At 31.6% G+C, this 144,179-nt stretch overlaps 1 pseudogene; it reads right to left on the bottom strand.

The window, feature by feature from the left end:
* Positions 1–132,221: 132,221 nt before the first annotated feature.
* Positions 132,222–133,725, bottom strand: LOC137943648 (protein KINESIN LIGHT CHAIN-RELATED 3-like; annotated as a pseudogene).
* Between the last annotated feature and the right edge of the window lie 10,454 nt (positions 133,726–144,179).

Below are 144,179 nucleotides of genomic sequence, written 5' to 3' on the forward strand. Positions count from 1 at the left end.
AATTAAAATAAATAACAAATGTAAGTAAAGAAAATTTGTTCTCACCCCACAAACAAACACCAAAGTTTTTTTGTCAAAGTTTGTGAAATTCCTCTATTTCAACCCTAATGGCTTGGAATTTGATAAGAATGAGATTTCTAACAGATCCTAACATGTTTTAAATATATATATATATGCATGGTTGAAACATGTCAAAGATACAAATGCCCTATGGATCCAAACCTTTTTAAGCGAACAGAAGATGCTTATTAAATTATCAAATGAACGTGCGGTGGGATATTTACCCATTTACGAAAAGCTGACTTGACAATCACAAATGATTTGTAAAGTGATTTATCGGTCTATCCTGCATAACGGGCTATGTTTTTTTAAGAAATGACTTATCGATTGGGTGTCAATACTCTGTTAAAAATCCCCCTCCTCCCCCTTTTCTTGATCATTGCAAAACCAAATATATAAAAACTAAAAACTAAAAACTAAAAGAGTTTGCAGTCCCTAAAAGATACAAAGATTTTTTGGAATTATCTCTCTCTACATTTGTGCATTTCTATTCCATTTTAGATGTACAATTTTTTATTAAATCAAAACTTTGAGTTTTCACTTTCCGATTCTCTCGTAAACAAGAAGTTATAGGCAAAATTAATCCCAACAAAATGAATTTAGAGTTTATGTATGAAAAAAATTAAAAACAAGAAAAAATATATGTAAAGAAAATTTATTCATATACCACAAATGAACACAAAAGTTTTGTTGTCCAAGTTTTGGAAATTGAACTAGTTCAACCCTAATGGCTTGGAATTTGAAAGGAAAGAGTTTTCTAGCTGAGCCTTACATGTTTTAAATATGGATATGCATGCTTGAAACATGTTAAAAATGAAAATGCCCTATGGATCCAAACCTTTTAAATCAAACAACAAATGCTCATTAAATTCTCAAATCAACGTGCGGTGGGAAATTTACCCGAGTCAAACAAGCCATTATTTTGCCGATTTAAAAAAACCTGAACTAATAATCACAGATGATTTGTAAAGTGATTTACCGGTCTATCATGCGTAACGGGCTATGTTTTTGTAACAAATGACTTAAGGATTGGGAGTCAACACTCAGTTAAAAATCCAACGGCTCTCCCTTTTCCCGATCATTGCAAAACCTAATATATATAAACTAAAAGAGTTTGCAGTCCCTAATAGTTACAAAGAGTTTTTAGAATTATCTCTCTCTACATTTGTGCATTTCCATTCCATTTTATAAGTACATTTTTTTCTTAAATCAAAACTTTGAGTTTTCACTTGCCGATTCTCTCGTAAACAAGAAGATAAAGGCAAAATAGATTACAACAAAATGAAAATTTTAGAGTTTATGTATGGAAAAAAATTAAAAAAAATAACAAATTTAATTAAAGAAAATTTATTCTCACACGACAAACGAACACAAATGTTTTGTTGTCCAAGTTTGGGAAATTCCACTAGTTCTACCCCAATGGCTTGGAATTTGATAAGAAAGAGATTTCTAACTGATCCTAACATTTTTTAAATATAGATATGCATGCTTGAAACATGTTAAAGATGCAAATGCCCTATGGATTCAAACCTTTTAAAGTGAACAACAAATGCTCATTAAATTCTCAAGTGAACATGCGGTGGGATACTTACCCGAGTCAAATAAGCCTTTATTTTGCCCTTTAAAAAAAGTTGACCTAGCAATAACAGATGATTTGTAAATTGATTTAGAGGTCAATCATGCGTTACGGGCTGTGATTTTGTAAGATATGACTTATGGATTGGGAGTCACCACTCAGTTAAAGATCCCCTGCCACCCCCTTTTCCCGATCATTGCAAAACTTAAAAATGTAAAAAGTAAAAGAGTTTGCAATCCCTAAAAGTTACTGAGAATTTTTCGAATTATCTCTCTCTACAATTGTGCATTTCCATTCCAGTTTAGATGTACACTTTTTTCTTAAATGAAAACTTTGAGTTTTCACTTTTCGATTCTCTCGTAAACAAGAAGATTAAGGCAAAATAGATCACAACAAAATGAAAATTTTAGAGTTTATGTATCGAAAAAATTAAACACAATAACAAATATAAGTAAAGAAAATTTATTTACACACCACAAACGAATACAAAATTTTTTGGTGTCCAAGTTTGTGAAATTCCACTAGTTCAACTCTAATGGCTTAAAATTTGATTAGAAAGAGATTTCTAACTGATCCTAACATGTTTTAAATATGGATATGCATGCCTAAAACATGTTAAAGATGCAAATGCCGTATGGATCCAAACCTTTTAAAGTGAACAACAAATGCTTATTAAATTCTCAAGTGAACGTGTGGTGGGATATTTACCCGAGTCAAACAAACCATTATTTTGACCATTTAGTAAAAGCTGACCTTACAATAACAGATGATTTGTAAATTGATTTAGTGGTCAATCATGCGTTACGGCTGTGTTTTTGTAAGATATGACTTATGGATTGGGAGTCAGCCCTTTGTTAAGTATCCCCCGCTTCCCCCTTTTCCTTATCATTGCAAAACCTAATATGTAAAAACAAAAAGTGTTTGCAGTCCCTAAAATTACAGAGACTTTTTGGTATTATCTCTCTCTATACTTATGCATTTCCTTTCCATTTTAGATGTACACTTTTTTCTTAAATGAAAACTTTGAGTTTTCACTTTCCGATTCTCTCGTAAACAAGAAGATAAAGGCAGAATACATCACAAAAAAATGAAATTTTTTGAGTTTTGTATCAAAGAAATTAAACACAATAAAAAATGTAAGTAAAGAAAATTTAAACACACACCACAAATGAACACAAAATTTTTGGTGTCCAAGTTTGTGAAATTCAACTAGTTCAACCCTAATGGCTTAAAATTTTATTAGAAAGAGATTTCTAATTGATCCTAACATGTTTTAAATATGGATATGCATGCTTGAAACATGTTAAAGATGCAAATACCCTATGGATCTAAACCTTTTAAAGCGATCAAAAAATGCTCATTAAATTCTCAAGTGAACGTGCGGTGGGATATTTACCCGAGTCAAACAAGCCATTATTTTGCCCATTTATAAAAAGCTGACCTAAAATTTACAAATGATTTGTAATGTCATTTATGGGTCAATCATGCGTAACGGGCAATGTTTTTGTATGAAATGACTTATGGATTAGGAGTCAACACTCATTTAAAAATCCCCCGCCTCCCCTTTTTCCTGATCATTGCGAAACGTAATATGTAAAAACTCAAAGAGTCTGTTGTCCCTAAAAGTTGCAGAGACTTTAGGAATTATATCTCTCTACATTTGTGCATTTCCATTCCATTTTAGATGTACACTTTTTTCTAAAATCAAAACTTTGAATTTTCCTTTTCCGATTCTCTCGTAAACAAGAAGCTAAAGGCAAAATACATCACCACAAAATGAAAATTTTAGAGTTTACGTATGCAAAAAATAAAAATAAATAGATAATATAATTAAATAAAATTTATTCACACACCACACACGAACACAAAGGTTTTGTTGTCCAAGTTTGGGAAATTTAACTAGTTCAACCCTAATGGCTTGGAATTTAATAAGAAAGAGTTTTCTAATTGATCCCAACACGTTTTAAATATGGATTTCGATGCTTGGAAGATGTTAAAGATGCAAATGCCCTATGGTTTCAAACCTTTTAAAGTGAACAAAAAATGCTCATTAAATTCTCAAGTGAATGTACGGTGGGATGCTTACTTGAAACAAACAAGCCATTATTTTACCCATTTACCAAAAGCTGACCTAACAATCATAGATGATTTGTAAAGTGGTTTATCAGTCAATCTTACGTAACGGGCTATGTTTTTTGAGGAAATGACTTGTGGATTGGGAGTTAACACTCAGTTAAAAATCGCCCGCTTCCCTCTTTTCCGGATCATTGCCAAACCTAATATTTAAAAAATAAAAGAGTTTCCAGTCCCTAAAAGTTACAAAGACTTTTTGGAATTATCTCTCTCTACATTTGTGCATTTCCATTCCATTTTAGATGTACACTTTTTTAATAAATCAAAACTTTGAGTTTTCACTTTCTGATTCTCTCGTAAACAAGAAGATAAAGGTAAAATAGATCTCAACAAAATGAAAATTTTAGATTTTATGTATGCAAAAGATTAAAAATAATAACAAATATAAGTAAAGAAAATTTATTCACACACCACAAACGAACACAAAAGTTTTGTATTCCAAGTTTGCGAAATTCCACTAGTTCAACCCTATTGGCTTGGAACATAAGAAAGAGATTTCTAACTAATCCTAACATGTTTTAATTATGGATATGCATGATTGAAACATGTTAAAGTTTCAAATGTCATATATATCAAAACCATTTAAAGCGAACAACAAATGCTCATTAAATTCTCAGGTGAACATGCAGTGGGATATTTTCCCGAGTCAAACAAGCCATTATTTTGCCCGTTTACAAAAAGCTGACCTAACAATCACATATGATTTTTAAAGTGATTTATCAGTCAATCATGTGTAACTGGCTATATTTTTGTAAGAAATGACTTGTGGATTGGGAGTCAACACTCAGTTAAAAATCCCCCGCCTCCACCTTTTCCCGATTATTAAAAACCTAATATATAAAAACTAAAAGAGTTTTCAGTCCCTAAAAGTTACAAAGAGTTTTTGGAATTATGTCTCTCTATATTTGTTCATTTCCATTCAATTTTAGTTGTACACTTTTTTCTTAAATCAAAACTTTGAGTTTTCACTTTCCAATTCTCACTTAAACAAGAAGATAAAGGCAAAATAGATAACAACAAAATGAAAATTTTAGATTTTATGGATACAAAAAATAAAAATAAAATTAAAATGTTAGTAAAGAAAATTTATTCACACACCACAAACGAACACCAAAGTTTTGTTGTCCAAGTTTGGGAAATTTTACTAGTTCAACCCTTATATCTTGGAATTTAAAAAGAAAGATATTTTAAACTGATGCTAACATGTTTTAAATATCGATTTTCATGCTTGAAACATGTTAAAGATGCAAATGCCCTATGGATCCAAACCTTATACAGAGAACAACAAATGCTCATTAAGTTCTGAAGTGAATGTGTGGTAGGATATTTACCCGAGTCAAACACGCCACTATTTTACCCATTTACAAAAGCCAAACCTAACAATCACAGAATATTAGTAAAGTGATTTATCAATATCTCATGCATAATAGACTTTTTTTTTTAAGAAAAGACTTATGGATTGGGAGTTCACACTCATTTAAAAATCCCCCGCCTCCCCCTTTTCCCGATCAATGCAAAACCTAATATATAAAAACTAAAAGAGTTTGCAGTCCCTAAAAGTTACAGACACTTTTTGGAATTATCTCTCCCTACATTTGTTCATTTGAATTCCATTTTAAATGTACACTTTTATGAACAATCAAATCTTTGAGTTTTCACTTTTCGATTATCTCGTAAAAGAGAAGATAAAGGCAAAATAGATCACAAAAAAATGAAAATTTTAGAGTTTATGTATGGAAAAAATTAAAAATAATAACAAATGTAAGGAAAGAAAATTTATTCACACACCACAAACGAACACAAAAGTTTTGTTGTCCAAGTTTGGGAAATTCCACTAGTTCAACTGTAATGGCTTGGCATTTGATAAGAAAGAGATTTCTAAATGATCCTAACATGTTTTAAATATGGATATGCATGGTTGAAACATGTTAAAGATGAAAATGCCCTATGGATCCAAACCTTTTAAAGTAAACAACAAATGCTCATTAAATTCTCAAGTGAGCGTGCGATGGGATATTTACCCGAGTCAAACAAGCCATTATTTTGCCCATTTACAAAAAGCTGACCTAACAATCATCGATGATTTGTAAAGTGATTTATCATCAATCATGCTTAACGTGCTAAGTTTTTTTTAAGAAATGACTTCTGGATTGGGAGTCAACTCTCAGTTAAAAATCCTTCGCCACCCCCTTTTCCCGTTCATTGCAAAACCTAATATACAAAAACTAAATGAGGTTGCAGTCCCTAAAATTTATAGAGACGTTTTGGGATTATCACTCTCTATATTTGTGTATTTCCATTCCATTTAAGTTGTACACTTTTTTCTTAAATCAAAACTTTGAGTTTTCATTTTCCAATTCTCTCGAAAACAAGAAGATAAAGGCAAAATAGATCACAAAAAAATGAAAATTTTAGAGTTTATGTATGGAAAAAAATTAAAAACAATAAAAAATGTAAGTACAGAAAATTTATTCACATGCCACAAACAAACACAAAAGTTTTATTGTCCAAGTTTGTGAAATTCCACGAGTTCAATCCAAATGGCATGGAACTTGATAAGAAAGAGGTTTCTAACTGATCCCAACATGTTTGAGATATGGATATGCATGGTTAGAACATGTTAAAGAAGCAAATGCCATACGGATCCAAACCTTTTAAAGTGAACAACAAATGCTCATTAATTTCGCAATTGAATGTGCGGTGGAATATTTACCCAAGTCAAGCAAGCCATTATTTTGCCAATTTACTAAAAGAAAACCTAACAATCACAGTTGATTTCTAAAGTGATTTACCAGTCAATCATGCGTAACGGGCTATGTTTTTGTAATAAATGACTTATGGATTAGGATTCAACACTAAGTTAAAAATCCCCCACTGCCCCCTTTGCTCGATCATTGAAAAACCTAATATATAAAGACTAAAAGAGTTTGCAGTTCCTAAAAGTTATAGAGACTTTTTGGAATTATCTTTCTCTACATTTGAGCATTTCCATTCCATTTTAGATGTACACTTTTTTCTTAAATCCAAACTTTGAGTTTTCACTTTCCATTTCTTTTGTAAACAAGAAGTTAAGGCAAAATAGAACACAACAAAATGAAAATTTTAGAGTTTATGTTGGAAAAAAATAAAAACAATAAAAAATGTAAGTAAATAAAATTTATTCACACACCACAAATGAACAAAATAGTTTTGTTGTCCAAGTTTGTGAAATTCCTCTAGTTCAACCCTAATGGATTGGAATTTGATAAGAAAGAGATTTCTAACTGATTCTAACATGTTTTAAATATGGATATGCATGCTTGAAACATGTTAAAGATGCAAATGCCCTATGGATCCAAACCATTTAAAGCGAACAACAAAAGCTCATTAAATTCTCAAGTGAACATGCGGTGGGATATTTACCCGAGTCAAACATCCCACTATTTTTCCCATTTACAAAAAGCTGAACTAACAATCATAGATGATTTGTAAAGTGATTTACCGGTCAATCAGGCGTAATGGACTATGTTTTTGTAGTAAATGATTTATGTATTGGGAGTGAATACTCAGTTAAAAATCCCATGCCTCCCCCTTTTCCCAATCATTGCAAAACCTAATATATAAAAACTAAAAGAGTTTGCAGTCCCTAAAAGTTACTGTGTCTTTTTGGAATTATCTCTCTCTACATTTGTGTATTTCCATTCCATTTTAGATGTACACATTTTAAAAATGAAAACTTTCAGCATTCAGTTTCCGATTCTCTCGTAAACAAGAAGATTAGGCAAAATATATCACAAAAAAATGAAAATTTTAGAGTTTACGTACGAAAAAAATTAAAAACAATCACAAATGTAAGTAAAGAAAATTTATTCACACACCACAAATGAACACAAAAGTATTGTAGTCCAAGTTTGTGAAATTCCACTAGTTCAACCCTAATGGCTTGGAATTTGATAAGAAAGAGATTTCTAACTGATCCTAAGATGTTTTAAATATGGATATACATTGTTAAAACACGGTAATGATGCAAATGCCATATGGATCCAAGCCTTTAAAAGAGAACAAAAAATTCTTATTAAATTCTCAAATGAATGTGCGGTGGGATATTTACCCGAGTCAAACAAGCCATTATTTTTCCCTAGTAGAAAAAGCTGACCTAACAATCATAGAGGATTTTTAAAGTGATTTATTGGTCAATCATGTGTAACGGGCAATGTTTTCATAAGAAATGACTTATGGATTGGGAGTCAACACTCAGTTAAAAATCCCCCGCCTCCCCCTGTTCCCGATCATTGCAAAACCTTATACATAAAAACTAAAAGAGTTTGTAGTCCCTAAAAGTTACAAAGAGTTTTATGAATTATTCCCTCTACATTTGTGCATTTCCATTCCACTTTAGATGTACATTTTTTTCTTAAATCAAAACTTTGAGTTTTCACTTTCCGATTCTCTAGTAAACAAGAAGATAAAGGCAAAAAAGATCACAACAAAATGAAAATTTTAGAGATTACATATGGAAATAATTAAAAACAATAAAAAATGTAAGTAAAGAAAATTTATTCACACACCAAATACGAAAACAAAAGTTTTGTTGTCCAAGTTTGTGAAATTCCACTTGTTCAACCCTAATGGCTTAGAATTTGATAAGAAAGAGATTTCTAACTAATCCTAACATGTTTTAAATATGGATATGCATGCTTGAAACATGTTAAAGATGTAAATGCCCTTTCGATCCAAACCTTTTTAAGTGAACAACAAATGATCTTTAAATTCTCAAGTGAACGTGCAGTGGGATATTTACCCGAGTCAAACAAGCCATTATTTTGCCCATTTAAAAAAAGTTTTCCTAACAATCTCAGATGATTTGCAAAGTGATTTATCGGCCAATCATACATAACGGGCAATGTTTTCGTAAGTAATGACTTATGAATTGGGAGTCACCACTCAGTTAAAAATCCCCAACCTCCACCTTTTCCTGATCATTGCAAAACCTAATATATAAAAACTAAAAGAATTTGCAGTCCCTAAAAGCTACAGAGACTTTTTGGAATTATCTCTCTGTACATTTGTGAATTTCCATTCCATTTTAGATGTACAGTTTTTTCTTAAATCAAAACTTTGGGTTTTCACTTTCTGATTCTCTCGTAAACAAGAAGATAAAGGCAAAATAGATCACCACAAAATGAAAATTTTGAAGTTTATGTATGGAAAAAAATTAAAAACAATAAAAAAATGTAAGTAAAAAAATTTATTCACACACCACGTACGGACACAAAATTTTTGTTGCCCAAGTTTTTGAAATTCCACTAATTCAACCCTAATGGCATGGAATTAGATAAGAAAGAGATTTCTAGCTCACCTAAAATGTTTTAAATATGGATATACATGCTTGAAACATGTTAAAGATGTAAATGCCATATGGATTCAAACCTCTTAAAGCTAACATCAAATGTTCATTAAATTCTCAAGTTAATGTGCGATGGTATATTTACTCGAGTCAAACAAGTCATTATTTTGCCCATTTACAAAATGTTGAACTAACAATCACAGATGATTTTTAAAGTGATTTACCGGTCAATCATGCGTAACAGGCCATATCATTGTATGAAATGATTTATGGATTGGGAGTCAACACTCAGTTAAAAATAATCCGCCTCCCCCTTTTCCCGACCATTGCAAAACCTAATATATAAAAACTAAAGAGTTTGTAGTCCTTAAAAGTTACAGAGACTTTTTCGAATCATCTCTCTCTCTCTCTCTAAATTTATGCATTTCCATTCTATTTTAGATGCACACTTTTTTCTTAAATCAAAACTTTGAGTTTTTACTTTTCGTTTCTCTCGAAAACAAGAAGATAAAGGCAAAATAGATCACAAAAAAATGAAATTTTTTAGTTTATGTATGGAAAATATTAAAAAAATAACAAATTTTAGTAAAGAAAATTTATTCCAACACCACAAACGAACACAAATGTTTTGTTGTGCAAGTTTGTGAAATTCCGTTACTTCAACCCTAATGGCTTTGAATTTGATAAGAAAGAGATTTCTAAATAATCCTAACATGTTTTAAATATGGATTTGCATGCATGAAACATGTTAAAGATGCAAATGCCCTATGGATCCAAACCTTTTAAAGCGAACAAAAAATGATCATTAAATACTCAATGTGTGGTGGGATATTTACTCGAGTCAAACAAGCCATTATTTTACCGATTTACAAAAAGCAGACCTACCAATCTCAAATGATTTGTAAAGTGATTCATCGATCAATCATGCATAATGGCCTAAGTTTTTGTAAGAAATGACTTATGGATTGGGTGTCAACACTCAGTTAAAAATCCCCCGCCTCCCCCTTTTCCTGATCATTGCAAAACTTAAAATATAAAAACTAAAAGAGTTTGCAGTCCCTGAAAGTTACATAGTGTTTTCTAGGTTATCTCTCTCCACATTTGTGCATTTCCAATCTATTTTAGATGCACACTTTTTTCATAAATCAAAACTTTGAGTTTTGACTTTCAATTCTCTCGTAAATAAGAAGATAAAGGCAAAATAGAACACAACAAAATGAAAATTTTAGAGTTTATGTACAGAAAAAATTAAACCCAATAAGATATGTAAGTATAGAAAATTTATTCACACACCACAAATGAACACAAAACTTTTATTTCTCCAAGTTTGGGAAATTCCACTAGTTCAACCCAAATGGCTTGGAATTTCATAAGAAAGAGATTTATAACTTATCCTAAAATGTTTTAAATATGGATATGCATGCTTTAAACATGTTGAAGATGCAAATACCCTATGGATCCAAACCTTTTAAATCGAACAGCAAATGCTCATTAAATTCTCAAGTGAATGTGCGGTGGGATATTTACCCGAGTCAAACAAGCCATTATTGTGCCCATTTACAAAAAGCTTACCTAACTATCACAGATGATTTGTAAACTGATTTACTGGTCAATCAAGCATAACGGGTTATGTTTTTGTATGAAATGACTTATAGATTGGGAGTCAACACTCAGTTAAAAATCCCCCGCCTCCCCCTTTTCCCGATCATTGTAAAACATAATATATAAAAACTAAAAGAGTTTGTAGTCCCTAAAAAAAACAAAGACCTTTTGAAATTATCTCTCTCTGTACATTTGTGCATTTCTATTCCATTTTATATGTATAGTTTTTTCTTAAATCAAAATTTGATTTTCACTTTCCGAATCTCTCGTTAACAAGAATATAAAGGAAAAATAGATCACAACAAAATGAAAATTTTAGAGATTATGTATGGAAAAAAATTAAAAACAATAACAGATGTAAGTAAAGAAAATTTATTTACACACCACCAACGAACACAAAAGTTTTGTTGTCCAAGTTTGTGAAATTCTTCTAGTTCAACCCTAATGGCTTAGAATTTAATAAGGAAAAGATTTCTAATTGATCCTAACATGTTTTAAATATGGATATACATGCTTGAAACATGTTAATGATGCAAATACCCTATGGATCCAAACGTTTTAAAGTGAACAACATATGATGATTAAATTCTCAAGTGAACGTGCGGTGGGATATTTACCCGAGACAAACAAGCAATTTTATGCCCATTTACAAAAAGATGACCTAACAATCACATATGATTTGTAAAGTGATTTATCGACCAATCATGCGTAACAGGCAATGTTTTTGTAAGAAATGACTTATGGATTGCGAGTCAACACTCGGTTAAAAATCCCCCGCCTCCCCCTTTTCACAATCATTGCAAAACCTAATATATAAAAACCAAATGAGTTTGCAGTCCCTCAAAAGTTACAGAGAGTTTTTTGAATTATCTCTCTTTATATTTGTGCATTCCCATTCTATTTTAGATGCACACACTTTTTTCTTAAATCAAAATTTTGAGTTTTCACTTTCCGATTCTCTTGTAAACAAGAAGATAAAGGCAGCCCTATCGATCCAAGCCTTTTAAAGTGAACAAAAAATGCTTATTAAATTCTGAAATGAATGTGCAGTGGGATATTTACCTGAGTCAAACAAGCCATTATTTTGCCCATGTAGAAAAAGCTGACCTAACAATCACAGACGATTTGTAAAGTTATTTATAGGTCAATCATGAGTAACGGGCTACGTTTTTGTAAGAAACAACTTATGGATTGGGAGTCAACACATAGTTAAAAATCCCCCACCTCCCCCTTTTCCCGATCATTGCAAAACCTAATATATAAAAACAATAAGAGTTTGCAGTCCCTAAAAGTTACAAAGAGTTTTATGAATTATTCCCTCTACATTTGTGCATTTCCATTCCATTTTAGGTGTACTCTTTTTTCTTAAACCACAACTTTGAGTTTTCACTTTCCGATTCTCTCGTAAATAAGAAGATAAAGGCAAAATAGATCACAACAAAATATAAATTTTAGAGTTTATGTATGGAAAAAATAAAAAACAAAAACAAATGCAATTAAAGAAAATTTATTCACATATCACAAATGAACACAAAAGTTTTGTTGTCCATGTTTGTGAAATTCCACTAGTTCAACCCTAATGTCATAGAATTTGATAAGAAATAGATTTCTAACTAATCCTAACATGTTTTAAATATGGATATGCATGCTTGAAACATGTTAATGATGCAAATGCCCTATGGATCCAAAACTTTTAAAGCGAACAACAAATGATCATTAAATTCTCCGGTGAACGTGCGGTGGGATATTTACCCCAGACAAACAAGCCATTATTTTTCACATTTACAAAAAGATGACCTAGCAATCACATATGATTTTTAAATTAATTTATCGACCAATCATGCGTAGCGGGCAATGTTTTTTTAAGAAATGTCTTATGGATTGTGAGTCAACACTTAGTTAAAAATCCCATGCCTGCCACTTTTCACGATCATTGCAAAACCTAATATATAAAAACCAAATGAGTTTGCAGTCCCTGAAAGTTATAGAGAGTTTTTTGAATTATCTCTCTCTTCATTTCTGCATTTCCATTCTATTTTAGATGCAGACTTTTTTCTTAAATCAAAATTTCAAGTTTTCACTTTCCGATTCTCTCATAAACAAGAAGATAAAGGCCAAATAGTTCACAACAAAATGAAAATTTTAGAGTTTCAGTTTGGAAAAAATTAAAAAGAAATTATAATTAAAGAAAATTTATTCACACACCACAAACGAACAAAAAAATTTGTTGTCCAAGTTTGGGAAATTCAACTAGTTCAACCCTAATGGCAAGGAATTTTATAAGAATGAGATTTCTAACTGATCCTAACATGTTTAAAATATGGATATGCATTCTTGAACTATGTTAAAGATGCAAATACCCTATCGATCCAAACCTCTTAAAGCAAACAAAAAATGCTCATTAAATTCTCAAGTACAGATGCGATGGATATTTATCGGAGTTAAACAAGCCATTATATTGCCCATTTGCAAAAAGCTGATCTAACAATCACAAAAGATTTTTAAAGTGATTTATCGGTCAATCATGCGTAACGGGCTATGGTTTTGTAAGAAATAACTTATGGATTGGGTGTCAACACTCACTTAAAAATCTCCCGCCTCTCCCTTTTCCCTATCTTTGCAAAACCTAATATATAAAAACTAAAAGAGTTTGCAGTCCCTAAAAGTTATAGAGACTTTTTGGAATTGTTACTCTCTACATTTTTGCATTCCCATACCATTTAGATGTACACTTTTTTCTTAAATCAAAACTTAGAGTTTTGACTTTCCGATTCTCTCGTAAACAAGAAGATAAGGCAAAATAAATCACAAAAAATGAAAATTTTAGAGTTTATGTATGGAAAAAAAAAATAGCAAATTTAAGTAAAAAAAAATTATTCACACACCAAAAATGAACACAAAATTTTGGTTTCCAAGTTTTTACACTAGTTCAACCCTAATGGCTTTGAATTTGATAAGAAAGAGATTTCTAACTGATCCTAACATGTTTTAAATTAGGATATGCATGCTTGAAACATGTTAAAGATGGAAATGCCATATGGATCCAAATGTTTTAAAGAGAATAACAAATGCTCATTAAATTCTCAAGTGAATGTGCGGTGGGATATTTAACCAGAGTCAAACAAGCCATTATTTTGCCCATTTACAAAAAGCTGACCTAACAATCATAGATGATTTGTAAAGTGATTTATCGGACAATCATGCTCAATGGGCTGTGTTTTTTGAAGAAATGACTTATGAATTGGGAGTCAATACTCAGTTAAAACTCCCTCGCCTCCCCCTTTTCCCGATCATTGCAAAACCTAATATATTAAAAGTAAAAGAGTTTTGCAGTCCCTAAAATTTACAGAGACTTTTTGGAATTATCTCCCTCTAAATTTGTGCATTTGCATTCCATTTTAGATGTAAACTTTATTCTTAAATCAAAACTTTGAGTTTTAACTTTCTGATTCTCTTGTAAACAATAAGATAAAGGCAAAATAGATCACAACAAAATAAAAAATTTAGAGTTTATGTATGGAAAAAATTTAAAAAAATAACATTTGTAATTAAAGAAAATTTATTCACACACCCAAAGGAACACAAAAGTTTTTTTGTCCAAGTTTGGGAAATTCCACTAGTTCAACCCTAATGGCTAGAAATTTGATGAGAAAGAGATTTCTAACTGATCCTAACATGTTTCAAATATGAATATGCAAGCTTGAAACATGTCAAAGATGCAAATGCCCTATGGATCCAACCTTTTTAAAGTGAACAACAAAAGGACATTAAATTCTCAAGTGAAGGTGTGTTGGGATATTTACCCGAGTCAAACAAACCATTATTTTGCCTATTTACAAAATGTTGACCTAACAATCACAGATGATTTTTAAACTGATTTATCGGTCAATCATGCGTAACGGGCTATATTTTTGTGAGAAATGACTTATGGATTCAGAGTCAACACTCAGTTAAAAATCCACCGCCTCTCCCATTTCCCGATCATTACAAAATGTAATATATAAAAACTAAAAGAGTTTGCAGTCCCTAAAAGTTACAAAGACTTTTTGGAATCATCTCTCTCTACATTTGTGCATTTCCATTCCATTTTAGTTGTACACTTATTTCTTAAATCGAAACTTTTAGTTTTCACTTTCCGATTCTCTCGTAAACAAGAAGATAAAGGCAAAAAAGATCACAACAAAATGAAAATTTTAGAGTTATGTATGGAAAAAATTAAAAAAATAACAAATATAAATAAATAAAATTTATCCACACATCACAAATGAACACAAAAGTTTTGTTGTCCAAGTTTGGGAAATTCCACTAGTTTAACCCTAATGACATGGAATTTGATAAGAAAGAGATTTCTAACTAATCATAACATGTCTTAAATATGGATATGCATGCTTGAAACATGTTAAAGATGCAAATGGCCTATGGATCCAAACAATTTAAAGCGAACAATAAATTCTCATTATATTCTCAAGTACACATGCGATGGAAATTTACCCGAGTCAAACAAGCCATTAGTTTGCCCATTTACAAAAAGTTGACTTAACAATCACAGATGATTAGTAAAGTGATTTATTGGTCAATCAACCATATCGGGCTGTGCTTTTTTAAGAAATGACTTATGGATTTGGAGTTAACACTTAGTTAAAAATCCATTGCCTCCCCCTTTTCCCGATCATTACAAAACCTAATATATAAAAACTAATTGACTTTGCAGTCCCTAAAAGTTACAGAGACTTTTTGGAATTATCTCTCTTTACATTTGTACATTTCCATTCCATTTTAGATGTACACTTTTTTCTTAAATCAAAACTTTGAGTTTTCACTTTCCGATTCTCTAGTAAACAAGAAGATAAAGGCAAAATAGGTCAGAATAAAATGAAAATTTTAGATTTTATGTATGGAAAAAATTTAAAATAATTAGAAATGTAAGTAAATAAAATTTATTCACACGCCAGAAACGATTACAAATGTTTTGTTGTCCAAGTTTGGGAAATTCCACTAGTTCAACCCTAATGGCATGAAATTTGATAAGAAAGAGATTTATAACAGATCCTAACATGTTTTAAATATGGATATGCATGTTTGAAACATGTTAAATATGCAAATTCTCAATGGATCCAAAACGTTTAAAGTGAACAAAAAATGTTGATTAAATTCTCAAGTGAATGTGCGGTGGGATATTTACTCGAGTCAAATAATCTATTATTTTGCCTATTTACAAAAAGCTGACCTAACAATCACAGATGATTTGTAAAGTGATTTACTGGTCAATTATGCGTAATGGGCTATGTTTTTGTTAGAAATGACTTATGGATTGGGAGTCAAGACTCAGTTTAAAATCCCCCGCCTCCCCATTTTCCCGATCTTTGCAAAAACTAATATATAAAAACTAAAAGAGTTTGTAGTACCTAAAAGTTACAGAGTCTTTTTGGAATTATCTCTCTCTACATTTGCGCATTTCTATTCCATTTTAGATGTACACTTTTTTTTAAATCTGTTGAATTTATGGAAAAGAGAAATACTTCATTGACATCAATTACTTGTTGTAATTAGAGTACATGAACCTCCTCTATTTATAATAGAGGAAGGTAGTAGAGTCCAATTACAATAAAACTACCCTTGTCTCAATTACACACAAACTCTAACTCTTAAAGATAAGTCCTAACATAATTACATAACTCAATATTGATAAAAGACAAACATAACTCAAACTAAAAATCTTTTTGGTCGTGACCCTAAGATAAAGATACTTTTGTGAGTCCTTCTTGATCTTCCAATTGAAGTGATAAGGATGCCAGCTCATTGGAATCATTGTGGGTTTGACTTCTTATGAGCTTGGGCCCATCTTGTGGGCCTTCCTTGGTCATGTGGGCTTGAGCTTATCATTCAAAAAAATCAAAACTTTGAGTTTTCACTTTCTGATTCTCTGGTAAACAAGAAGATAAAGGCAAAATAGATTACAACAAAATGAAAATTTAGAGTTTATGTATGAAAAAAAAACAAATGTAAGTAAATAAAATTAATTCACACACCACAAATGAACACAAAAGTTTTGTTGTCCAAGTTTGGGAAATTCCACTAGTTCAACCCTAATGGCTTGTAATGTAAGAAAAAGATATCTAACTAATCCTAACATGTTTTAAATATGGATATGCATGCTTGAAACATGTTAAATATGCAAATTCCCTATGGATCCAAACCTTTTTAAGGGAACAACAAATGTTCATTAAATTCTAAAGCGAACGTACGGTGGGATATTTACCCAAGTCAAACAAGCCATTAATTTGCCCATTTACAAAAAGCTGACCTAACAATCACAAATGATTTTTAAAGTAATTTATCGATCAATCATGCATAACGGGCTATGTTTTTTTAAGAAATGACTTATGGATTAGGAATAAACACTCAGTCAAAAATCCTCTGGCTCCCCTTTTCAAAACCATTGCAAAACATAATATATAAAAACTAAAAGAGTTTGCAGTCCCTAAAAGTTATAGAGAATTTTTGGAATTATCTCTCTTGATATTTGTGCATTTCTATTCCATTTTAGATGTACACTTTTTTCTTCAATCAAAACTTTTAGTTTTCACTTTCCTATTCTCTCATAAACAAGAAGATAAAGGCAAAATAGATCACAACAAAATGAAAATTTTAGAGTTTATGTATGGAAAAAATTAAAAACTATATAAAATGTAAGTAAAGAAAATTTATTCACACACCACATATGAACACAAAAGTTTTGTTGTCCAAGTTCGGGAAATTCCGCTAGTTCAACCCTAATGGCTTAGAATTTGATAAGAAAGAGATTTCTAACTGATCCTAACATGTTTTAAATATGGATATGTATGCTTGAAACAGGTTAAAGACACAAATTCCCTATGGATCCAAACCTTTTAAAGCGAACAACAAATGCTAATTAAATTCTCAAATGAACGTGCGGTGGGATATTTACCCAAGTCAAACAAGCCATTAATCAGTCAATCACAGATGATTTCTAAAGTGATTAATCGGTCAATTATGTGTAACAGGATATGTTTTTGTAAGAAATGATCTATGGATTGGGAGTCAACACTCAGTTAAAAATCCCCCCCTCCCCCTTTTCCTGATCATTGCAAAACATAATATATAAAAACTAAAAGAGTTTGCAGTCACCAAAAGTTATAGAAACTTTTTGGATTTATCTCACTCTATATTTGTGCATTTCTATTCCATTTTAGATGTACACTTTTTCTTAAATCAAAACTTTGAGTTTTTACTTTCCGATTCTCTCGTAAACTAGAAGATAAAGGCAAAATAGATCACTATAAAATAAAATTTTTAGAGTTTATGTAAGGAAACAATTTTAAAAAATAAAAAAATTAAGTAAAGAAAATTTATTCACACACCACAAACGAACATAAAAGTTTTGGTGTCCAAGTTCGGGAAATTCCACAAGTTCAAGCCTATTGGCTTGGAATTTGATAAGAAAGAGATTTCTAACTGATCCTAGCATGTTTTAAATATGGATATGTATGCTTGAAACATGTTAAATATGCGATTGCCCTATGAATCCAAACCTTTTAAAGAGAACAACAAATGCTCATTAAATTCTCAACTTAACGTGCGGTGGGATATTTACCTGAGTCAAACAAGCCATTATTTTTCAATTTTCAGAAAGTTGACCTAACAATCACAGATGATTCATAAAGTGATTTATCGGTCAATCATGTGTAACTGGCTGTGTTTTTTTAAGAAATGACTTATGGATTGGGAGCAACACTCAGTTAAAGATCCCCCGCCTCCCCCTTTTTCCCGAACATTACCAAACCTAATATATAAAAATTTAAAGAGTTTGCAATCCCTAAAAGTTACAGAGACCTTTTGGAATTATCTCTCTGTACATTTATGCATTTCCATTCCATTTTATATTTACAACTTTTTCTTAAACAAAAACTTTGAGTTTTCACTTTCCGATTCTCTCGTAAACAAGAAGATAAAGGCAAAATAGATCACAACAAAATAAAAATTTTAGATTTTATGCATGGAAAAAATTAAGAACAATAACAAATGTAAGTAAAGAAAATTTAGTTACACCACAAACGAACACAAAAGTTTTGTTATCCAAGTTTGTGAAATTCTACTAGTTCAACCCTAATGGCTTTGAATTTGATAAGAAAGAGATTTCTAACCGATCCTTACATGTTTTAAATATGGATATGTATGCTTGAAACATGTTAAAGATGCAAAAGCCCTATGGATCCAAACCTGTTAAAGAGAACAACAAATGCTCATTAAATTTTCAAGTGAACGTGGGGGAGGGGGGGGGGGGGGGGATATTTACCCGAACAAGCCATTATTTTGCCCATTTACAAAAGGCTGACCAAACAATCACATATGATTTGTAAAGTGATTTATCGGTCAATCTGGCATAATTGACTATTTTTTTTTTTGTAAGAAATGACTTTTGAATTGGGAATCAACACTCAGTTAAAAATCCCCCGCCTCCCCCTTTTACCGATCATTGCAATACCTAATATATAAAAACTAAAAGTGCTTGCAGTCCCTAATAGTTACAGAGACTTTTTGGAATTATCTCTCTCTACATTTGTGCATTTCCATTCCATTTTAGATGTACCCTTTTTTCTTAAATTAAAATTTTGAGTTTTCACTGTTGGAAGATAAGCTCATGCCCACACGACCAATGAAGGCCTACAAGATGGGCCCAAGCCCTTAAGAAGTGGGTCCCACAATGATTACCATGAGCTGGCATCCTTATCACATCAGTTGGAAGTTCAAGAAGGACTCACAAAAGTATCTTATCTTATGGTCACGTCAAAGAAAAGTTTTAGTTTGAGTTATATTTGTCTTTTATCTATATTGAGTTATTTAATTATGTTCGGACTTATCTTTAAGTGTTAGAGTTTGGGTGTAATTGGGACAAGGATAGTTTTATTGTAATTGGACTCTACTACCTCCCTCTATTATAAATAGAGGTTCATGTAATCAGATTACAACAAGTTATTGATGTCAATGAAGTATTTCATTTTTCCATAAATTCAACATGGTATCAAAGAAGGTTTTGTGACTTGGTCAACTCACAGAGGTAATGTGATCTTTTTCACTAAACCCTAAACCCTATGTCTAGGTTCGTAGTTATTTTGTTTTCAGTCCCAATACTCGTTGTTTTCTTTGTGTTTTTTACCTCTATACGGAGTTTTTAATATTGAAAATTATATATTTACAGAATTATATTTGAGTCTAATTTCCAAAGAAAAATGATTGGTTCCAATCAGAGTTATCAACAGAGGGATATCGATATTTGAATGAGCAAAGATCAGATTGCAAAAAGGTTCGAGAAGCAGCAACAATCTTCCTATTCCGAGGTATTTTTTTCTATCAAGAACTTGACTTTATATGGAGAGAGATATATATAAAAAGAAAGATCTATAAGTCTATTATTTTACCTAATCAACCATTTTTTTATCTAAGTTATCTACAAAGATAAATCGATATTTGAAGCAGCAAAGGTCAGATTTAAAAAGATGTTCGAGAGGCAGCAGAAAGCCTCAACTTCAAGGTATTTTATTCTCTCAAGAAAGAGACTTTATGTGGATAATTATATATAAAAAGAAAGATGTGTAAGACTATTTTATTAATTATTCAACCAATTCTAGGTATGATTTTTTTATAAGGATATATTGATCTTGGAAGAATCAATGGTAATTTTGGAAAAATAGAAGAAACAATACTTATTTCGGCCAGATGACAGAGACTGAAGCCTATCAGATTATTTATCTTATGATAATTATATTTTATGAAGAGATGTTATACTTTGATGAAATTTATTTATGTCTAGTTTCAGACGAAGAAAATTTCATGTCAATCTGATCTATTTTTAAAGATATATTCGCATTGGAAGAATCAAAGGTCTTGTACGTATTCTGTTACATTGACAATCCGAATTTAAGCCGATTGTTTTGTGTCATTTTTTGAGTTGATATATCAGGAAAATATCTCACTTCTCCCTGGTTTGAGGGCTTATTTATATATCTCTGTTATTTGGGCCTATTGCTACATCTTTGATATTTGGTTCAAGCTGGGATCACTGCCATTACTTCCCAGCTTGAGGTGGAGAAGTACAAGCAGTACAAGAAAGAAGTATTTATTCCTTATGTAGTGGATATGTTTATGTGACCAAAACATTCAAGAAAGGGGGAGTTTAAAAGATGAACCTTGTACATCAAAGAAAAAGTATTTATATCGGATTATGATTATTTCATGGGTCCTTCTACAAGGTTTATTATTTTGGTTCATGTTATTTGTGTTGGAAGATGGTCGTGTTATATTTAGTTGCAACTATTATGTCTCTTTGGGGACATTATTATTGAAGAAGAGGTGGCCCCATGTCATCATTTATTTTACCCCTTAAAAAAGATCAAAATTATTTGTGGTTGGGACTCCTTGACAGAGGAACTTCATTCCCGTGAAAAAGATCAAAATTATTTATGGTTGGAAGTCCATGACGGAGGTACTTCATTCCTGTCAAAAAGATCAAAATTATTAGTGGTTGAAAGTCCATGACCCCCCCCCCCCCCCCCCTTGTAATGGCTTTTATGTCTCTTACCACTTGAGAGTCGTTGTCCTGTGGAGGGACACGGTGGTGGACACTTTAGAGCAATGCCGATAGACACACTACCGATAGAAGACGGAATGTGCCCTACATCCAGCATTAGGATTGGAGTATGAAGCAATGGCTTACCGGATAGGAGTGATTTTTCCTCTCACTTATATAATGCCGTAGGGCCTCATGGAATCACGAAACAACGTGAGGGGGAATGTTGGAAGATGAAGGCATATTGGAAGATGTGCCATTTTATACAAAAATATTTTATACATCATTTGCAGCAAGCTAGGAGTTCATGTTGTTCTCTCACCCCCAGCTTGAGGAGGAGATTCGGAAGATAAGCTCAAGCCCACACAACCAAGGAAGGCCCACAAGTTGGGCCCTAGCCCTTAAGAAGTAGGACCCACAATGATTACCATGAGCTGGTATCCTTATCACATCAGTTGGAAGATCAAGAAGGACTCACAAAAGTATCTTATCTTATGGTCACGTCAAAGAAGAGTTTTAGTTTGAGTTATGTTTGTCTTTTATCTATATTGAATTATTTAATTATGTTAGGACTTATCTTTAAGTGTTAGAGTTTGGGTGTAATTGGTACAAGGGTTGTTTTAATGTAATTGGACTCTACTACCTTCCTCTATTATAAATAGAGGTTCATGTACTCTGATTACAACAAGTTATTTATGTCAATGAAGTATTTCACTTTTCCATACATTCAACATTCACTTTTCGATTCTTCTGTAAACAAGAAGATAAAGGCAAAATAGATCACAACAAAATTAAAATTTTAGAGTTTATCTATGGAAAATATTAAAAACAATAAAAAATGTAAGTAAAGAAAAGTTATTCACACACCACAAACGAATACAAAAGTTTTGGTGTCCAAGTTTGGGAAATTCCACTAGTTCAACCCTAATAGCTTGGAATTTGATAAGAAAGAGATTTCTAACTGATCCCAACATGTTTTAGATATGGATATACATGTTTGAAACATGTTAAAGATGCAAATGCCCTATGGATCCCAACTTTTTAAAGAGGACAACAAATGCTCATTAAATTCTCAAGTCAACGTGCGGTGGGATATTTACCCGAGTCAAATAAGCCATTATTTTGCCCATTTAAAAAAAGTTGACCTAACCATCACAGATGATTTATAAAGTGATTTATAGGTCAATCATGCGTAACGGGCTATGTTTTTGTAAGAAATGACTTATGGATTGGGAGTCAACACTCAGTTAAAAATCGCTCGCTTGCCCCTTTTCCCGATCATTGCAAAATCTCATATATAAAAACTAAATGAGTTTTCACTCCCTAAAAGTTAGAATGACATTTTGGAATTATCTCTCTCTACATTTGTGCATTTCCATTCCATTTTAGATGTACACTTTTTTATTAAAACAAAACTTTGAGTTTTCACTTTCAGATTCTCTCGTAAACAAGAAGATAAAGGCAAAATAGATCACAACAAGATGAAAATTTTAGAGTTTATGTATGGAAAAAATTAAAACGATAAAAAATGTAAGTAAAGAAAATTAATTCACACACCACAAAATGAACACAAAAGTTTTGCTATCCAAGTTTGGGAAACTCCAATAGTTCCACCCTAATGGCTTGGAATTTGATAAGAAAGAGATTTCTAACTAATCCTAACATGTTTTAAATATGGATATGCATGCTTGAAACATGTTAAAGATGCAAATGCCTTATGGATCCAAACTTTTTAAAGGGAACAACAAATGCTCATTAAATTCTCAAGTGAACGTGCATTGGGATATTTATCGGAGTCAAACAACCCATTATTTTCCCATTTACAAAAAGTTGACCTGAAAATCACAAATGATTTGTAAAGTGAATTATAGGTCAATCATGCGTAATGGGCTATATTTTTGTAAGAAATGACATATGGATTGGGAGTCAACAATAAGTTAAAAATCCCCTGCCTCCCCCTTTTCCCGATCATTGCAAAACCTCATATATAAAAACTAAAAGAGTTTGTTGTCCCTGAAAGTTAGAGAGACTTTTTGGAATTATCTCTCTCTACATTTGTGCATTTTCATGCCATTTTAGATGTACACTTTTTTCTTAAATAAAAAATTTGAGTTTTCACTTTCCTTTTCTCTTGTAAACAACAAGATAAAGGCAAAATAGATCACAAAAAAATGAAAATTTTATAGTTGATGTATGAAAAAAATTAAAACAAAAACAAAAGAAGTAAAGAAAATTTATTCACACACCACAAATGAACTCAAAATTTTTGTTCTCCAAGTTTGGGAAATTCCATTAGTTCAAACCTAATGGCATAGAATTTGATATGAAAGAGATTTCTAACTTATCCTATCATGTTTAAAACTTGGATACGCATGCAAGAAACATGTTAAAGATACAAATGCCCAAGGGATCCAAACCTTTTAAAGCTAATAACAAATGCTCATTAAATTCTCAAGTGAACGTGCGGTGGGATATTTACCTGAGTCAAACAAGCCATTATTTTGCCCATTTTCAAAAAGCTGACCTAGAATCACAGATGATTTGTAAAGTGATTTCTCGGTCAATAATGCGCAACAAGCTTCGTTTTTGTAAGAAATGACTTATGGATTGGGAGTCAACACTAAGTTAAAAATCTCCCGCCTCCCCCTTTTCCCAACAATTGCAAAACCTAATATCTAAAATCAAAAAGAGTCTACAGTCCCTAAAAGTTATTGAGACTTTTTGGAATTATCTCTCTCGACATTTGTGCATTTCCATACCATTTTAGTTGTACACTTTTTTCTTAAATCAAAATTTTGAGTTTTCACATTCTGATTCTCTCGTCAACATGAAGATAAAGGCAAAAGAGATCACAAAAAAATGAAACTTTTAGAGTTTATGTATCCAAAAAAAAATAACAAAATATAAGTAAAGAAAATTTATTCACACACCACAAACAAACAAAATTTTTTTGTTGTCCAAGTTTGGGAAATCCAACTAGTTCAACCCTATTGGCTTTGAATTTGATAAGAAAGAGATTTCTAACTGATTCTAACATGTTTTAAATATGGATATGCATGCATAAAATTTTTAAAAGATGCAAATGCCCTATTGATCCAAACCTTTTAAGGTGAACAACAAATACTCATAAAATTCTCAAGTGACCGTGAGGTGGGATATTTACTAGAGTCAAAGGAGCCATTATTTTGCCATTTACTAAAAGCTTACCAAACAATCACTAATGATTTGTAAAGTGATTTATCGGTCAATCATGCGTAACGGGTTATGTTTTTGTAATAAATGACTTATGTATTGGGTTTCAACATTCAGTTAAAAATCCCCTACCTCCCCCTTTTCCCGATCGTCGCAAAACCTAATAAATAAAAACTAGAAGAGTTTGCAGTCCCTAAAAGTTACAAAGACTTTTTGGAACTATCTCTCTAAATTTGTGCATTTTCATTCTATTTTTGATGCACACTTTTTTCTAAAATCATAACTTTGAGTTTTCACTTTTCGATTCTTTCGTAAACAAGAAGAAAAAGGCAAAATAGATCACAAAAAAATTAAAATTTTAGAGTTTGTGTATGGAAAAAATTAAAAAAAATAACAAATGTAAGTAAAGAAAATTTATTCACAAATGAACAAAAAATTTTTGCTGTCCAAGTTTTGGAAATTCCACTAGTTTAACCCTAATGGCTTTGAATTTGATAAGAAAGAGATTTCTAACTGATCCTAACATGTTTTAAATATGGATATGCATGCTTGAAACATGGTAAAGATGCAAATGCCCTATGGACCAAACCTTTTAAAGCAAACAACAAATTCTCATTAATATCTCAAGTGAACGTGCGGTGGGATATTTACCCGAGTCAAACAAGCCATTAATATGCACATTTACAAAAAGCTGACCTAACAATCACAGATGATTTTTAAAGTGATTTATCGGTCAATCATGCATAACGGGCTGTGTTTTTGTAAGAAATGACTTAAGGATTGGGAATCAACACTCGTTTAAAAATCCCCCACCTCCCCCTTTTCTCGATAATTGCAAAAACTAATTTATAAATACTAAAGGAGTTTGCACTCCCTAAAAGTTAGAGAGACTTTTTGGAATTATCACTCTCTACATTTTTTCATTTCCATTCCATTTAGATGTACACTTTTTTCTTAAATCAAAACATTGAGTTTTCACTTTCCGATTCTCTAGTGAACAAGAAGATAAAGGCAAAATAGATCACTCAAAAATAAATATTTTAGAGTTTATGAATAGAACTAATTAAAAAAGTAAGAAATTTAAGTAAATAAAATTTCTTTGACACACCACAAATGAACACAAAAGTTTTGTTGTCCACGTTTGAGAAATTCCACAAGTTCAACCCTAATGGCTTGGATTTTAATAAGACATAGATTTCTAACTCATCCTAACATGTTTTAAATAAGGATATGCATGCTTGAAATATGTTAAAAATGCAAATGCCCTATGGATTCAAACCTTTTAAAGCGAACAACAAATGCTCATTAAATTCTCAAGTGAACGTGCGGTGGGATATTTACTTGAGTCAAACAAGCCATTATTTTTCCCATTTACAAAAAGTTGACCTAACAATCACAGATGATTTGTAAAGTGATTTATCGGTCCATCATGCGTAACGGGCTATGTTTTTGTAAGAAACGACTTATGAATTGATAGTCAACTCTCAGTTAAAAATCCCCCGCCTCCCCCTTTTCCCGATCATTGCAAAACCTAATATATAAAAATTAAAAGAGTTTGCAGTCCGTAAAAGTTATAGAGACTTTATGGAATTATCTCTCTCTACATTTGAGCATTTCCATTCCATTTTAGATGTACACTTTTTTCTTAAATCAAAATTTTGAGTTTCACTTTCCGATTCTCTCGTAAACTAGAAGATAAAGGCCAAATAGATCACAAAAAATAAAAATATTAGATTTTATGTATGGAAAAAATTAAAAACAATAACAAATGTAAGTAAAGAGAATTATTCACACCCCCACAAACGATCCCAAAAGTTTTGTTGTCCAAGTTTCGGAAATTCAACTAGTTAAACCCTAATGGCATGGAATTTGTTAAGAAAGAGATTTCTAACTAATCGTAACATGTTTTAAATATGGATATGCATGCTTGAAACATGTTAAAGATGCAAATGCCCTATGGATCCAAACCTTTTAAAGCGAACAACAAATGCTCATTAAACTCTCAAGTGAACGTGCGGTGGGATATTTACCCGATTCAAACAAGCCATTATTTTGCCCATTTACAAAAAGCTAACATAACAATCACAAATGGTTTTTAAAGTGATTTGTTTGTCAAAGATTCATAACGGGCTATGTTTTTGTAAGAAATGACTTATGGATTAGGAGTCAACACTCACTTAATAATTCCCTACCTCCCCTTTTCCCGTCCATTGCAAGCCCAAAGATAAAAAAAACTAAAAGAGTTTGTAGTCCCTAAAAGTTACAGAGACTTTTCTGAATTATCTCTCTCGACATTTTTGCATTTCCATTCCTTTTTAGAGGTACACATTTTTCTTAAATCAAAACTTTTAGTTTTCACTTTTCGAATCTTTCGTAAACAAGAAGATAAAGGCAAAATAGATCACAACAAAATGAAAATTTTAAATTTTATGTATGGAAAACATAAAAACAATAACAAATGTTAGTAAAGAAAATTTATTCACAAACCACTAACAAACACAAAAGTTTTGTTGTCCAAGTTTGGGAAATTCCACTAGTTCAACCCTAATGGGTTGGAATTTGAAAAGAAAGATTTCTAACTGATCCTAACATGTTTTAAATATACATATGCATGCTTGAAACATGTTAAAGATGAAAATGCCCTATGGATCCAAACCTTTTAACGCGAACAACAAATGCTCATTAAATTCTCAAGTGAACGTGCAGTGAGTACTTTCCCGAATCAAACAAGCCATTATTTTGCCCATTTATAAAATGCTTACAAAACAATCACAAATGATTTTTAAAGTGATTTATCAGTCAATCATGCGTAGCAAACTGTGTTTTTGTAAGAAATGACTCATGGATTGGGAGTCAACACTCAGTTAAAGATTCCCCACCTCTCCTTTTTTCCGATCTTTGAAAAACCTAATATATAAAAACTAAAAGAGTTTGCAGTCCTCAAAAGTTACAAAGACTTTTTGGAATTATCTTTCTCAACATTTTTGCATTTCCATACCATTTTAGATGTACACTTTTTTCTTAAATAAAAACTTTGAGTTTTTACTTTCTATTCTCTCGTAAACAAGAAGATGAAGGCAAAATAGATCAGAACAAAATGAAAATTTGAGAGTATAAGTATCGAAATAATTAAAAAAATAAAAATTGTAAGTAAATAAAATTTATTCACACACAAAAAATGAACAAAAATGTTTGGTTGTCAAAGTTTGGGAAATTCCACTAGCTCAACCCTGATGGCAGTAAATTTGATTAGAAAGAGATTTCTAATTGATCCTAACATGTTTTAAATGTGGATATGCATGTTTGAAACATGTTAATGAGGCAAATGCCCTAAGGATCCAAACCTTTTAAAGTGACTAATTAATTCTCATTAAATTCTCAAGTGAACGTGCGGTGGAATATTTACCTGAGTCAAACAAACCATTATTTGGCACATTCACAAAAAGCTAACCTAACAATCACATAAATTTTGTAAAGTGATTTATCGATCAATCATGCATAATAGACTGTGTTTTTGTAAGAGATGACTTATGGATTGGGATTCAACACTCATTAAAAAATCCCCCACCTCCCCCTGTTCTCGGTCATTGAAAACCTAATATATAAATACTAAAAGAGATTGCACTAGCTAAAAGTTACAGAATCGTTTTGGAATTATCACTATCTACATTTACGCATTTCCATTCCATTTAGATGTATACTTTTTTCTTAAATCAAAACTTTGAATTTTCACTTTCCGATTCTCTCGTAAACAAGAAGAAAAGGGAAAATAGATCATATAAAAAAAATAAAAATTTTAAAGTTTTGCACAGAAAAAATTAAAAACAATAGCAAATGTAAGTGAATAAAATTTATTCACACTCCACTAACAAATACAAAATTTTTTTTGTTCAAGTTTGGGAAATTCCACTAGTTCAACCCTAATGGCTTTGAATTTGTAAAGAAAGAGATTTCTAACTGATCCTAAAATGTTTTAAATATGGATATGCATGCTTGAAACATGTTAAAAATGCAAATGCCCTATGTATCCAAACCTTTTAAAGAGAACAAAAAATGCTCATTAAATTATCTAGTGAACGTGCGGAGGGATATTTACCCGAGTCAAACAAGCCATTATTTTTCCCATTTACAAAAAAATGACCTAACAATCAAAAATGATTTGTAAAGCGATTTACCGGTCAATCTTATTTAATGGACTGTGTTTTTGTAAGAAATGACTTATAGAATGGAAGTCAACACTCTGTTAAAATTCCGCTGCCTCCCCCTTTTGACGATCATTGCAAAACCAAATATATAAAATCTAAAAGAGTTTATAGTCCCTAATTTTTATAGAGACTTTTTGGAATTATCTCTCTCTATATTTGTGCATTTCCATCCCATTTTAGATGTACACTATTTTTTTAAATCAAAACATTGAATTTTCACTTTCCGATTGTCTCGTAAACAAGAAGATAAAGTCAAAATAGATCACAACAAAATGAAAGTTTTAGAGTTTATGTATGGAAAAAATTAAAACAAAAAAAATGCAAGTAAAGAAAATTTATTCACACACCACAAACGAACACAAAAATTTTATTGTCCAAGTTTGCGAAATTCCAGTAGTTTAACCCTAATGGCATGGGATTTGATATGAAAGAGATTTCTAATTGATCCTAACATGTTTTAAATATGGATATGCATGCTTGAAACATGTTAAAGATACAAATGCCCAATGGATCCAAACCTTTTAAAGTGAACAAAAAAATCTCATTAAATTCTCAAGTGAACGTGCGTTGGGATATTTACTCGAGTCAAACAAGCCATTTTTTTCCTATTTACAAAAAGCTGACCTAATAATCACATATATTTTTAAAGTGATTTATCGGTAAATCATGCGTAATGGGCTATGTTTTTGTAAGAAATGACTTATGGATTGGGAGTCAACACTCAGTTAAAAATCCTATGCCCTCTTTTCCCGATCTCTGGAAAAAATAATATATAAAAACTAAAAGAGTTTGCAGTCCCTAAAAGGTACAGAGACTTTTTCGAATTATCTCTCTCTACATTTATCCTTTTCCATTCCATTTAAGTTGTACACTTTTTTCTTAAATCAAAACTTTGAGTTTTTACTTTCTGTTCTTTCGTAAACAAGAAGGTAAAGGCAAATAGATCACACAAAATGAAACTTTTAGAGTTGATGTATGGAAAAAATTAAAAATAATAACAAATGTAAGTAAAGAAAATTTATTCACACACCACAAACGAAAATAAAAGTTTTGTTGTCCAAGTTTGGGAAATTCCACTAGTTCAACCCTAATGGCGTGGAATTTGTTAAGAAAGAGATTTTTAACTGATCCAAACATGTTTTAAATATGTATATGCCTGCTTGAAACATGTTAAAGATGCAAATGCCCTATGGATCCTAACTTTTCAAATCGAAAAAACAATGCTCATTAAATTTTCAAGTGAACGTGCGGTGGGGTATTTATACGAGTCAAACAAGCCACTATTTTGTCCATTTACAAATTTGACATAACTATCACAGATGAATTATAAGTGATTTATTGGTCAATCATATGTAACCGACTATGTTTTTGTAAGAAATGACTTATGGACTCGGACTAACCACTCAGTTAAAAATCCCCCGCCTCCCCCTTTTCCCGATCATTGCAAAACCTAATATATAAACACTAAAAGAGTTTTCAGTCCCTAAAAGTTACAGAGACTTTTTGGAATTATCTCTCTCAATAATTGTGCATTTCCATTCCATTTTAGACGTACATTTTTTTCTAAAATCAAAACTTTGAGTTTTCACTTTTCGATTATCTCGTAAAAAAGATGATAAAGGCAAAATAATTCAGAACAAAAGGAAAATTTTAGAGTTTATGTATGGTAAAAATTAAAAACAATAAAAAATTTTAGTTAAGTAAATTTATTCACACACCAAAATGAACACTAAAGTTTTTTTTGTCCAGGTTTTGGAAATTAAACTAGTTCAACCCTAATGGCTTTGAATTTGATGAGAAAGAGATTTCTAACTGATTCTCACATGTTTTAAATATGGATAAGCATGCTTGAAACATGTTAAAGATGCAAATACCCTATGAATCCAAACTTTTTAAAGTGAACAACAAATGCTCATTAAATTCTCAAGTGAACGTGCAGTGGGATATTTACCCGAGTCAAACGAGCCATTATTTTGTCCTTTTACTAAAAGCTGAACTAATAATCACAGATAATTTTTAAAGTGATTTATTGGTCAATCATGCGTAACGGGCTGAGTTTTTTAAAGAAATGACTTACGGATTTGGAGTCAACACTCAGTTAAAAATCCCACACCTCCCCCTTTTCTTGATTATTGCAAACCCTAATATATAAAATCTAAAATAATTTGCAGTCCCTTAAAGTTGAAAAGACTTCATGAATTATCTCTCTCTACATTTGTGCATTTCCATTCCATTTTAGATGTACACTTTTTTCTTAAATCAAAACTTTGAGTTTTTAGTTACCGATTCTGTCATAAACAAGAAGATAAAGGCAAAAATAGATCACAACAAAATGAAAATTCTAGATTTTATGTATGGAAAAAATAAAAATCAATAAAAAATGTAAGTAAAGAAAATTTATTCACACACCACAAACGAACACAAAAGTGTTGTTGTCCATGTTTTGGAAATTCAACTAGTTCAACCCTAATGGCTTTGAATTTCATAAGAAATAGATATCTAACTGATCCGAATATGTTTTAAATATGGATATGCATGCTTGAAACATGTTAAAGATGCAAATACCCTATGAATCCAAACCTTTTAAAGTGAACAATATATGCTCACTAAATTCTCAAGTGATCGTGCGGTGGGATATTTACTCGAGTGAAACAAGCCATTATTTTGTCCATTTACAAAAAGTTGACCTAATAATCACAGATAATTTGTAAAGTGATTTATCGGTCAATCATTCGTAATTGGGTTGTGTTGTTGTAAGAAATGACTTATGGATTTGGAGTCAACACTCAGTTAAAAATCCCACACCTCCCCATTTTCCCGATCATTGCACAACCTAATATATAAAATCTAAATAAAATTGAAGTACCTAAAAGTTACAGAGACTTTATGAATTATATCTCTCAACATTTGTGCATTTCCATTACATTTTACATGTACACTTTTTTCGTAAATCAAAACTTTGTGTTTTTACTTTCCGATTCTCTCGTAAATAAGAAGATAAAGGTAAAATAGATCACAACAAAATGAAAATTTTAGAGTTTATGTATGGAAAAAATTTTAAAAAAATAACAAATGTAAGTAAAGAAAATTTATTCACACACCACAAACGAACACAAAAATTTTGTTGTCCATGTTTTGGAAATTCAACTAGTTCAACCCTAATGGCTTTGAATTTGATAAGAAAGAGATTTGTTACTGATCCTAACTTGTTTTAAATATGGATATACATGCTTGAAACATGTTAAAGATGCAAATGCCCTATGGATCCAAACCTTTTAAACCAAACAAAAAATGCTCATTAAATTCTCAAGTAAACGTGTGGTGGGATATTTACCTGAGTCAAACAAACCATTATTTTGCCCATTTACAAAAAGCTGACCTAACTATCACAGATGATTTCTAAAGTGATTTATTGGTCAATCATGCGTAACGGCCTATGTTCTTGTAAGAAATGACATGTGGATTGGGAGTCAAAACTCAGTTAAAAATCCCCGGCCTCCCTCTTTTTCGATCATTGTAAAACCTAATAAATAAAAACTTAAAGAGGTTGCAGTCCCTAAAAGTTATAGAGACTTTTTGAAATTATCTCCCTCTACATTTGTGCGTTTCCTTTCCATTTTAGAGGTACATTTTTTTCTTAAATCAAACTTTGAGTTTTCACTTTCCGATTCTCTCGTAAACAAGAAGATAATGGCAAAATAGATCACAACAAAATGAAAATTTTAGAGTTTAAGAATGGAAAAAATAAAAAAATATAAAAAATGTAAGTAAAAAAAATTTATTCACACACCTCAAACGAATACAAAAGTTTTATTGGCCAAGTTTGGGAAATTCCACTTGTTCAACCCTAACGGCTTTGAATTTGATAAGAAAGAGATTTCTACTTGAGCCTAATATGTTTTAAATATGAATATGCATGCTTGAAACATGTTAAAGATTCAAATGCCCGATGGATCCAAACCTTTTAAAGTGAACAACAAATGCGCATTAAATTCTCAAGTGAACGTGTGGTGGGATATTTACTAGAGTCAAACAAGCCTTTTTTTTGACCATTTACAAAAAGAAGACCTAACAATCATAGATGATTCGTAAAGTGATGTATCGCTCACTCATGCGTAACGAGCTATGTTTTTTTAAGAAATGACTTATGATTTGGAGTCTACACTCAGTTAAAGATCCCTCGCCTCCACCTTTTCCTGATCATTGCAAAACATTATATAAAGAGTTTGCAATCCCTAAAAGTTACAAAAATTTTTTGGAATTACCTCTCTCTACATTTTTGCATTTCCATTCTATTTTAGATGCACAATTTTTTCTTAAATCAAAACTTTGATTTTCCACACTTTCCGATTCTCTCGTAAACAAGAAGAAAAAGGCAAAATAGATCACAACAAAACGAAAATTTTAGAGTTTATGTTAGGAAAAATTAAAAACAATAAAAAATGTAAGTAAATAAAATTTATTCACACACCACACACGAAAACAAAAGTTTTGTTGTCCAAGTTTTGGAAATTCCACTTGTTCGACCCTAATTGCTTTGAATTTGATAGGAAAGAGATTTCTAATTGATCCTAACACTTTTTTGATATGGATGTGCATGCTTGAAACATGTTAATGATGCAAATGCCCTATGGATCCAAAAATTTAAAAGTGAACAATAAATTCTCAAGTGAACGTGCGGTTGGATATTTACCCGAGTCAAACAAGCCATTATTTTGCCCATTTACAAAAAGCTGACCTAACAATAAGAAATGATTTTTAAAGTCATTTATCGGTCAATCATGCGCAACAGACTGTGTTTTTGTAATAAATGACTTATGGATTGGGAGTCAACACTCCGTTAAAAATCCCCTTCCTCCCCCTTTTACCGATCACTACAAAACCTATTATATAAAAACTAATAGAGTTTGGAGTCAATAAAAGTTACAGAGACTTTTTCTAATTATCTCTCTCTACATTTGTGCATTTCCATTACATTTTAGACGTACACTTTTTTTTTAAATCAAAACTTTGAGTTTCCACTTTCCGATTCTCTCGTAAACAAGAAGATGAAGGCAAAATAGATCACAAAAAGAAATCAAAATTTTAGAGTTTATGTACAAAAAAAATATAAAGCAAAAACAAACGTAAGTAAATAAAATTTATTCACACACCACAAACGAACACAAACGTTTTTTTGTCTAAGTTTGGGAAATTCCACTAGTACAACCCTACTGGCTTGGAATTTGATAAGAAATTGATTTCTGATTGATCTGAAAATGTTTTAAATATGGATATGCATGCATGAAACATGTTATAGATGCAAAAGCCCTATGTATCCAAACCTTTTAAAGCGAACAACAAATTCTCATTAAATTCTCAAGTGAACGTGGGGTAGGATATTTACCTGAGTCAAACTAGCCATTTTTTTGCCCATTTACAAAGAGTTGACCTAACAATCACAGATGATTTGTAAAGTGATTTATCATTCAATCATGCGTAATGGGATGTGTTTTTGTAAAAAATGACTTATGGATTCGGAGTCAACACTAAGTTGAAAATCCCCCACCTCCACCTTTTCCTGATCATTGCAAAACCTAATATATAATATCTAAATAAAATTGAAGTCCCTAAAAGTTAAAGAGACTTTATGAATTATCTCTCTCTACATTTACACATTTCCTTTACATTTTACATGTACACTTTTTTAGTAAATCAAAACTTTGAGTTTTTACTTTCCGATCCTCTTGTAAACAAAAACATAAATAAAAAATAGATCACAAAAAAATGAAATTTTAGAGTTTATGTATGAAAAAATATAAAACAATAAAAAATATAAGTAAAGAAAATTTTTTCACACACCACAAAAGAGCACAGAAGTTTTGTTGTCCAAGTTTGGGAAATTCCACTAGTTCAACCCTAAAGGCTTTGAATTTGATAAGAAAGATATTTCTTATTGATCCAAACATGTTTTAAATATGGATATGCATGCTTGAAACATGTTAAAGGTGCAAATACCATATGTATCCAAACCTTTTAAAGCGAACCACAAATTTTCAATAAATTCTCAAGTGAACGTGCGGTGGGATATTTACCGAAGTCAAACAAGCCATTATTTTGCCTATTTACAAAAGGTTGACCTAACAATCACAGATGATTTACAAAGTAATTTATCGGTTATCATGCGTAACGGGCTATGTTTTTGTAAGAAATGACTTATGGATTGGAAGTCAACACTCATTTAAAAATCCTCCGCCTCCCCCTTGTCTCGATCATTGCAAAACCAAATATATAAATAATAAAAGAGTTTTCTATCCCTAAAAGTTACAGAGACTTTTTGAAATTATCTCTCTCAACATTTGTGTATTTCCATTCCATTATAGAGGTACACTTTTTTCTTAAATCAAAACTTTGAGTTTTCATTCTTCGATTCTCTCATAAACAAGAAGATAAAGGGAAAATAGATCACAAGAAAAAGAAAATTTTAGGGCTTATGTATGGAAAAAATTTAAAAAAATAACAAATATAAGTAAAAAAAACTTATTCACACACCACAAACGAACAAAAAAGTTTTGTTGTCAATGTTTTGGAAATTCAACTAGTTCAACCCTAATGGCTTTGAATTTGATAAGAAAGAGATTTCTACCTGATCCTAACATGTTTTAAATATGGATATGCATGCTTGAAATATGTTAAAGATGCAAATGTCCTACGTATCCAAACCTTTTAAAGAGAGCAACAAATTCTCATTAAATTCTCAAGTGAACGTGCGGTGGGATATCTACCCAAGTCAAACAAGCCATTATTTTGCCAATTTACAAAAAGTTGACCTAACAATCATAGATATTTGTGAAGTGATTTATCGGTCAATCATGCGTAACGGGCTATGTTTTTTTAAGAAATGACTTCTGGATTGGAAGTCAACACTCATTTTAAAATCCCCCGCATCCCCATTTTCTCGATCATTGCAAAACCTAATATATAAATATTAAAAGAGTTTTCAATTCGTAAAAGTTACGGAGACTTTTTGGAATTATCTCTCTCAACATTTGTGCATTTCCATGCGATTTTAGAGGTACACTTTTTTTTAAAATCAAAACTTTGAGTTTTCACTTTCCGATTCTCTTATAAACAAGAAGATAAAGGCAAAATAGGTCACAAAAAATGAAAATTTTAGGGTTTATGTATGGAAAAAATTAAAAACAATAACAAATATAAGTAAAGAAAATTTATTCACACACCACAAACGAACACAAAATTTTTGTCATCCATGTTTTGGAAATTCAACTAGTTCAACCCTAATGGCTTTGAATTTGATAAAAAAAAAAATTCTAACTGATCCTAACATGTTTTAAATATGGATATGCAAGCTTGTAACATGTTAAAGATGCAAATGCCCTATGGATCCAAACCATTTAAAGCGAACAAAAAATTCTCATTAAATTCTAGTATGAAGGTGTGGTGGGATATTTACCCTAGTCAAACAAGACATTGTTTTGTCCATTTACATAGAGCAGACCTAAAAATCATAGATGATTTGTAAAGTGATTTATCGGTCAATCATGCGCAACGAGCTGTGTGTTTGTAAGAAATGACTTATGGATTGGGAGTCAACACTCAGTTAAAAATCCCCCGCCTCCCCCTTTCCTGATCATTGCAAAACCTAATATTTAAAAACTAAAAGAGTTTTCAGTCCCTAAAAGTTACAGAGAATTTTATGAATTATCTCTCTCTACATTTGTGCATTTCCATTCCCTTTTAGAAGTACACTTTTTTCTAAAATCAAAACTTTGAGTTTTCACTTTCCAATTCTTTTGTAAACAAGAAGATAAAGGAAAAATAGATCACAACAAAATGAAAATTTTAGAGTTTATGTACGGAAAAAATAAAAATAAATAAAAAATTTAAGTAATGAAAATTTATTCATACACCACAAATGAACAAAAAAGTTTTGATGTCCAAGTTTGGGAAATTTCACTAGTCAACCCTAATGGCTTGGAATTTGATAAGAAAGAGATTTCTAGCTGATCCTAAGATGTTTTAAATATGGATATGCATGTTTGAAACATGTGAAAGAAGCAAATGCGCTATGGATCCAAACCTTTTAAAACGAACAAGAAATGCTCATTAAATTTAAAGGTGGACGTACGGTGGGATATTTACTCGAGTCAAACAAGCCATTATTTTTCCCATTTACAAAAAGCTTACCAAACAATCACAGATGATTTTTAAAGTAATTTATCTGTCAATCATGCGTAATGGGCTGTGTTTATGTAAGAAATGATTTATGGATTGGGTGTGAACACTCAGTTAAAGATTCCCCGCCTCCCCCTTTTCCAGATTATTGCAAAACCTAATATATAAAAACTAAAAGAGTTTGGAGTCCCTAAAAGTTACAAAGACTTTTTGGAATTATCCCTCTCTATATTTTTGCATTTCCATTCCATTTTAGATGTACAGTTTTTTCTTAAATCAAAACATTGAGCTTTCGCTTTCCGATTCTCTCGTAAACAAAAAGTTAAAGGCAAAATAGATCACAACGAAATGAAAATTTTAGTGTTTATGTACGGAAAAAATTAAAAACAATAACAAATGTAAGTAAAAAAAATTTATTCACACACAACAAAAGAACACAAAAGTTTTGTTGTCCAATTTTGGGAAATTCCACTACTTCAACCTTAATGGCTTTCAATTATATAAGAAAGAGATTTTTAATTGATCCTCACATGTTTTAAATACGGATATGCATGCTTGAAACATGTTAAAGATGCAAATGCCCTATGAATCCAAACCTTTTAAACCGAACAATAAATTCTTTTTAAATTCTCAAGTGAACGTGCGGTGGGATATTTACTCGAGTCAAACACCCCATTATTTTGCCCATTTACAAAAAGCTGACCTAACAATCACAAATGATTTGTAAAGTAATTTATCGGTCAATCAAGCGTAACGGGCTGTGTTTTTGTAAGAAATGACTTATGGAATGGAAGTCAACACTCATTTAAAAAATCCCTCACCTCCCCCTTTTCTCGATTATTGTAAAACCTAATATTTAAATACTAAAAGAGTTTGCAGTCCCTAAAAGTTACAAAGACTTTTTGAAATTATCACTCTCTACATTGGTGCATTTCCATTCCATTTAGATGTACATTTTTTTCTTAAATAAATACTTTGAGTTTTCACTTTCCGGTTCTCTCGTAAACAAGAAGATAAAGGCAAAATAGATCAATAAAAAAATGAAAATTTCAGAGTTAATGTACTGAAAAAATTAAAAAAAATAAAAAATGTAAGTAAATAAAATTTATTCACACACCACAAATGAACACAAAAGTTTTTTTGTCCAACTTTGGGAAATTCGACTAGTTCAACCCTAATGGCTTGAAATTTTATAAGAAAGAGATTTCTGATTGATCTGAAAATGTTTTAATTATGGATATGCATGCTTGAAACATGTTAAAGATGCAAGTGCTATTTGGATCCAAACATTTTAAAGCGAACAACAAATTCTCATTAAATTCTCATGTGAACGTGCGTTGGAATATCTACCCGAGTCAAAGAAGCCATTATTTTGCCCATTTACAAAAAGCAGACCTAACAGTCACAAATGATTCATAAAGTGATGTCTCGGTCAATCATGTGTAACGGGCTATGTTTTTGTAAGAAATGACTCATGATTCGGAGTCAACACCCAGTTAAAGATCCCCCGCCTCCACCTTTTCCCGATCATTGCAAAACCTTGTATATAAAAAAATAAAAGATTTTGCTGTCCCTAAAAGTTACAGAGACTTTTTGGAATTAACTCTCTCTATATTTTTTTTATTTCCATTCTATTTTAGATGTACACTTTTTTCTTAAATCAAAACTTTAATTTTTCACTTTCCAATTCTCTCATAAACAAGAAGATAAAGGCAAAATAGATCACATCAAAATGAAAATTTTAGAGCTTATGTATGGGAAAAATTAAAAAGAATAAAAAATTTAAGTAAATAAAATTTATTCACACACCACACACCAAAACAAAAGTTTGTTGTCTAAGTTTGGGAAATTCCACTTGCTCGACCCTAATTTCTTTGAATTTGATAAGAAAGAGATTTCTAATTGAGCCTAATATGTTTTAAATATGAATATGCATGCTTGAAACATTTTAAAGATGCAAATGCCCGATGGATCCAAATGCTTTAAAGTGAACATCAAATGCTCATTAAATTCTGAAGTAAACGTGCGGTGGGATATTTACCCGAGTCAAATAGGCCATTATTTTGACCATTAACAAAAAGCTGACCTAACAATCATAGATGATTCGTAAAGTGATGTACCGGTCAATCATGCATAATGGGCTATGTTTTTGTAAGCAATGAATTATGATTTGGAGTCAACACTCAGTTAAAGATCCCCTACCTCCACCTTTTCCTGATCATTGCAAAACCTTATATATAAAAACTAAAAGAGTTTGCAGTCCCTAAAAGTTATAGAGACATTTTGGAATTACCTCTCTCTACATTTTTGCATTTCCATTTTATTTTAGATGTACAATTTTTTCTTCTCTCGTAAACAAGAAGATAAAGGCAAAATAGTTCACAACAAAATGAAAATTTTAGAGTTTATGTATGGGAAAAACTAAAAACAAAAACAAAATGTAAGTAAAGTAAATTTATTCACACACCACACATGAAAACAAAAGTTTTATTGTCCAAGTTTGGGAAATTCCACTTGTTCGACCCTAATTGCTTTGAATTAGATAAGAAAGAGATTTCTAACTGATCCTAACATGTTTTAAATATGGATATGCATGCTTGAAACATGTTAAAGATGCAAATGCCCTATGGATCTAAACATTTTAAAGCAAACAATAAATTCTCATTAAATTCTCAAGAGAACGTGCGGTGGGATATTTACCCGAGTCAAACTAGCCATTATTTTGCCCATTTACAAAAAGCGGACATAACAATCACATATGATTTGTAAAGTGATTTATCGGCCAATCATGCGCAACGGGCTGTGTTTTTGAAAGAAATGACTGATGGATTCGGACTCAACACTCAGTTAAAAATCCCATTCCTCCCCCTTTTACTGATCAATGCAAAGCCTAATATATAAAAAATAATAGAGATTACAATCAATAAAAGTTACTGAGACTTTTTGGAATTATCCCTCTCTACATTTGTGCATTTGCATTCCTTTTTAGATGTACACTTTTTTCTAAAATCAAAACGTTGAGTTTTCACTTTCTGATTCTTTCGTAAACAAGAAAATAAAGGCAAAATAGATCACCACAAATGAAACTTTTTTAGAGTTAATGTATGGAAAAAAAATTTAAAAATTACAAATGTATGTAAAGAAAATTTATTCACACATCACAAACGAACACAAAAGTTTTGTTGTTCAAGTTTGGAAATTCCACTAGTTCGACCCTAATGGCTTTGAATTTGATAAGAAAGAGATTTCTAATTGATCCTAACATGTTTTAAATATGGATATGCACTCTAGAAACATGTTAAAGATGCAAATGTCCTATGGATCCAAACCTTTTAAAGAGAACAACAAATGCTCATTAAATTCTCAAGTGAATGTGCAGTGGGATATTTACCCCCAGTCAAACATGCCATTATTTTTCCCATTTACAAAAAGTTGACCTAAATCTCACAGATGATTTGTAAAGTGATTTATCGGTCAATCATGTGTAACGGGCTGTGTTTTGGTAAGAAATGACTTATGGATTAGAAGTCAACACATTTAAAAATCCCTCGCATCCCCCTTTTCTCAATCATTGCGAAACCTAATATATAAATACTTAAAGAGTTTGCAGTCCCTAAAAGTTACAGAGACTTTTTGGAATTATCACTCTCTACAATTGTGCATTTCCATTCCTTTTAGATGTACACATTTTTCTTTAATCAAAACTTTGTGTTTTCACTTTCCGAATCTCTCGTAAACAAGAAGATAAGGCAAAAAAATCAAAAAAATAATGAAACTTTTAGAGTTTATGTATGGAAAAAATTTAAAAAACAACAAATGTAAGCAAGTAAAATTTATTCACACACAACAAAGGAACACAAAAGTTTTGTTGTCCAAGTTTGGGAAATTCCACTAGTTCAACCCTAATGGCATTAAATTTGATAAGAAAGAGATTTGTAATTGATCCTATCATGTTTCAAATATGGATATGCATGCTGGAAACATTTTAAAGATGCAAATGCGCTATGCAACCAAACCTTTTACAGTGAACAACAAATGCTCATTAAATTCTCAAGTGAACGTGCGAAGGGATATTTACCCGAGTCAAACAAGCCATTATTTTTTCCATTTACAAAAAGCTAACCTGACAATCACAGATGATTTGTAAAGTGATTTATCGGTCAATGATACATCATGGGATGTGTATTTGTAAGAAATGACTTATGGATTGGGAGTCAACACTCAGTTAAATATCCTCCACCTCCCCCTTTTCCCGATCATTGCAAAACCTAATATATAAAAACAAAAAGAGTTTGCTGTCCCTAAAAGTTCAAGAGACTTTTTGGAATTATCTATCTCAATATTTGTGCATTTCCATTGATTTTTAGATGTACACTTTTTTCTAAAATCAAAATTTTGAGTTTTAACTTTCCGATTCTCTCGAAAACTAGAAGATCAAGGGAAAATAGATCACAAAAAAATGAAAAATTTAGAGTTTATGTATAGAAAAAATTAAAAACAATAAAAAATGTAAGCAAAGAAAATTTATTGACACACCACAAATGAACACAAAAGTTTTGTTGTCCACGTGTGGGAAATTCTTTTAGTTCAACCCTAATGGCTTGGAATTTCATAAGAAAGAGATTTCTAACTGATCCTAACATGTTTTAAGTATGGATATGCATGCTTGAAACATGTTACAGATCAAAATGCCCTATGGATCCAAAACTTTTAAAACGAACAACAAACACTCATTAAATTCGAAAGTGAACATGCGGTGGGATATTTACCGAGTCAAACAAGCCATTATTTTGGCCATTTAAAAAAAGCTTACCAAACAATCACAGATGGTTTTTAAAGTGATTTATCGGTCAATCATGTGTAACGGGCTGTGTTTTTGTAAGAAATGACTTATGGATTGGGAGTCAACACTCAGTTAACGATTCCCCGCCTTCCCCTTCTCCCAATCATTGCAAAACCTAATATATAAAAACTAAAAGAGTTTGCAATCCCTAAAAGTTACAGAGACTTTTTGGAATTATCTCTCTATACATTTTTCAATTTCCATTCTATTTTAGATGTACACTTTTTTCTTAAATCAAAATTTTGAGTTTTCACATTCCGATTCTCTCGTAAACGAAAAGAAAGAGGCAAAATAGATAACAAAAAATTGAAAATTTAAGAGTTTATGTATGGAAAAAATTAAAAACAATAAAAAATGTAAGTAAAGAAAATTTATTCACACACCACTAACGAACACAAAAGTTTGGTTGTCCATGTTTTGGAAATTCCACTAATTCAACCCTAATGGCTTTGAATTTGAAAAGAAAAAGATTTCTAACTGATCCTAACATGTTTTAAAAAAGGAAATGGATGCTTGAAACATGTTAAAGAAGCAAATGCCCTATGGATCCAAACCTTTTTTATGTGAACAACAAATTCTCATTAAATTCTCAAGTGAATGTGCGGTGGGATATTTACCCAAGTCAAACAAGCCATTATTTTGCCTATTTACAAAAACCTGACGTAACAATCACAGATGATTTTTAAAGTAATTTATCGGTCAATCATGGGTAACGGGCTGTGTTTTTGTAAGAAATGACTTAAGGATTGGAAGTTAACACTCATTTAAAAATCCCCCGCCTCCCCCTTTTCACGATCATTCCAAAACCTAATATATAAATACTAAAAGAATTTACAGTACCTAAAAGTAACAAAGACTTTTTCCAATTACCACTCTCTACATTTGTGCATTTCCATTCCATTTAGATGTACACTTTTTTCTTAAATCAAAACTTTGAGTTTTCTCCTTCCGATTCTCTCGTAAACAAGAAGATAAAGGCAAAATAGATCACAAAAAAAAATGAAAATTTTAGAGTTTATGTATGGAAAAAATTAAAAACAATAACAAAAGTAAGTAAATAAAATTTATTCACACACCACAAATGAACACAAAAGTTTTGTTGTCCAAGTTAAGGAAATTCCACTAGTCTAACCCTAATGGCTTTGAATTTGTTAAGAAAGAGATTTCTAACTGATCCTAACATGTTTCAAATATGGATATGCATGCTTGAAACATGTTAAAGATGCAAATGCCCTATGATCCAAGCCTTTTAAAGCAAACAACAAATGCTCATTAAATTCTCAAATAAACATGCGGAGGGATATTTACCCGAGTTAAACAATCCATTATTTTGCCCATTTTCAAAAAGCTGACCTAGGAATCACAAATGATTTGTAAAGTGATTTCTCGGTCAATCATGCGTAACGAGCTGTGTTTTTGTAGGAAATGACTTATGGATTGGGAGTCAACACTCAGTTACAAATCCCCGGCCTCCCTGTTTTCCCATTCATTACAAAACCTAATATATAAAATCTAAAAGAGTTTGTAGTCCCTTAAATTTACAGAGACTTTGTGCATTTCCATCCCATTTTAGATATATAATTTTTTCTTAAATCAAAACTTTCAGTTTTCACTTTCCGATTCTCTATATAGAAGAAGATAAAGGAAAAATAGATCACAACAAAATGAAAATTTTAGAGTTTATGTATGGAAAAAATAAAAAACAATAACAGATGTAAGTAAAGAAAATTTATTCACACACCACAAACAAACACAAAAGTTTTGTTGTCCATGTTTGGGAAATTCCACTAGTTCAACCCTAATGGCATTGAATTTGATAACAAAAATATTTCTAACTGATCCTAACATGTTTTAAATATGGATATGCATGCTTGAAACATGTTAAAGATGCAAATGTCCTATGCATCCTAACCTTTCAAACAGAAAAACAAATACTCATTAAATTCTCAAATGAACGTGCGATGGGCTATTTACCCAAGTAAAACAAGCCATTATTTTGCCCATTTACAAAAGGCTGACGTAACTATCAAAAATGATTTGTAAAGTAATTTTTTGGTCAATCATGTGTAACGGGCTATGTTTTTGTAAGAAATGACTTATGGATTGGGAGTCAACACTCAGTTAAAAATCCCCCACCTCCCCATTTTGTCGATCATTACAAAACCTAACATATAAAAATTAAAACCGTTTGCAGTCCCCAAAAGTTACAGAGACTTTTTGGAATTATCTCTCTCTACATTTGTGCATTTCCATTCCATTTTAGAGGTACACTTTTTTCTTAAATCAAAACTTTGAGTTTTCACTTTCCCATTCTCTTGTAAACAAGAAGATAAAGGCAAAATAGATCACAACAAAATGAAAATTTTAGAGTTCTGTATGGAAAAAATTAAAAACAATAAAAAATGTAATTAAAGAAAGTTTATTCACACACCACAAACCAAGACAAAAGTTTACTTGTCCAAGTTTTGGAAATCCTCCTAGTTCAAACCTAATGGCTTTGAATTTGATAAGAAAGAGATTTCTATCTGGTCCTAACATGTTTTAAATATGGATATGCCTGCTTGAAACATGTTAATGATACAAACACTCTATGAATCCAAACCTTTTAAAGAGAACAACAAATTCTCATTAAATTCTCAAGTAAACGTGCGGTGGGATATTCAACTGAGTCAAAGAAGCCATTGTTTTGTCCATTTACAAAAATCAGGCCTAACAAACACAGATGATTTGTAATGTGATTTATCAGTCAATCATGTACAAAGGACTGTGTTTTTGTTTGAAATGACTTATGGACTGGGAGTCAACACTCAATTAAAAATCCCCCGCCTCCCCCTTTTCCTTATCACTGCAAAACCTAACATATAAAAACTAAATGAGTTTGCAGTCCCTAAATGTTACAGAGACTTATTGGAATTATCTCTCTATATTTGCACATTTCCATTGAGTTTTAGATGTACACTTTTTTTCTTAAATCAAAACTTTGAGTTTTCACTTTCCGATTCTCTTGTAAACAGGAAGATAAAGGCAAAATAGATCACAACAAAATGAAAATTTTAGAGTTTATATATGGAAAAAATTAAAAACAATAAAAAATGTAAGTAAAGAAAATTTATTCACACACCACAAACGAACACAAAAGTTTTGTTGTCCAAGTTTGGCAAATACCACCAGTTCAACCCTAATGACTTGGAATTTGATAAGAAAGACTTTTCAAACTGATCCTAACATGTTTTAAATAGGGATATGCATGATTCAAACATGATAAAGATGCAAATGCCCATTGGATCAAAACCTTTTAAAATGAACAACAAATGCTCATTAAATTCTCATGTGAACGAGCGGAGGGATATTTACCCGATTCAAACAAGGCATTATTTTGCCCATTTACAAAAACTTGCCAAACAATCACAAATGTTTTGTAAAGTGATTTATCGGTCTATCATCCATAACGAGCTTTGTTTTCGTAAGAAATTACTTATGCATTGGGAGTAACCACTCAGTTAAAGATTCCCTGCCTCCCCCTTTTCCCAATCAGTGCAAAAACTAATATATAAAAACAAAAACAATTTTCCATCCCTAAAAGTTACAGAGACTTTTTGGAATTATCTCTCTCAACATTTTTGCTTTTCCATTCCATTTTAGATGTACACTTTTTTTTTAAATCAAAACTTTGAGTTTTCACTTTCCGATTCTCTCGTAAACAAAAAGATAGAAGCAAAATAGATAACAACAAAATGAAATTTTTAGAGTTTATGTATGGTAAAAATTTAAAACAATAACAAATTTAAGTAAAGAAAATTTATTCACACATTACAAATGAACACAAAAGTTTTGTTGTCCAAGTTTTGGAAATTCCACTAGTTCAACCCTAATGGCTTTGAATTTGATTAGAAAGTCTATTTGATCCTAACATGTTTTAAATATTGATTTGGATGGTTGAAACATGTTAAAGATGCAAATACCCTATGGATCCAAACCTTTTTAAGCGAACAACAAATTCTTATTAAATTCTCAAGTGAATGTGCGGTGGGATATTTAGCCGAGTCAAACAAGCCATTATTTTGCCCATTTAAAAAAAGCTGACGTAACAACCACAGGTGATTTTTAAAGTCATTTATCGGTCAATCATGTGTAATGGGCTGTGTTTTTGTAAGAAATGACTTATGGATTGGAAGTCAACACTGATTTAAAAATCCCTTGCCTCGCCCTTTTCTCGATCATTGCAAAACCTAATATATAAACACTAAAAAAGTTTGCAGTCTCTAAAAGTTACAGAGACTTTTTCGAATTATCACTCTCTACATTTATGCATTTCCATTCCATTTAGATGTACACTTTTATCTTAAATCAAAACTTTGAGTTTTCACTTTCCAATTCTCTCGTAAACAAGAAGAAAAAGGCAAAATAGATCATAACAAAATGAAAATTTTAGAATTTAAGTATGGAAAAAATTAAAAACAATAACAAATGTAAGTAAAGAAAATTTATTCACACACCACAAACGAACACAAAAGTTTTGTTGTCCATGTTTGGGAAATTCCACTAGTTCAACCCTAATGGCTTTGAATTTGATACCAAAAATATTTCTAACTGATCCTAGCATGTTTTAAATATGGATATTCATTCTTGAAACATGTTAAAGATGCAAATGCCCTATGGATCCTAAAATTTCAAAGAGAAAAACAAATGCTCATTAAATTCTCAAGTGAACGTGCAGTGGGCTTTTTACCCAAGTCAAACAAGCCATTATTTTGCCCATTTACAAAAAGATGACGTAACAATCACAGATGATTTTTAATGTCATTTATCGGTCAATCATGGGTAACAGGCTGTGTTTTTGTAAGAAATGACTTATGGATTGGAAGTCAACACTCATTTAAAAATCCCTTGCCTCGCCCTTTTCTCGATCATTGCAAAACCTAATATATCAATACTAAAAGAGTTTGCAGTCTCTAAAAGTTACAGAGGCTTTTTCGAATTATCACTCTCTACATTTGTGCATTTCCATTCCATTTAGATGTACACTTTTATCTTAAATCAAAACTTTGAGTTTTCACTTTCTGATTCTCTCGTAAAGAAGAATATAAAGGCCAAATAGATCACAACAAAATGAAAATTTTAGAATTTATGTATGAAAAAATTAAAACAATAACAAATTTAAGTAAAAACAAATTTATTCACACACCACAAACGAACACAAAAGTTTTGTTGTCCATGTTTGGGAAATTCCACTAGTTCAACCCTAATGACATTGAATTTGATACCAAAAATATTTCTAACTGATCCTAACATATTTTAAATATGGATATTCATTCTTGAAACATGTTAAAGATGCAAATGCCCAATGGATCCTAAAATTTCAAAGAGAAAAATAAATGGTCATTAAATTCTCAAGTGAACGGTGGGCTATTTACCCAAGTCCAACAAGCCATTATTTTTCCCATTTACAAAAAGCTGACCTAACTATCACAGATGATTTGTAAAGTGATTTTTTGGTCAATCATATGTAATGGGCTATGTTTTTGTAAGAAATGACTTATGGATTGGGAGTCAACACTCAATAAAAAATCTTTCTGCCTCCCCATTTTCTCGATCATTGCAAAACCTAACATATAAAAACTAAAAGAGTTTGCAGTCCCTAAAAGTTACAGAGACTTTTTGGAATTATCTCTCTCTACATTTGTGCATTTCCATTCCATTTTAGAGGTACACTCTTATCTTAAATCAAAACTTTGAGTTTTCACTTTCCCATTCTCTCGTAAACAAGAAGATAAAGGTAAAATAGATCACAAGAAAATTAAAATTTTAGAGTTTAAGTATGGAAAAAATTAAAACCAATAAAAAATGTAAGTAAAGAAAATTTATTCACACACCACAAACCAAGACAAAAGTTTTGTTGTCAATGTTTTGGAAATTCAACTAGTTCAAACCTAATGGTTTTGAATTTGATAAGAAAGAGATTTCTAAATGATCCTAACATGTTTTAAATATGGATATGCATGCTTGAAACATGTTAAAGATGTAAATGCCCTATGGATCCAAACCTTTTAAAGCGAACAACAAATGCTCATTAAATTCTCAAGTGAACGTGCGGAGGGATATTTACTCGAGTCAAACAAGCCATTATTTTGACCGTTTACAAAGAACTGACCTAACAATCACAGATTATTTGTAAAGTGATTTATCGGTCAATCATGCGTAATGAGCTTTGTTTTTGTAAGAAAAGACTTATGGATTGGGAGTCCACACTCAGTTAAAAATCCCCTGCCTCCTCCTTTACCCGATCATTACAAAACCTAATATATAAAATCTAAAAGAGTTTGCAGTCCCTAAAAGTTACAGGGACATTTTGGAATTATCTCTCTACATTTTTGCATTTCCATCCCATTTTAGATATACATTTTTTTCTTAAATCAAAACTTTGAGTTTTCACTTTCCAATTCTCTCATAAACAAGAAGATAAAGGCAAAATAGATCACAACAAAATGAAAATTTTAGAGTTTATGTATGGAAAAATTTTAAAACAATAACAAATGTAAGTAAAGAAATTTTTTTCACACACCACAAACGAACACCAAAGTTTTGTTGTCCATGTTTGGGAAATTCCACTAGTTAAACCCTAATGGCATTGAATTTGATAACAAAAATATTTCTAACTGCTCCTAACATGTTTTAAATATGGATATGCATGCTTGAAACATGTTAATGATACAAATGCCCTATGAATCCAAACCTTTTAAAGTGAACAACAAATTCTCATTAAATTCTCAAGTGAACGAGCAGAGGGATATTCAACCGAGTCAAACAAGCCATTATTTTGTCCATATACAAAAATGAGACTTCACAAACACAAATGATTTGTAAAGTGATTTATTGGTCAATCATGTGCAACGGGCTGTGTTTTTGTTAGAATTGACTTATGGATTGGGAGTCAACACTCAATTAAAAATCCCCCGCCTCCCCCTTTTCTTTATCAGTGCAAAACCTAATATATAAAAACTAAAAGAGTTTGCAGTCACTAAAAGTTATAGAGACTTTTTGGAATTATCTCTCTCTACTTTTGCACATTTCCATTGATTTTTATATGTACACTTTTTTCTTAAATCTAAACTTTGAGTTTTCACTTTCCGATTCTTTCGTAAACAGGAAGATAAAAGCAAAATAGATCACAAGAAAATGAAAATTTTAGACTTTATGACGAAAAATATTAAAAACAATATCAAATGTAAGTAAAAAAAATTTATTCACACACCACAAACGAACACAAAAGTTTGGGAAATTCCACTAGTTCAACCCTAATGACTAGGAATTTGATAAGAAAGAGATTTCAAACTAATCCTAACATGTTTTAAATATGGATATGCATGCTTCAAACATGTTAAAGATGCAAATCCCCAATGGATCCAAACCTTTTAAAACAAACAACAAATGCTCATTAAATTCTCAAGTGAACGAGCGGTGGGATATTTACCTGAGTCAAACAAGCCATTATTTTGGCCATTTACAAAATGCTTACCAAAAAATCACAGATGATTTTTAAAGTGATTTATCGGTCAATCATCCGTAACGGGCTGTGTTTTTGTAAAAAATTACTTATGGATTGGGAGTCATCACTCAGTTGAAGATTCCTCGACACGCCCTTTTCCCGATCATTGCAAAACCAAATATATTAAAACAAAAAGAGGCTTCAGTCCCTAAAATTTATAGAGACTTTTTGGAATTATGTCTCTCTACATTTTTACTTTTCCAGTCCATTTTAGATGTACACTTTTTTCTTAAATCAAACTTTGAGTTTTCACTTTCCGATTCTCTCGTAAACTTAAAGATAAAAGCAAAAATAGATCACAACAAAATGAAAATTTAAGAGTTTATATATGGAAAAAATTAAAAACATTAAAAAATTTAAGTAAATAAAATTATTCACACACCACAAATGAACACAAAACTTTTGTTGTCCAAGTTTGGGAAATTCCACTAGTTTGACCCTAATGGCTTTGAATTTGATAGGAAAGATATTTGCAACTGATCATAACATGTTTTAAATATGGATATGTATGCTTGAAACATGTTAAAGATTCAAATGCCCTATGGATCCAAACCTTTTAAAGTGAACAACAAATTCTCATTAAATTCTCAAGTGAACGCGCGGTGGGATATTTACCCGAGTCGAACAAGCCATTATTTTGCCGATTTACAAAAAGCTGACCTAACAATCACAGATGATTTGTAAAGTGATTTATCAGTCAATCATGCGTAATGGGCTGTGTGTTTGTAAGAAATGACTTATGGATTGGAAGTCAACACTCATTTAAAAATCCCACGCCTCCCCCTTTTCTCGATCCTTGCAAAACATAACATATAAATACTAAAAGATTTTGCAGTTCCTAAAAGTTATATAGACTTTTTGGAATTATGACTCTCTACATTTTTGCATTTCCATTCCATTTAGATGTACACTTTCATCTTAAATCAAAACTTTGAGTTTTCACTTTTCGGTTCTCTCGTAAACAAGAAAATAATGGCAAAATAGATCAAAAAATAAAATAAAATTTTAATGTTTATGTACATAAAAAATAAAAAAAATAAAAAATGTAAGTAAATAAAATTTATTCACATACCACAATCGAACACAAAAGTTTTGTTCTCTGAGTTTGGGAAAGCGATTTCTAACTGATCCTAATATGTTTTAAATATGGATATGCATGCTTCAAACATGTTAAAGATGCAAATGCCCTATGGATCCAAACCTTTAAAGCGAATAACAAATGCTCATTAAATTCTTAAGTGAACGTGCGGTGGGATATTTACCCGAGTCAAACCAGCCATTATTTTGTTCATTTAACAAAAGTTGTCCTAACAATCACAGATGATTTTTAAAGTTATTTATCGGTCAATCATAGGTAACGGGCTTTATTTTTTAAGAAATGACTTATGGATTGGGAGTCAACACTCAGTTAAAAATCCCCAGCCTCCCTCTTTTTCTGACTATTGCAAAACCTAATATCCAAAAACAAAAAGAGTTTGTTGTCCCTAAAAGTTACAGAGACTTTTTGGAATTATCTCTCTCCACATTTGTGCATTTCCATTCTATTTTAGATGTACACTTTTTCCTTAAATCATATATTTGAGTTTTCATTTTCCGATTCTCTCGTGAACAAGAAGATAAAGGCCAAATAGATCACAAAACAATGAAACTTTTTGAATTTATGTAAGGAAAAAAATTAAAAACAAAAACAAACTTAAGTAAAGAAAATTTATTCGCGCACCACAAAAGAATACAAAAGTTTTGTTGCCCATGTTTGGAAAATTCCACTAGTTCAACCCTAATGGCTTTGAATTAGATAACAAAAATATTTCTTACTGATGCTAACATGTTTTAAATATGGATATGCATGCTTTAAATATGTTGAAGATGCAAATGCCCTATGGATCCTAACCTTTCAAACCTACAAACAAATGCTCATTAAATTCTCAAGTGAACGTGTGGTGGGCTCTTTACCCGAGTCAAACAAGCCATTATTTTGTCCATTTACAAAAAACTGACCTAACAATCACAGATGATTTGTAAAGTGATTTATCGGTCAATCATTTTTAACGGGCTGTGTTTTTGTAAGAAATGACTGATGGATTGGGAGTCAACATTCAGTTAAAATTCCCCCGCTTCCCCTTTTTCCCCATCATTGCAAAACCTAATATATAAAAACTAAAAGAGTTTGCTGTCCCTAAAAGGTATAAAGAATTTTTGGAATTAACTCTCCCTACATTTGTGAATTTCCACTCCATTTAGATGTATACTTTTTTCTTGAATCAAAACTTTAAGTTTGCACTTTCCGATTCTGTCGTAAACAAGAAGATAAAGGTAAAATAGATCACAAAAAAACGAAAATTTTAGAGTTTATGTTTGGAAAAAAAAATCACAAATGAAAGTAAAGAAAATTTATTCACACACCACACACGAAAACAAAAGTTTTGTTGTCCAAGTTTGGGAAATTCCATTAGTTCAACCCTAATGACTTTGAATTTGATAAAAAGAAATTTCTAACTAATCCTAACATGTTTTAAATATGGATATACATGCTTGAAACATGTTAAAGATGCAAATGCCCTATGGATCCAAACCTTTTAAAGCAAACAACAAATGCTCATTAAATTCTCAAGTGAACATGCGGTGGGATATTTATCCGAGTCAAACAAGCCATTATTTTGCCTATTTACAAAAGGCTTACCAAACAATCACAGATGATTTGTATATTGATTTATCGATCAATCATGAGTAATGGGCCATGTTTTTTTAAGAAATGACTTATGGATTGGGAGTCAACACTCAGTTAAAAATCCCCCGCCTCCCCCATTTCCTGATCAATGCAAAACCTTATATATAAAAACTAATAGAGTTTGTAGTCAATAAAAGTAACAGAGACTGTTTCGAATTTTCTCTCTCTAAATTTGTGTGTTTCCATTCCATTTTAGATGCGCACGCTTTTCTAAAATGAAAACTTTGAGTTTTCACTTTCCGATTCTTTCGTAAACAAGAAGAGAAAGGCAAAATAGGTCACCACAAAATAAAAATTTTAGAGTTTATTTATGGAAAAAATTAAAAAAAATAGCAATTATAAGTAAAGAAAATTTATTCACATACCACAAACGAACACAAATGTTTTGTTGTCCAAGTTTGGGAAATTCGTCTAGTTCGACCCTAATGGCTTTGAATTTGATAAGAAAGAGATTTCTAACTGATCCTAACATGTTTTAAATATGGATATGCATTCTTGAAACATGTTAAAGATGCAAATGCCCTAGGGATCCAAACCTTTTAAAGTGAACAACAAATTCTCCTTTAATTCTCAAGTGAACATATGGTGGGATATTTACCCAATTCCATCAAGCCATTATTTTGCCCATTTACAAAAACAAACCTAACAATCACAGATGATTTATAAAGTGATTTATTGCTCAATCATGCATAGCGAGCTATGTTTATGTAAGAAATGACTTATGCATAGGGAGTCAACACACAGTTAAAGATTAACTGCCTCCTCCTTTTCCTTATCATTGCAAAATCTAATATATAAAAACTAAAAGAGTTTGTAGTCCCTAAAAGTTATAGACACTTTTTGAAATTATCTCTCTCTACATTTGTGCATTTCCATTCCATTTTAGATGTACACTTTTTTCTTATATAAAAAATTTGAGTTTTCATTTTCCAATTCTCTGGTAAACAAGAAGATAAAGGCCAAATAGATCACAATAAAAAGAAAATTTTAAAGTTTATATATGGAAAAAATTTAAAACAATAACAAATGTAAGTAGAGAAAATTTAATCACACACCACAATTGAACAGAAAAGTTTTGTTGTCCAAGTTTGGGAAATTCCACTAGTTCCACCCTAATGGCTTGTAATTTGATAAGAAAGAGATTTCTAACTGATCGTAACATGTTTTAAATATGGATATGCATGCTTGAAACATGTTAAAGATGCAAGTGCCCTATGGATCCAAACCTTTTAAAGCGAACAAAAAATGCTCATTAAATTCTCATGTGAACATGTGGTGGGATATTTACCTGAGTCAAACAAGCCATTATTTTGTCCATTTACAAAAAGCTGACCTAACAATCACAGATGGTTTGTAAAGTGATTTATTGGTCAATCATGCATAACAGGCTATGTATTTTTTAAGAAATGACTTACGGAGTGGGTGGCAACACTCAGTTAAAAATCCCACGCCTCCCCTTTTTCCTGATCATTGCAAAACCTAATATATAAATACTAAAAGAATTTGCAGTCCCTAAAAGTTACAGAGACCTTTTGCGATTATCATTCTCTACATTTGTGCATTTCCATTCTATTTAGATGTACAATTTTTTCTTAAATCAAAACTTGGAGTTTTCACTTTCCGATCTTCTATTAAACAAGAAGATAAAGACGAAATAGATCACAAAAAAATGAAAATTTTAGAGATTATGAATGGGAAAAATTAAAAACCATAACAAATGCAAGTAAAGAAAATTTATTCACACACCACAAATGAACACAAAAGTTTTTGTTGTCCACTAGTTGAACCCTATTGGCTTTGAATTTAAATATGAATATGCATGCTTGAAACTTGTTAAAGATGCAAATGCCCTATGAATCAAAACCTTTTAAAGCAAACAACAAATTCTCATTAAATTGTCAAGTGAACGTGCGGTGTGATATTTACCCGAGTAAAACAAGCCATTATTTTGCCCATATACAAAAAGCAGACCTGATAATCACAGATGATTTTTAAAGTGATTCATCGGTCAATCATGCGTAACGGGCTATGTTTTTTTAGGAAAGGACTTATGGATTGGGATTCAACACTCAGTTAAAGATCCCCCGCCTCCACCTTTTCCCCATCATTGCAAAACCTTATATATAAAAACTAAAAGAGTTTGCAGTCCCTAAAATTTACAGAGACTTTTTGGAATTATCTCTCTTTACATTTTTGCATTTCCATTCCATTTTTTATGTATACTTTTTTCTTAAATCAAAACTTTGAGTTTTCACTTTCCGATTCTCTCATAAACCAGAAGATAAAAGCCAAATAGATCACTAAAAAATGAAAATTTTAGAGTTTAAATGTGGAAAAAATAAAAACAAAAATAAAAGTTAGCGAAGAAAATTTATTGACACACCACAAACGAACACACTGTTGTCCTTGTTTGGGAAATTCTACTAGTTCAACCCTAATGGCTTGGAATTTGATAAAAAAGAGATTTCTAATTGATCCTAACATGTTTTAAATATGGATAGGCATGCTTGAAACATGTTAAAGATGCAAATGCCCTATGGATCCAAACCTTTTAAAGCGAACAACAAAAAACTAAAAATTAAAAGAGTTTGTAGTCCCTAAAAGTTACCGAGTCTTTTTGGAATTATCTCTCTCGACATTTGTGCATTTCCATTCCATTTTAGATGTTCATTTTTTTTTAAATGAAAACTTTGAGTTTTCACTTTCCGATTCTCTCGTAAACAAGAAGATAAAGGCAAAATAGATCACAACAAAATAAAATTTTAAGAGATTATGTGTTGAAAAAATTAAAAAAACTAACAAATGTAAATTAAAAAAATTTATTCACACACCACAAATGAACACAAAAGTTTTGTTGTTGAAGTTTGGGAAATTCTACTAGTTCAACCCTAATGGCTTGGAATTTGATAAGAAATAGATTTCTAATTGATCCTAAAATGTTTTAAATATGGATAGGCATGCTTGAAACACGTTAAAGATGCAAATGCCCTATGGATCCAAACCTTTTAAAGCAAACAACAAAAAACTAAAAATTAAAAGAGTTTGCAGTCCCTAAAAGTTACAAAGTCTTTAGGGAATTATTTCTCTCGACATTTGTGCATTTCCATTCCATTTTAGATGGTCATTTTTTTCTTAAATCAAATCTTTGACTTTTCACTTTCCGATTCTCTCGTAAACAAGAAGATAAAGGCAAAATAGATCACTACAAAATAAAATTTTAAGAGATTATGTTTTGAAAAAATTAAAAACAATAAAAATGTAAGTAAATAAAATTTATTCACACACCACAAATGAACACAAAAGTTTTGTTGTCGAAGTTTTGGAAATTCCAATAGCTCAACCCTATTGGCTTTGAATTTGATAAGAAAGAGATTTCTAACTGATCCTAACATGTTTTAAATATGGATATGCATGCTTGAAACTTGTTAAAGATGCAAATGCCCTATGGATCCAAACCTTTTAAAGTGAACAACAAATTCTCATTATATTGTCAAGTGAACGTGCACTGTGATATTTACCCGAGTCAAACAAGCCATTATTTTGGCCATTTACAAAAAGTAGACCTAACAATCACAGATGTTTTGTAAGTGATTTATCGGTCAATCATGCGTAACGGGCTATGTTTTTGTAGGAAATGACTAATGGATTGGGAGTCAACACACAGTTAAAGATCCCCCGCCTCCACCTTTTTCCCATCATTACAAAACCTTATATACAAAAACTAAAAGAGTTTGCAGTCCCTAAAATTTACAGAGACTTTTTGGAATTATCTCTCTCTATATTTTTGCATTTCCATTCCATTTTAGATGTGCACTTTTTTCTTGAATCAAAACTTTGAGTTTTCACTTTCCGATTCTCTCGTAAACAAGAAGATAAAAGCCAAATAGATGACTAAAAAATGAAACCTTTAGAGTTTATCTGTGGAAAAAATTAAAAACAAAAAAAAGTTAGTAAAGAAAATTTATTCACACACCACAAACGAACACAGAAGTTATGGTTTCCAAGTTTGGAAAATTCTACTAGTTCAACCCTAATGGCTTGGAATTTGATAAGAAAGAGATTTCTAATTGATCCTAACATGTTTTAAATATGGATAGGCATGCTTGAAACACGTTAAAAATGCAAATCCCCTATGGATCCAAACCTTTCAAAGAAAACAACAAATGATCATTAAATTCTCAAGTAAACGTGCGGTGGGATATTTACCCATGTCAAACAAGCCATTATTTATCCCATTTACAAAAAGCTGACCTGACAATACAAATGATTTTTAAAGTGATTTATCAGTCAATCATGCGTAACGGGCTATTTTTTTTATTAAATGACTTATGGATTGGTAGTCAACACTCAGTTAAAGAAAATTTATTCACACACCACAAACGAACGCAAAAGTTTTGTTGTCCAAGTTTGGGAAATTCCACTACTTCAGCCATATTAGCTTTGAAATTGATAAGAAAGAGATTTCTAACTGATCCTAACATGTTTTAAATATGGATATGCATGCTTGACACATGTTAAAGATGCAAATGCCCTATGGATCCAAACCTTTTAAAGCGAACAACAAATGCTGATTAAATACTCAAGTGAACGTGCGGTGGGATATTTACCCAGGTCAAACAAGCCATTATTTTGCCCATTTACAAAAAGCTAACCTAAAAATCACAAATGATTTTTAAAATGATTTATCGATAAATCATGCATAACAGGCTATGTTTTTGGAAAAAATGATTTGTGGATTAGGACTCAACACTCACTTAAAAATCCCTAGCCTCCCCTTTTCCCATCCATTGAAAAACCTAATATATAAAAACTAAAAGCATTTGCAGTCCCTAAAAGTTACAGAGATTTTTGGGAGTTATCTCTCTCGACAGTTGTGCATTTCCATTCCTTTTTGCATGTACACTTTTTTCTTATACCAAAACTTTGAGTTTTCACTTTCCGATTCTCTCGTAAACAAAATGATAAAGGTAAATTAGATCACAACAAAATAAAAATTGTAGAGTTTATGTATTGAAAAAATTTAAAACAATAACAAATGTAAGTAAAGAAATTTTTCAACACACCACAAACGAACACAAACAAGTTTTGTTGTCCATGTTTGGGAAATTCCACTAGTTCAACCCTAATAGTTCTGAATTTGATAAGAAACTTTTTTCTAACTGATCCTAATATGTTTTAAATATGGATATGCATGCTTGAAACATATTAAAGATGCAAATTCCCTATGGATCCAAACCTTTCAAAGCGAACAATAAATGTTCATGAAATTCTCAAGTGAACATGCGGAGGGATATTTACCCGTGTCAAACACGCTATTATTTTGCCCATTTACAAAAAGTTGACCTAACTATCACAGATGATTTTTAAAGTGATTTATCGGTCAATCATGCGTAATGGGTTATGTATTTGTAAGAAATGACTTCTCGATTGGGAGTCAACACTGAGTTAAAAATCCCCCCACCTCCCCCTTTTCCCCATCATTGCAAAACCCAATATATAAAAACTAACAGAGTTTGCAGTCCCTAAAAGTTACAGAGACTTTTTGCAATTATCTCTCTCTACATTTGTGCATTTCCATTCCATCTTAGAGGTACACTTTTTTCTTAAATCGAAACTTTGAGTTTTCACTTTTCGATTCACTTGTAAACATGAAGATAAATGCAAAATAGATCACAACCAAATGAAAATTTCAGAGTTTATGTATGAAAAAAATTAAAAACAATAAAAAATGTAAGATAAATTTTTTTCACACACCACAAACGAACACAAAGGTTTGGTTGTCCAAGTTTGGGAAATTCCACTTGTTCAACCTTAATGTCTTAGAATTTGATAAGAAAGAGATTTTAAACTGATCCTAACATGTTTTAAATATGGATATGCATACTTGAAAAATGTGAAAGATGCAATTACCCTATGGATCCAAACCTTTTAAATCGAACAAGAAATGCTCATTAAATTCTCAAGTAAACGTGCGGTGGCATATTTACCGATGTCAAACAAGCCTTTATTTTGCCCATTTACAAAAAGTTGACCTGACAATCACAAATGATTTGTAAAGTGATTTATTAATCAATCATACGTAACGGGCTATGTTTTTTCAAGAAATGACTTATGGATTAGGAGTCAACACTCAGTTACAAATCCCCCGCCTCCCCCTTTTGCCGATCATTACAAAACCTAATCTATAAAAACTAAAAGAGTTTTCAGTCCCTAAAAGTTACAGAGACCTTTTGGAATTATCTCTCTCTCTATTTGTGCATTTCCATACCAATTTCTTGGTACACGTTTTGTTTAAATCGAAACTTTGAGTTTTCACTTTTTGATTTTCTTGTAAACAAGAAGATAAAAGAAAAATAGATCACAACAAAACTTTTTTTTTACGGTTTATGTATGGGAAAAATTAAAAACAATAACAAATGTAAGTAAAGAAAATTGATTCACACACCACAAACGAGCACATACAAGTTTTTTTGTCCATGTTTGGGAAATTCCACTAGTTAAACACTAATGGCTATGAATTTGATAAGAAAGAGATTTCTAACTGATCCTAACATGTTTTAAATATTGATATGCATACTTGAAACATGTTAAACATGCAAATGCCCTATGTATCCAAACCTTCTAAAGCGAACAACAAATGCTCATTAAATTCTCAAGTGAACGTGCAGAGGGATATTTACCCGAGCAAACAAGCCATTATTTTGCCCATTTACAAAAAGTTGACCTAACAATCACAGATGTTTTGTAAATTGATTTATTGATCAATCATGCGTAACAGGTTGTGTTTTTGTAAGAAATGACTTATGGATTAGGACTAAACACTCAGTTAAACCTAATATATAAAAGTTTAAAACAATAACAAATAACAAATCCCCTGCCTCGCCTTTTTCCCGATCATTGCAAAACCAGAGACTTTTTGGAACGATCTCTCTCTACATTGTTGCATTTCCATTCCATTTTAAATGTACACTTTTTTCTTAAATCTAAACTTTGAGTTTTCACTTTCCAACTCTCTCGTAAACATGAAGATAAAACCCAAATAGATCACTACCAAATGAAAATTTTAGAGTTTATGTATGGAAAAAATAAAAAATAATAATAAAAGTTAGTAAAGAAAATTTATTCACACACCACAAACGAACACAAAAGTTTTGTTGTCCAAGTTTGGGAAATTCCACTAGTTCAACCCTAATGGCTTTGAATTTGATAAGAAAGAGAATTCTAACTGATCCAAACATGTTTTAAATATGGATATACATGCTTGAAACATGTTAAAGATGGAAATGCCCTATTGATCCAAACCCTTTAAAGCGAACAACAAATGCTCATTCAATTCTCAAGTGAACGTGCAGTGGGATATTTATTCAGGTCAAACAAGCCATTATTTTTCCCATTTAAAAAAAGTTGGCCGAACAATTACAGATGATTTGGAACGTGATTATCGGTCATTCATGCATAATGGTCTATGTTTTTTTAAAAACTGATTTATGGATTAGGAGTCAACACTCAGTTAAAAATCCCTAGCCTCCCCTTTTCGCGACCATTGCAAAACCTAATATATAAAAACTAAAAGTGTTTGCAGTCCCTAAAAGTTACATAAACTTTTTGGAATTATCTCTCTCGACATTTGTGCACTTCCATTCCATTTTAGATGTACAATTTTTTGTTAAATCAAAACTTTGAGTTTTCACTTTCCGATCCTCTCGTAAAAGAGAACATAAAGGCCATATAGATCACCACAAAATGAAAATTTTGGAGTTGATGTTTTGAAAAAATAAAAAAAATAACAAATGTAAGTAAAGAAAATTTATTCACACACCACAAACGAACACAAACAAGTTTTGTTGTCCATGTTTGGGAAATTCCACTAGTTCAATCCTAATGGCTTTGAATTTGATAAGAAAGAGATTTCTAACTGATCCTAACATGTTTCAAATATGGATATGCCTAATTGAAACATGTTAAAGATGTTAATTCCCTATGGATCCAAACTTTTCAAAGCGAACAAAAAATGCTCATTAAATTCTCACGAGAATATGCGGAGGGATATTTACCCTTGTCAAACAAGTCATTATTTTTCCGATTTAGAAAAAGCTGACCTAAATATCACAGATGATTTGTAAAGAGATTTATCGGTCAATCATGCGTAACGGGCTATGTTTTTGTAAGAAATGACTTATGGATTGGGAGTCAACACTCAGTTAAAAATCCGCCACCTCCCCCTTTTCCCGATCATTGGAAAATCAAATATGTAAAAACTAAAAGAGTTTGCAGTCCCTAAAAGTGACAAATAATTTTTGCAATTATCTATCTCTACTTTTGTGCATTTCCATTCCTTTTAGTGGTACACTTTTTGCTTACATCAAAACTTTGAGTTTACACTTTCCGATTCTCTCGTAAACAAGAAGATAAAGGCAAAAAATATCACAACAAAATGAAAATTTTAGAGTTTATGTATGGACAAAATTAAAAACAATAACAAATGTGAGTAAAGAAAATTTATTCACACACCACAAACGAACACAAAAGTTTTGTTGTCCAAGTTTTGGAAATTCCACTAGTTCAACCCCAATGTCTTGGAATTTTGATAAGAAAGAGATTTTTAACTAATCCAAACATGTTTTAAATATGGTTATGCATGCTTGAAACAAGTGAAAATTGCAAATGCCCTATGGATCCAAACATTTTAAAGTGAACAACAAATGCTCCTATGGATCCAAACCTTTTAAAGCGAACAACAAATGCTGATTAAATTCTCAAGTGAACGTGAGTTGGGATATTTACCCGTGTCAAACAAGCCATTATTATGCCCATTTACAAAAAGTTGATCTGACAATCACATATGATTTTTGAAGTGATTTATCGGTCAATCATGCGTAACGGGCTATGTTTTTGTAAGAAATGACTTTTGGATTGGGAGTCAACACTCATTTAAAGATCCCCCGCTTCCACCTTTTTCCCATCATTGCAAAACCTTATATATAAAAACTATAAGAGTTTCCAATCCTTAAAAGTTATAGAGACTTTTTGGAATTATCTCTCTCTACATTTGTACATTTCCATTCCATTTTAGATGTACACTATTTTCTTAAATCAAACTTTGAGTTTTCACTTTCCGATTCTCTCGTAAACAAGAAGATAAAGGCCAAATAGATCACAACAAAATGAAAATTTCAGAGTTTATGTATGGAAAAAATTAAAAAAAAATAACAAATGTAAGTAAAGAAAATTTATTCACACACCACAAACGAACACAAAAGTTTTTTTTTTGAAGTTTTGGAAATTCCACTAGTTCAACCCTAATGGCTTTGAATTTGATTAGAAAAAGATTTCTAACTGATCATAACATGTTTTAAATATGGATATGCATGCATGAAACATGTTAAAGATGCAAATACCCTATGGATCCAAACATTTTAAAGCGAACAAAAAATGCTCATTAAATTCTCAAGTGAATGTGCGGAGGGATATTTACCCGAGTCAAATAAGCCATTATTTTGCCCATTTACAAAAAGCTGACCAAACAATCACCGATTATTTGTAAATTGATTTTTCAATCAATCATGCATAAGGGGATGTGTTTTTGTTAGAAATGACGTATGGATGGGGAGTCAACATTCAGATAAACCTAATACATAAATGTTAAAAACAATAACAATAACAAAAATGTAGTCCCCCCCCCCCCCCCCCCCTTTTCCCGATCATTGCAAAACCTAATATATAAATACTAAAAGAGCTAGCAGTCCCAAAAATGTAGTAAGATTTTTTGGAATTATCTCTCTCTACATTTTTGCATTTCCATTCCATTTTAGATGTACACTTTTTTCTTAAATAAAAACTTTGAGTTTTCATTTTCCGATTCTCACGAGAACAAGAAGAAAAAGCCAAATAGATCACAAAAAAATGAAAATTTAAGAGTTTAAGTATGGAAAATATTAAACACAATAAAAAATGTTAGTAAATAAATTTTATTCACACTCCACGATCGAACACAAAAGTTTTGTTGTCCATTTTTTGCAAATTTCTCTAGCTCAACCTAATGGCTTGGAATTTAATAAGAAAGAGATTTCTAACTGATCCGAACATGTTTTAAATATGGATAAGCATGCTTGAAACATGTTAAAGATGCAAATACCCTGTGGATCCAAACCTTTTAAAGCGAACAACAAATGTTCATTAAATTCTCAAGTGAATGTGCGTTGGGATATTTAGCCGACTCAAACAAGCCATTATTTTGCCCATTTACAAAAAAAGCTGACCTAACAATCACATATGATTTGTAAAGTGATTTATCGTTCAATCATGCAGAACAGGCTATGTTTTTTTAAGAAATTACTTATGGGTTAGGAGTCAACACTTAGTTAAAAATCCCTCGCCTCCCCTTTTCCCAACCATTGCAAAACCTAATATATAAAAACTGAAAGTGTTAGCAGTCCCTAAAAGTTACAGAGACTTTTTGGAATTATCTCTCTCGACATTTGTGCATTTCCATTCCATTTTAGATGTACACTTTTTCTTAAATCAAAACTTTGATTTTTCACTTTTTGATTCTCTAGTAAACAAGAAGACAATGGCAAAGTAGATCACTGCAAAATGAAAATTTTAGAGTTTATGTACGGAAAAAATTAAAAAAAATAACAAATGTAAGTAAATAAAATTTATTCATACACCACAAATGAATAGAAACAAGTTTGTTGTCCATGTTTGGCAAATTCCACTAGTTCAACCTTAATGTCTTGGAATTTTATAAGAAAGAGATTTCTAATTGATCCTAACATGTTTTAAATATGGATATGCATGCTTGAAACATGTGAAAGATGCAAATGCCCAATGGATCCAAATCTTTTAAAGCAAACAACTAATACTGATTAAAGTCTCAAGTGAACGTGCAATGGGATAGTTACTCGTGTCAAACAAGCCATTATTTTCCAATTTACAAAAAGCTGACCTAACAATCACAAATGATTTTTAAAGTGATTTATCGGTCAATCATGCATAATGGCTATGTTTTTGTAAGAAATGACTTATGGATTGGGAGTCAACTCTCAGTTAAAGAACCCCTGCCTCCAACTTTTCCCCATCATCGGAATATCTTATATATAAAAACTAAAAGAGTTTCCAGTCCCAAAAAGTTACAGAGACTTTTTGTAATTATCTCTCTCTACATTTGTGCATTTCCATTCCATTTTAGATGTACACTTTTTTCTTAAATCAAAACTTTGAGTTTTCACTTTCCGATTCTCTTGTAAACAAGATGATAAAGGCAAAGTAGATCACAACAAAATAAAAAATTTTGAGTTTATGTATGGGAAAAATTAAAAAAATAACAAATGTAAGTAAAGAAAATTTATTCACACACCACAAACAAACACAAAAGTTTTGTTGTCCAAGTTTGGGAAATTCCACTAGTTCAACCCTACTGGGTTTGAATTTGAAAAGAAAGAGATTTCTAAACAATCCTAACATGTTTTAAATATGGATATGCATGCTTGAAACATGTTAAAGAATCAAATTCCCTACAGATCTAAACCTTTTATAGTGAACGACAAATGCTCATTAAATTCTCAAGTGAACGTGGATAGGGATATTTATCCGTGTGAAACAAGCTATTATTTTGCCTATTTACAGAAAGTTGACCTAATAATCACACATGATTTGTAAATTGATTTATTAGTCAATCATACGTAACGGGTTGTGTTTCTCTAAGAAATGACTGATGGATTGGGAGTCAACAATCAGTTAAACATAATATATAAAACTTAAAACCAAGAACAAATAACAAATGCCCCACCTCCCCCTTTTCCCAATCATTGCAAAGCCTAACATATAATACTAAAAGAGTTTGCAGTCCCTAAAAGTTACTGAGACTTTTTGGAATTATCTTTCTCTACATTTTTCCGTTTCCATTCCATTTTATATGTACACTCTGTTAAAAATCCCCCACCTCCCCCTTTTCCCGATCATTGCAAAATAAAATATATAAAAACTAAAAGAGTTTGCAGTCCCTAAAAGTGACAAATACTTTTTTCAATTATCTATCTCTACATTTGTGTATTTCCATTCCTTTTAGTGGTACACTTTTTTCTTAAATCAAAACTTTGAGTTTTAACTTTTCGATTCTCTCGTAAACAAGAAGATAAAGGGAAAATAGATCACAACAAAATGAAAATTTTAGATTTTATGTGTGGAAAAAATTAAAAACAATAACAAATGTCAGTAAAGAAAATTTATTCACACACCACAATCGAACACAAAAGTTTTGTTGTCTGGGAAATTCCACTAGTTCGACCCTAATGGCTTTGAATTTGATGAGAAAGAGATTTCTAATTGATCCTAACTTGTTTTAAATATGGATATGCATGCTTGAAACATTTTAAAGATGCAAATGCCCTATGGATACAAACCTTTTAAACCGAACAACAAATGCTCATTAAATTCTCAAGTGAATCTGTGGAGGGAAATTTACCCGAGTCAATCAAGCCATTATTTTGCCCATTTACAAAAAGCTAACCTGACAATCACAGATGATTTGTAAATTGATTTATCGGTCAATCATGAGTAACGGACTGTGTTTTTTTAAGAAATGACTTATGGATTGGGAGTCAACACTCAGTTAAAACTAATATACAAGAGTTAAACACAATAACAAATGTAAGTAAAGAATATTTATTCACAGAGAGTTTTTGGAATTATCTCTCTCTACATTTGGGCATTATTTTCCTTTTTAGATGTACACATTTTTATTAAATCAAAACTTTGAGTTTTCACTTTCCGATTCTCTCGTAAACAAGAAGATAAAAGCCAAATAGATCACAAAAAATGAAAATTTTAGAGTTTATGTATGGAAAAAATTAAAAACAATAGCAAATGTAAGTAAAGAATATTTATTCACACACCACAAATGAACACAAAAGTTTTGTTTTCCAAGTTTGGGAAATTCCACTAGTTCAACCCTAATGGCTTGAAATTTGATAAGAAAGAGATTTCTAACTGATCCTAAGATGTTTTAAATATGGATATGCATGCTTGAAACATGTAAAAGATGCAAATTCCATGTGGATCCAAAGCTTTTAAAGCGAACAACAAATGCTCATTAACGTGCGGTGGGATAGTTACCCGAGTCAAACAAGCCATTATTTTGCCCAGTTACAAAAAGCTGACCTAACTATCACAGATGATTTGTGAAGTGATTTTTCGGTCAATCATGCATAACAGGCTATGTTTTTGTAATAAATGACTTTTGGATTAGGAGTCAACACACTTTTAAAAATCCCCCCCCCCCCCCCCCCTCCCTTTTTCCCGAACATTGCAAAACCTAATATATAAAAAATAAAAGAGTTTGCAGTCCCTAAACGTTACAGAGACTTTTTGGAATTATCTCTCACTACTTTTGTGCATTTCCATTCCATTTTTTATGTACACTTTTTTCTTAAAACAAAAATTTTACTTTTCACTTTCCGATTCTCTTGTAAAAGAGAAGATAAAGGCAAAATAGATCAGAACAAAATGAAAATTTTAGAGTTTATGTATAGAAAAAAGTAAAAACATTAATAGATGTAACTAAAGAAAATTTATTCACACACCACACATGAACACAAACAAGTTTTTTGTCCATGTTTGGGAAATTCTACTAGTTCAACCCTCATGGCTTTGAATTTGATAAGAAAGAGATTTCTAGCTGATCCTAACATGTTTTAAATATGGATATGCATGCTTGAAATATGTGAAAGTTACAAACGCCCCTATGGATCCAAACCTTTTAAAGCGAACAACATATGCTCATAAAATTCTCAAGCGAACGAGGGGTGGGATATTTACCTGAGTCAAACAAGCCATTATTTTTCCCAGTTACAAAAAGCTGACCTAACAATCACAGATGATTTATAAAGCGATTTATCGGTATATCATGGGTAACGGGCTGTGTTTTTGTATGAAATGACTTATGGATTGGGAGTCAACACTCAGTTAAAGATTCGCCGCCTCGTCCTTTTGCTGATCAATGCAAAACCTAATATATAAAAACTAAAAGAGTTCGTAGTCCCAAAATGTTACAGAGGCTTTTTAGAATTATCTCTATCTACATTTGTACATTTCCATTCCATTTTAGATGTACACTTTATTTTTAAATCAAAACTTTGAGTTTTCACTTTCCAATTCTCTCGTAAAAAATAAAGACAAAATAGATCACAACAAAATGAAAATTTTAGATTTTAATTAAGGAAAAAATTGAAAAAAATAACAAATATAAGTAAAGAAAATTTATTCACACACCTCAAACGAACACAAAATTTTTGTTGTCCAAGTTTTGGAATTCCATTAGTTCAACCCTAATGTCTTGGAATTTGATAAGAAAGAGATTTCTAACTTATCCTAACATGTTTTAAATATGGATATGCATATTTGAAACATGTGAAAGATGCAAATGCCCTATAGATGAAAAACTTTTAAAGCGAACAACAAATGCTCATTAAATTCTCAAGTGAATGTGCGGTGGGATATTTACCCGAGTCAAACAAGCCATTATGTTGCCCATTTAAAAAATGTTGACCTAACAATCACAAATAATTTGTAAAGTAATTTATCAGTCAATTAGGCATAACAGGCTATGTTTTTGTAAGAAATTACTTATGGATTGGGAGTCAACACTCAGTTAAAAATCCCCCACCTCCTCTTTTTCCCAATCATTGCAAATCCTTATGTATAAAACTAAAAGAGTTTGCAATCCCTAAAAGTTACAGACACTTTTTGGAATTATCTCTCTCTACATTTGATCATTTCCATTGCATTTTAGATGTACACTTTTTTCTTAAATCAAAACTTTGAGTTTTCAGTTTCTGATTCTCTCGTAAACAAGAAGATAAAAGCAAAATAGATCCCAAAAAAACGAAAATTTTAGGGTTTATGTATGGAAAAAATAAAAATAAATAACAAATGTTAGAAAAGAAAATTTATTTACACCCCACAAATGAACACAAAAGTTTTGTTGTCAAATATTGGGAAATTCCACTAGTTCAACCCTTTTGGCTTGGTATTAGATAAGAAAGGGATTTCTAACTGATCCTAACATGTTTTAAATATGGATATGCATGCTTCAAACATGTAAAAGATGCAAATGCCCTATGGCTCCAAATCTTTTATAGCGAGCAACAAATGGTCATTCAAGTCACAACTGAACGTGCGGTGGGATATTTACCCAAGTCAAACAAGCCATTATTTTTCCCTTTTACAAAAAGTTGACCTAACAATCACAAATGATTTGTAAAGTGATTTCTCGATCAATCATGCATAACAGGCTATGTTTTTGTAAGAAATGACTTTTGGATTAGGAGTCAACACTCAGTTAAACATCCCCGCCTCCCCTTTTTTCGACCATATAAAAACCTAATATATAAAAACTAAAAGAGTTTGCAGTGCCTAAAAGTTACAGAGACTTTTGAAATTATCTCTCTCGATATTTGTGCCTTTCCATTCCATTTTAGATCTACACTTTTTCTTTAAATCAAAACTTTGAGTTTTCACTTTCCGATTATCTCGTAATCAAGAAGATAAAGGCAAAATAGATCAATACAAAATGAAAATTTAAGAGTTTATGTAAGGAAAATTAAAATTAATAAATGTAAGTAAAGAAAATTTATTGACACACCACAAATGAACACAAACAAGTTTTGTTGTCCAATTTTGGTAAATTCCACTAGTTCGACCCCAATGGATTGGAATTTGATAAGCAAGAGATTTCTAACTGATCCTAACATGCTTTAAATATGGATATGCATGCTTGAAACATGTTAAAGATGCAAATGCCCAATGGATCAAACCCTTTTAAAGCGAACAACAAATGGTCATTAAATTCTCAAGTGAACGTGCGGTGGGATATTTACCCGAGTCAAACAAGCTATTATTTTGCCCATTTACAAAAAGCTGACCTAACAATCACAGATGATTTTTAAAGTGATTTATTGGTCAATCATGTCTAACAGGCTGTGTTTTTGTAAGAAATTACTTATGGATTGAGAGTCAACATTCGGTTAAAAATCCCCTGACTCACCCTTTTTCTGATCATTACAAAACCTAATATAAAAAATCTAAAAGAGTTTACAGTCCCCAAAAGTTACAGAGACTTTTTGGAATTATCTCTCTCTAAATTTGTACATTTCCATTCCATTTTAGATTAAAACTTTTTTCTCAAAACTTTGAGTTTTCATTTTCCGATTCTTTCGTTAATAAGAAGATAAAAGACAAACGAGATCACAACAAAATGAAAATTTTAGAGTTTATGTGTGGAAAAAATTAAAAACAATAACAAAATGTAAGTAAACAAAATTTATTCACAAACCACAAACGAACACAAAAGTTTTGTTGTCCATGTTTCGGAAATTCCACTAGTTCAACCCAAATGGCTTTGAATTTGATAACAAAAAGATTTCTAACTGATCCTAACATGTTTTAAATATGGATATGCATGCTTGAAACAAGTTAAAGATCCAAATACCATATGGATCCTAGCCTTTCAAAGAGAACAACAAATGCTCTTTAAAATCTCAAGTGAATGTGCGGTGGGTTATTTACTTGAGTCAAACTAGCCATTATTTTGCCCATTAACAAAAAGATAACCTTACTATCACAGTTGATTTGTAAATTTATTTATTGATCAATCATGTGTAACGGGCTATGTTTTTGTAAGAAATGACTTATGGATTGGGAGTCAACACTCAGTTAAAAATCCCCCGCCTCCCCCATTTCCCGATCTTTGCAAAACCTAATATATAAAAACTAAAAGAGTATGCAGTCCTTAAAAGTTACAGAGACTTTTTGGAATTATCTCTCTGTACATTTCTGCATTTCCATTCCAGTTTAGGGGTAAACTTTTTTCTTAAATCAAAACTTTGAGTTTTGACTTTCCGTTTCTCTCGTAAACAAAAAGATAAAGGCAAAATAGATCACAACAAAATGAAAATTTTAGAGTTTATGTATGGAAAAAATTAAAAACAATAACAAATGTAAATAAAGAAAATTTATCCACACACCACAAATGAAAAAAAAAAGTTTTGTTGTCCAAGTTTTGGAAATTCAACTAGTGCAACCCTAATGCCTTAAAATTTGATAAGAAAGAGATTTCTAACTGATCCTAACATGTTTAAAATATGGATATGCATGCATGAAACATGTTAAAGATGCAAATGCCCTATGGATCCAAACCTTTGAAAGTGAAAAAAATGGTCATTTAATTCTCAAGTGAACGTGCGGTGAGATATTTAACCAAGTCAAAAGGCCATTATTTTGCCCATTTTCAAAAAGTTGACCAAATAATTACAGATGATTTGTAAAGTAATTTATCTGTCAATCATGTGGAATGGGCTGTGTTTTTGTAAGAAATGACTTATGGATTGGGAACCAACACTTAGGAAAAAATCCCCCACCTTCCCCTTTTCCAGATCATTGCAAAACCTAATATATAAAAACTAAAAGATTTTGAAGTCCCTAAAAGTTACAGAGACTTTTTGGAATTATCTCTCTCAACATTTGTGCATTTCTAAAAATTTTTAGATGCATACATTTTTCTTAAATCGAAACTTTGAGTTTTAACTTTCCGATTCTCTCATAAACAAGAAGATAAAAGGAATATAGATCACAACAAAATGAAAATTATAGAGTTTATGAATGGAAAAAATTAAAAACAACAACAAATGTAAGTAAAGAAAATTTATTCACACACCACAAACGAATACAAAAGTTTTGGTGTCCATGTTTCGGAAATTTCATTAGATCAACCCTAATGGCTTTGATTAGGTAAGAAAGAGATTTCTAACTGATCCTAACATGTTTTAAATATGGATATGCACGCATCAAACATGTTAAATATGCAAATGCCCAATGGATCCAAACCTTTTAAAGCGAACAACATATGCTCATTAAATTCTCAAGTGAACGTGCGGTGGGATATGTACCCGTGTCAAACAAGCCATTATTTTGCCCATTTACAAAAAGCTGACCTAACGATCACAGATGATTTATAAAGTGATTTATTGGTCAATCACGCGTAACGGGCTATGTTTTTTTAAGAAATGACTTATGGATTGGAAGTCAACACTTAGTTAAAAATCCCCTGCCCCCCCTTTTCCCGATCATTGCAAAACCTAATATATAAAAACTAAAAGAATTTACAGTTCCTAAAAGTTACTGAGACATTTTGGAATTATTTGTCTCTAAATTTGTGCATTTCCATTCTATTTTAGATGTACACTATTTTCTTAAATCAAAACTTTGAGTTTTCACTTTCCGATTCTCTCGTAATCAAGAAGATAAAGGCAAAATAGGTCACAACAAAAAGAAAATTTTAGAGTTTATGTATGGAAAAAATTAAAAACAATAACAAATGTAAGTAAATAAAATTTATTCACACACCACAAACGAACACAAAAGCTTTGTTGTCCATGTTTGGGAAATTCCACTAGTTCAACCCTAATGGCTTTGAATTTGATAAAAAAAAAGATTTATAACTGATCCTAACATGTTTTAAATAGGGATATGCATGATTGAAACAAGTTAAAGATGCAAATGCCCTATGGATCCTAACCTTTCAAAGCGAGCAACAAATGCTCATTAAATTCTCAAGTGAAACTGTGGTGGGCTATTTTGCTGAGTCAAACAAGCCATTATTTTGCCCAGTTACAAAACGTTGACCTAACTATTACAAATGATTTGTAAAGTAATTTATTGTCAATCATGCGTAATGGGCTATGTTTTTTTAAGAAATGACTTTTGGATTGGGAGTCAACACTCAGTTAAAAATTCCCATGCCTCGCCCTTTTCCCGATCATTGCAAAATCTAATATATAAAAGCTAAAAAAATTTGCAGTCCTTAAAAGGTACAGAGACTTTTCTGAATTATCTCTATATACATTTGTGCATTTCCATTCCATTTTAGAGAACCATATTTTTCTTAAATCATAACTTTGTGATTTCACTTTCCAATTCTCTCGTAAACAAGAAGATAAAGGCAAAATAGATCACAACAAAATGAAAATTTAAGAGTTTAAGTATGGAAAAAATTAACACAATAACAAATGTAAGTAAAGAAAATTAATTCACACACCACAAATGAACAAAAAAGTTTTGTTGTCAAGGTTTGGGAAATTCAACTAGTTCAACTCTAATGGCTTTGAATTTGATAAGAAAAAAATTTCTAACTGATCCTAAAATATTTTATATATGGATATGCTTGCTTGAAACATGTTAAAGATGTAAATTCCCTATGGATTCAAACCTTTTAAAGCGAACAACAAATGCTCATTAAATTCTCAAGTGAACGTGTCATGGGATATTTACCTGAGTCAAACAAGCCATTAATTTTCCCATTTACAAAAAGCTGACCTAACAATTACAGATGATTTGTAAAGTGATTTATCATTCAATCATGTGCAACTGGTTGTTTTTTTTTAAGAAATGACTTATGGATTGCTTGACAACACTCAGTTAAAAATCCCTCGCATCCCCATTTTCTCGATTATTGCAAAACCTTGTATATAAAAACTAAAAGAGTTTGAAGTCTCTAAAAGTTACAGAGAATTTTTGGAATTATCTCTCTCTACATATGTGCATTTCCATTCATTTTTAGAAGTACACTTTTTTCTTAAATCAAAACTTTGAGTGTTAACTTTCCCAATCTCTCGTAAAAAAGAATATAAAGGGAAAATAGATCACAACAAAATGAAAATCATAGATTTTGTGAACGGAAAAAATTTAAAACAATAACAAATGTAAGTAAAGAAAATTTATTCACACACAACAAACGAATACAAAAGTTTTTTTGTACATATTTTGGAAATTCCACTGGTTCAACCAAAATGGCTTTGAATTTTTTAAGAAAGAGATATCTTATTGATCCTAACATGTTTTAAATAAGGATATGCATGCTTGAAACATGTTAAAGATGCAAGTTCCCTACAGAACCAAACCTGTTAAAGCGAACAATAAATGCTCATTAAATTTTCACGTGAACATGTGGAGGGATATTTACCCGAGTCAAAAGCGCCATTATTTTGCCCATTTACAAAAAGCTTACCAAACAATCACAAATGATTTGTAAAGTGATTTATCTGTCAATCATGCGTAACGGGCTATCTTTTTGTAAGAAATGACTTCTGAATTGGGAGTCAAGACTCAGCTAAAAATCCCTTACCTCCCCCTTTTCCCGATCATTGCAAAACCTAATACATAAAAACTAAAAGAGTTTTCAGTCAATAAAATTTATAGAGACTTTTAGGAATTATCACTCTCTACATTTGTGCATTTCCATTCGATTTTAGATGTACACTTTTTTCTAAAATCAAAAATTTGAGTTTTCACTTTCCGATTCTTTCGTAAACAAGAAGATAAAGGCAAAATAGATCACAACAAAATGAAAATTTAGAGTTTATATATGGAAAAAATTAAAAACAATAAAAAATGTAAGTAAAGGAAATTTATTCACACACCACGAACAAACACAAAAGATTTGTTGTCCAAGTTTGGTAAATTCCACTAGTTCGACCCATTGGCTTGGAATTTGATAATAAAGTAATTTCTAAGAGATCCTAACATGTTTTAAATATGGATATGCATGCTTGAAACATGTTAAAAATGCAAATGCCCAATGGATCAAAACATTTTAAAGCAAACACCAAATGCTCATTAAATTCTCAAGTTAACGTGCGGTGGGATATTTACCTGAGTCAAACAAGCCAATAATTTGCCCATTTAAAAACAGTTGACCTAACAATTACAAATGATTTTTAAAGTGATTTATCGTTCAATCATGCACAATTGGCTATGGTTTTTAAGAAATGACATATGGATTGCTAGTCAACACTCAGTTAAAAATCCCTCGCGTCCCCCTTTTCTCGATTATAGCAAAACCTTGTATATAAAAATTAAAAGAGTTTGAAGTCTCTAAAAGTTACAGAGAAATTTTGGTATTATCTCTCTCTACATATGTGCATTTCCATTCATTTTTAGATGTACACTTTTTTCTTAAATCAAAACTTTGAGTTTTAACTTTCCCATTCTCTTGTAAACAAGAATATAAAGGGAAAATAGATCACAACAAAATGAAAATTATAGACTTTATGAACATAAAAAATTTAAAAGAATAAAAAATGTAAGAAAATAAAATTTATTCACACACCACAAACGAATACAAAAGTTTTTTTGTACATATTTTGGAAATTCCAATAGTTCAACCCAAATGGCTTTGAATTTTGTAAGAAAGAGATTTCTTACTGATCCTAATATGTTTTAAATATGGATATGCATGCTTGAAACATGTTAAAGATGCAAGTTTCCTACCGAACCAAACTTGTTCAAGCGAACAACAAATGCTCATTAAATTCTCAAGTGAACATGTGGAGGGATATTTACCCGAGTCAAAAGCGCCATTATTTTGCCCATTTACAAAAGGCTTACCAGAAAATCACAGATGATTTGTAAAGTGATTTATCTGTCAATCATGCGTAACGGGCTATGTTTTTTTAAGAAATGACTTTTGGATTGGGAGTCAACACTCAGATAAAAATTCCCCACCTCCCCCTTTTCCCGATAATTTGCAAAACCTAATATATAAAACTAAAAGAGTTTGCAGTCAATAAAAGTCATAGAGACTTTTAGGATTTATCACTCTCTACATTTGTGCATTTCCATTCGATTTTAGATGTACACTTTTTTCTAAAATCAAAACTTTGAGTTTTCACTTTCCGATTCTTTCGTAAACAAGAAGATAAAGGCAAAATAGATCACAACAAAATGAAAGTTTTAGAGTTTATGTATGGAAAAAATTAAAGACAATAATAAATGTAAGTAAAGGAAATTTATTCACACACCACAAACAAACACAAAAGATTTGTTGTCCAAGTTTGGGAAATTCCACTAGTTCGACCCAATTTGCCTGGAATTTGATAAGATAGTGATTTCTAAGAGATCCTAACATGTTTTAAACATGGATATGCATGCTTGAAACATGTTAAAGATGCAAATGCCCTATGGATCCAAACCTTTTAAAGCGAACAACAAATGCGCATTAAATTGTCTAGTGAACGTGCGGTGGGATATTTACCCGAGTCAAACAAGCCATTAATTTGCCCATTTACAAAAAGCTGACCTAACAATTACAGATGATTTGTAAAGTGATTTATCGTTCAATCATGTGCAACTGGTTGTGTTTTTTTAAGAAATAACTTATGGATTGCTAGTCAACACTCAATTAAACATCCCTCACGTCCCCCTTTTTCTCGATTATTACAAAACCTTGTATATAAAAACTAAAAGAGTTTGAAGTCTCTAAAAGTCACAGAGACTTTTCGAAATTATCTCTCTGTACATATGTGCATTTCCATTCATTTTTAGATGTACACTTTTTTCTTAAATCAAAACTTTGAGTTTTAACTTTCCCATTCTCTCGTAAACAAGAATATAAAGGGAAAATAGATCACAACAAAATGAAAATTATAGATTTTATGAACGGAAAAACATTAAAACAATAACAAATGTAAGTAAATAAAATATATTCACACACCACAAACGAATACAAAAGATTTTTTGTACATATTTTGGAAATTCCACTAGTTCAACCCAAATGGCTTTGAATTTTGTAAGAAAGAGATTTCTTACTAATCCTAACATGTTTTAAATATGGATATGCATGCTTGAAACATGTTAAAGACGCAAGTTCCCTACGGAACCAAACCTGTTAAAGCGAACAACAAATGTTCATTAAATTCTCAAGTGAACATGTGGAGGGATATTTACGCGAGTCAAAAGCGTCATTATTTTGCCCATTTACAAAAAGATTACCAAACAATCACAGATGATTTGTAAAGTGATTTATCTGTCAATCATGCATAACGGGCTATGTTTTTGTAAGAAATGACTTTTGGATTGGGAGTCAACACTCAGTTAAAAATCCCCCACCTCCCCTTTTCCCCGATCATTGAAAAACAAAATATATAAAAACTAAAAGAGTTTGCAGTCAATAAAAGTTACAGAGACTTTTAGGAATTATCACTCTCTACATTTGTGCACTTCCATTCGATTTTAGATGTACACTTTTTTCTAAAATCGAAACTTTGAGTTTTCACTTTCCGATTCTTTCGTAAACAAGAAGATAAAGGTAAAATAGATCACAACAAAATGAAAATTTTAGAGTTTATGTATGGGAAAAATTAAAAAAAATAACAAATGTAAGTCAAGGAAATTTATTCACACACCAAAAATTAACACAAAAGATTTGTTGTCCAAGTTTGGGAAATTCCACTAGTTTGACCCCATTGACCTGGAATTTGATAAGAAAGTGATTTCTAAGAGATCCTAACATGTTTTAAATTTGGATATGCATGCTTGAAACATGTTAAAGATGCAAATGCCCTGTGGATCCAAACCTTTTAAAGCGAATAACAAATGCTCATTAAATTCTCAAGTGAACGTGCGGTGGGATATTTACCTCAGTCAAACAAGCCATTAATTTGCCCATTTAAAAAAAGCTGACCTAACAATTATAGATGGTTTGTAAAGTGATTTATCGTTCAATCATGCGCAACTGGTTGTGTTTTTTTAAGAAATGACATATGGATTGCTAGTCAACACTCAGTTAAAAATCCCTCTCGTCCCCCTTTTCTCGATTTTTGCAAAACCTTGTATATAAAAACTAAAAGAGTTTGAAGTCTCTAAAAGTTACAGAGACTTTTTGGAATTATCTGTCTCTACATATGTGCAATTCCATTCATATTTAGATGTACACTTTTTTCTTAAATCAAAACTTTGAGTTTTAACTTTCCCATTCTCTAGTAAACAAGAATATAAAGGAAAAATAGATCACAACAAAATGAAAATTATAGATTTTATGAACGGAAAAAAAGTAAAAAAATAACAAAAGTAAGTAAAAAAAAATTTATTCACACACCACAAATGAATACAAAAGTTTTTTTGTACATATTTTTGAAATTCACTAGTTCAACCCAAATGGCTTCGAATTTTGTATGACAGAGATTTCATACTGATCCTAACATGTTTTAAATATGGATATGCATTCTTGAAACATGTTAAAGATGCAAGTTCCCTACGAAACCAAACCTTTTAAAGCGAACAACAAATGCTCATTTAATTCTCAAGTGAACATGTGGAGGGATATTTACCCGAGTAAAAAACGCCATTATTTTGCCCATTTACCAAACAATCACAGATGATTTGTAAAGTGATTTATCTGTCAATCATGCGTAATGGGCTATGTTTTTGTAAGAAATGACTTTTGGATTGGGCGTCAACACTCAGTTAAAAATCCCCCACCTCCCCCTTTTTCGGATCATTGCAAAACCTAATATATAAAAACTAAAAGAGTTTGCAGTCAATAAAAGTTACAGAGACTTTTAGGAATTATCACTCTCTACATTTTTGCATTTCCATTCAATTTTAGATGTACACTTTTTTCTAAAATCAAAACTTTGAGTTTTCACTTTCCGATTCTTTCATAAACAAGAAGATAAAGGCAAAATAGATCATACCAAAATGATAATTTTAGAGTTTATGTATGGAAAAAATTAAAAAAATAATAAATGTAAGTAAAGGAAATTTATTCACACACCACAAACAAAAACACAAAAGATTTGTTGTCCAAGTTTGGGAAATTCCACTAGTTCGACCCCTTTGGCCTGGAATTTGATAAAAAAAGTGATTTCTAAGAGATCCTAACATGTTTTAAATATGGATATGCATGGTTGAAACATGTTAAAGATGCAAATGCCCTGTGGATCCAAAATTTTTAAAGCGAACAACAAATGCTCATTAAATTCTCAAGTGAACGTGTGATGGGATATTTTCCAGAGTCAAACAAGTCATTATTTTGCCCATTTACAATAATCAGAGATCATTTATAAAGTGATTTTTCGGTCAATCAAGCTTAACGGGCTATGTCTTTGTATGAAATGACTTATCAATTAGGAGTCAACACTCTGGTAAAATCCGACCTTTGCAAATCCTAATAAATAAAAACTAAAAGAGCTTGTAGTCCCTAAAAGTTACAAAGACTTTTGGGAATTATATCTCTCGGCATTTGTGCATTTCCATTCCATTTTAGATGTACACTTTTTTCCTAAATCAAAACTTTGAGTTTTCACTTTCCAATTCTCTCGTAAACAAGAAGATAAAGGCAAAATAGATCACAAGAAAATGAAAATTTTTGAGTTTATATATAGAAAAAATAAAAAACAATAACAAATGAAAGTAAAGAAAAATTATTCACACACCACAAACGAACACAAACAAGTTCTGTTATGCATGTTTGGGAAATTCTACTAGTTCAACCCTAATGGCTTTGAACTTGATAAAAAGGGGATTTATAACTGATGCTAACAAGTTTTAAATATGGATATGCATGCTTGAAACATGTTAAAGATGCAAATACCCTATGGATCCAAACCTTTGAAACCAAACAACAAATTCTCATTAAATTCTCAAGTGAACATGCGGAGGATATTTGCCCATGTCAAACAATCCATTATTTTGCCCATTTAAAAAAAGTTGACCTAACAATCTTTACAGATGATTTGTAAAGTGATGTATCGGTCAATGATACGTAACAGGCTATGTTTTTATAAGAAATGTCTTATGGATTGGGAGTCAACACTCGGTTAAAAATCCCCCGCCTCCCCCTTTTCCCAATTATTACAAAACCTAATATTTAAAAAACTAAAAGAGTTTGCTGTCCCTAAAAGTTAGAGAGACTTTTTGGAATTATCTTTATCTACATTTTTGCATTTCCATTCCATTTTAGAGGTACAGTTTTTTCTTAAATCAAAGCTTTGAGTTTTCACTTTCCGATGCTCTCGTAAACAAGAAGATAAAGGCAAAACAGATCACAACAAAATGAAAATTTTAGAGTTTATGTATGGAAAAACTTAAAAACAATAATGAATGTTAGTAAAGAAAATTTATTCACTCACCACAAACGAACACAAAATTTTTGTTGTCCAAGTTTGGGATATTCCACTAGTTCAACCCTAATGTCTTGGAATTTGATAAGAAAGAGATTTCTAAGTGATCCTAACATATTTTAAATATGAATATGCATGCTTGAAACATGTAAAAGTTGCAAAGGCCCTATGGATCCAATCCTTTTAAAGCAGACAACAAATACTCATTAAATTCTCAAGTGAACTTGCGGTGGGATATTTACCCGTGTCAGCCATTATTTTGCTCATTTAAAAAAACCTCACCTAACAAACACAGATGATTTGTAAAGTGATTTATCGGTCAATCATACGTAATGGGCTGTGTTTTTGTAAGAAATGACTTATGGATTGGGAGTCAACACTCAGTTAAAAATCCACCGCCTCCCCTTTTCCCGATCATTGCAAAACCTCATATATAAATACTAAAAGAGTTTGCAGTCCCTAAAAGTTACAGAGAATTTTTTCAATTATCATTCTCACCATTTTAAATGAACACTTTTTTCATAAATCAAAACTTTGAGTTTTCACTTTCTAATTCTCTCATAAATAAACGCAAAGTAGATCACAAAAAATGAAAATTTTAGATTTTATGTATGGAAAAAAATTAAAAATAATAAAAAAGTAAGTAAAGAAAATTTATTCACACACCACAAACGAACACAAAAGTTTTGTTGTCCAAGTTTTGGAAATTCCACTAGTTCAGCCCTAATGGCTTTGAATTTGATAAGAAAGAGATTTCTAACTGATCCTATCATGTTTTAAATATGGATATGCATGCTTGAAACATGTTAAAGATGCAAACGTGCAATAGATCCAAACCTTTTAAAGTGAATAAAAAATTCTCATTAAATTCTCAAGTGAACGTGCGGTAGGATATTTACCCGATTTCAAACAAGCCATTATTTTGGCCATTAACAAAAAGTTGACCTAACAATCACAGGTGATTTGTAAAGTGATTTATCGTTCCATCATACGTAACGGGCTGTGTTTTTTTAAGAAATGATTTAGGGATTGGAAGTCAACATTCAGTTAAATCTGGTATATAAAAGTTAAAAACAATAACAAATAACAAATCCCCCGCCTCTCCCTTTTCCCGATCATTTCAAAACCTAATATATAAATACTAAAAGAGTTTCTAGTCCCTAAAAGTTATAGAGACTTTTTGGAATTATCTCTCTCTACGTTTTTACCTTTCCATTCCATTTTAGAATTACAATTTTTTCTTAAATCAAAACTTTGAGTTTTCACTTTCTGATTATCTCGTAAAAAAGAAGATATAAGCTAAATAGATCACAAAAAAATGAAAATTTGAGAGTTTATGTAAATAAAAAATTTAAAAAAAATAACAAATGTGAGAAAATAAAATTTATACACACACCACAAACGAACACAGAAGTTTTGTTTTCCGAGTTTGGGAAATACCACTAGTTCAACCCTAATGGCTTGGAATTTGATTAGAAAGAGATTTCTAATTGATCATAACAAGTTTTAAATATGGATATGCATGCTTGAAACATGTTAAAGATGCAAATACCATATGGATCCAAACCTTTTAACGCGAACAACAAAAACTCATTAAATTCTCAAGTGAACTGCGGTGGGTATTTTCCCGAGTCAAACAAGCCATTATTTTGCCCATTTACAAAATGCTGACCTAACAATCACAGATGATTTGTAAAGTGATTTATCGGTCATTCATGCATAAAGGGCTATGTTTTTGTAAGAAATGACTTATGGATTAGGAGTCAACACTCAGTTAAAATCCCCCATCTCCCCTTTTACTGACCATTGCAAAACCTAGTATAAAAAACTAAAAGAGTTTGCAGTCCCTAAAAGTTACAGAGACTTTTTGGATTTATCTCTCTCGACATTTGTGCGTTTCTATTCCATTTTAGATGTACACTTTCTTAAATACAAACTATGAGTTTTCACTTTTTGATTCTCTCGTAAACAAGAAGAAAAAGGTAAAATAGATCACAACAAAATGAAAATTTTATAGTTTAAGTTTGGAAAAAATTAAAAACAAATAACAAATATAAGTAAAGAAAATTTATTCACACACCATAAACGAACACAAACTAGTTTTGTTGTCCATGTTTGGGAAATTCCACTAGTTCAACCCGAATGACTTTTGAATTTGATAAGAAAGAGATTTCTAACTGATCCTAGCATGTTTTAAATATGGATATGCATGCTTGAAACATGTTATAGATGCAAATGCTCTATGGATCCTAACTTTTTAAAGTGAACAACAAATGCTCATTAAAATCCCAAGTGAACGTGCGGTGGGCTATTTACCCGAGTCAAACAAGCCATTATTTTGCCCATTTACAAAAAGCTTACCTAACTATCATAGATGATTTGTAAAGTGATTTATCAGTCAATCATGCATAACGGGCTGCGTTTTTGTATGAAATGACTTACGGATTGGGATTCAACAGTAAGTTAAAAATCCCCCGCCTCCCCCTTTTCCCGATCTTTGCAAAACCTAATATATAAAAACTAAAAGAGTTTGCAGTCCCTAAAAGTTACAGAGAATTTTTGGAATTATCTCTCTCTACATTTGGGCATTTCCATTCCATTGAAGAGGTACACTTTTTTCTTATATCAAAACTTTGAGTTTTCACTTTCTGATTCTCTTGTAAACAAGAAGATAAAGGCAAAATAGATCACAACAAAATGAAAATTTTAGAGTTCATTTACGAAAAAAATTAAACACAATAAAAAATGTAAGTAAACAAAATTTATTAACACACCACAAACAAACACAAAAGTTTTGTTGTCCAAATTTTGGAAATTCCACTAGTTCCATAATGTCTTGGAACTGATCCTAACATGTTTTAAATATGGATATGCATGCTTGAAACATGTCAAAGATGAAAATACCCTATGGATCCAAACCTTTTAAAGCGAACAACAAAAGCTCCTTAAATTCTCAAGTGAATGAGCGGTGGGATATTTTCTCGAGTCAAACAACCCATTATTTTGCCTATTTAAAAAAAACAACCTAACAATCATAGATGATTTGTAAATTGATTTATTGGTCAAGAAAGCTTAACGGGCTGTGTTTATGTAAGAATTGACTTAAGGATTGGGAGACTCAGTTAAAGATTCCCCGCCTCCCCCTTTTCCTGATCATTGCAAAACCTAATATATAAAAACTAAAAGAGTTTGCAGTCCCTAAAAGTTACAGATACTTTTTGGAATTATATCTCTCTACATATGTACATTTCCATTCCATTTTAGATATACATTTTTTCTTAAATCAAAACTTTTAGTTTTCATTTTTCGATTCTCTCGTAAACAAGAAGATAAAGGCAAAATAGATCTGAACAAAATGAAAATTTGAGAGTTTATGTATGGAAAAAATTAAAAACAATAACTAATGTAAGTAAATAAAATTTATTCACACACCACAAATGAACACCAAAGTTTTGTTGTCCAAGTTTGGGAAATTCCACTAGTTCAACCCTTTGAATTTTATAAGAAAGAGATTTGAACTGATCCTAACATGTTTTAAATATGGATATGCATGCTTGAAACATGTTAAATATACAAATGCCATATGGATCAAACCTTTTAAAGCAAACAACAAATTCTCATTAAATTTTCAATTGAATGAGCGGTGGGATATTTACCCGAGTCAAAAGAGCAATTATTTTGCCCATTTACAAAAGGCTGACCTAACAATCACAAATGATTTGTAAAGTGATTTATCGGACAATCATGTGTAATGGGCTATGTTTTTTTTAAATAAATGACTTATGGATTGGTAGTTAACACTCAGTTAAAAATCCCCCGCCTCCCCCTTTTCCCGATCATTGCAAAACCTAATATATAAATACTACAAGAGTTTGCAATCCCTAAAAGTTACAAACATATTTTGGAATTATCACTCTCTGCATTTGTGCATTTCCATTCCATTTAGATTTATACTTTTTTCTTCAATTAAAACTTTGAGTTTTCACTCTCCGATTCTCTCGTAAACAAGAAGAAAAAGGCAAAATAGATATCAACAAAATGAAAATTAAATACAATAACAAATGTAACTAAAGAAAATTTATTCACACACCACAAATGAACACAAAAGTTTTGTTGTCCAAGTTTGGGAAATTCCACTAGTTCAACCCTAATGGCCTGGAATTTCATAAGAAGGAGATTTCTAATTGATCTTAACATATTTTAAATATGGATATGCCTCGTTGAAACATGTTAAAGATGGAAAAGCCACATGGATCCAAACCTTTTAAAGCGAACAACAAATGCTCATTAAATTTTCATGTGAACGTGCGGAGGGATATTTACCCGAGTCAAACAAGCCATTATTTTACCCATTTACAAAAAACTGACCTAACCGTCAAAGATGATTTGTAAAGTGATTTATCGGGCAATCATGTTTAACTGGCTGTGTTTTTTTAAGAAATGAATTTTGGATTGGGAGTCAACACTCATTTAAAAATTCCCCGCCTCCCCCTTTTCCCGATCATTACAAAACCTAATATTTAAAATCTAAAAGAGTTTGCAGTCCCTAAAAGTTATAGAGACATTTTAGAATTATCTCTCTCTACATTTGTGCATTTCCATTCCATTTTAGATGTACACTTTTTTTTTTAAATCAAAACTTTGAGTTTTCACTTTCCAATTCTCTCGTAAAGAAGACGATAAAGGAAAAATAGATCACAAAAAAATGAAAATTTTAGAGTTTATGTATGGTAAAAATAAAAAAATAAAAATTTAATTAAAGAATATTTATTCACAAACCGCTAACGAACACCAAAGTTTTTTTGTCCATGTTTGGGTAATTCCACTAGTTCAACCCTAATGGCTTTCAATTTCATAACAAAAAGATTTCTTACTGATCCTTACATGTTTTAAATATGGATATGCATGTTTGAAACATGATAAAGATGCAAATGCCCTATGGATCATAACCTTTCAAAGCGAACAACAAATGCTTATTAAATTTTCAAGTGAACGTAAGAGGGAAATTTACCCGAGTCTAAAGAGCCATTATTTTGCCCATTTAAAAATAGCTGACCTAACAATCACAGATGATTTTTAAAGTGATTTATTGGTCAATCATACATAATGGGCTATGTGTTTTTTTAAGAAATGACTTATGGATTCGGAGTCAACACTCAGTTAAAAATCCCCCTTTTCCCCCTTTTCCCGATCATTACAAAACCTAATATATAAAATCTAAAAGAGTTTGCAGTCCCTAATTGTTATTGAGACTTTTTGGAATTATCACTCTCTACATTTGTGCATTTCCATTCCATTTTAGATGTAAAATTTTTTCTAAAATCAAAACTTTGAGTTTTCACTTTCCAATTCTCTAGAAAACAAGAAGAGAGAGACAAAATAGACCAGAACAAAATGAAATTTTTAAAGTTTATATATGGAAAAAATTAATAAAACTAAAAAATTTAAGTAAAGAAAATTTTTTCCCACACCACAAACAAACACAAAATTTTTGTTTTCCATGTTTGGGAAATTCCACAAGTTCAACCCAAATGTCTTTGAATTTGATAAGAAAGAGACTTATAACTGATACTAACATGTTTTAAATATGGTTATTCATGCTTGAAATATGTTAAAGATGAAAATGCCCTATGGATCCTAACCATCCAATGCGAACAACACATGCACATTAAATTCTTAAGTGAACGTGTGGTAACAAGCCATTATTTTGCCCATTTACAAAAAGCTGACCTAACTCTAACAGATGATTTTTAATGTGACTTATTGGTCAATCATGCGTAACGGGCTATATTTTTGTAAGAAATGACTTATGGATTGGGAGTCACCAATCAGTTAAAAATCCCCCGCCTCCCCCTTTTCCCGATCATTAGAAAAGCAAATATAAAAAATCTAAAAGAGTTTGTAGTCCCTAAAAGTTACAAGGACATTTTGGAATTATCTCTCTACATTTGTGCATTACCATTCCATTTTAGATGTAAAATTTTTTCTTAAATAAAAAATTTGAGTTTTCATTTTCCGATTCTCTCATAAACAAGAAGATAAAGGCAAAAAAGATCACAACAAAATGAAAATTGTAGACTTTATGTATGGAAAAAATTTAAAACAAAAAAATTTAACTAAAGATAATTTATTCACACACCACATACGAACACAAAAGTTTGTTTGTTTAAGTTTGGGAAATTCCACTAGTTCAACCCTAATGGCTTGGAATTTGATAAGAAAGAGATTTCTAACTGATCCTAACTTGTTTTAAATATGGATATGCATGCTTGAAACATGTGAAAGAAGCAAATGCCCTCTGGATCCAAACATTTTAAAGAGAACAACAAATGCTCTTTAAATTCTCAAAAGAACGTTCGGTGGGATATTTACCCGAGTCAAACAAGCCATTATTTTGCCCATTTACAAAAAGTTGACCTAAAATTCATAGATGAATTGTAAAGTGATTTAGCGATCAATCATGCATAACGGGTTGTGTTTTTGTAAGAAATGACTTATGGATTTGGAATCAACGCTTAGTTAAATATCCCCCGCCTCCCCCTTTTCCAAATCATTACAAAACCTAATATATAAAATCTAAAAGAGTTTGCAGTCCCTAAAAGTTACAAAGACTTTTTGGAATTATCTCTCTCTACATTTGTTCATTTCCTTACCATTTTAGATGTAAATTTTTTTCTTCAATCAAAACTTTGAGTTTTCACTTTCCGATTCTCTCGTAAACAAGAAGAGAAAGGCAAAATTGATCACAACAAAATTTTAGAGTTTAAGTATGGAAAAAATTAATAAAACTAACAAAAGTAAGTAAAGAAAATTTATTCACACACCACAAATGAACACAAGTTTTTTTGCACATGTTTGGGAAAAACCACCAGTTCGACCCTAATGGCTTTGAATTTGATAACAAAGAGACTTCTGACTGATCCTAACATGTTTTAACTATGGATATGCATGCTTGAAATATATTAAAGATGCAAATGCCCAATGGATCCTAACCTTTCAAAGCAAACAACAAATTCTCGTTAAATTCTCAAGTGAACGAGTGGTGGGCTGTTTACCGAGCTAAACAAGACATTATTTTTCCCATTTACAAAAAGCTGACCTAACTCTCATAAATGATTTTTAAAGTGATTTATTGGTCAATCACACGTAACGGGCTATTTTTTTTGTAAAAAATTGACTTATGGGTTGGGAGTCAACACTCAGTTAAAAATCCCCCGCATCCCCCATTTCCTATTCATTATAAAAACAAATATATAAAATCTAAAAGAGTTTGAAGACCCTAAAAGTTATAGGGACTTTTAGGAATTATCCCTCTCAACATTTTTGCATTACCTTTCCATAATAGATGTAAACTTTTTTCTTAAATCAAAACTTTGAGTTTTCACTTTCCGATTCTCTCATAAACAAGAAGAGAAAGGCAAAATAGTTCACAACAAAATGAAAATTTTTGAGTTTATGTATGGAAAAAATAAAAAAAAACTAACAAATGTAAGTAAAGAAAATTGATTCACACACCAAAAACGAACACAAAATTTTTGTTGTCCATGTTTTGGAAATTCCACTAGTTCAACCCTAATGGCTTTGAATTTGGTAAGAATGAGATTTCTAAGTGATCCTAACATGTTTTAAAGATGGATATGCATCTTTGAAACATGGTAAAGATGCAAAGGCCCTATGGATCCAAACCTTTTAATGCAAAGAACAAATTCTCATTAAATTCTCAAGTGAACGTGCAGTGGTATATTTACCCGATTCAAACACGCCATTATTTTGCCCATTTACAAAAAGTTGACCTAACAATCACAGATGATTTGTAAAGTGTTATATTGGTCAATCATGTGTAACGGGCTATGTTTTTCTAAGAAATGACTGATGAATTTGGACTCAACAATCTGTTAAAAAACCCCCGCCTCACTCTTTTCCCAATCATTGCAAAAACCTAATATATAAAAACTAAAAGAGTTTGCAGTCGCAAAAAGATACAGAGATATTTTGGAATTATCTCTCTCTACATTTGTGCATTTCCATTCCATTTTAGAGGTACACTTTTTTCTTAAATCAAAATTTTGAGTTTTCACTTTCCGATTATCCCGTAAAGAAGAAGATAAAGGAAAAACAGATCACAACAAAATGAAAATTTTAGAGTTTATGCATGGAAAGAAAATAAAAACAATAACAAATGTATGTAAAGAAAACTTATTCACACACCACAAACGAACACAAACAAGTTTTAAATATGGATATGCATACTTGAAACATGTTAAGGATGCTAATGCCCTATGTATCAAAACATTTTAAATAAAATTATAAATGCTCATTAAATTCTCAAGTGAATGTGCGGTGCTATATTTACTCGAGTCAAACAAGCCATTATTTTGGCCATTTACAAAAAGTTTTCCTAACAATCACAGATGATTTGTAAAGTGATTTATTAGTCAATCATGCATAACGGGGTATGTTTTTTTAAGAAATGACTTAAGGATTGGGAGTCAACACTCAGTTAAAAATCCACCGCCTCCCCCTTTTCCCGATCATTGTAAAACCTAATATACAAAAAATAAAAGAGTTTGCAGTCCCTAAAAGTTATAGAGACATTTTTCAATTATCTCTCCCTACATTTGTGCATTTCCATTCCATTTTAAAAGTACACTTTTTTTTTATATCAAAACATTGAGTTTTGACTTTCTGATTCTGTCGTAAACATGAAGATGAAGGCAAAATAGATCACAACAAAATGAAAATTTTAAAGTTTATGTATGGAAAAAATTGAAAACAATAAAAAATGTAAGTAAATAAAATTTATTCACACACCACAAATGAACACAAAAGTTTTGTTGTCCAAGTTTGGGAAATTCCACTAGTTCAACCCTAATGTCTATGAATTTGATAAGAAAGAGAGTTCTAACTGATCCAAACATGTTTTAAATATGGATATGCATGCTTGAAACTTGTGAAAGATGCAAATGCCCTATGGATCCAAACCTTTTAAAGCGAACAACAAATGCTCATTAAATTCTCCAGTGAACGTGCATTGTGATATTTACCCGTGTCAAATAAACTATTATTTTGTCCATTTACAAAAAGCTGATCTAACAATCACAAATGATTTGCAAAGTGATTTATCGGTCAATCATGTGTAATGGGCTATGTTTTTGTAAGAAATGACTTATGGATATGGAGTCAACACTCAGTTAAAGATCCCTCGCCTCCACCTTTTCCCGATCATCACAAAATCTTATATATAAAAACTAAAAGAGTTTGCAGTCCCTAAAATTTACAGAGACTTTTTTTTATATCTCTCTATATTTGTGCATTTCCATTCTATTTTAGATGTACACTTTCTTCTTAAATCATAACTTTGAGTTTTCACTTTCTGATTCTCTCGTAAACAAGAAGAAATAGACAAAGTAGATCACAAAAAAAAGAAAATTTTAAAGTTTAAAAGTTGACCTAAAAATCACAGATGATTTAAAAAGTGATTTTTCGGTCAATACTGCGTAACGGGCTATGATTTTGTAATAAATGACTTATGGATTGGGAGTCAGCACTTAGTTAAAAATCCCCAGCCTCCCCCTTTTACCGATCATTGCAAAACCTAAAATATAAAAATTAAAAGAGTTTACAGTCCCTAAAAGTTATAGAGACTTTTTGGTACTATCTCTCTCGAAATTTGTACATTTCCATTCCATTTTAGATGTAAACTTTTTTCTTAAATCAAAACTTTGAGTTTTTGCTTTCAGAATCTCTCGTAAACAAGAAGATATAGGCAAAATAGAGAAGGACAAAATGAAAATTTTAGAGTTTATGTATGGAAAAAATTAAAAACAATAACAAATGTAATTAAAGAAAATCTATTCACACACCACAAATGAACACAAACAAGTTTTGTTGTCCATGTTTGGGAAATTCCACTAGTTCAACCCTAATGGCTTTGAATTTGATAAGAAAGAGATTTCTAACCGATCCAAACATGTTTTAAATATGGATTTGCATGCTTGAAGCATGTTAAAGATGCAAATGCCCTATGGATCCTAACCTTTTAAAGTGAACAACAAATGCCCTATGGATCCTAACCTTTTAAAGTGAACAACAAATGCTCATTAGAAACACAAGTGAACATGCGGCGGGTTATTTAAGTGAGTGAAAGAAGCCATTATTTTGCCCATTTACAAAAAACTGACCTAACTATCACAGGTGGTTTGTTAAGTGATTTATCAGTCAATCATGCCTAACTGGTTATGTTTTTGTAAGAAATAACTTATGGATTGGGAGTCAACACTCAAGTAAAAATCCCCAGCCTCCCCCTTTTCCCGATCATTGCAAAACCTAATATATGAAAACTAAAAGTGTTTCCAGTCCCAAACAGTTAGAGAGACGTTTTGGAATTATCTCTCTCTACATTTGTGCATTTCCTTTCCATTTTAAAGGTACAATTTTTTCTTATATCAAAACTTTAAGTTTTCACTTCTCGATTCTCTCGTAAACAAGAAGATAAAGGAAAAATAGATCACGAAAAAATGAAAGTTTTAGAGTTCATGTATTGAAAAATATTTAAACAATAGAAAATATGAGTAAAAAAAATTTATTCACACACCACAAACGAACACAAAAGTTTTGTTGTCCCAGTTTGGGAAATTCCACTAGTTCAACCCAAATGTCTTGGAATTTGATAAGAAAGAGATTTCTAACTGATGCTAACATGTTTTAAACATGCGTATGCATGCTTGAAACATGTGGAACATGCAAATGCCCTATGGATCCAAACCTTTTAAAGCGAACAACAAAGGCTCATTAAATTCTCAAGTGAGCGTGCGGTGGGAATTTTATCTGAGTCAAACAAGTCATTATTGTACCCAGTTACAAAAAGCTGACCTAACAATTACAAATGATTTTTAAAGTAATTTATCAGTCAATCATGCATAACGGGCTATTTTTTTGCAAGAAATGACTTATGGATTGGGTGTCAACACTCAGTTAAAGATTCCCCCGCCTCCCCCTTTTCCTGATCATTGCAAAACCAAATATATGAAAACTAAAAGAGTTTTCAGTCCTTAAAAGTTAAAGAGAATTTTTTGAATTATCTGTCTCTACATTTGTGCATTTCCATTCCATTTTAGATGTACACTTTTTTCATAAATCAAAACTTTGAGTTTTCACTTTCCGATTCTCTCGTAAAGAAGAAGATAAAGGCAAATTAGATCACAACAAAATGAAAATTTTAGAGTTTATGTACGGAAAAAACTAAACACAATAACCAATGTAAGTAAAGAAAATTTATTCATACACCACAAATGAACACAAAAGTTTTGTTGTCCAAGTTTGCGAAATTCCACTAGTTCAACCCTAATGGCTTTGAATTTGATAAGAAAGAGATTTCTAACTGATCCTAACATGTTTTAAATATGGATAAGCATGTTTGAAACAAGTTAAAGATGCAAATGCACTATGGATCCAAACCTTTTAAAGCAAGTAACAAATTCTCATTAAATTCTCAAATGAACGTGCGATGGAATATTTACTCGAGGAAAACAAGCCTTTATTTTGCCCTTTAACAAAAACATGTCCTAACAATCACATATGATTTGTAAGGTTATTTATCGGTCAATCATACGTAATGGGCTGAGTGTTTGTCATAAATGACTTATGGATTGGGTGTCAACACTCAGTTAAAGATTCCCCGCCTCCCCCATTTCCCGATCATTGCAAAACCTAAAATATAAAAAATAAAAGATTTTGCAATCCCAAAAATGTTACAGAGACTTTTTAGAATTATCTTTCTCTATATTTGTGCATTTCCATTCCATTTTAGATTAACACATTTTTCTGAAATCAAAACTTTGAGTTTTTACTTTCCGATTCTCAGAAGATCAAGGAAAAATAGATCACAACAAAATGAAAATTTTAGAGTTTATGTGTGGAAAAAATTAAAAGCAATAAAAATGTAAGTAAATCAAATCTATTCACCCACCACAAAGGAACACAAACAAGTTTTTTTGTCCATGTTTGGGAAATTCAACTAGTTCAACCCTAATGGCTTTGAATTTGATAAGAAAGAGATTTCTAACTGATCCGAACATGTTTTAAATATGGATTTGCATGCTTGAAACATGTTAAAGATGCAAATGCCCTATGGATCCTAACCTTTTAAAGCGAACAACAAATGCTCATTAGAAACTCAAGAGAACGTGCAGTGGGTTATTTAACTGAGTCAAACAAGCCATTATTTTGCCCATTAACAAAAAGTTGACCAAACTATCACAGATGATTTGTAAACTGATTTATCAGTCAATCATGCCTAATGGGCTATGTTTTTGTTAGAAATAACTTATGGATTGGGAGTCAACACTCAGTTAAAAATCCCCAGCTTCCCCCTTTTCCTGATCATTGCCAAACCTAATATAGGAAAACTAAAAGAGTTTGCAGTCCCTAACAACTACTGAGACGTTTTGGAATTATCTCTCCCTACATTTGTGCATTTCCATTCCATTTTAGAGGTACAATTTTTACTTATATAAAAAAATTGAGTTTTCACTTTCTGATTCTCTCGTAAATAAGAAGATAAAGGCAAAATAAATCACAAAAAAATGAAAATTTTAGAGTTTATTAATGGAAAAAAATTAAAAACAATAAAAAATGTGAGTAAAAAAACTTTATTCACACACCATAAACGAACACAAAAGTTTTGTTGTCCAAGTTTGGGATATTCCACTAGTTCAACCCTAATGTGTTGGAATTTGATAAGAAAGAGATTTCTAACAGATTCTAACATGTTTTAAATATGGATATGCATGCTTGAAACATGTGGACCACGCAAATGCCCTATGCATCCAAACCTTTTAAATTGAACAACAAATGCTCATTAAATTCTCAAGTGAACGTGCTGTGGGATATTTACCCGAGTCAAACATGCCATTATTTTGCCCATTTACAAAAAGTTGATGTTACGATCACAGATGATTTGTAAAGTGATTTATCATTCAATACTGCATAACGGGCTATATTTTTGCAAGAAATGACTTATGGATTGGGTGTCAACACTCAGTTAAAGATTCTCCGCCTCCCCGTTTTACCGATCATTGCAATACCTGATATACAAAAACTAAATGAGTTTGCAGTCCCAAAAAGTTACAGAGACTTTTTGGTACAATCTCTCTCGACGTTTGTGCATTTCCATTCCATTTTAGACGTAAACTTTTTTCTGAAATCAAAACTTTGAGTTTTTACTTTCATATTCTCTAGTAAACAAGAAGATAAAGGCAAAATAGATCACAACAAAATGAAAATTTTAGAGTTAATGTGTGGAAAAAATTAAAAGCAATAAAAATGTAAGTAAATAAAATCTATTCGCACACCACAGACGAACTCAAACAAGTTTTTTTGTCCTTGTTTGGGAAATTCCACTAGTTCAACCCTAATGGCTTTGAATTTGATAAGAAAGAGATTTCTAACCGATCCAAACATGTTTTAAATATGGATTTGTATGCTTGAAGCATGTTAAAGATGCAAATGCCCTATGGATCCTAACTTTTTGAAGCGAACAACAAATGCTCATTAGAAACTCAAGAGAACATGCAGTGGGTTATTTAACTGAGTCAAACAAGCCATTATTTTGCCCATTAACAAAAAGCTGACCAAACTATCACAGATGATTTGTAAACTGATTTATCAGTCAATCAAGCCTAATGGGCTATATTTTTGTAAGAAATAACTTATGGATTAGGAGTCAACACTCAGTTAAAAATCCCCAGCTTCCCCCTTTTTTTGATCATTGCCAAACCTAATATATGAAAATTAAAAGAGTTTGCAATCCTTAACAGTTACAGAGACGTTTTGGAATTATCTCTCTCTACGTTTGTGCATTTCCATTCCATTTTAGAGGTACAATTTTTTCTTATATAATAAATTTGAGTTTTCACTTTCCGATTCTCTCGTAAACAAGAAGATAACGGCAAAATAGATAAAAAAAATGGAAAATTTTAGAGTTTATGTATGGAAAAATATTAAAAAAAATAAAAAATGTGAGAAAAAAATTTATTCACACACCATAAACGAACACAAAAGTTTTGTTGTCCAAGTTTGGGAAATTCCACTAGTTCAGCCCTAATTTCTTGGAATTTGATAAGAAAGACAATTCTAACAGATTCTAACATGTTTTAAATATGGATATGCATGCTTGAAACATGTGGAACATGCAAATGCCCTATGGATCCAAACCTTTTTAATTGAACAAAAAATGCTCATTAAATTCTCAAGTGAACGTGCGATGGGATGTTTACCCGAGTCAAACAAGCCATTATTTTTCCCATTTACAAAAAGTTGACCTAACAATCACAGATGATTTTTAAAGTGATATATCGGTCAATACTACGTAACAGGCTATGTTTTTGTAATAATTGACTTATGGAATTCTAGTTAACACTGAGTTCAAAATCCCCCTCCTCCCCCTTTTACCGATCATTGCAAAACCTAATATATAAAAACTAAAAGAGTTTGCAGTCCCTAAAAGTTACAGAGACATTTTGGTACTATCTCTCTCGACATTTGAGCATTTCCATTCCATTTTAGATGAAACATTTTTTTCTTAAATCAAAACTTTGAGTTTTCACTTTTCGATTCTCTCGTAAACAAGAAGATAAAGGCAAAATAGATCACAACAAAATGAAAATTTTAGAGTTTATGTTTGGAAAAATTAAAAGCAATAAAAAAATGTAAGTAAATAAAATCTATTCACACACCACAAACGAACACAAACAAGTTTTGTTGTCCATGTTTGGGAAATTCAACTAGTTCAACCCTAATGGCTTTGAATTTGATAAGAAAGAGATTTCTAACCGATCCAAACATGTTTTAAATATGGATTTGCATGCTTGAAGCATGTTAAAGATGCATATGCCCTATGGATCCTATCCTTTTAAAGCGAACAATAAATGCTCATTAGAAACTCAAGTGAACGTGCAGTGGGTTATTTAACTGAGTCAAACAAGCCATTATTTTGCCCATTTACAAAAAGCTGACCTTATTACAGATGATTTTTAATCTGATTTATCAGTCAATTATGCCTAACGGGCAATGTTTTTGTAAGAAATAACATATGGATTGGGAGTCAACACTCAGTTAAAAATCCCTAGCTTCCCCCTTTTCCTGATCATTGCGAAACCTAATATATGAAAACTAAAAGAGTTTACATTCCCTAACAGTTACAGAGACGTTTTGGAATTATCTCTCTATACATTTGTGCACTTCCATTCCATTTTAGAGGTACAATTTTTTGTTATAACAAAAATTTGAGTTTTCACTTTCCGATTCTCTCGTAAACAAGAAGAGAAAGGGAAAATAGATCACAAAAAATGAAAATTTTAGAGTTTATGAATAGAAAAAAATTAAAAACAATTAAAATTGTGAGTAAAAAAAATTTATTCACACACCATAAACGAACACAAAATTTTTGTTGTCCAAGTTTGGGAAGTTCAACTAGTTCAACCCTAATGTCTTGGAATTTGATAAGAACGAGATTTTTAACAGATTCTAACATGTTTTAAATATGGATATGAATGCTTGGAACATGTGGAACATGCAAATTCCCTCTGGATCTAAACCTTTTAAATTGAACAACAAATGCTCGTTAAATTCTCATGTAATCGTGTGGTGGGATATTTACCCGAGTCAAGCAAGCCATTATTTTGCCCATTTACAAAAAGTTGACCTAACAATCACATATGATTTGTAAAGTGATTTATCGGCCAATAATGCATAACGGGCTATGTTTTGTAATAAATGACTTATGGAATTCAAGTTAACACTGAGTTAAAAATCCCCCGCTTCCCCCTTTTCCAGATCATTGCAAAACCAAATATATAAAAACTAAAAGAGTTTGCAGTCCCTAAAAGTTACAGAGACTTTTTGGTACTATCTCTCTAGAAATTTGTGCATTTCCATTCCATTTTAGATGTACACTTTTTTCTTAAATCAAAACTTTGAGTTTTTACTTTCAAATTCTCTCGTAAACAAGAAGAAAAAGGCAAAATAGATCACAACAAAATGAAAATTTTAGAGTTTATGTATGGAAAAAATTAAAAGCAATAAAAAATGTAAGTAAATAAAATCTATTCACACACCACAAATGAACACAAATAAGTTTTGTTGTCCATGTTTGGGAAATTCCACTAGTTCAACCCTAATGGCTTTGAATTTGATAAGAAAGAGATTTCTAACCGATCCAAACATGTTTTAAATATGGATTTGCATGCTTGAAGCATGTTAAAGATCCAAATGCCCTATGGATGCTAACCTTTTAAAGCGAACAACAATGATCATTAGAAACTCAAGTGAACGTGTAGTGGGTTATTTAACTGAGTCAAGCAAGCCATTATTTTGCCCATTTATAAAAAGCTGACCGAACTATCAAAGATGATTTGTAAACTGATTTATCACTCAATCATGCCTAACGGGCCATTTTTTTAAGAAATAACTTATGGATATGGTGTCAACACTCAGTTAAAAATCCCCAACTTCCCCCTTTTCCTGATCATTGTGAAACCTAATATATGAAAACTAAAAGATTTTGCAGTCCCTAACAGTTACATGAGTCGTTTTGGAATTATCTCTCTCTACATTTGTTCATTTCCATTCCATTTTAGAGGAACAATTTTTTCTTATATAAAAAATTTGAGTTTTCACTTTCCGATTCTCTCGTAAATAAGAAGATAACGGCAAAACAGATCACAAAAAAATTAAAATTTTAGAGTTTATATATGGAAAATATTTCAAAAATATAAAAATTTGAGTAAAAAAATTCTATTCACTCACCACAAACGAACACAAAAGTTTCGTTGTCCTAGTTTGGGAAATTCCACTAGTTGAACCCTAATGTCTTGGAATTTGATAAGAAAGAGATTTCTAACATATTCTAACATGTTTTAAATATGGATATGCATGCTTGAAACATGAGGAACATGCAAATGCCCTATGGATCTAAACCTTTTAAATTGAACAACAAATTCTCATTAAATTCTCAAGTGAACGTGCGGTGGGATATTTACCCGAGTCAAACAAGCCATTATTTTGCCCATTTACAAAAAGTTGACCTAACAATCACAGATGATTTGTAAAGTGATTTATGGGCCAATACTGCATAACGAGCTATGGTTTTTGTAATAAATGACTTATGGAATTCGAGTTAAAACTAAGTTAAAAATCCCCCGCCTGCCCCTTTTACAGATCATTGCAAAACCTAATAAATAAAAACTAAAAGAGTTTACAGTCCCAAAAAGTTACAGAGACTTTTTCGTACTATCTCTCTCGACATTTGTGCATTTCCATTCCATTTTAGATGTACACTTTTTTTCTTAAATCAAAACTTTGAGTTTTTACTTTCAATCATGCCTAACGGGCCATGTTTTTTAAGAAATAACTTATGGATATGGTGTCAACACTCAGTTAAAAATCCCCAACTTCCCCCTTTTCCTGATCATTGCGAAACCTAATATATGAAAACTAAAAGATTTTGCAGTCCCTAACAGTTACAGAGTCGTTTTGGAATTATCTCTCTCTACATTTGTGCATTTCCATTCCATTTTAGAGGAACAATTTTTTCTTATATAAAAAATTTGAGTTTTCACTTTCCGATTCTCTCGTAAACAAGAAGATAACGACAAAATAGATCACAAAAAAATGAAAATTTTAGAGTTTTTGTATGGAAAAAAATTAAAAAATATAACAAATGTGAGTAAAAAATTTTTATTCACTCACCACAAACGAACACAAAAGTTTCGTTGTCCTAGTTTAGGAAATTCCACTAGTGGAACCCTAATGTCTTGGAATTTGATAAGAAAGAGATTTCTAACAGATTCTAACATGTGTTAAATATGGATATACATGCTTGAAACATGTGGAACATGAAAATGCCCTATGGATCCAAACCTTTTAAATTGAACAACAAATGCTTATTAAATTCTCAAGTGAACGTGCGGTGGGATATTTACCCTAGTCAAACAAGCCATTATTTTGCCTATTTACAAATAGTTGACCTAACAATCACAGATGATTTTTAAAGTGATTTATCAGCCAATACTGCATAACGGGCTATGTTTTTGTAATAAATGACTTATGGAATTCGAGTTAACGCTGAGTTAAAAATCCCCCGTCTCCCCCTTTTACAGATCATTGCAAAACGAAATATATAAAAACTAAAAGAGTTTACAGTCCCAAAAAGTTACAGAGACTTTTTCGTACTATCTCTTTCGACATTTGTGCATTTCCATTCCATTTTAGATGTACACTTTTTTTCTTAAATCAAAACTTTGAGTTTTTACTTTCAGATTCTCTCGTAAACAAGAAGATAAGGGCAAAATTGATCACAACAAAATAAAAATTTTAGAGTTTATGTATGGAAAAAATTAAAAGCAATAAAAAATGTAAGTAAATAAAATCTGTTCACACACCACAAACGAACACAAACAAGTTTTGTTGTCCCTGTTTGGGAAATTCCACTAGTTCAACCCTATTGGCTTTGAATTTGATAAGAAAGAGATTTCTAACCGATCCAAACATGTTTTAATTATGGATTTGCATGCTTGAAGCATGTTAAAGATGCAAATTCCCTATGGATCCTAACCTTTTAAAGCAAACAACAAATTCTCATTAGAAACTCAAGTGAACGTGTGTAGTGGGTTATTTAACTGAGTCAAACAAGCCATTATTTTACTCATTTACAAAAAGCTGACCTAACTATCACAGATGATTTGTAAACTAATTTATCAATCAATCATGCCTAACGGGCTATGTTTTTGTAAGAAATAACTTATGGATTGGGAGTCAACACTCAGTTAAAATCCTGAGCTTCCCCTTTTTCCTGATCACTGCAAAACCTAATATATGAAAACTAAAAGAGTTTGCAGTCACTAATAGTTACAGAGACGTTTTGGAATTATCTCTTTCAACATTTGTGCATTTCCATGCCATTTTAGAGGTACAATTTTTTCTTATTTAAAAAATTTGAGTTTTCTCTTTCCGATTCTCTCGTAAACAAGAAGATAAAGGCAAAAAAGATCACAAAAAAATTTAAATTTTAGAGTTTATGTATGGAAAAAAATTTAAAACAATAACAAATTTGAGTAAAATAAATTTATTCACACACCACAAACGAACGCAAAAGTTTTGTTGTCCAAGTTTGGGAAATTCCACTAGTTCAACCCTAATGTCTTTGAATTTGATAAGAAAGAGATTTCTAACTGAATCTAACATGTTAGAAACATGCAAATGCCCTATGGATCCAAACCTTTTAATGCAAACAACAAATGCTCATTAAATTCTCAAGTGAATGAGCGGTGGGATATTTACCAGAGTCAAACAAGTCATTATTTTACCCAGTAACAAAAGTTGACCTTACAATTAAAAATGTTTTGTAAAGTGATTTTCTGTCCATCATGAGTAATGGGCTGTTTTTTTGTAAGAAATGACTTATGGATTGGGTGTCTACACTCAGTTAGAGATTCCCTGCCTCCCCATTTTCTCGATCATTGCAAAACCAAATATATACAAACTAAAAGAGTTTTCATTCCTTAAAACTTAAAGAGACTTTTTAGAATTATCTCTCTCTACTTTTGTGCATTTCCATTCCATTTTAGATGTACACTTTTTTCATAAATCAAAACTTTGACTTGTCACTTTCCGTTTCACTCGTAAAGTAGAAGATAAATGAAAAATAGATCACAACAAAATGAAATTTTAGAGTTTATGTATGGAAAAAATTAATCACAATAACCAATGTAAATAAAGAAAATTTATTTACGCACCACAAATGAACACAAAAGTTTTGTTGTCCAAGTTTGAGGAATTCTACTAGTTCAACCCTAATGGGTTTGAATTTGATAAGAAAGAGATTTTTAACTGATCCTAACACGTTTTAAATATAGATAAGCATGTTTGAAACATGTTAAAGATGCAAATGCCCTATGGATCCAAACATTTTAAAGCGAACAAGAAATTCTCATTAAATTCTCAAGTGAACGTGCGGTGGGATATATACTCGAGTAAAACAAGCCTTTATTTTGCCCATTTACAAAAAGCTGACCGAACAATCACATATATTTTTAAAGTGATTTATCAGTCAATCATACATAATGGGCTGTGTTTTTGTAAGAAATGGCTGATGGATTGGGTGTCAACACTCAGTTAAAGATTCCCCGCCTCCCCCATTTCCTGATCTTTGCAAAACCAAAAATATAAAAACTAAAAGAGTTTGCAGTCCCTAACAAGTTACAGAGAATTTTAAGAATTATCTTTCTCTATATTTGTGCATTTCAATTCCATTTTAGATGAACATTTTTTTCTGAAATCAAAACTTTGAGTTTTCACTTTCCGATTCTCTTGTGAACAAGAAGATAATGGAAAAATAGATAAACAAAAAGAAAATTTTAGAGTTTATGTATGGAAAAATTTTAAAAATTAACTAATGTTAGTAAATAAAATTTATTCACACACCACAAATGAAAAAAAAGTTTTGTTGTCCCAGTTTGGGAAATTCCACTAGTTCAACCCTAATTGATTGGAATTTGTTAAAAAATAGATTTCTAACTGATCCTACGAAGTTTTAAATATGGATATGCAAGCTTGAAACATGTTAAGGATGCTAATGCCCTATGGACCCAAACCTTTTGAATATAACTATAAATGCTCATTAAATTCTCAAGTGAATGTGTGGTGCGATATTTATCAGAGTAAAACAAGCCATTATTTTGGCCATTTACAAAAAGTTGTCCTAACAATTACATATGATCTGTAAAGTGATTTATCAGTCAATAATACATAACAGGGTATGTTTTTATAAGAAATGACTTATGGATTGGGAGTCAACACTCAGTTAAAAATCCACCGCCTTCCCCTTTTCCTGATCATTGCAAAACCTAATATATAAAAACTAAAAGAGTTTGCAGTCCCTAAAAGTTACAGAGACTTTTTGAAATCATCTCTCTCTACACTTGGTCATTTCCATTCCATTTTAGAGGTACACTTTTCCTGAAACCAAAACTTTGAATTTTCACTTTTTGATTCTCTCGTAAACAAGAAGATAAAGGCAAAATAGATCACAAAAAAATGAAAATTTTAGAGTTTATGTATTGAAAAAATTAAAAACAAAAAATGTAAGTAAATAAAATTTATTCACACACCACAAACGAACACAAAAGTTTTGTTGTCCAAGTTTGAGAAATTCCACTAGTTCAACCCTAACGCCTTTGAATTTGATAAGAAAGAGATTTCTAACTGATCCTAACATGTTTTAAATATGGATATGCATGCATGAAACATGTGAAAGATGCAAATGCCCTATGGATCCAAACCTTTTAAAGTGAACAACAAATGCTCATTAAATTCTCAAATGAACGTGCGGTGGGATATTTACCCGTGTCAAACAAGCCATTATTTTGCCCATTTACAAAAAAGTTGACTGAACAATCACAGATGATTTGTAAAGTGATTTATCATTCAACCATGTGTAACGGGCTATGTTTTTGTAAGAAATGGCTTATGGATATGGAGTCAACACTCAGTTAAAGATCCTCTGCGTCCACCTTTTCTCGATCATCGCAAAACCTTATACATAAAAACTAAAAGAGTTTGCAGTTCTTAAAAGTTACAAAGACTTTTTGGAATTATCTCTCTCTACATTTGTGCATTTCCATGCCATTGTAGATGTACACTTTTTCTTAAATCAAAACTTTGAGTTTTCAATTTCTGATTCTCTCATAAACAAGAAGATAAAGCCAAGATAGAACACAACAAAATGAAAAGTTTAGAATGTATGTATGGAAAAAAAAATAAAAAAAGTAAGTAAATAAAATTTATTCACACACCACAAACGAACACAAAAGTTTTGTTGTCCAAGTTTGGGAAATCCCAACAGTTTAACCCTAACGGCTTTGAATTTGATAAGAAAGAGATTTTTAACTAATCCTAACATGTTTTAAATATGGATATGCATGCTTGAAACATGTTAAAGATGCAAATGCCCTATGGATCCAAACCATTTAAAGTGAAAAACAAATTCTCATTAAATTCTCAAGTGAACATGTGGTGGGATATTTACCCGAGTCAAACAAGCCATTATTTTCCCCATTTTCAAAAAATTGACCTAACAATCAAAGATGATTTTTAAAGTGATTTATCTTTCAATCATATATAATGGGATGTGTTTTTGTATGAAATGACTTATGGATTGGGAATCAACACTCAGTTAAAATTCCCCTGCCTCCCCATTTTCTCGATCATTGCAAGACCTAATATATAAATACTAATAGACTTTGCAGTCCCTTAAAGTTACAGAGAGGTTTTGCAATTATCATTCTCTACATTTGTGCATTTCCGTTCCATTTAGATCTACACTTTTTTCTTAAATCAAAACTTTGAGTTTTCACTTTCCGATTCTCTCGTAAACAAGAAGATAAAGGCAAAAAAGATCACAAAAAAAATGAAAATTTTAGATTTTACATATGGAAAAAATTAAAAAAAATAACTAATGTAAGTAAAGAATATTTATTCAGACACCACAAACGAAGACAAAAGTTTAGTTTTCCAAGTTTGGGAAATTCCACTAGTTCAACCCTAATGGCTTGGAATTTGATAAGAAAGAGATTTCTAACTGATCCTAACATGTTTTAATTATGGATATGCATGCTAGAAACTTGTTAAACATGCAAATGCCCTTTGGATCCAAAAATTTTAAATAGAACAACAAATTCTTATTAAATTCTAGAGTAAACGTGCAGTGGGATATTTACCTAAGTCAAACAAGCCATTATTTTGCCCATTCACAAAAAGCTGACCTAACAATCACAGATAATTTGTAAAGTGATTTATTGGTCAATACTGCGTAATGGGCTATGTTTTTGTAATAAATGACTTATGGATTGGGATTCAACACTCAGTTAAAAATCCCCCGCCTCCCCCTTTTCCTGATCATTCCAAAACCTTATATATAAAAACTAAAAGAGTTTGCAGTCCCTAAAAGTTACAGAGACTTTTTGGTACTATCTCTCTCGACATTTGTGCACTTCCATTCCATTTTAGATGTACTCTTTTTTCTTAAATCAAAACTTTGAGTTTTTACTTTCAGATTCTCTAGTGAACAAGAAGATAAAGGAAAAATAGATCACAACAAAATGAAAATTTTAGAGTTTATGTATGGAAAAAATTAAAAACAAAATGTACGTAAATAAAATCTATTCACACACCACAAATGAACACAAACAAGTTTTGTTGTCCATGTTTGGGAAATTCCACTAGTTCAACCCTAATGGCTTTGAATTTGATAAGAAAGAGATTTCTAACCGATCCTAACATGTTTTAAATATGGATTTGCATGCTTGAAGCATAATAAAGATGCAAATGCCCTATGGATCCTAACCTTTTAAAGCGAACAACAAATGCTCATTAGAAACTCAAGTGAACATACGGTGGGTTATTTAATTGAGTCAAACAAGCCATTATTTTGCCCATTTACAAAAAGCTGATCTAACTATCACAGATGATTTGTAAAGTGATTTATCGGTCAATCATGCCTAACGGGCTAAGTTTTTGTAAGAAATAATTTGTGGATTGGGAGTTAACACTCAATTAAAAATCCACAGCCTCCCTCTGTTCTTGATCATTGCATAAATATATAAAAACTAAAAGAGTTTGCAGTCCCTAACAGTTATAGAGACGTTTTGGAATTATCTCTCTCTACATTTGTGCATTTCCATTCTATTTTAGAGGTAAAAATTTTTCTTATATCAAACTTTGAGTTTTCACATTCCAATTCTCTTGTAAACAAGAAGATAAAGGCAAAATAGATCACAAAAAAAAGAAAATTTTAGAGTTGATGTATGGAAAAAAATTAAAAACAATAAAAAATGAGTGTAAAAAAAACTTATTCACACACCACAAATGAACACAAAAGTTTTGTTGTCCAAGTTTGGGAAATTCCACTAGTTAAACCCTAATGTCTTGGAATTTGATAATAAAGTGATTTTCTAACAGATTCTAACATGTTTTAAATATGGATATGCATGCTTGAAACATGTGGACATGCAAATGCCCTATGGATCCAAACCTTTTGAAAGCGAACAACAAATGGTCATTAAATTCTCAAGAGAACGTGTAGTGGGATATTTACCTGAGTCAAACAAGTAATTATTTTATTTAGTTACTAAAAGCTAACCTAACAATCACAAATGATTTGTAAAGTGATTTATCAATCAATCATGTGTAACGGGCTATTTTTTTGTAAGAAATGATTTATGGATTGGGTGTCAACACTCAGTTAAAGATTCCTCGCCTCCCCTTTTTCCTGATCATTGAAAAACCAAATATATAAAAACTAAAAGAGTTTTCAGTCCTTAAAAGTTAAAGAGACTTTTTAGAATTATCTTTCACTACATTTGTTCATTTCCATTCCATTTTAGATGCACACGTTTTTCTTAAATCAAAACTTTGAGTTTTCACTTTCCGATTCTCTCGTAAAGAAGAAGATAAAGGCAAAATAGATCACAACATAATGAAAATTTTAGATTTTATGTATGGAAAAAATTAAACACAATAACCAATGTAAGTAAATAAAATTTATTCACAGACCACAAATGAACACAAAAGTTTTGTTGTCCAAGTTTGCGAAATTCCACTAGTTCAACCCTAATGGTTTTGAATTTGATAAGAAAGATATTTCTAACTGATTCTAACATGTTTTAAATATGGATAAGCATGTTTGAAACATGTTAAAGATGAAAATGCTCAATGGATCCAAACCTTTTAAAGCGAACAACAAATTCTCATTAAATTCTCAAGTGAACGTGCGGTTGGATATTTATCCGAGTAAAACAAATCTTTATCTTGCCCATATACAAAAATCTGACCTAACAATCACATTTGATATGTAAAGTGATTTATCGGTCAATCATACGTAATGGGCTGTGTTTTTGTAAGAAATGACTTATGGATTGGGTGTCAACACTCAGATAAAGATTCTCCGCCTCCCCCATTTCCCAATCATTGCAAAACCTAAAATATAAAAACAAAAAGAGTTTGAGGTCCCTAAAAGTTACAGAGACTTTTTAGAATTATCTTTCTCTATATTTGTGTATTTCCATTCCATTTTAGATGAACACTTTTTTCTGAAATCAAAAGTTTGAGTTTTCACTTTTCGATTCTCCCGTAAACAAGAAGATAAAGGAAAAATAGATCACAACAAAAAGAAAATTTTACAGTTTATGTATGGAAAAAATTAAAAAAATAAGAAATGTAAGTAAAGAAAATTTATTCACACACCACAAACGAACAAAAAAGTTTTGTTGTCCAAGTTTGGGATATGCCCTAGTTCAACCCTCATGGCTTGGTAGTGGTTAAGAAAGAGATTTCCAACTGATCCTATCAAGTTTTAAATATGGATATGCATGTTTGAAACATGTTAAGGATGCTAATGCCCTATCGATCCAAACCTTTTAAATAAAACTATAAATGCTCATTAAATTCTCAAATGAATGTGCGGTGCGATATTTACCCCAGTCAAACAAGCCATTGTTTTGGCCATTTACAAAAAGTTGTCCTAACAATCACAGATGATTTGAAAAGTGATTTATCGGTCAATCATGCAAAACAGGGTATGTTTTTTTGAGAAATGACTCATGGATTGGGAGTCAACACTTAGTTAAAATCCACCACCTCCCCCTTTTCCCGATCATTGCAAAGCCAAATATATAAAACTAAAAGAGTTTGCAGTCCCTTAAAGTTACAAAGACTTTTTGCAATTATCTCTCTCTTCATTTGCGCATTTCCGTTCCATTTTAGAGGAACACTTTTTCCCTAAATCAAAACTTTGAGTTTTCACTTTCCGATTCTCTCGTAAACAAGAAGATAAAGGCAAAATAGATCGCAACAAAATGAAAATTTTAGAATTTATGTATGGAAAAAATTAACAATAATAACAAATGTAAGGAAATAAAATTTATTTACACACCACAAGCGAACACAAAAGTTTTGTTGTCCAAGTTTGCGAAATTCCACTAGTTCAACCTTAATGGCTTTGAATTTGATAAGAAAGAGATTTCTAACTGATCCTAACATGTTTTAAATATGGATAAGCATGTTTCAAACATGTTAAAGATGCAAATTCCCAATGGATCCAAACCTTTCGAAGCGAACAACAAATTCTCATTAAATTCTCAAGTGAACGTGCAGTGCGATATTTACCCGAGTAAAATAAGCCTTTATTTTGCCCATATTCAAAAAGCTGACCTAACAATCACATATGATTTTTAAAGTGATTTATTAGTGAATCATACGTAATGGGCTGTGTTTTTGTAAGAAATGACTTATGGATTGGGTGTCAACACTAGGATAAAGATTCCCCACCTCCCCCATATCCCAATCATTGCAAAACCTAAAATATAAAAACTAAAAGAGTTTGCAGTCCCTAAAAGTTACAGAGACTTTTTAGAATTATCTTTCTCTATATTTGTGCATTTCCATTCCATTTTAGATGAACACTTTTTTTCTGAAATCAAAATTTTGAGTTTTCACTTTCCGATTCTCTCATAAACAAGAAGATAAAGGAAAAATAGATCACAACAAAAAGAAAATTTTACAGTTTATGTATGGAAAAAATTAAAAATATAATAAATGTAAGTAAATAAAATTTATTCACACACCATAAATGTACAAAAAAGTTTTGTTGTCCAAGTTTGGGAAATTTCACTACTTCAACCCTCGTGGCTTGGAATTGGTTAAGAAAGAGATTTCTAACTGATCCTATCAAGTTTTAAATATGGATATGCATGCTTGAAACATGTTAAAGATGCTAATGCCCTATGGATCCAAACCTTTTAAATAAAAGTATAAATGCTCATTAAATGCTCAAGTGAATGTGCGGTGTGATATTTACCGGAGTCAAATAAGCCATTATTTTGCCCATTTACAAAAAGTTGTCCTAACAATCACAGATAATTTGTAAAGTGATTTATTGGTCAATCATGCATAACGGGGTATATTTTTTTAAGAAATGACTTATGGATTGGGAGTCATCACTCCGTTAAAAATCCACCACCTCCCCCTTTTCCCGATCATTGCAAAACCAAATAAATAAAAACTAAAAGAGTTTACAGTCCCTAAAAGTTATAGAGACTTTTTGCCATTATCTCTCTCTACATTTGTGCATTTCCATTCAGTTTTAGAGGTATACTTTTTCCTTAAATCAAAACTTTGAGTTTTCACTTTCCGATTCTCTCGTAAACAAGAAGATTACGGCAAAATACATCACAACAAAATGAAAATTTTAGAGTTTATGTAAGGAAAAAAATAAAAACAATAACAAATGAAAGGAAATAAAATTTATTCACACACCACAAACGAACACAAAAGTTTTGTTGTCCAAGTTTGGAAAATTCCACTAGTTCAACCCTAATGTCTTGGAATTTGATAAGAAAGAGATTTCTAACTGATCCTAACATGATTTAAATATGGATATGCATGCTTGAAACATGTGAAAGATGCAAATGCCCTATGGATCCAAACCTTTTAAAGTGAACAACAAATGCTCATTAAATTCTCAAGTGAACGTGCGGTGGGATATTTACCCATGTCAAACAAGCCATTATTTGGCCCATTTATATAAAGAGTACCTAACAATTACAGATGAGTTGTAAAGTGATCTATCGGTCAATCATGCGTAACAGGCTATGTTTTTTTATGAAATTACTTATGGATATGGAGTCAACATTCAGTTAAAATTCCCCCGCCTCCAACTTTTCCCGATCATCGCAAAACCTTATATATAAAAACTAAAAGAGTTTGCAATCCTTAGAAGTTATAGAGACCTTTTGGAATTATCTCTCTCTACATTTGTGCATTTCCATTCCATTCAAGATGTAGACTTTTTTCTTAAATCAAAACTTTGAGTTTTCAATTTCTGATTCTCTCGTAAACAAGAAGATAAAGGCAAAATTGAACACAACAAAATGAAAATTTTAGAGTTTATGTATGGAAAAAATTAAAGACAATAACAAAAGGAAGTAAAGAAAATTTATTCACTCACCACAAACAACCACAAAAGTTTTGTTGTCCAAGTTTGGGAAATTCCACTAGTTCTACCTAAAGGCTTTGAATTTGACAAGAAAGTGATTTCTAACTGATCCTAACATGTTTTAAATATGGATATGCATGCTTGAGACATTTTAAAGATGCAAATGCCATATGGATCAAAACCATCTAAAGTGAACAACAAATTCTTATTAAATTCTCAAGTGAACGTGCAGTGGGATATTTACCCAAGTCAAACAAGCCATTATTTTTCCCATTTTTAAAAAAACTGACTTAACAATCAAAGATTATTTGTAAAGTGATTTATCAGTCATTCAAATGTAACGGGATGTATTTTTCTAAAAAACGACTTATGGATTGGGACTCAACACTGAATTAAAAATCCCCCGCCTCCCCATTTTCCCGATTATTGCAAAACCTAATATATAAATAATAAAAGATTTTATAGTCCCTAAAAGTTACAGAGACATTTTGAAATTATCATTCTCAACATTTGTGCATTTCTATTCCATTTAGATATACATTTTTTTCCAAAATCAAAACTTTGAGTTTTCACTTTTCGATTCTCTCGCAAACAAGAAGGTAAAGGCAAAATAGATCACAAAAAAATGAAAATTTAAGAGTTTAAGTATGGAAAAAATTAAAAAACAAAACAAATATAAGTAAAGAAAATTTTTTCAAACCACAAACGAACACAAAAGAGTTTTGTTGTCCATATTTGCGAAATTCCACTAGTTCAACCCTAATGGATTTGAATTTTAATAAGAAAGAGATTTCTAACTGATCCTAACATGTTTTAAATATGCATATGCATGCCTGAAACATATTAAAGATGCAAATGCCCTATGGATCCAAACCTTTTAAAGAGCACAAAAAATCCTCATTAAATTCTCAAATGAATGTACGGAGGGATATTTACCCGAGTGAAACAAGTCATTATTTTGCCCATTTTCAAAAATCTGACCTAACAATCACAGATGATTAGTAAATTGATTTATCGGTCATTCATGAGTAACATGCTTTTTTGTTTTAAGAAATGACTTATGGATTGGGATTCAACACTCAGTTAAACCTAATATATAAAAGGTAAAAACAATAACAAATAACAAATCCCACGCCTCCCCCTTTTCCCGATCATTGCAAAACCTAATCTATAAAAACTAAAAGAGTTTGCAGTCCCTAAAATTTACTGAGACTTTTTGGAATTATCTCTCTCTACATTTTTGTATTTCTATTCCATTTTAGATACACACTTTTTTCTTAAATAAAAAATTTGAGTTTTCACTTTCCAATTCTCTCCTAAACAAGGACATAAAAGCCAAATATATCACAAAAAAAATGAAAATTTTAGAGTTTATGTATGGAAAAAATTTAAAACAATAACAAAAGTAAGTAAAGAAAATTTATCCACACACGACAAATGAACACAAAAGTTTTGTTGTCCAAGTTTGGGAAATTCCTCAAGTTCAGCCCTAATGGCTTTGAATTTGATAAGAAAGAGATTTCTAACTGATCCTAACATATTTTAAATTTGGATATGCATGTTTGAAACGTGTTAAAGATGAAAATGCCCTATGGATCCCATCCTTTTAAAGTGAAAAAAAATTTCTCATTAAATTCTCAAGTGAACGTGCGGTGGGATATTTACCCTAGTCAAACATGCCATTATTTTGCCCATTTACAAAAAAGCTGAACTAACAATCAAAGATGATTTGTAAATTGATTTATTGGTCAATCATGTGTAACGGGCTACGTTTTTATTAGAAATAACTTATGGATTGCTAGTCAATACTCAGTTAAAAATCCCTCGCCTCCCTCTTTGCCCGATCATTGCAAAACCTAATATATAAAAACTAAAAGAGTTTGAAATCCCTAAAAGTTACAGAGATTTTTTTGAATTATCTCCCTCTACATTTGTGCATTTCCATTCCATTTTAGATGTATACTTGTTTCTAAAATCAAAACTTTGAGTTTTCACATTCCGAATTTCTCGTAAATAAGAAGATAAAGGTACAATAGATCACAACAAAATGAAAATTTTAGAGTTGATGTATGGAAAAAATTGAAAACAATTATAAATGTAAGTAAATAGAATTTATTCACAAACCACAAGAGAACACAAAAGTTTTGTTGTCCCCTTTTGGGAAATTCCACTAGTTCAACCCTAATGGTTTTGAATATGGATATGCATGCTGGAAACATGTTAAAGATGAAAATGAACTATGGATCCTAACGTTTTAAAGGAAAAAAGTGTACATCTAAAATGGAATAGAAATGTAAACATGTAGAGAGAGATAATTCTAAAAAGTCTTTGTAACTTTTAGGGACTGCGAACTCTTTTATTTTTTATACATTAGGTTTTGCAATGATCGGGAAAAGGGAGAGGTGTGGGATTTTGAACTGAGTGTTGCCTCCCAATCCATAAGTCATTTCTTACAAAAACATAGCCCGTTATGCATGATACACTGATAAATCACCATACAAATCATCCGTCATTGTTAGGTCAGCTTTTTGTAAATAGGCAAAATAATGGCTTGTTTGACTCGGGTAAATATCCCTCCTCACGTTCACTTGAGAATTTAATGAGCGTTTGTTGCTCACTTTAAAAGGTTTGGATTCATAGGTAATTTGCATCTTTAACATGTTTCAAGCATGCATATCCATAGTTAAAATATGTTAGGATCAGTTAGAAATCTCCTTCTTATCAAATTCCAAGCCATTAGGGTTGAACTAGTGGAATTTCCCAAACTTGGACAACAAAACTTTTGTGTTCGTTTGTGGTGTGTGAATAAATTTTCTTTACTTAGATTTTTTATTTTTTTTATTTTTCCATACATAAATTCTAAAATTTTCTTTTTGTTGTGATCTATTTTGCCTTTATCTTCTTGTTTACGAAAGAATCAGAGAGTGAAAACTCAAATTTTTGATTTAATAAAAAATATACATCTAAAATGGAATGGAATGAAAAAATGTAGAGAGTGATAATTTCAAAATGTCTCTATAACTTTGAAGGACTGCAAAGTCTTTTAGCTTTTATATATTACTTTTTGAAATGATCAGGAAAAGGGAGAGGCGGAGGATTTTTAACTGAGTGTTGATTCCCAATCCGTAAGTCATTTAATAAAAAACATAGCCCATTATGCATGATTGACTGATAAATCAGTTTAAAAATCATTTGTGAGAGTTAGGTCAGCTTTTTATAAATGGGCAAAATAATGACTTGTTTGACTCGGGTAAATATCCCACCACACGTTCACTTGAGAATTTAATGAGCATTTGTTTTTCTCTTTAAAAGTTTTGGATCCATAGGGCATTTTCATCTTTAAAATGTTTCAAGCATGCATCTCCATATTTAAAACATGTTCGGATCAGTTAGAAATTTCCTTTTTAAATAATTCCAAACCATTAGGGTTGAACTAGTAGAATTTCCCAAACTTGGACAACAAAAATATTGTGTTTGTTTGTGGTGTGTGAATAAATTTTATTTACTTACTTTTTTTATTGTTTTTTATTTTTTCAATATATAAATTCTAAAGTTTTCATTTTGTTGTGATCTAATTTGCCTTTATTTTCATGTTTACGAGAGAATCGGAGATTGAAAACTCAAAATTTTGATTTAAGAAAAAAGAGTACATCTAAAATGGAATGGAAATGCACAAATTTAGAGAGGGATAATTCCAAAAAGTCTCTGTAACTTTAAGGGACTGCAAACTCTTTTAGTTTTTTTATATTAGGTTTTGCAATGATCGGGAAAAGGGGGAGGCGTGGAATTTTTAACTGAGTATTGACTCCCAATCCATTAGTCATTTCTTAAAAAAACAATGCCCATTATGAATGATTGACCGATAAATCACTTTAAAAATTATCTGTGATTGTTAGGTCTGCTATTTGTAAATGGGCAAAATAATGGCCTGTTTGACTTGGGTAAATATCCCACCGCTCGTTCACTTGAGAATTTAATAAGTATTTGTTGTTCACTTTAAAAGGTTTGGATCCATAGGGAATTTGCATCTTTAACATGTTTTAAGCATGCATATCCATATCTTAAACATGTTAGGATCAGTTAGAAATCTCCTTCTAATCAAATTTCAAGCCATTAGGGTTGAACAAGTGGAATTTCCCAAACTTGGACAACAAAACTTTTGTGTTCGTTTGTGGTGTGTGAATAAATTTTCTTTACTTAAATTTGTTATTTTTTTAAGTGTTTCCATACTTAAACTCTAGAGTTTTCATTTTGTTGTGATCTTTTTTGCCATTATTTCGTGTTTCGAGAGAATTGGAGAGTGAAAACTCAAAGTTTTGATTTAAGAAAAAGTGTACATCTAAAATGTAATCGAATTGTACAAATGTAGAGAGAGATAATTCCAAAAAGTCTCTATAACTTTTAGGGACTGCAAACAATTTTAGTTTTTATATATTAGGTTTTACAATAATCAGGAAAAGGGGGAGGCGTGGGATTTTTAACTGAGTGTTGACTCCCAATCCATAAGTCATTTATTAAAAAAATATTGCCCGTTATGCATGATTGACCGATAAATCACATGACAAATCATCTGCGATTGTTAGGTCAGGTTTTTGTAAATGGGCAAAATAATGGCTTGTTTGACTCGGGTAAATATGCCACCGCATGTTCACTTGAGAATTTAATGAGCATTTGTTGTTCGCTTTAAAAGGTTTGGATCCATAGGAAATTTGCATCATTAACATGTTTCAAGCATGCATATCCATATTTTAAACATGTTAGGATCAGTTAGAAATCTCCTTATTATCAAATTCCAAGCCGTTAGGGTTGAAGTAGTGGAATTTCCCAAACTTGGACAACAAAACTTTTGTGTTCGTTTGTGGTGTATGAATAAATTTTCTTTAATTACATTTGTTATGGTTTTTTTATTTTTTCCAAACATTTACTCTAAAATTTTCATTTTGTTGTGATCTTCTTTTCCTTTATCTTCTTGTTTACGAGAGAATCAGAGAGTGAAAACTCAAAGTTTTGCTTTAAGAAAAAAGTGTACTCAAAAATAGAATGGAAATGCACAAATGTAGAGAGATAATTCTAAAAATTCTCTATAACTTTTAGGGACTGCAAACTCTTTTAGTTTTTATATATTAGGTTTTGCAATGATCGGGAAAAGGACGAGGTGTAGGATTTCAACTGAGTGTTGACTTCCAATCCATAAGTCCTTTCTTAAAAAACATTGCCCGTTATGTATGATTGATCGATGAATCACTTTGTAAATCATCTGTGATTGTTAGGTCAGCTTTTTGTAATTGGAAAAAATAATGGCTTGTTTGACTCGGGTAAATATCCCACCGCAAGTTCACTTGAGAATTTAATGAGCATTTCTTCTTCACTTTAAAAGGTTTGGATGAATAGGGCATTTGCATCTTTAACATGTTTCAAGCATGCATATCCATATATAAAACATTTTTGGATCAGTTAGAAATCTCCTTCTTATCAAATTTCTAGACATTAGGGTTGTACTAGTGGAATTTTCCGAACTTGGACAACAAAACTTTTGTGTTCGTTTGTGGTGTGTGAATAAATTTTCTTTACTTACATTTGTTATTATTTTTAAATTTTTCCATACATAAACTCTAAAATTTTCATTTTGTTGTGATCTATTTTGCCTTCAACTTCTTCTTTACGAGAGAATCGGAGAGTGAAAACTCAAATTTTGATATAAGAAAAAAGTGTACATCTAAAATGGAATGGAAATGCAAAAAAAAGAGAGAGATAATTCCAAAAAGTCTCTCTAACTTTTAGGGACTGCAAACTCTTATAGTTTTTATATATTAGGTTTTGCAATCATCAGGAAAGGGGGGAGGCGGGGGATTTTTAACTGAGTTTTGGCTCCTAATTCCATAAGTCATTTCATACAAAAACATAGCCCTTGATGCATGATTTACAGATAAATCACTCTACAAATCATCTGTGATTGTTAGGTCAGCTTTTATAAATGGGCAAAATAATGGCTTGTTTTACTCGGGTAAATATCCCACCGCACGTTCACATGAGAATTTAATGAGCATGTGTTGTTCGCTTTAAAAGGTTTGGATCCATAGGGCATTTGCATATTTAACATGTGTCAAGCATGCATATCCATATTTTAAAAATGTTAGGATCATTTAGAAATCTCCCTCTTATCAAATTCCAAGCCATTAGGGTTGCACTAGAGGAATTTCCTAACTTGGACAACAAAACTTTTGTGTTCATTTGTGGTGTGTGAATAAATTTTTTTACTCACACTTTTTATAGCTTTTAATTTTTTCCATGCATAAACTCTAAAATTTTGATTTTGTTGTGATCTATTTTGCCTTTATCTTCTTGTTTACGAGAGAATCGAAAAGTGAAAACTCAAAGTTTTGATTTAAGAAAAAATTGTACATCTAAAATGGAATAAAAATGAACAAATTTAGCGACAGAGAATTCCAAAATGTCCCTATACCTTTTAGGGACTGCAAACTCTTTTAGTTTTTATATATTAGGTTTTGCAATGATCGGGAAAAGGGGGAGCTGTGGGATTTTTAACTGAGTATTGACTCCCAATCCATAAGTCATTTCTTAAAAAAATATAGCCTGTTATGCATGATTAACCGATAAATCACTTTACAAATCATCTATAATTGTTAGGTCTGTTTTTTTGTAAATGGGCAAAATAATGGCTTGTTTGACTCAAGTAAATATCCCACCGCACGTTCACTTGAGAATTTAATGAGTATTTGTTGTTCTCTTTAAAAGGTTTGGATCCATAGGGAATTTGCATCTTTAACATGTTTCAAGCATGCATATCCATATTTAAAACGTGTTAGGATCAGTTAGAAATTTCCTTCTTATCAAATTCCACACCATTAGGGTTGAACTAGTGGAATTTCCCAAACATGGACAACAAAACTTTTGTGTTCATTTGTGGTATGTGAATAAATGTTTTTTACTTACATTTGTTATTATTTTAAATTTTTTCCATATATAAACTCTAAAATTTTCATTTTGTTGTAATCTATTTTGCCTTTAACTTCTTGTTTATGAGAGAATCAGAGAGTGAAAAATATAAGTTTTGATTTAATAAAAAAGTGTACATCGAAAATCGAATGGAAATGCACAAATTTAGAGAGATATAATTTCAAAAAGTCTCTCTAACTGTTAGGGACTGCAAACGTTTTTAGCTTTTATATATTAGGTTTTGTAATGATCGGGAAAAGGGAGAGGCGGGGGATTTTTAACTGAGTGTTGACTCCTAATCCATCAGTCATTTCTTAAAAAAACATAGTCCGTTATGAATGATTGATCGATAAATCACTTTACAAATCATCTGTGATTGTTAGGTCAGCTTTTTTTAAATGGGCAAAATAATGGCTTGTTTGACTAGGGTAAATATCCCACTGCACTTTCACTTGAGAATTTAATGAGCATTTGTTGTTCACTTTAAAAAGTTTGGATCCTTGGGGCATTTGCATCTTTACCTTATTTCAAGTATGCATATCCATACTTAAAACATGTTAGGATCGGTTAGAAATCTCCTTCTTCTCAAATTCCAAGCCATTAGGGTTGAACTAGTGGAATTTCCCAAACTTGGACAACAAAACTTGTGTTCGTTTGTGGTGTGTGAATAATTTTTTTTACTTATATTTTTTATTTTTTTTAATTTTTTCCTTGCATAAACTCTAAAATTTTCACTTTGTTGTGATCTATTTTGCCTTTTTATTCTCGTTTACGAGAGAATCGGAGAGAGAAAACTCAAAGTTTTGATTTAAGAAAAAAGTGTACATCTAAAATGGAATGGAAATGAACAAATGTAGAGAGAGATAATTCCAAAAAGTCTCATAACTTTTAGGGACTGCAAACACTTATAGTTTTTATATATTTGGTTTTTCAATGATCGGGAAAAGGGGTTGGCGGGGGATTTTTAACTGAGTGTTGACTCCCAATCCATAAGTCATTTCTTAAAAAAACAAATCCCATTACGCATGATTGGCCAATAAATCACTTTACAAATCATTTGTGATTCTTAGGTCACCTTTTTGTAAATGGGCAAAATAATGGCTTGTTTGACTAGGGTAAATATCCCACCGCACGTTCACTTGAGAATTTAATGAGTATTTGTTGTTCTCTTTAAAAGGTTTGGATCCATAGGGAATTTTCATATTTAACATGTTTCAAGCATGCATATCCATATTTAAAACATGTTAGGATCAGTTAGAAATCTCCATCTTATCAAATTCCAAGCCATTAGGGTGGAACTAGTGGAATTTACCAAACTTGGACAGCAAAACTTTTGTGTTCGTTTGTCGTGTGTGAATAAATTTTCTTTACTTACATTTGTTAAAGTTTTTAATTTTTTCCATACATAAATTCTAAAATTTTCATTTTGTTGTGATCTATTTTGCCTTTATCTTCTTGTTTATAAGAGAATTTGAGAGAGAAAACTTAAAGTTTTGATTTAAGAAAAAAATGTACATCTAAAATGGAATCGAAATGAACAAATGTAGAGAGAGAATTCCCAAGTCTCTGTAACTTTTAGGGACTGCAAACTCTTTTAGTTTTTATATATTAGGTTTTACAATGATCGGGACAAGGGGGAGGCTGGGGATTTTTAATTGAGTGTTGACTCCCCATCCATAAATAATTTCTTACAAAAACATAGCCCGTTATACATGATTGATAGATAAATCACTTTACAAATCATTTGTGATTGTTAGGTCAACTTTTTGTAAATGGGGAAAATAATGGCTTGTTTGACATGGGTAAATATCCCACCGCACGTTCACTTGAGAATTTAATTAGCATTTTTGTTCGCTTTAAAAGGTTTGGATCCATAGGGCATTTGCATCTTTAACTTGTTTCAAGCATGCATATCCATATTTAACACATGTTAAGATCAGTTAGAAATCTCCTTCTAATCAAATTCCAAGCCATTAGGGTTGAACTAGTGGAATTTCCCACACTTTGACAACAAAACTTTTATGTTCGTTTGTGATGTGCGAATAAATTTTGTTTACATATATTTTTTATTGTTTTAAATTTTTTCCATACATAAACTCAAAAACTTTCATTTTGTTGTGATTGGTTTTACCTTTATCTCCTAGTTTACGAGAGAATCGAAAAATGAAAACTCAAAGTTTAGATTTAAGAAAAAAGTGTACATCTAAAATGGAATGGAACTGCACAAATGTACAGAGAGATAATTCCTAAAATTCTTTGTAACTTTTAGGGATTGCAAACTCTTTTAGTTTTTATATATTAGGTTTTATAATGATCGGGAAAAGGGGGAGGCGGGGGATTTTTAATTGAGTGTTGACTCCCCATCCAAACGTCATTTCTTACATAAACAAAGCCCGTTACGCTTGATTGACCCATAAATCACTTTACAAATCATCTGTGATTGTTAGGTTAGCTTTTTGTAAATGAACAAAATAATGGCTTGTTTGATTCAGGTAAATATCCCACCGCACATTCACTTGATAATTTAATGAGCATTTGTTGTTAGATTTAAAAGGTTGGGGTCCCTAGGGCATTTGCATCTTTAACATATATCAAACATGCATATCCATATTGAAAACATGTTAGGATCAGATAGAAATCTCTTTCTTATTAAAATCCAAGCCATTAGTGCTGAATTATCGAACAAGCCATTAGTTTTCCCATTTACAAAAAGTTGATCTAACAATCATAGAGGATTTGTAGAGTGAATTATCGATCAATCTTGCGAACGGGCTATGTTTTTGTAAGAAATGACTTATGGAAAGCGAGTCAACACTATGTTAAAAATCCTCCGCCTCCCCCTTTTCCCGATCATTACAAAACCTATAAAAACTAAAAGAGTTTGCAGTCCCTAAAAGTTACAGAGACTTTTAGGAATTATCTCTTTGTACAATTTTGAATTTCCATTCCATTTTAGATATACACTTTTCTCTTAAATCAAAACTTTGAGTTTTCACTTTCCGATTCTTTCGAAAACAAGAAGATAAATTCATAACAAATCACAAAAAAATGAAAATTTTAGAGTTTTTGGAAGGAAAAAATTAAAAAAAATAACAAATGTAAGTCAAGAAAATTTATTCACACACCACAAATGAACTCAAATGTTTTGTTGTCCAAGTTTGGGAAATTCTACTAATTCAACCACAATGGCTTGGAATTTGATAAGAAAGAGATTTCTAACTGGTCCTAACATGTTTTAAAAATGGATATGCGTGCTAGAAACATGTTAAAGATGCAAATGCCCTATGGATCCAAACCTTTTAAATTGAACAAAAAATGCTCATTAAATTCTCTAGTGAACGTGCGGTGGAATATTTACCCGAGTCAAATAAGCCATTTTTTGGCCCGTTTAAAAAAAGGCGACCTAACAATCACAAATGATTTTTAAAGTGATTTATCCATCAATCATGCATAACGGGCTATGTTTTTTTAAGAAATGACTTATGGAAACAGAGTCAACATTTAGTTAAAAATCCCTCGCCTTACCCTTTTCCCGATCATTACAAAACCTAATATATTAAAACTAAAAGAGTATGCATTCCCAAAAAGTTACAATGACTTTTTGGAATTAACTCTCTCTACATTTGTGAATTTCCATTCCATTTTAGATGTACACTTTTTTCTTAAATCAAAACTTTGAGTTTTCACTTTCCTATTCTCTCGTAAACAAGAAGATAATGGCAAAAAAGATCACTACAAAATGAAAAATTTAGAGTTTATGTAAGGAAAAAATTAAAAACAATAACAAATGTAAATAAAGAAAATTTATTCACACACCACAAAGGAACATAAAAGTTTTGTAGTCCAAGTTTGGGAAATTCCACTAGTTCAACTCTAATGGCTTGGAATTTGATTAGAAAGAGATTTCTAAATGATCCTAACATGTTTTAAATATGGATATGCATGCTTGAAACATGTTAATGATGCAAATGCCCTATGGATCCAAACCTTTTAAAGTGAACAACAAATTCTCATTAAATTCTCATGTGAACGTGTAGTCGGATATTTACCCGAGTCAAACGAGCCTTTATTTTGCCCTTTTACAAAAGCTGACCTAACAATCATAGAGAATTTGTAAAGTGATTTATCGGTCAATCATGCATAACGGGCTATGTTTCTATAAGAAATGACTTATGGATTGGGAGTCAACACTCAATTAAAAATCCCCTGCCTCCCCCTTTTCTAAATCATTGAAAAACCTATAAAAACTAAAAGAGTTTGCAATCCCAAAAAGTTACAGAGACTTTTAGGAATTATCACTTTGTACATTTGTGCATTTTCATTCAATTTTGGATCTACACTTTTCTCTTAAATCAAAACATTGAGTTTTCATTTTCCGATTCTCTCGTAAACAAGAAGATAAAGGCAAAATAGATCACTTCAAAATGAAAATTTTAGAGTTTTTGTATGGAAAAAATTAAAAACAACAAGAAATATAAGTAAAGAAAATTTATTCACACACCACAAACAAACTCAAAATTTTTGTTGTCCAAGTTAGGGAAATTCCACTAGTTCAACCCTAATGGCTGGGAATTTGATAAAAAAGAGATTTCTAACTGATCCTAACATGTTTTAAATATGCATATGCATGCTTGAAACATATTAAAGATGCAAATGCCCTATGGATCCAAACCTTTTAAAGTGAAAAACAAATGCTCATTAAATTCTCAAGTGAACGTGCAATAGGATATTTACCCGAGTCAAACAAGCCATTATTTTTGCCAATTACAAAAAAGCTGACCTAACAATCACAGATGATTTGTAAAGTGATTTATCCATCAATCATGCGTAAGAGGCTAAGTTTTTGTAAGAAATGAGTTATGGAAAGGGAGTCAACACTCAATTAAAAATCCCCCGCCTTCCCCTTTTCCCGATGTTTGAAAAACCTAAAATATTAAAAGTAAAAGACTTTGCATTCCCTAAAAGTTACAGTGACTTTTTGGAATTATCTCTCTCTATATTTGTGCATTTCCATTCCATTTTAGATCCACATTTTTTTCTTAAATCAAAACTTCGAGTTTTCACTTTCTGATTCTCTCGTAAACAAGAAGATATCGCAAAAAAGATCACAACAAAATGAAATTTTTTTTATATATGGAGAAAATTAAAAAAAAATGTAAGTAAAGAAAATTTATTCACACACCACAAGGGAACACAAAACTTTTGTAGTCCAAGTTTGAGAAATTCCACTAGTTCAACAATAATGGCTTGGAATTTTATAAGAAAGAGATTTCTAAATGATCCTAATAAGTTTAAAATATGGATATGTATGCTTGAAACATGTTAAACTTGCAAATGCCCTTTCTATCCAAACCTTTTAAAGTCAACAACAAATTCTCATTAAATTCTCAAGTCAACGTGCAGTGGGATATTTACCCGAGTCAAACAAGCCATTATTTTGCCCATTTACAAAAAGCTGACGTAACAATCACAGATGATTTGTAAATTGATTTATCGGTCAATCATGCGTAACGGGCTATGCTTTTGTAAGAATTGATTTATGGATTGGGATTCAACACTCAGTTAAAAATCCCCCGGCTCCCCATTTTCCCTATCATTGCAAAACCTATAAAAACTAAAAGAGTTTGCAGTCCCTGAACGGTACAGAGGCTTTTAGGAGTTATCTCTCAATACATTTGTGCATTTCCTTTCCATTTTAGATGTACATCTTTTTCTTAAATAAAAACTTTGAGTTTAAATTTTTCGATTCTCTCGTAAACAAGAAGATAAAGGAAAAACAAATCACAACAAAATGAACATTTTTGAGTTTCTGTGTGGAAAAAATTAAAAACAATAACAAATGTAAGTAAAGAAAATTTATTCACACACCACAAACGTACACAAAAGTTTTGTTGTCGAAGTTTGGAAAATTCTACTAGTTCAACACTAATGGCTTGGATTTTATTAGAAAGAGATTTCTAAATGATCCAAACATGTTTTAAATATGGATATGCATGCTTGAACGTTAAAGAAGCAAATGCCCTATGGATCCAAACCTTTTAAAGTGAATAAAAAATGCTCATTAAATTCTCAAGTGAACGTGCAGTGGGATATTTACCCTAGTAAAACTAGCCATTATTTTGCCCATTTACAAAAAGCTGACCAAAAAATCATAGATGTTTCTGTAAGAAATGAGTTATGGATTGGGAGTCAACACTCAGTTAAAAATCCCCAGCCTCCCCCTTTTCCCGATCATTGCAAAACCTATAAAAACTAAAAGAGTTTGCAGTCCCTAAAACTTACAGAGACTTTAAGGAATTATCCCTAACTACATTTATGCATTTCCATTCCATTTTAGATGTACACTTTCCTCATAAATCAAAACTTTGAGTTTTCACTTTCCAATTCTCTTGTAAACAAGAAGATAAATTCAAAACAAATCACAACAAAATGAAAATTTTAGAGTTTTTGAATGGAAAAAATTTTAAAAAATTACAAATGTAGGTAAAGAAAATGTATTCACACACCACAAATGAACTCAAAAGTTTTGTTGTCCAAGTTTGGGAAATTTCTCTAGTTCAACCCTAATGACTTGGAATTTGATAAGAAAGAGATTTCTAACTGATCCTAACATGTTTTAAATATGGATATGCATGCTTGAAACATGTTAAAGATGCCAAATGCCCTATGAATAAAAACCTTTTAAAGCGAACAACAAATTCTCATTAAATTCTCAAGTGAACGTGCAGTGGGATATTTACCCGAGTCAAACAAGCCATTATTTTGCCCATTTACAAAAAGCTGACCTAACAATCACAGATGATTTTTAAAGTGATTTATCCGTCAATCAAGCATAAGGGGCTATATTTTTGTATGAAATGACTTATGGAAAGGGAGTCAACCCTCAGTTAAAAATCCCCTGCCTTCCCCTTTTCCCGATCATTGCAAAACCTAATGTATTAAAACTAAAAGAGTTTGCATTCCCTAATAGTTACAGTGACTTTTTGGAATTATCTCTCTCTACAATTGTGCATTTCCATTCCATTTTAGATCTACACTTTTTACTTAAATCAAAACTTTGAGTTTTCACTTTCCGATTCTCTCGTAAACAAGAAGATAACGACAAAAAAGATCACAAAATATTGAAAAATTTAGAGTTGATGTATAGAAAAAATTTAAAACAATAAAAAATGTAAGTATAGAAAAGTTTTTCACACACCAGAAAGGAACAAAAAAGTTTTGTAGTCCAAGTTTTGGAAATTCCACTAGTTCAACTATAATGTCTATGAATTTGATTAGAAAGAGATTTCTAAATGATCCTAACATGTTTTAAATATGGATAGGCATGCTTGAAACATGTTAAAGATGAAAATGCCCTATATATCCAAACCTTTTAAAGTGATCAACAAATTCTCATTAAATTGTCAACTGAACATGCAGTGGGATATTTACCCCAGTCAAACAAGCCATTATTTTGCCGATTTACAAAATGCTGACCTAACTATCACAGATGATTTTTAAAGTGATTTATCTGTCAATCATACGTAACGGGATATGTTTTTGTAAGAAATGACTTATGGATTGGGAGTCAACACTCAATTAAAAATCCCCCGCCTCCCCCTTTTCTCGATCATTACAAAACCTTTAAAAACTAAAAGAGTTTGCAGTCCCAAAAATTTATTGAGGCTTTTAGGAATTATCTTTCTATACATTTGTGCATTTCCATTCCATTTTAGATGTACTCTATTTTCTTAAATAAAAACTTTGAGTTTTCACTTTTCGATTCTCACGTAAACAAGAAGATAAAGGCAAAACAGATCATAGCAAAATGAAAATTTTAAATTTTTTTATGGAAAAACTTAAAATCAATAACAAATGTATGTAAAGAAACTTTATTCACACACCACAAACGCACCCAAAAGTTTTGTTGTCAGAGTTTGGGAAATTCCACTAGTTCAACACTAATGGATTGGAATTTGATTAGAAAGAGATTTCTAAATGATCCTAACATGTTTGAAATATGGATATGCATGTTTGAAACATGTTAAAGATGCAAATGCCCTATGGATCAAAACCTTTTAAAGTGAGCAACAAATGCTCATTAAATTCTCAAGTGAACGTGCGATGGGATATTTACTCGAGTGAAACAAGCCATTATTTTGCCCATTTGTAAAAAGCTGACCTACCAATCACAGATGATTTGTAAAGTGATTTATCGGTCAATCATGAGGAATGGGCTATGTTTCTGTACGAAACAACTTATGGATTGGGAGTCAACACTCAATTAAAAATCCGCCACCTCCCCCTTTTTCCTGATCATTGCAAAACCTTTAAAAACTAAAAGAGTTTGCAGTTCGTAAAAGTTACAGAGATTTTTAGGAATTATCTCTATATATATTTGTGCATTTCCATTCCATTTTAGATGTACACTTTTTTTCTTAAATAAAAACTTTGAGTTTTCACTTTCCGATTCTCTCATAAACAAGAAGAAAAAGGGAAAACTGATCACAACAAAATGAAAATTTTTGAGTTTTTGTAAGGTAAAAATTAAAAACAATAACAAATGTAAGTAAATAAAATTTATTCACACACCACAAACAAACACAAAAGTTTTGTTGTCCAAGTTAGGGAAATTCCACTAGTTAAACACTAATGGCTTGGATTTTGATTAGACAGAGATTTCTAAGTAATCCGAACATGTTTTAAATATGGATAGGCATGCTTGAAACAATTTAAAGATGCAAATGCCCTATGGATCCAAATATTTTCAAGTTAACAACAAATGCTCATTAAATTCTCAAGTGAACATGCAGTGGGATATTTACTCGAGTAAAACAAGTCATTATTTTGCCCATTAACAAAAAGCTGACATAACAATCACAAATGATTTGTAAAGTGATTTCTCGGTCAATCATGCGTAACGGGCTATGTTTCTGTAAGAAAGGACTTATGGATTGGGAGTCAACACTTAGTTAAAAATCCCCCGCCTCGCCCTTTTCCCTATCGTTGCAAAACCTATAAAAATAAAAGAGTTTGTAGTCCCTATAAGTTACAAAGACTTTTAGGAATTATCTATCTGTACATTTGTCCATTTCCATTTCCATTCTCTCGTAAAAAAGAAAATTAAGGCAAAAAAGATCACAACAGAATGAAAATTTTAGAGTTTTTGTATGGAAAAAATTTAAAACAATAGCAAATGTAAGTAGAGAAAATTTATTCACACACCACAAACGAACACAAAAGTAGTGTTGTCCAAGTTTAGGAATTTCAACTAGTTCAAACCAAATGGCTTGAAATTTGATAAGAAAAAGATTTTTAACTAATCCTAACATGTTTTAAATATGGATATGCATGCTTGAAACATGTTAAAGATGCAAATACCCTATGGATCCAAACCTTTTAAAGAAAGCAATTAATGCTCGTTAAATTCTCAAGTGAACGAGCAGTGGGATATTTGACCGAGTCAAACAAGCCATTATTTTGCCCATTTACAAAAAGCTGACCTAACAATCACAGATGAATTTTAAAGTGATTTATCGGTCAATCATTCGTAATGGGCTATGTTTTTTTAAGAAATGATTAATGGATTGGGAGTCATCACTCAGTTAAAAATCCCCCGCCTCCCCCTTTTCCCGTTCGTTGCAAAACCTAATATATGATAGCTAAAAGAGTTTGCAGTCCCTAAAAGTCACTGAGAGTTTTTGGAATTATCTCTCTCTATATTTGTACATTTCCATTCGAATTAAGATGTACAATTTTTTCTTAAATCAAAACTTTGAGTTTTCTTTTACCGATTCTCACGTACACAAGAAGTTTAAGGCAAAATAGATCACAACAAAATGAAAATTTTAGAGTTTATGCATGGAAATAATTAAAAACAATAAAAAATGTAAGTAAAGAAAATTTATTCACACAACACAAATGAACACAAAAGTTTAGTAGTCCAAGTTTGGGAAATTCCATTAGTTCAACCCTAATGGCTTTGAATTTAATAAGAAAGAGATTTCTAACTGATCCTGACATGTTTTAAATATGGATATGCATGCTTGAAACATCTTAAAGATGGAAATGCCATATAGATCAAAACCTTTTAAAGCCAACCGCAAATGCTCATTAAATTCTCAAGTGAACTTGCGGTGGGATATTTACCCGAGTCAAACAAGCCTTTATTTTGCCCATTAACAAAAAGCTGACCTAGAAATCACAAACGATTTGTAAAGTGATTTATCCGTCAATCATGCGTAACGGGCTATGTTTTTGCAAGAAAAGACTTATGGAAAGGGAGTCAACACTCATTTAAAAATCCCCCGCCTCCCCCTTTTACCGATCATTGCAAAACCTAATATACTAAAACTAAAAGTGTTTGCAGTACCTAAAAGTTATAGAGACATTTTGGAATTATCTCTCTCTACATTTGTGCATTTCCTTTCCATTTTAGATCTACACTTTTTTCTTAAATCAAAACTTTGAGTTTTCACTTTCCGATTCTCTCGTAAACAAGACTATAAAGGCAACATAGATCACAACAAAAAAGAAAAATTTAGAGTTTATGTATGGAAAAAATTTTAAAAATAACAAATGTAGGTAAAGAAAATTTATTCACACACCACAAACGAACACAAAAGTTTTGTTGTCCAAGTTTGGGAAATTCCACTAGTTGAATACTAAAGGCTTGGAATTTGATTATGAAGAGATTTCTAAATGATCCTGCCATGTTTTAAATATGGATATGCATGCCTGAAAATGTTAAAGATGCAAATGCTCTATGGATCCGAACCTTTTAAAGTGAACAACAAATGCTCATTAAACTCCCAAGTGAACGTGAAGTGGGATATTTACCCAAGTCAAATGAGCCATTATTTTTTCCTTTTACAAAAGCTGACCAAACAATGACAAATAATTTGTAAAGTGATTGATCGATCAATCATGCGTAACGGGCTATGTTTTTGTAAGAAAATACATATGGAAAGGGAGTCAACAGTGAGTTAAAAATCTTGCTCCTCCCCCATTTTGCTATCATTGCAAAACCTCATATATTAAAATTAAAAGAGTTTGCTGTCCCTAAAAGTTACAGAGACTTTTTGGAATTATCTCTCTCTACATTTGTGCATTTCCATTCCATTTTAGATCTACACTTTTTTCTTAAATCAAAACTTTGAGTTTTCACTTTCTGATTCTCTCTTAAAAAAGAAGATAAAGGCAAAATAGATCACAAAAAAATGAAAAATTTAGAGTTTATGAATGGAAAAATTTAAAAACAATAACAAATGTAAGTAAAGAAAATTTATTCACACACCACAAACGAACACAAAAGTTTTGTTGTCCAAGTTTGGGAAATTCCACTAGTTCAACACTTATGGCTTGGAATTTGATTAGAAAGAGATTTCTAAATGATCATAACATGCTTTAAATATGGATATGTATGTTTGAAACATGTTAAAGATGGAAATTCCATACGGATCCAAACCTTTTAAAGTGAACAACAAATGTTCATTAAATTCTCAAGTGAACGTGCAATGGGATATTTACCTGAGTCCAACAAGCCATTATTTTGCCCATTTACAAAAAGCTGACCTTGCAATTACTGCTGATTTGTAATGTGATTAATCAGTCAATCATGCGTAACGGGCTATGTTTTTGTAAGAAATGGCTTATGGTTTGGGAGTCAACACTCAGTTAAAAATCCTCCACCGCTTCCTTTTCCTGATCATTGCAAAACCTATAAAAACTAAAAGAGTTTGCAAGCCCTAAAAGTTACAGAGACTTTTAGGAATTATCACTGCATACATTTGTGCATTTCCATTCCATTTCAGATGTACACTTAAATCAAAACTTTGAGTTTTCACTTTTTGATTCTCTCGTAAACAAGAAGCTAAAGGCAAAACAGATCGCAACAAATGGAAAAATTTTGAGTTTATGTATGGAAAAAATTAAAAACAATAACAAATGTAAGTAAAGAAAATTTATTCATACACCAAAACCGAACACAAAAGTTTTGTTGTCCAAGTTTGAGAAATTCCACTAGTTCAACACTAATGGCTTGGAGTTTTATTAGAAAGAGATTTCTAAATGATCCTAACATATTTTAAATATGGATATGCATGTTGATACATATTAAAGATGCAAATTCCCTATGGACCCCAACCTTTTAAATTGAACAACAAATGCTCATTAAATTCTCAAGTGAACGTGCGGTGGGATATTTACCCGAGTCAAACAAGCTATTATTTTGCCCATCTACAAAAAGCTGACCTACCAATCACAAATGATTTGTAAAGTGATTTACCGGTCAATCATGCATAACGGGTTATGTTTTTGTAAGAAATGACTTATGGATTGGGAGTCAACACTCAGTTAAAAATCCCCTGCCTCCCCCTTTTTCCTGATCATTGCAAAGCCTATAAAAAGTGAAAGAGTTTGCAGTCCCTAAAAGTTAAAGAGACTTTTAGGAATTATCACTCTGTACATTTGTGTATTTACATTCCATTTTTGATATACAATTTTTTATTCAATCATAACTTTGAGTTTTCATTTTTCGATTCTCTTGCAAACAAGAAGATAAAGTCAAAACAGATCACAACAAAATGAAAATTTTGAGTTTTTTTATGGAAAAAATTAAAAATAATTAAAAATGTAAGAAAAGAAAATTTATTCACACACCACAAATGAACACAAAAGTTTGGTTGTGCAAGTTCAATAAATTCCACTAGTTCAAACCTAATGCCACTAAATTTGATAAGAAAGAGATTTGTAACTGATCCTAACATGTTTTAAATATGGATATGCATGCTTGAAACATGTTAAAGATGCAAATTCCCTATGGATCCAAACATTTTAAAGTGAACAACAAATGGTCAATAAATTCTCAAGTGAACGTGTGGTGGGATATTTAACCGAGTCAAACAAGCCATTATTGTGCCTTTTTACAAAAAGCTGACCTAAATTTCATAGATGATTTGTAAAGTGATTTATCGTTCAATCATGCGTAACGGGCTCTATTTTTGTAAGAAATGACTTATGGATTGGGAGTCAACACTCAGTTAAAAAACCCCCGCCTCTCCCTTTTCCCTATCATTGCAAAACCTAATATATAAAACCTAATAGAGTTTGCAGTCCTTAAAAATTATAGAGAATTTTTTGAATTATATCTTTGTACATTTGTGCATTTCCATTCCATTTTAGATGTACACTTTTTTCTTAAATGAAAACTTTGAGTTTTCACTTTCAGATTCTCTCGTAAACAAGTAGATAATGGAAAAATAGATCACAACAAAATGAAAATTTTAGAGTTGATGTAGGGAAAAAATTTAAAAAAATAATAAATGAAAGTAAAGTGAATTTATTCACACACCACTAACAAACACAAAAGTTTTGTTGTCCATGTTTTGAAAATTCTGCTAGTTCAACCCTAATGGCTTGGAATTTGATGAGAAAGAGATTTCAAATTGATCCTAACTTGTTTTAAATATGGATATGCATGTTTTAAACATGTAAAAGATGCAAATGCCCTATGGATCCAAACCTATTAAATCAAAAAACAACTGCTCATTAAATTCTCAAGTGAACGTGCAGTGGGATATTTACCCGAGTCAAACAAGCCATTATTTTGCCAATTTATAAAAAGCTGACCTAACAATCACAAATGATTTGTAAAGTGATTTATTGGTCATCATTCGTAATGGTCTATGTTTTTTTAAGAAATGAATTATGGATTGGGAGTCAACACTCAGTTAAAAATCCCCCACCTCCCTTTTCCTGGTCATTGCAAAACCTAATATATAAAAACTAAAAGAGTTTGCTGTCCCTAAAAGTTACTGAGAGTTTTTGGAATTATCTCTCTCTATATTTGTGCTTTTCCATTCCATTTTAGATGTACGCTTTTTTCTTAAATCAAAACTTTGATTTTTCTCTTTCTGATTCTCACATAACAAAGAAGATAAAGGCAAAATAGATCACAACAAGATGAAAATTTAAGAGTTTATGCATGGAAATAATTAAAAAAAATAACAAATGTAAGTAAAGAAAATTTATTCACACACCACAAATGAACACAAAATTTTTGTTGTCCATGTTTGGGAAATTCCACTAGTTCAACCCTAATGGCTTTGAATTTAATAAGAAAGATATTTCTAACTGATCCTATCATCTTTTAAATTGGCATATGCATGCTTGAAAGATGTTAAATATGAAAATGCCCTATGGATCCAAACCTTTTATAGCAAACAAAAAATGCTCATTAAATTCTCAAGTGAACGTGCGTTGGGATATTTACCCGAGTCAAAGAAGCCTTTATTTTGCCCATTTACAAAAAGCTAACCTAACAATCACAGATGATTTGTAAAGTGATTTATCGATCAATCATGCGTAACGGGCTAAGTTTTTTTAAGAAATAACTTATGGATTGGGAGTCAACACTTAGGTAAAAATCCCCCGCCTCCCTCGTCTCCCCCTTTCCCCGTTCATTGCAAAACCTAATATATAAAAACTAAAAGAGTTTGAAGTCCCTAAAAGTTATAGAGACTTTTTGGCATGATATCTCCCAAAATTTGTGCATTTCCATACCATTTTAGATGTACACTTTTTTCTTAAATGAAAACTTCGAGTTTTCACTTTCCGATTCTCTCGTAAACAAGAAGAAAAAGGCAAAATAGATCACAAAAAAATGAAAATTTCAGAGTTTGTGTATGGAAAAAATTTAAAACAATGACAAATGTAAGTTAAGAAAATTTATTCACACACCACAAATGAATACAAAATTTTTGTTGTCCAAGTTTGGGAAATTCTGCTAGTTCAACCCTTATGTCGTGGAATTTGATATGAAAAAGATTTCTAACTGATCCTAACATGTTTTAAATATGGATATGCATGCTTGATACATGTTAAAGATGCCAAATGCCCTATAAATAAAAACCTTTTAAAGCGAACAACAAATTCTCATTAAATTCTCAAGTGAACGTGTGGTGGGATAATTACCCGAGTCAAACAAGCCATTATTTTGCCCATTTACAAAAAGCTGACCTAACAATCACAGATGATTTTTAAAGTGATTTATCGGTCAATCATTCGTAACGGACTATGTTTTTGTAAGAAATGACTGATGGATTGGGAGTCAACACTCAGTTAAGAATACCCCGCTTCCCCCTTTTCCCGATCATTGCAAAACCTAATATATAAAAACTAGAAGAGTTTGCAGTCCCTAAAAGTTACTGAGAGCTTTTGGAATTATCTCTCTCTGCAATTGTGCATATCCATTTGATTTTAGATGTACACTTTTTGCTTAAATCAAAACTCTGGGTTTTTCTCTTTCGTATTCTCAGTTGAACAAGAAGATAAAGGCAAAATAGATCACAGGAAAATGAAAATTTTAGAGTTTATGCATGGAAATAATTAAAAAAAATAACAAATGTATGTAAAGAAAAATTATTCACACACCACAAACGAACACAAAAGTTTTGTTGTCCAAGTTTGGGAAATTCCACTAGTTCAACCCTAATGGCTTTGAATTTGATAAGAAAGAGATTTCTAACTGATCCTAACATGTTTTAAAAAGGGATATGCATGCTTTAAAGATGTTAAATATGCAAATGCCCTATGGATCCAAACCTTTCTAAGCGAACAAGAAATGTTCATTAAATTCTCAAGTGAACGTGCGTTGGGATATTTACCCGAGTCAAACAAGCCATTATTTTGCCCATTTACAAAAAGCTGACCTAACAATCACAGATGATTTGTAAAGTGATTTATCGGGCAATCATGCATAACGAGCTTTGTTATTGTAAGAAATGACTTATGGATTGGGAGTCAACACTCAGTTAAAACACTGAAAAAGTTTACAGTTTTAAAAGTTACAAAGAATTCTAGGAATTATCTCTTTATACATTTGTGCATTTCCATTCCATTTTAGATGTACAATTTTTTCTTAAACGAAAACTTTGAGTTTTCACTTTCCGATTATCCCATAAACAAGAAGATAAAGGAAAAATAAATCACAACAAAATGAAACTTTTAGAGTTTAAGCATGGAAAAAATTAAAAACAATAATAAAGGTAACTAAATAAAATTTATTCACACACCACAAACGAACACAAAAGTTTTGTTGTCCAAGTTTTGGAAATGACGCTAGTTCAACCCTAATGGCTTGGTATTTGTTAAGAAAGAGATTTCTAACTAAACATAATATGTTTTAAATATGGATATGCATACTTGAAAAATGTTAAAGATGAAAATTCCCTATGGAACCAAACATTTTTAATCGAACAACAAATGCTCATTAAATTCTCCAGTGGACACGTGGTGGGATATTTACCCGAGTCCAACAAGCCATTATTTTGCCCATTTACGAAAAGCTGACCTAGTAATCAAATATGATTTTTAAAGTGATTTATCGATCAATAATGATTAACGGGCTATGTTTTTTTAAGAAATGACTTATGGATTGGGAGTCAACACTAAGTTAAAAATCCCCCGCCTCGCCCTTTTCCCGATCATTGCAAAACCAATAAAAACTGAAAGAGTTTGCAGTCCCTAAAAGTTACAGAGACTTTTATGAATTATCACTCTATACATTTGTACGTTTCCATTCCACTTTAGATGTACAATTTTTTCTTAAATGAAAACTTTGAGTTTTCACTCTTTGATTTTCCCGTAAACAAGAAGATAAAGGCAAAATAAATCACAACAAAATGAAAATTTTAGAGTCTATGTATGGAAAAAATTAAAAACAATAACAAAGGTAAGTAAATAAAATTTATTCACATACCACAAACGAACACAAAAGTTTTGTTGTCCAAGTTTGGGAAATTTCGCAAGTTCAACCCTAATGGCTTGGAATTTGATAAGAAAGAGATTTCTAACTGATCCTAACATGTTTTAAATATGGGTATGCATGCTTGAAACATGTTAAAGATGTAAATGCCCCATGGATCCAAACCTTTTCAATCGAACAACAAATGCCTATTAAATTCTCAAGTGAACTGCGGTGGGATATTTACCCGAGTCTAACAAACAATAATTTTTCCCATTTACAAAAAGCTGACCTAACAATCACGGATGATTTGTAAAGTGATTTATCGGTCAATCATGAATAACGGGCTATGTTTTCCCTACAAATGAGTTATGAATTGGGAGTCAACACTCAGTTAAAAATCCCCCGCCTCGCACTTTTCTCGATCATTTCCAAACCTAATATATAAAAACTAAAAGAGTTTGCAGTCCCAAAAAGTTACAGAGAGTTTTTTTAATTATCTCTCTCTACATTTGTACATTTCCATTCCTTTTAAATGTACACTTTTTTCTTAAACAAAACTTTGATTTTTCTCTTTCAGATTGTCACGTAAACAAGAAGATAAAGGCAACATAGATCACAACAAAATGAAACTTTTAGAGTTTATGCATGGAAATAATTAAAAAAAATAAAAATGAAACTAAAAAAAATTTATTCACACACCACAAACGAACACTAAAGTTTTGTTGTCCAAGTTTAGGATATTCCACTAGTACAACCCTAATGGCTTGGAATTTGATAATAAAGAGATTTCTAACTGATCCTAACTTGTTTTAAAGAGGGATATGCATGCTTGAAAGATGTTAAATATGAAAATTCCCTATGGATCCAAACCTTTTAATGCGAACAACAAATGCTCATTAAATTCTCAAGTGAACGTGCGTTGGGGTATTTACCTGAGTCAAACAAGCCATTATTTTGCCCATTTACAAAAAGCTGACCTAAATATCGTAGATGATTTGTAAAGTGATTTATCGGTCAATCATGCGTAACGGGCTATGTTTTTGTAAGAAATGACTTATGGATTGGGAGTCAACACTCAGTTAAAAATCCCCTGCCTCCCCTATTTCCCTACCATTGCAAAACCTAATATATAAAAACTAAAAGAGTTTGATGTCCCTAAAAGTTACAGAGACTTTTAGGAATTATCTCTCTATACATTTGTGCATTTCCATTCCAATTTAGATGTACACTTTTTTCTTAAATCAAAACTTTGAGTTTTCTCTTTCAGATTCTCACGTAAACAAGAAGATAAAGGCAAAATAGATAACAACAAAATGAAAATTTTTGAGTTTATGCATGGAAATAATTAAAAAACAATAAAAAATATAAGAAAATAAAATTTATCAACACATCACAAACAAACACAAAAGTTTTGTTGTCCAAGTTTGGGAAATTCCACTAGTTCATTCCTAATGGCTTGGAAATTGATAAGAAAGAGATTTCTAACAGATCTTAACAAGTTTTAAATATGGATATGCATGCTTGAAACATGTTAAAAATAAAAATTCCCTATGGATCCCAACCTTTTAAATCGAACAACATAAACTCATTAAATTCTAGAGTAAACGTGCGTTGGGATATTTACCCGAGTCAAACAAGCCATTATTTTGCCCATTTATAAAAAGTTGACCTAACAATCACAGATGATTTGTAAAGTGATTTATCAGTCAATCATGCATAACAGGCTATGTTTTTGTAAGAAATGACTTACGGATTGGGAATCAACACTCAGTTAAAAATCCCCCGCCTCCCCCTTTTCCCGATCATTGCAAAACCTAATATATAAAAACTTAAAGAGTTTGCAGTCTCTAAAAGTTACAGAGACATTTTGGAATTATCTCTCTGTACATTTGTGCATTTCCATTCCATTTTAGATGTACACTTTTTTCTTAAATCAAAACTTTGAGATTTTCACTCTTCGATTCTCTCATAAAAAAGAAGATAAAGGTAAATTAGATCACATTAAAATAGAAATTTTAGAGTTTTTTATGGAAAAAATTTTAAAAAATTACTAAGGTAAGTAAATAAAATTTATTCACACACAAAAATGACCACAAAAGTTTTGTTGTCCAATTTTTGGAAATTTCGCTAGTTCAACCCTAATGGCTTGGAATTTGATAAGAAAGAAATTTCTAACTGATCTTAACATGTTTTAAATATGGATATGCATGCTTGAAACATGTTAAAGATTAAAATGCCCTATGGATCCAAACCTTTTAAATTGAACAACAAATGTGTTATGAACACAATAACATTATTATTTTATTGTTTTTTTTAATTTACTTCATTTTATTTCAATTTAGGTCATAGGGGTATTTTTGGAATATTTTATTTATAGGGGTATTTGATTTGATTTTATGTGCTCTACCCCTTATGCGGAAGAATCTTGTGCTTGTTGGTATTTCTTGTTCCATATATGCCAGTTCATTTTTTTATTTGTCGTCCAACGTTAAGCTAGTCAATGTGGAAGTTTTGTTTGAAGCAGCGTCTGCATCATTAAATATGTAACTGAAGAACTCCATTCAGCTCCTCAAGCCAGGTAGTAAGTTCCTAGCTATAAGGTAACTATTTCTTCCAACAATCTCAATTCCTTTCATGTATAACTCCTTCTCAATAGGAGACCAACTGTTTTCAGCAACATCTGCTTCTAATTCTCCCTTGCCTGAATAGAAACTTTGCATTGTAATAGGAACTTCAATCCCAATGTTTGGGTGGACTCCTGATGTACTTTCAGCCATTTTGCCCTTCACAAGATCAAAAGCTGCCTCTGGCCTATCCACTGTTTTCTGTTTGTTAGCTATTGAAGTAATGGATGCTTCATTAGTGGCCAACACGCTATAGTTTATGGCGTTGCGCTTCCCCATATTTTCAGGATTTGTTATCTCTTCAATATTTGTAGTTACATCCATTTCTATGGAAGCCATATTGCCTATTACATCAAACCGAAGTGCTTGGAGGGCCTCAAAAACATAACGGCAAGTCTCCCCCACACTTAGATCCGTTTCTCCCAATACTTGCTTCTGGATTTTCAGGCCCATCTTGTAACACTGTATGAAATTTTCAAGTTGGCCAACCATTGCATGAGTATCACCCCATTGCATATGGCCATAAAATTTAGCAAGAGCATGCTCCTGACATTCATGCAAGTTGGGAATTTCAATTGAGTGCTCAAGATAGGGGATAGCCTGACTGGACTGTCCCAAGCTGCTGTATAGTGCTGCTACCACATGCAAACACATCACCAGCTCTAAGCTTGGTTTCCCATCAACACAAATTCAGAGCCTTCTGTGGATTATCTCTTGAGGAGATCAAATCTCTTGCATGCTTGAGTAGGAAAGGTCCAAGATTAGGGTTGTTGAGTGCTACGTCAGCTGGATCTGCAATTACATTATATAATTTTGATGCTTCTAAGGCAACATTCTTTTTTTTGTTGTTGGAAGCAGCACTAAAACTAAATTTTCTTACGTTTTTATCAGTCTTTACCTCTGTAGGAGGCTTTATATTGGACCCTTTACTCAATATACCAGATTGTACTGACGGCTCAGCATCCAACTGCAGCTGAGATGGTTCTCTTGAGTGTCCAGAAGAAACGGACTTATGACCAGAAGAGTGGGTCTGCTCAGACTTTGCACTTGAAGAGCCATTTTCCTCTTTAGAAGCTGCATTCTTTTCAACAGGCTCCTCTTTCTCTGACTGCTCTTCCATTATCTCTAACACCCACCTATCTCCACCAACTAGATGGCATAACTCAGAATCAATCCTTGAGTCATCACCCTCATATCCAAAACTTGGCCTTGATGGGGACCCATCACCAGAGGTGTGCATGTCACAAACGATATCATACAACTGTTCAATTGAGGTATCCACCCAAGCTTCTTCAGGAAGATTAATAGCCTCACTTCGAGGGCTGTGAGGACTAAGAGTACTCTTTGTAAACTTATTTATAGAAAAAATTTCCTTGAGTGTGGGGCTCACGGCATGTACAGCCCCATCTTCATTTTTACCATCAATGAAAATTCCAGTCATTTTACATGCACAGTGATTGTGCTCATCAACAGCAAAATATAGCCCCCCAAAAAAACTTTTCAGCAGTCCCCATAAAATTTTTCCTATGAATCCCGGCTTCCCCAGAAAAATTTCCTCTCGAAATACATACACCCAAGCCCAAATAGCTTCAATTGGTACTGTTTCTCTGCTTCACGGAACAGAGAACCTCCCGGCCAAACATTCGAGCAACGGTGTTGTTGCTCAGCCCCTAGTAGCCCCTTCACCCTTACGGAAAAATAGTTTATACATATCGAATGAGGCCATGTTTGAAGCTTAACCCAAAAAACGTTGATGGTGGTTCCCCGCTGGACTCCCGAGGGCGAGGTGGAGCAAAAATTTGTCCGACGGAGTCGCCCCCTTCTCTGGTGGCGAACAACAGCCCTTGGAGGCTTCGGCTCCAAATCTTCCAGTGCTGACGATTTTGGAATTTCCCCTGTTCGGATTTGTATTACCTCCCCATTGTTCGGCTTTGGATTTCCCTGCGTCTTCAGTTCGGAAAGACGTATGGTGTCCATTGGCAAAGGATTTGATGTCCATTCTGGATTGTCCAACGAAGGGTATGTTGTATACCCTTCCATTTTCGGAATTTCTGAATCCAAAAATTTGGAGGTCGCCACCACCGGAGATACAAAGAGGTCTCTAATTGCTTGCTTCTCCTGCCTGTCCGAGCCAGTGTCGACTGTGGCAGCCCTCTTAATTTTAGAAACTTCAATTGCAGCAATTTCAATGGAAGATTTATACGATGCACTATTTATCCCATATCTTTGCATACTTTTTCCATTAAATCGTATACCTCGTCCAAAATAATTCATCCTTTTGGGTAACATGAATAGCCCATTGTGTTTCTGCTCTGATACCAGTTGTTACGGTGCCGGATTTGACACAAGGATTCTTTGGGAGGATCTGGGATCTGCCACGGGTTACGGGTTACAGGTCTTCCAAGCATTAGCATAGGGATAGTAGGAAGATATAGGAAAGACAAAGATCAATGGAGGATGAGAGAATACGTGGGTTTTTGAGGAAACCCTAACCTCTAGATCAAGAAGGTGATCTCAAGCCCCTTTACGCTAGATTTAACCTAATTCTTAATACTTCAATACTTCCCTCTCTCATTACTTTTACCCCTTAAATAGGGTTCACCCAGTTAGGTTTTAATATAAAATATTACAAAAATACCCCTATAATAAAATATTCCAAAAATACCCCTATAATAAAATATTCCAAAAATACCCCTATAATAAAATATTCCAAAAATACCCCTATAATAAAATATTCCAAAAATACACCTGTGTCCTAAACTGAAATAAAATAAAGTAAATTATAGAAAAAAATAAAATAACAATGTTATTGTGTTCATGACATTATTATTTTAGACAGTTGATCATATGTCCATATGCAAAAGAATAGCTGATGGAAAGCAACAGTCTTGTAGGCAATTCACACCATGTGGCAGTCAGTTGATGTGTGGGAAGCAATGTCCATGTCTTCATAATGATACTTGCTGCGTTAAATATTGTGGGTGTTCAAAGAGCTGCAACAATAGATTCAGAGGATGCCATTGTGCTAAGACCCAATGCAGCAGTCGATAGTGTCCATGCTTTGCATCAAGACGGGAATGTGACCCTGCTGTTTGTAGGAACTGCTGGGTTAGTTGTGGAGGTGGTTCGCTAGGCTAGCCACCGGCACGAGGGGATGGCTACCAATATGGAAATATGAAGCGTCTCTTAAAGCAACAACAGAGAATTCTATTAGGAAAATATGATGTTGTAGGATGGGGAGCCTTCATAAAGAACCCTGTGAACAAAACTGATTATCTTGGAGCAATTTGAGGCAATCCAGTAGCAGTGTCCTTCAATACTATCACTGTTGGCACTGCTTGTGTCTCTGTCACTAAAGGGAAGACATTAGCGCTGTCGTGCACAGGAGGCCGCACCTTCTCTGAGATTCTGTTTGCCAGCTATAGGGATGCTACTGGATTATGTGGGACATTTATTGAAGTCACTTGTGGGTCAGAGACTACTCTCTCATTTGCTGCTGCTATTGCAGTGACGTTAGGGGTACCCCAGCAGTAGCTCCAAACTGCGAAATATTATGCTGCTCTATATTGTGTACAGAAACAGGTCCATGGATTGGACATGGCCTTGGATACAAAATTGCTAGCTTCATGAACACCAACTTTGAAAAGTGGCTTGCAAGTATACATAAATCTGCCTTTTCGCACTACCTTCGATCTTGAGGACAAGCTCGTTCTTCCAGGTGGGGTGTAATATTATGAACACAATAATATTATTATTTTATTATTTTTATTTAATTTACTTTATTTTATTTCAGTTTAGGCCACATGGGTATTTTTGGAATATTTTATTTATAGGGGTAGAACCCTATTTAAGGGGAAAGAGTAATGAGAGAGGGAACATTGAATATTAAGAATTAGGTTAAATCTAGCGTAAAGAGACTTGAGATCACCTTCTTGATCTCGAGGTTAGGGTTTCCTCAAAAACCCACATATTTTCTTATCCTCCATTAATCTTCGTCTTTCCCATGTCTTCCTACTATCCCTACAGTAATGCTTGGAAGAACCGTAACCCGTGGCAGATCCCAGATCCTCCCAAAGAATCCTTCTGTCAGATCCGAGACCATAACAAAATGGTCATTAAATTCTCAAGTGAACGTGTGGTGCGATATTTACCCGAGTCAAACAAGCCATTATTTTGCCCAATTACAAAAAGCTCACCTAAGAATCACAGATGATTTTTAAAGTGATTTATCGGTCAATCATGCGTAACGGGCTATGTTTTTATCATAAATGACTTTTGGAATGAGAGTCAACACTCAGTTAAAAATCCCCTGCCTCCCCCTTTCCCGATCATTGCAAAACCTAATATATAAAAACTAAAAGAGTTTGCAGCTCCTTAAAGTTACAGAGAGTTTTTGGAATTATCTCTCTCTACATATGTGCATTTCCATTCCATTTTAGATGTACAGTTTTTTCTTAAATCAGAACTTTGAATTTTCACTTTCCGATTCTCTCATAAATAAGAAGATAAAGGCAAAATAGATCACAAAAAATGGAAATTTTACAGTTTATGTATGGAAATTTTTTTCAAAAATAACTAATATAAGTAAATAAAATTTATTCACACACCACAAATGAACACAAAAGTTTTGTTGTCCAAGTTTGGGAAATTCCGTTAGTTCAACCCTAATGGATTGGAATTTGATAAGAAAGAGATTTCTAAATGATCCTAACATGTTTTAAATATGGATATGCCTACTATAAACATTTTAAAGAATAAAATGCCCTTTGGATCCAAACCTTTTAAAACGAACAACAAATGCTCATTAAATTCTCAAGTGAATGTTCGGTCGGATATTTACACGAGTCAAAGAAGCCATTATTTTGCCCATTTACAAAAAGCTCACCTCAGAATCACAGATGATTTTTAAAGTGATTTATCAGTCAATCATGCGTAACGGGCTATGTTTTTATCAGAAATGACTTTTGGAATGGGAGTCAACACTCAGTTAAAAATCCCCCGCCTCCCCCTTTCCCGATCATTGCAAAACCTAATATATAAAAACTAAAAGAGTTTGCAGCTCCTTAAAGTTACAGAGAGTTTTTGGACTTATCTCTCTCTACATTTGTGCATTTCCATTCCATTTTAGATGTACATTTTTTTCTTAAATTAGAACTTTGAATTTTCACTTTCCGATTCTCTCATAAACAAGAAGATAAAAGCAAAATAGATCACAAAAAACGGAAATTTTAGGGTTAATGTATGGAATTTTTTTTAAAAAATAACAAATATAAGTAAATAAAATTTATTCACACACCACAAATGAACACAAAAGTTTTGTTGTCTAAGTTTGGGAAATTCTGTTAGTTCAACCCTAATGGATTGGAATTTGATAAGAAAGAGATTTCTAAATGATCATAACAAGTTTTAAATATGGATATGCCTACTATAAAAATTTTAAAGAAGAAAATGCCCTTTGGATCCATACCTTTTAAATTGAACAACAAATGCTCATTAAATTCTCAAGTGAATGTTCGGTCGGATAATTACACGAGTCAAAGAAGCCTTTATTTTGCCCATTTACAAAAAGCTGACCTAACAGTCACATATGATTTTTAAAGTTATTTATCTATCAATCATGCGTAACAAGCTATGTTTTCTTAAGAAATGACTTATGGATTGGGAGTCAACACTCAGTTAAATGTCACCTACATCATTCCAAAACCTAATATATAAAAACTAAAAGAGTTTGCAGTCCCTAAAAGTTACAGAGACTTTTTGGAATTATCTCTCTCTACATTTGTGCATTTCCATTCCATTTTAGTTGTACATTTTTTTCTTAAATCAAAACTTTTTGTTTTCCCTTTCCGATTCTCACGTAAACAAGAAGATAAACACAAAATAGATCTCAACAAAATGAAAATTTTAGAGTTTATGTATGGAAAATAATAAAAACAACAACATATGTAAGAAAATAAAAATTATTCACACACCACAAATGAACACAAAAATTTGTTTTCCAAGTTTGGGAAATTCCACTGGTTTAACCTTAATGGGTTGGAATTTGATAAGAAAAAAGATTTCTAACCAATCCTAACTTTTTTAAATATGGAGATGCATGATTGAAAAATGTTAAAGATGAGAATGCCCTATGGATCCAAAACTTTTAAAGTGAACAAAAAATGCTCAATAAATCTTAAGTGAATGTGGGATGGGATATTTAACCGAGTTAAACAAGCCATTATTTTGCCCAATGACAAATAGCTTACCTAAGGATCACAGGTGATTTTTAAAGTGATTTATCTGTCAATCATGCGTAATGGTCTATGTTTTTGTAAGAAATGACTTATGGATTGGGAGTCAACACTCAGTTAAAAGTCCCCCGCCTCCCCCTTTTCCTGATCATTGCAAAACCTAATATATAAAAACTAAAATAGTTAGCAGTCCTTAAAAGTTCCTGAGACTTTTAGGAATTATCTCTCTATAAATTTGTGCATTTTCATTCCAATTTAAATTTAGATGTACAGTTTGTTCTTAAATCAAAACTTTGAGTTTTCACTTTCCGATTCTCTTGTCAACAAGAAGATTTAGGCAAAACATATCACAACAAAATAAAAATCTTAGAGTTTATCTATGGAAAAAATTAAAAAAAATAACAAATCTAAGTAAAGAAAATTTATTCACACACCACAAACAAACACAAAAGTTTTGTTGTCCAAGTTAAGAAAATTTCACTAGTTCAAGCTAATGGCTTGGAATTATATAAGAAATTGATTTTTAACCGATCCTAACATGTTTTATATATGGATATGCATGCTTCAAACATGTTAGAGATGAAAATACCCTATGGATCCAAACCACTTAAAGGGAACAAAAAAAGCTCATTAAATTCTCAAGAGAACGAGCGGTGGGATATTTTCCCGAGTAAAACAAGCCATTATTTTGCTCATTTACAAAAAGATGACCTAAGAATCATAGGTGATTTGTAAAGTGATTTATCATTCAATCATGCGTATCGGGCTATGTTTTTGTAAATAATGACTTATGGATTAGGAGTCAACACTTAGTTAAAAATCGCCTGCCTCCCACTTTTCCCGATCATTGTAAAACCTAATATTTAAAAACTAAAAGAGTTCGCAGTCCTTAAACCTTACAGAGAATTTTTGGAATTATCTCTCTCTTAATTTAGGTAATTCCATTCCATTTAAGATGTACACGTTTTTCTTAAATCAAAACTTTGAGTTTTCACTTTCGGATTCTCTCGTAAACCAGAAGATAAAGGCAAATCAGATCAGAGCAAAATAAAATTTTTAGAGTTTATGTATGGAAAAAATTGAAAACCATAATAAGTGTTAGTAAAGAAAATTTATTCACACACCACAAACGAACACAAAAGTTTTATTGTCCAAGTTTGGGAAATTCCACAAGTTCAACCCTAATAGCTTGGAATTTGATAAGAAAGAGATTTCTAACTGATCCTAACATGTTTTAAATATGGATATGCATGCTTGAAACATGTTAAAGATGCAAATGCCTTATGGATCCAAACCTTTTAAAACAAACAACAAATGCTCACAAAATTCTCAAGTGAACGTGCAGTGGGATATTTTCCCGAGTCAAACAAGCCATTACTTTGTCCATTAACAAAAAGCTAACCTAACAATCACAGATGAATTGTAAAGTGATTTATCGGTCAATCAAGGGTAACGGGCTTTTTTTTGTAAGAAGTGACTTATAGATTGGGAGTCAACACTCAGTTAAAAATCCCCCACCTCCCCTGCCACCCCCTTTTCTCGATCATTGCAAAACCTAATATATAAAAATTAAAAGAGTTTGCAGTCCCTACAAGTTATTGTGGCTTTTTGGAATTATCTCTCTCTACATTTGTGCATCTCCATTCCATTTTAGATGTACACTTTTTTCCTATATCAAAACTATGAATTTTTACTTTCCGATCCTCTCGTAAACTAGAAGTTAAAGGCAAATTAGATCACAACAAAAAAAAAAATTTTAGCGTTTATGTAAGGAAAAACTTAAAAACAATCACAAAATTAAATAAAGAAAATTTATTCACACACCACAAACGAACAAAAAAGTTTTGTTGTCCAAGTTTGGATAATTCCGCTTGGTCAACCCTAATGGATTGGAATTCGATAAGAAAGAGATTTCTAACTAATCCTAACATGTTTTAAATATGGATATGCATGCTTGAAACATGATAAAGATGAAAATGCCCTATGCATCCAAACCTTTTAAAGTGAACAAAACATCCTCATTAAAATCTCAAATGAACGTTCTGGGGGATATTTACCCGAGTCAAACAAGCCATTATTTTGCCGATTGACAAAAAGCTGACCAAACAATCAAAGATGATTTCTAAAGTGATTTATCTGCATTCATACGTAACGGGCTATGTTTTTTTAAGAAATGACTTCTGGAATGGGAGTCAACACGCAATTAAAAATCCCCGCCTCCCCCTTTTCCCGATCATTGCAAAACCTTATATATAAAAACTAAAAGAGTTTGCAGTCCCTAAAAGTTACAGAGGCTTTTTGGAATTATCTCTCTCTTAATTTTTGCATTTCCATTCCATTTTAGATCCACACTTTTTTCTTGAATAAATTTGTGTTTTCACTTTCCGATTCTCTCGTAAACATGAAGATAAAGGCACAACATATCACAACAAAATGAAAATTTTAGATTTTTTTTAAGGAAAAAAATAAAACAATAAAAAATGTACGTAAAAAAATTTATTCACACACCACAAATGAACACAGAAGTTTTTTTGTCCAAGTTTTGGAAATTCCACTAGTTCAACCCTAATCGCTTGGAATGATATAAGAAAGAGATTTTTAACTGATATGGATGTGCATGTTTGAAACATGTTAAAGATGCAAATGCCCTACCGATCAAAACCACTTAAACGGAACAACAAATGCTCATTAAATTCTCAAGTGAACAAGCGGTGGGATATTTACCCGAGTAAAACAAGCCATTATTTTGCCCATTTACAAAAAGCTGACCTAAGAATCACAAGTGATATATAAAGTGATTTATCATTCAATATTGCGTAACGGGCTATGTTTTTGTAAGTAATGACTTATGGATTTGAAGTCAACACTTAGTTAAAAATCCCCTGCCTCCCCCTTTTCCCGATCATTGCAAAACCTTATATATAAAACTAAAAGAGTTTACAGTCGCTAAACCTTACAGAGAATTTTTGGAATTATCTCTCTTTTCAATTAGGTAATTCCATTCCATTTTAAATGTACAGTTTTTTCTTAAATCAAAACTTTGAGTTTTCACTTTCCGATTCTCTCGTAAACCAGAAGATAAAGGCAAATCAGTTCACAAAAAAATGAAAATTTTAGATTTTATGAATGGAAAAAATTGAATACCACAATAAATGTTAGTAAAGAAATTTATTCACATACCACAAACGAACACAAAAGTTTTGTTGTCCAAGTTTGGGAAACTCCACAAGTTCAACCCTAATGGCTTGGATTTTAAAAAGAAAGAGATTTCTAACTGATCCTAACATGTTTTAAATATGGATATGCATGCTTGAAACATCTTCAAGATGCAAATGCCCTATAGATCCAAACCTTTTAAAGCGAACAACAAATACTCACAAAATTCTCAAGTGAACGTGCTGTGGAATATTTTCCTGAGTCAAACAAGCCATTATTTTGTCCATATACAAACAACTGAACTAACAATCACAGATGATTTATAAAGTGATTTATCGGTCAATCATGGATAACGGGCTATGTTTTTGCAAGAAATTACTTATAGATTGGGAGTCAACCCTCAGTTAAAAATCCCCTGCCTCCCCCGCCACCCCCTCTCACGATCATTGCAAAACCTAACATTTGAAAAGTAAAAGAGTTTGCAGTTGAATTTTTGGAATTATCTCTCTCTACATTTGCTCATCTCCATTCCATTATAGAAGTACACTTTTTTCTTAAATCAAAAATATGCATTTTTACTTTCCGATTCTCTCGTAAACTAGAAGTTAAAAGCAAAATAGATCACAGCAAAAAGAAACTTTTAGCGTTTATGTAAGGAAAAACTTTAAAAAAATAACAAAATTAAGTAAAGAAAATTTATTCACACACCACAAACGAACACAAAATTTTTGTTGTCCAAGTTTGGGAAATTCCATTAGGTCAACCCTAATGGCTGGGAATTCGATAAAAAAAAGATTTCTAATTGATCCTAATATGTTTTAAATATGGATATGCATGCTTGAAACATGATAAATATGAAAATTCCCTATGCATCCAAACCATTTAAAGCAAACAAAAAATCCTTATTAAATTCTCATGTGAACGTGAGGGTGGATATTTACCCGAGTGAAACAAGCCAGTATTTTGCCCATTTACAAAAAGCGGACCTAACAATCACTGATAATTTTTAAAGTGACTTATCTGCAATCATACGTAATGGGCTATGTTTTTGTAAGAAATGACTTATGGAATGAGAGTCAACACTCAGTTAAAAATCCCTGCCTCCCCCTTTTCCCGATCGTTGCAAAACCTTATATATAATAACTAAAAGATTTTGCAATCCCGAAAAGTTACAACGACTTTTTGGAATTATCTCTCTCTAAATTTTTTCATTTCCATTCCATTAGAGATCCACACTTTTTTCTTAAATAAAAAAATTGTGTTTTCAGTTTCTGATTCTCTCGTTAACATGAAGATAAAGGCAAAACATATCACAACTAAATGAAAATTTTAGAGTTTTTATATGGAAAAAATTAAAAACAATAACAAATGTAAGTAGAGAAAATTTATTCATACACAACAAACGAACAATAAAGTTTTGTTGTCCAAGTTTTGGAAATTCCACTAGTTCAATTCTAATGGCTTGGAATGATATAAGAAAGAGATTTTTAACTGATCCTAAATTGTTTTAAATATGGATATGCATGCTTGAAACATGTTAAAGATGCAAATGGCCTATGGATCCAAACCTCTTAAAGGGAACAACACATGCTCATTAAATTCTCAACTGAACGAGAGGTGGGATATTTACCCGAGTAAAACAAGCCATTATTTTGTCCATATACAAAAAGCTGACCTAAGAATCACAGGTTATTTGTAAAGTGATTTAGCATTCAATCATGCGTAACGGACTATGTTTTTGTAAGAAATGACTTATGGATTGGGAGTCAACACTTAGATAAAAATCCCTTGCCTCCCCCTTTTCCCGATCATTGCAAAACCTAATATATTAAAACTAAAAGAGTTTGTAGTCCCTAAACCTTACAGAGAATTTTTGGAATCATCTCTGTCATCATTTAGGTAATTCCATTCATTTTTATTGGTACTTTTTTTTCTTAAATCAAAACTTTGAGTTTTCACTTTTCGATTCTCTCGTAAACCAGAAGATAAAGGCAAATCAGATCACAACAAAATGAAAATTTTAGAGTTTACGTATGGAAAAAATTGAAAACCATAATAAGTGTTAGAAAATAAAATTTATTCACACACCACAAACGAACACAAAAGTTTTGTTGTCCAAGTTTGGGAAATTCCAGAAGTTCAACCCTAGTGGCTTGGAATTTGAAAAGAAAGAGATTTCTAACGATCCTAACATTTTTTAAATATGGATATGAATGCTTGAAACAAGTTAAAGATGAAAATGCCCTAGGGATCCAAACCTTTTAAAGTGAACAACAAATGCTCACTAAATTCTCAAATGAACGTGTGGTGGGATGTTTTCCCGAGTCAAACAAGTCATTATTTTGTCCATTTACAAAAAGCTGACATAACAATCATAGATGATTTGTAAAGTGATTTATTGGTCAATCATGGGTAATGGACTATGCTTTGTAAGAAATGACTTATAAATTGGGAGTCAACTCTCAGTTAAAAATCCCCGCCTCCCCCGCCACCACCTTTTTCTAAT

The sequence above is a fragment of the Aristolochia californica genome, unplaced genomic scaffold, assembly GCF_029961685.1.
Source record: "Aristolochia californica isolate CCGP_79_NKW_82.1479 unplaced genomic scaffold, dmAriCali1.0.hap1 SCAF_11, whole genome shotgun sequence".
NCBI lineage: Eukaryota > Viridiplantae > Streptophyta > Magnoliopsida > Piperales > Aristolochiaceae > Aristolochia > Aristolochia californica.